Here is a 124980-nt window from a genome sequence, read left to right as displayed (position 1 = left end):
CTTTACAGTCAAACATCGGGCGGGGGCCTCCCATGGCAATGCCGACGGTCTCTCCCGGATGTGGTCAGCTTGGACATCAAGGTCAGGAACACCTACTCCCCCCCACTCTCCCCTAGTCCCGTACGGGGCGAGCCGCCGTACCACGTCAACGCTTAGGGGGGGGGGGGGTGTGACGAGCGGGCCAGTGGCAAATCAGCGTCGCCAAGGCAACGGCGCAATCAAGCCGCCACACCTGCAGATCGTCACCACCTGATCCCCATCAAGCTCACCCTTTATAAGCAGAGGAAGAAGAAAGGGTGAGCTTGTTCTCAGCAGGGACTCGGATGACTAACCTCTGGTTTCTTTCCCTTTACAGACACCAGCGAGTGACGATCTGCAGCAGCACGGTTTTCTTCCACGGGACTCTCACCTACTTCCCTTTTGATGCACGAGCACCCCCAGGACTTCACAGGATTGAGGACGCGCCGACTTCCCCACGGCCTTCTCTCCAGAAGTCGTCACTACACCAAACCCCTCCAATAAATCACCCTCCGGGGCTAAAATTGTATAGTACTGTGTCTGTCTCGTTTTATGCCTGCCACACTTGTTTCTTTCTGTGTGTATGCGTGTTGTCTAGCACACGGCTCTGTTTTGACAGTTCACCATGTGCTCGGTGTCTGCATGTGTTAGCCTCGTCTCCTCATTCATTTCCCGTTAGCGTTCATTCACCTCACCTGGAGTTCTCGTTACTTTCTCCCTATATGATCCTCATGTGTTTTTCTGTTCTGTGTGTGATTGTCATTTGATGACCTTCTAGCGCTGTCGTGTGGATTACTCTCAAGTCTTGTCTTCTGGAATTACTTGTCATGTGGATGAACTCTCTTACCCTGTCGGATCATTCTTCACCCTTTTTTGGATGTTTAACTTCAGTGTTTTTGGATTATTATTACACTCATTTTGGTCTGCCCAGGCGCCGGCTTTTTTTTCTTTTTTTTTGCCACAATAGCTTTGTCTTCAGTTAGTTTTCCACATGCCAACCCAAGCATCAGTGGCCAGCTGACACTACCCAGGACACCTTCACCTGTCCCATCCCCTCTGCTCTTCAACTCTGATTCACCACCTGCCTAACGGTCGCAAGCACACAGACTGGACTGTTCCCCTCACCTGTGGGAGCCTGCTCTCCGGGTGTCTGCGGTCCTTGTGGGCATTGGATTCCCGTTTACATGCTGTGTCTCTCGCTTGAGAGTGCCGCGGGCACCCCGGGGGCGGTTCTTCAGCACACGGCAGTCAGCTCACCCCTCCTTGGGCCAGAACCCCCCTCCCCACTCAACCGGTATTCTCCCTCCTAAGCCTGCTGTCGAACTACCTATTGCATCACATTCTTGATTTTGCCCTGTTGTGTTGTGTTCAAAGTCTTGCCTTGTTTACCTTTTAAATCCGTGTCTTCTAATTCTTGACACTTTATAAATATAATATTCACCTTACAAGATCCTCTAGGATGGTTGAATTGTGTACTTATTTTTTATGAAAAAGTTCATAATTTTGCATTTAAAGTTATTTTTGAGACAGCAAAGAATCCCTGACGGGTGAGTGATGGGGGCACATAAGATCTGCTATAGATCGATTATTCTGTGGGATGAGATGTGTCATTGGTTTCCTTGGTTCAAGGGCAACACTTTTAATCTGACTCACTCAATCACCGCAACTTGTTCAAATGTGAAAAACCACTTGTGTCTATTTGAAGTGGTGTAATCTGATGAAAGTGATTTTTATTTCCAGCGTGCTGTGGTTGATTTTCTTTCTTTCTCTCTGACTTCCCCTTATCATCTCTTTTTATCTCTCTGCTTCTCGGCCATTTGAAAAAGGAGATCCACTTCATTACTGGGCTGAGGTTGTGATCGCACTCTAGGGAGCATCCGACATTCTGTGTGTGTGTGTGTGTGTGTGTAAGAGAGAGAGAAGCGGGAGATTAGAGGAAAATAACTTTATCTTTTTATCCTGTCTATAGACTGAAGCTGAACTCACAATTCACATAACATGTATTTTTTACATTTACTTGATAGCCTTTTGATCTCCTCAGTATAAGTATTCAATCTGTCAATTATCTCATTCATGAGATGAGGTTTTAAGGAGGATCTGGTTGGACAGCTGTAGTTGCACACCCTATTAAGTAACTTCTGTTATGTGTGCATATATAGTGACTTACAAAATAAAGATTAATATATCAATTTAACAGAGTTTTAGATATTTATATCAAGGTGCTGATTTTCTGATTTTTAGATCAGTTGACTACATGCATGAAAATAAAATGTATACTCTGATCTTTCTTACATATTTTGGAGATTAATAAATGATTTGAATAAGGCAAAGGTTTATTGAAATCGTTATAGGCTGTATATCTTCATTTAATATATACTTATTTGTAATGGCTGCAATTTTGTTTCAGATTTCTCTACAAAATAAATCATTTATAAGAAACAATTGATAAAACAAAAGTCTGTTGCTTCGAAACATTTATTTCTTTCATTTTAGCAAATACATGGGTTTGGGCAAAGACAAAAATCGCCAGCCATGTTTTGAAATGATTATCTTATTAAATAATGTAGTTTGTCCTTATTGTAGTGCCACCTATAACTAACTGACTATAAATGTAAACATTACGAAGACACCTGACACGTGGAAAAGCATCAGAGAGAATCATGCAGTTATTTTTACATGTGCTACATCTTATCCAACTACACAGAGGCTTTTAAAAAAGTGCCCACATTAGCTATTATAACAGTAACATTTAGAGTCAAAACGAAACATGATGCCTGAAGCCTGACAGGTGACTTGTCCTATTGCTTTTTGATAAATAAAAACTCTTAAACTGAAAACAATTGAAATTGTTTAGCCTCAAGGAAATAATTAATAGATAAAATGCTTAATTAATTTTGCATTTTTGCAGATGTAATAAAAATAACAAACCCCATAACACTTTTTAAATTTAAAACAATTATAGATTTTAAAAAGGTTCTTGGTCGGTTCCACAATGGACCTTTAACAATTGCAGAACGTTTCTGTTCTGTGGAAGCATGTTCAGACTACAAAAAGATGAGAAAAAGTTGTTTTAAGAAATAAATGCTTGTTTTCTGGCCTTGCTGAACCATAGCACCAACATTTTTTTGCTGCTAAAAGCAATTATAAAATGACAGTTTAGGCTTTTACATTTTCTATTTTAGTTATTCATGATATTTGACAGCTGCTTCTTCAAGGCAAAACGAATGCCAGACTACACTTCAGTGCAGGGAGCTGGCTGTGTTAAAAGGTGATAAATAATTGTTCATGTCTGTGCATAGTCCTCCGATGTATTCAGAAGGAGAGGGTTTTCCAGGGAAAAACTGTCCAGAAGGAGATGTTTTGCAGAGATAAGATTCCTCCTGCGTCCACGGGGAAAGTCCGGCCGCGTGAGGCACCTGGTGCGAGTAAAAGTAACTGGACTGATTAGAGAGTAAATTAAAAGAGCATGGAGTGGAGAGAGACAGAGGAACAGAGGCTGTTGTAAAAGAGGAGGTGGGTTTATTCTGCTGAGGGTGCCGGCGCTGTCCCGTAATATACTGGTTACCGCCCGTCCCATAATAAGCTGCCTCCTGACCCGACTGGAGAAGTCTTTGAGCACCGGCACTATAGTGATGTGAACTCTGGGACAAAACCGACGCTGCGTAATTGTTGTGGTGAGCACCAATGTAAGGTGTTACTGCCGGGTTAGGGTGAGGATGCTGGAGGGTCATGAAAGGCGCAACGGGCCAATAAAAAGATCCCGCAAACGCCAGTCCTGTGGTCGTGTTGGAGGACAGTCGCGCGCCTCTCTTCATGGCCAGCTTGGCTCGGGAGGCAGCTGTGGAGCGGCGCCTGAGTTTACCCGTAGTACCGCCTATGAACACATCATCACTGGATGGGTCCAGCATCCAGTAGTTGCCCTTTCCCGGGTCATCGTAATGTCTCGGGACCTTCACGAAACACTTGTTGAGGCTCAGGTTATGTCGGATGGAGTTCTGCCAGCCCTGTCTGTTTTCTCTGTAGTATGGGAAGTTGCCCATGATGAACTCATAGATGCCGTTGAGGGTGAGCCGTCTCTCCGGGCTCTGGCGGATGGCCATCATGATGAGCGCATTATAACTAAACGGTGGTTTTTCGGATTTGTTCTTCTTGTCCTTATCATTTGCTGCTTGGCTTTTTGTCTCTCCAACACCCCCACACCCCGTTTCTCCTTTTGTACCGTGTCCGGTCGCTTCATTACGCCTTGGCTTTTCGGATCTTCCATTAAAATCGGAAAATTCTCCGCTATCTCCAGCGGGTTGGCGGGAGCGAGCGGGGGGGTTCGCGGCACGCAAGTGTGGCGCGTCGGACGCGCGGCCACAGTCGCTCATCACGCGCTCTTGTCGGAGCAGTAAGCTGCTAATGCTGAAGGAAGACTTGTGAAAAAAACTCACGGGGGTTTTTACCTCCTCCATGTAGAACAATACAGAGCACGAATAGAAAACACTAGCAAAGTACTTGAAAGTTCAAGTTGAAACAAAGCGGCACCTGCGCTTCACCGTGCACCAGCCCAAGATACCGTGTATTCATTCTTTAGAAAGTGCTTGGATGAAAAGATCTGATAGTTTCCCGCACAGTCAATCTCTCTGACTGATCAATGAACTCAAAGGTTCAATTTTAACACTTCGGAAGCTCGTGAAACTCAAGCCTCCTTCACCTAGACCGCCTCTCAGCTCCTGCCCTTCCCCTCTGTTTACACATTCATTTGGCTGAATGCCTGTCAAGAACGAGGGAGGCAAAATTAGCGTTGTGCAAAGGAGCACAGATACGAAAACACTTGGAGAAGTGAGTAAACAAACAACTGAGGTTGGACAAGAAGCCTGATCTCTTGAGAATGGCTTGAAGGTATCTTATTCCATAAACTATAATTTTACATAGTGTAATTTTTTGCTTAATTGACTATTTCACTGTAAACCATTCTTTGCTGCCTTTGTATGTATAACCAACTTGGCATTACAAGTAATTTCAAGTTTTTTTGACAGTACTTACACCTCAAAATAAGCTAATTCAACTTTGTTCAAGTTATTTCGACTCAATTTTAAGATATATTCACTTACCACTCACAATATTTAAAACTGTAAGAAAATACTTGTAAAGCCAAGTTGAAAGCTACTTAAAATTTAAAGCAGGAAAACGTTGGAACAATACATGACACAAATAGAGAAAACTAAAGAATTGTTTATAACAGTACATGCGTTTTCATGAAACACAATATGTATATTTATAACATGAATTACTATTAATAACACAAGTAAGATTAACAGACAGAAAGGGAGAAAGCTTTTTTTGTATCATTTGCGAATAGACGGAACTTGAACAGCCTCTATTCACCTAGACCAGGGATTCCCAAAGTGTGGTACGCGCACCCCCAGGGGTACGCGAGCTGCCACCAGGGGGTGCGCGAGAGGAAAAATGTAATGGCGATCTGTTTTTTTAAGTGGGATTTTTCCATACAATAAAAAAACATGAACAGTAAACATTTCCTTTGTAATCGCTTTTATTTTAAATAAAAAACTATAATTTATTAGTTTTTGATAGAAACGTAGAAGAAGACTGCAGCTGTCTTCTTCTACGTTTCTACACTGCTCTTCTTTCATGCACTGCAGCCGCTAGGCTCATTTTATTGTCGCACTTGAAAAGTTTCAGATTGATCCTCGTTTTTATTTAGCCTAGGCCTATTTTATCTATTTCGGAGCCTAATCTCTTTAATGTTGTGGATCGTTTGTAACTTCATTGCAATGTAATTCAAGGTACCGTCATTCTAATTTCCATAACAGTTGTGTTATGATGATGATGATGCTAGCTCCACGGTCATTTAATAGGCCTGGCCTATTGCTGCAATGTTTCTTTTACGCGGCTGAAAATAACCGTGCTTTCTGTTACTGAGCCTGTGTCTGTCACTCGTCCTCTTAAAAGTGGAAGCTTGTGCGTAGCTTTGTTGTATTATATTGAAATTTTGTTGATGTTATTGTCATGCGTGTTTTGTTTTTTTGCGCATGATTAAACATGAGTCTTTATATGGCGATAAAACAAATCTTTGTTGCGTTTTTTTTTTAAGTGGGGATTGGGGGTGCGCCAACCCTGTTGGGACATAGAAGGGGGTGCGCAGGAAAAAAAGTTTGGGAACCGCTGACCTAGACAAAGCAGCATAATTGGTAAAAAACTATAAATGTATTTGTGTATATGACACGTAAAATGCAGACATAATAGAACAAACCAATTCTCAGAATTAAATAACATCGTAGGCCTACTGATTAAATTAATTTTGTGCTTGTTTGGTTATTGGTTTCTAATTCTCAGATTATACTTATGAGTCCATCTAAATGAGTTAAAAACTAGCTCAACATTCATGATATGACACAATACATGGGGAAAATTCAGTTACCATGGGGCTTTAATAAGGCTCACAAGACTTTAAAATACTCTATATTTGAACTAATAATAATAATAATACGTTTTATTTATATAGCGCCTTTCCAGAGCTCAAGGACACTTTACAATAAACAAACAACAACAAAAAAGCGGTTGACAAAGACAGCAGACAAAACAACAGTATAAGAATTAGGTGAATGGGCAGCACATAAAAAATAGAAATAATAATTATGAATTGTGACATTCTGAAAAAAGGTGAGTTTTGAGCATGGATTTGAATTCAGAGATAGTGTTAACAGAACAGAGAGATCGGGGGAGAAAGTTCCACATTTTGGGTGCAACAACACTAAATGATCGGCCCCCCATTGAAGCAAGGCGATGCCGAGGGACAACGAGAAGGCAAGAGTCAGAGGATCGTAAAGTGCGAGTCGGGATGTAGGGGAGGAGCAAGTATCCTATTAGAGAAGTGGACATAGACACACACAGAACTGAGACCAAAATAAACACGTTAAATTCCTTTAATACACAGACAACTATACACATTCTCACTGCAATAAATACAGCAGGAATTCAAATCAACAAATATTTTGGGAAAGGGTCAGTCCGAGATTTTTAATTGGTCTTTTAGTTTGGGTAGTGCTGAGTATAAATGTTCCCCCGGACATTCAGTTTTTCCCACATCTCTGTGTCCCACGAGCACAAATTCGTGCAGCAAATGTCCGTAAAGCTGTCCAGCATGCAGAAGTCTGTGCAGAGCAGTCAGTGAAGCACCATGGGGCAATTCATCTGCAAACACAACCAGCACACGTCTAATACTATAACACGGGCCTAAGTCTAGTGTCAACAGAACAATGTACAACGTGAAAACGAAAGCGATAACGTGCTCTCACCATTAAAGTTTCCCATGAAGGCAATGCCAACAGAATCAAAGTTGTGTCCTTTTGCATGAGCTCCTACAACTCCCCATCCGCGTCCTTCATACACCGTCCCATCTCCAGAGATCAGAAAACTTGATACAGACATGCGTAAGTGTGCATTCGTTATCAAACAATTGTAAGATTAAATGCGGCATAAAACTATTACTAAACTGTCTACACGATGTTTCACATTCTTTTAAAAACGGTTGCAGCACCTATATGACAGTCACTACAGACGTCAATATAATTGCTACTTGTGATAAAGTACTGAGTTTTTACCACTTTTATATACACCATCATTTTACATAATACAATAAAAATGACCATACACGTCTATGATCTTGATCATTATATAAATAGCTATATTTACTGCAATGCGAACACAAATAATACACGTTTTTTGTATGTTAGTAGTAAAACCATGGCAAACACAAATTTACTATGCATCACAAGCACAGTTTATCACAATATTTCTATGTTAATACATAGGAAAATTTGTTACACCTTTACTTAAAAAAATAGTTGTTTAGGATGTCACGTAATTTATTTCCCACATTGTAATGAAAGCAATGAACACATTCTGTTTTATTAATCTTACTTGTAACCGATATCGTCAAATCCCCGCTCGTGCATGTGCATGTTCTGGATGTGCGCGAGTTGAGAGAGACTGTCACGCGGCTGGATGCAGGACCAGAGTGCTGTGTGGTGCACGATCACAGTCTGAGCTGGACCCTTCATTTCAGTCCTGATCCGAGGATTCACAGCCTTCCAGCCGCTGCGTGGGACCACACGCCCTGAGAAACAACACATCAGATTACATCAGACTTTTCTGAGTGTCTGCTCGATTATACATGGACGAGCAGATCTTCTTTCTCACCTGCGCTCGTGTTCACAGTTGCTCTTGGCGCGCGTCCGTCCATATCAGACAGTGACTAACGCAAGACTAATAACTTCGCTTTAGGACCGGTGACAATAAATAACTTAGATTGTGACATGACCAAAGTTTCTCCGTTTGATTGACAGGGAGGGAGCGGAACAAACGCGTTCGCGAGCTTCCGCGTACTTTCCTTGCGCTCGCAACCCAGCGCGTGCAGGAAATCTGGGCGCGAGCAGCCTATTCAAAGAAAATGTGATGCAAGTGATCGCGCATCTTTTACAGGTCATCATGGAAATGCCGGTATGAAGAGGTGCTTGTTTAGTCATTGCTAAAAGAACAGAAATGACTTGTCGAGCTTGGTAAGTACATTTTGAAGTGCCAAAAACCGGTAAGGCCCACAGACACATAAACTGTAATATCTGTTCTTCAAACACATAATGCGGAACCACAACTTGTATACACCATGGGCACCTTTAAAAACATATTTTAAATAATATTGTTCACACAGCGGAAGTTTGTTGTGAACCAAATCACCGTGTCCACATAATAAACGTTTATCCTGTTTTACGCATCTTGCACCTGACAGAAAAATGCCTAGTTTTGTGTTTCCCTCTTATGCAATTACATTCCTGCATACACGTGAGTTCATATACATTTTAGTGCCTCTGTTTCCGCATTCCACTGATCCTAAGAAAATGTTACACAAACAGAACCAACTCCTCTTTTTATTTTTTATTACAAACTTCAAAAAGACACTATTTAAAAATAAAATGACCAACTATAAACAAACTGGGAAAAGGATGAGTCTCCCAATGCATGCTGTCATTTGTGGTTTGAAATCTGTTGCTTAAAAGGATAAGCAAAACATAAAATCCAGCATATAATTTATAAATGCATTAGAAACATATTCGAGTTCCCAATCAATACATTCAGACTTTAAATTTATGTCTAAACTTGTTCTGGAATGGAATAACAGTGACACAAAAGCACACCACGCCCCATCCTTTAACATCCAGCGGTTTGCTTTTGTCATTCTCTGCTTTATCTTCTCACTCTGTCCATCTGTGGCCACAGTGTGGAGCAGTGCAGACATAGTAAAGCCTCATGGCATCCTGCAATGCAGAATTTGACAGGATATGTCAACAAGCAGCTCATAAATCTCACACTTTTGTGTTAAACGTGACATTGCTGTATAAATGGTCAACGAGGAGCCAGATTATAAAGAGTCATATAACTGTAATAATATTTGCCAATCAAAACACTGACTTCATTATAAAATCATATTTATTCATGTGACAAAAAACAAATGCCTGCATAAATGTAAAACTTTGATATCTTCAAACAAAGTATGAAATTAAAAAGATTTGCATAATGAATATAGCAAATCAGTATGAACATAAACTGTTCATATATTAATTGAACAATTCTCAATTCATTTTTACAACACATTACCATATGGTACACATTAGGGATGATAAAACATGTCGACTGAATGTGCAAAAAGTTAAAGTCAATTCCCACGGTATAAAGTGCAGTAAATATGAACAACAGTGTTCTGTGTTTAAAACACTGTTCAGCAGACAGTCATCATCACAGACACACTGGAGTCTTGTTGTGGTACTATGGCTAAACAACAGCAGCAAACAGAGGTTGTGTTTGTTATTACCTCAGCTTTCATACTGTGAGACTGGAAGAACACTGCCTCCTTATGGCCACACCTAAAAAAAGAAAACGGTGTTACAAAACAGTCCAACAAAACTGTGCATCTGGGGGTTGCAAAAGATTAAGTATAAATGCTACTATTAAGACTACTACTAGGACTAATATGAATAATAAACAATATTGTTAGCTATAGTCAACAACAGCAGTAATTATATATTGTATTAGTAATATAGTAATATCCAAGTATTCATGGTAGCTTCATAAAACTTTCAACATAAGATTAAAAATTACTAGCCAAATAAAAAACAACAAAATGCACTTGTACTAGTAAGATTAGCAATTGTTTGACTTCATTTTAAAGAAATGCAAGTGTGTTGCACGAGGGTAAAAGAATGTTCAACACTTACTTGGGGCACGGATGGTCCTCTGTCCGGGGCAATGTTGGATCCTGGGCAACATCTGCAATAATCTGTGTGAGTTCACTGGGAGAAATGACCAAACAGGGATTTAAAGGTAAGTGCTTAGAAACCTTGTCTTGTTAAAAATCCATCAGTATTGAAACTACTTTCGACTCACATTTATCACGGATCAACTTTGGCTTTTCAATTTCTTTACCTACATATTAAATTGTGTTTGCTACTGACCACTTGCATACAGGGACTGACAGGGTCCTTCTACATTTATGTACTATTTGCATTCAATCCAGTTTTAGATACCTGACAAATAAATATTTTCTAAATTTAAATTGGACAGATCTTCACAATGCACATTCTATAAATCTAATCTTGAAACAATTTCACGTTTATTCTTTAAATTAGTTTTTGCAAAGGATTTTTGGAAAGGATTTCTGCCGACAACAAGCTTTTTATCTTTTATGTTAAAACTCATAACTCTTTGTGGTGTATTTCATCTCTCTTTGTGGTGCATTGTGAAGATCTGTCCAATTTAAATTTAGAAAATATTTCAGTCCCTGTATGCCAGTGGTCAGCAGCAAACAAAACTAAATAAGCAGGTAAAGAAATTGAAAAGCCAAAGTTGATCTGTGATAAATGTTTCAATACTTCTTGGTCATAATCTTATAGCCCATTCCAGCCTTGTGTAGGCCTACAATCTTGTCCCTCACTGTATATGTTTTTATACATAAATGTCAAGTCAACTTTATTTATATAGCGCTTTTTACAATTTCCATTGTTACAAAGCACTGTACAAGAAAATATTGACTATAAGCAAAACATATCAGGTTATGCAAGTCAAAACACAGGTCACATATCAGACAGACTATAAATTCCTAAATGCAGTGTTTATTAAATAAAACTATAAAATTGTGACTGATATCTTTGTTTAATATAATTTAGATTGATATATTTTTCCTTTTGTGTCCATGTTGTGTATATCATTGCGTTTTATAAAAATAAATATAATATCTGACAAAAACTCTGAAAATACTCACTCAACCTCGTGGGTGATTTTGTTGACATAAATGCAACTGTTGTCAGCTTCCTGTTGATAATCACAATTCCTGCACTGAAAAAAATACAGTTTAAAAGTTTAACTTTGAGGTTATATGTTTTTGTTAATAAAAGCCACATTCTGTAAACAACCATATAGCTTTTATTATGGCAAACAACTTACAGCGTAGAGAAGAATGCGATTTTCTTTATCCTCTTTAGGATACAACATGTTATTACTGCAAAAAAGACAAACATTCACATGAGACTTCTACTTCTCACACGCGTAGCTGATCTGATACATGACACATAAACACCCAACTTATCAAAATAAAATTATAAACTCACCACTCTTGACAGAATCTAATGCCCACAAACCCAGGCCCATACGTGCCACCTTCTAGCTCCATCTTAAAGTTTCTATAGCACTTTACGGCTGATAACAAAGACAAATACTCCTTGTGTCTCGGTCGAAAAGACTGGAAACAATGCGATGTGCGCATGCGTGAACTTCTTTTTGTGTTGAGCTGGTTTCATTACAGCGCCCCCTCTTGGCGGAGGACTGAACCATTCCTAGAAACAAATTACATTAACGCACCATTAGAGATGTTTAATAAACTATTGATCAAGGAACTTTAACCATATCGTTTTACTAATGCCTGTTAATAACCAAAGTGTTCTGCACATTAACCTTACAACAAATTTAATGTAAAATTTATAAAAACTGCCAGAACACGGAATAATTGCATTTATTGTATGTCCCCACTATTTAGCATTATACTTCCCCATGAAAAATACATTTGAACTCCTTCAAAAATCATTTTTGTTTTAATAGTATTTCCATATTTTATCTGTGCTTAATATTTTAAAAATCTTTTGGAAATATTACACATTTGTAGTTGTGTCCCAGGTTTTCCCTCAGTCCAGTTACTCTACATCCTCACCTGTGAAAACCTTAAAATGTGCCATGTGAAAAACAAAAGTTGATTTTTGATTATTTTTCTATATTTTCTATATTTTATTATTCTTAAACTATGCCTGGGGTTAAGAAGGTCCATCTCAACAACATACGATCCTGTTACCTAAACTATGTCTTGGGAGATATTTGATTTTTGTATGGAAAATTACTACAATTTGCTGAATGTCCACATGTTATTAGCATGTTAACCATTTGGGTTTTCATTTGTTGGTTAATTTTAAGCTAAAAACTCAGTCCTGTTACTTTCAGTCCTGTTACAAAAATGCATCCATCTTACATTTTTCAATTGTTTTCTGAGAATGACCAATACACATTTTGAAAAGTAAATAGTGTTATTAGATTCTGTGTTAAAAAGGGGAAATGTTACCATACATGTCTACATCTAATGTTTTCTATTATCACCGTAATTGCTAATTGTACAATCCTTATTTTTTTCAATTGTAAACACAATAAATGTTTAATTAGTTTACAGTAGTCACATACAAATCTGCATTAGTCCAACAAATAAAATGCTAGAACAAAATTTGATGTGACACTAAATGCAGTTTGGTGCTTTAGCACTAGATGGAGACAAAACCAAATGAACCAAACCAAGCTCCATCTGTGCCATGCAGACAATCTGTCACACACACACTTTGGGTTTCCTATATTGCTTTCATAGACATATTCATAAATATTTTTTCTACATCCCAGGTTTGGAAATATGTTTCATAAATATTTTTGCTATACTGTCTCAGAACCCTAAACTATTAGTCCAATCCAGGCCCGGTAAGAGGAGTTATTTTTTTGGTTGGGCTGATATATTGAGTAATCATGGTTCATTGCATTCATAATTATTTACAGTTCTGTGATTAAATTGAAAGATCATTATTTAATAGATAATACTAATAAAACATAATTTACTTTTTTATTATGTTAATTGTCAGTTGGATATTTCTTGAGTGGCCCAAGAAAAATCTGTGTGGAAATGTGACCCAGCCCTGGTCCAGTCATTGCATTCTGTCTGAATGAAGTGAATTTAATGAACATGTGTGTAAACTTATTATTTGCATAAAAAAACATAAACCATGCTATCCCATAATCAACAAGCTTACAAAACCGCTATAGGTTCTACCAATAATGTTGATTAATTATTATGTGCTGTAATGCTGTTATTGCAGTGAATGAGACTTTCAGATGGTGCGTTAAACCGCATATACTGTAAAACTTAATTTTACAGAATTTTTACAGATATTTTTATGTAGGCCTATTTTTGAAATACGGTCAAAAACTTAAAATTACAGAAAAAGACCGTAAATTTACAAGAATAACGGGAAACCCTGTAATTAAGGGGAAACATATTTTTATTTAAAACAATATTCTGGCTCCTCAGCTGCCAGAATATTTAATTGTAGTTCAATATAATTTTTTTTACACTTTATTTTTTAAACAATTACAGAAAAAGATAGCAAATTTACAAGAAAAACGTGGAAAATTATTTACTCTCCTTATATGCTGTAATTTTACAGGAAAAAAGCTGTTATTTTAGGGTATATTTCTGTCGCTCCAGCTGACAGAAAATTTCATTTTTTTATGGATTTATTTTAAAGTGTCCGCTAGCTTTAAAGCTACTTATAAAGCAACACTTCACAAATCTGTTGAAATTATTGATTGACATTATAAGCTATTTCAATATGACAAGAATTTTAAATGATAAATTGGCAATTATTTCGCACACACACTGACACATATTTCACGAGTTCACCTGTGCAGATAACAGTGATGTTGATAGGGATAATAAAGATAGAGCTTGGTTATGAAGGTTATGCGTATTTGGCGTGCAAGAAGTGGGACAGCCGCCGGAGTACGCATAACCCCCAAACGCTGTGCTGAACAGTAAGGAGGCGTGGACTGCGTTCGGGTAAGGACAAGAGGATGATGGCTCCTTAGGAGGTGTGGTTTGTGATGAGGCAAGAATGGGGCAGGGTTTCCTCCAAGGATGGTTGAGACTGATATGGAATGAGAATGCCTGCTGGAGTGATGAGAAGTTGGAACCCATGAGCGGCTGGAAGTAGGCTTAGTGCCCGTAGAGGTTGAAAATATAGGAATTCTAAAATGAACACATCTTCGTGGGTGTCCCTGGGACTAAGACTGACACTGGGAGGAGGCTACTTAAGGAGGGATCCAGCTGTAGTAGAGCACCTGATGGAGGTTCCTGCTGGGGAGAAAGGTGCTTGATCCATAGAAAGTCGTAGATGGCAGAATGCGAGATGGAAGCTCTGCGGAGGCGATCGCTGCTGCGACGCTGGCTTCAACGTCTTAGTTGGAAGCACTTGCCTCTGCGGAGGCGATCGCTGCTGCGACGCTGGCTTCGACGCCTTAGTTGGAAGGACTGGCCTCTGCGGAGGCGATCGCTGCTGCGACGCTGGCTTCGACGTCTTAGTTGGAAGCACTGGCCTCTGCGGAGGCGATCGCTGCTGCGACGCTGGCTTCGACGCCTTAGTTGGAAGCAATGGCCTCTGCGGAGGCGATCGCTGCTGCGACGCTGGCTTCGACGCCTTAGATGGAAGCTCTGGCTTCTTTGGGTGCTTCTTGTCGCTGCACTTGCTTCTATGCTTGAATGGAAGAGCTGTCCCCGGCTCAGGCTGTTGCAATGCTGGCTTCTATGCTTGGGATAGAAGCACTGGCCTCTGCTGATGCGGTAGCTGCTGCGATCTTGGCTTCTGCTGAAGCGTCTGCTGTGGCAGAGCCCGAGACTTGGGCGATGGCCCCTGCGGGTCGGGTCTGAATCCCTGGTGATTGCTGAGGCGGTTGCAGTGAGATCTCCTGCTAGGGAGATGAAGGCTGAAGTGGTGGAGGTTCGAGCCCATGTGGGTTAAGGATGGATCCTTTAGATGATTCTGGAAATGATGGTTCGATGGGCTTCCCTGATGATTGAGCGATCTGACCTGATGTAGCCCTTGAAAGCTTCCGATGTCCAGCGCCCTAGTGCTTGGATTTGAGACTGCGATAGGCCTTTTTGGGCGGCTGTAGTTGCTGCGACTATGCTGAAGGAGTGGCCGGAAAAGTAGTCTGCGGGAATGCCGGACAGGTGCAATACGGCTTTGAGGTGTTTTTGGAACCAGAAGCGTGTGGCTGGGCGGTTAGATTCGTGAACAAAGAGAGGGTCTGATGTGGTTTTGATCTGGGATTTGCTGAAGTGAAGGTAGGCTAGAAGGGTCTGATAAGGCTGAATCGGTGACTGGAGATTGACAATGTAGATGAAATGTCCCCTCCTGGTTTGGTCCGTCTTGCTTTGTTTAATTGAGAATGACATTGTCTCTGAATCGAGTACTGATAGGTCCGATAAAGTTGGATGGATTAGGGGGTTGAAGATGGATGTGGTGGAAATTTCCAAAAAATCGTAGAAAGCCGAAAAATAATAGGATAAACATGGCGTCGAGTGTGCGATCGACGTGCTATCCTTTACGGAGGGTGGAAATGCATCTGGTCAGTATATCCAGGGTCATAGGTTGCCTGGCGTCTGGGCGAGCGGGCTGGGTTCTTTGAATGCCCTTGATGAGCATAGATGTTTGGGAGCTGGCTATGGCTGCGGATGGAGAGTTGAATATGAGCTTGTGAAAGAACTGGACTCCCCTCATGTAACCTTTAATTGAGCTAGCGTGGAGGTTTTTTGACGAGTTTAGGAAGGAGATGTAGGAGGTGATGGAGAGGACAGAAAAAGTAGAAAAGGGAATGTTGAACGCGTGGTGAAACGACTTGAAGCTTTTCCATGCAGTGTGATAAGATTGGAGGGTCCTAAGGGAGACGGCTTGGATGATGGAGTTTCGAGATGCATCGAGGAGGGTTTTTAGTGGGTGGTTTACCGGAATATCAGCTCCGAATAGGGAGGTAGCTGTGTTGGCAAGGGGTCTGCTTCGGGCGCCTGCAGCCTGAATTTCTGGAAAGCTTAACGAGAAAGGGCATCAGCAATCTGATTTATTGATCTGGGAATGTTGGCCACGATGATGAGGTAATTGCCCAGCTCACGTCTCCTATGAGGAAAAAGCGACGGTAAATTTGGGGAAAGACAGTGTGCGCGTGTGGTTGGGTGACTGCTTTTTAAATGTGAGCGATAGATCGCCGTAAGTGATCTGCCGCTCGGTTGATGGGGATGATAAAGGTGAGAGGAGAAAATAAAGGTCTGTGTCCGCACCTGTCAAGATCTGAGATCTGATGTTCCCCGAAACTGGAGGCGGTTCCAAGGCTGGTGTGTTAATTGTCACTGGCATTGTTGTCGCCGTAGCCAATAAGAAGTTTGATCGGTTCTCCGGAAGAGAGAAAAGGGGGGGAGTGGCGGCCGCCTGGGCGGCTAGCGGAGCCATGCTCGCGCTAACAGCGTCTACTAAGGTGATTGGGAAATGGCCAAGAACCGGCGCCTGCATCGCTAGCTGAGGCAGCCTCACGCTAGTGGTCGACGGAGGCGCCGTGGGCCAAAAGCCAGGGGCGGGGAATCTGTGGTGAAGCTCCAGATGCTGGTGAACTAATGTTTCGTGGGCGGCCCGCAGTGTTAACTGCTGGATGGCGGGAATCGTGTTGTGAGTGGAGTTGTAGGAAGAAGCCGGGGAATCGCTTGATGATTCCGATCCTGAGCTGGATTGATGAGACACGCTCGGCGGCGCTGAAAGATTGCGGTTGACGGACAAGTCGTCGATGACGGGGGTCTCGGACATAGCGTCGAACTATCGTTGATGCTTAATCTTAGGAGATCGAGCAGGTAAGATGGTTTCCCTATTTATGAGCGAGCTCGCTATGGCTCCTCGTATGTGCAGTGATTGCTGATTGTAGACCAGCCGGCTGATCATATGCTACGGCTCCTCCCGAACATTGTTAATTAAACATCATGTTGTGGTTTCATGTGTTATTAGGAAATTCCATAGAAATTAGTTTTATCCTGTAAGGAAACAGTTAACCTAAACTTTATCCTCACGAAAATATTCATAAATTTCTACATTTTCATACTTTCAAATAATTTAGTATGAATTATAAGCTGTTAAATTCATTGTCAAATAACATGTTAGGTTTAGCTTATAAAAGTACAAATGCGAACAGCAAAAATTGCTACCAAAAAATAAACAACCACATGCAAACTGAAGCTCTCAATGAGGAAACAGAATAAAGTGATTCAGATATCTGCCATCCCTGGTGCACTGCTGTTGTCAAACAAAGTCCATCAGTCATGTAAATACCCCCAGAGAGATCCAGTACTACTTAATTTTCCCCTTTAGAAATGATAAAACAAGAGTATTAGCATAGCTGAGAGAAATTCACTCCCACAACCTTAATGAAAGACAGCAAATATATTGACACCAACAATATAATGACATAATTTACGAATACAAATTTGCTTATTATTGCATTAGATAAAAAATAACAACACATGGCATTATTTTAATGAGAAATTCACAATGACACTTTTGTCAATATGAAAAATATTTGGTCACTTCTGGCTGCTCAGAAGAACAATTTCACAGAAAATGTGATCAAATGTGGTTACACTCTTAGGAGATCTGGGATGGCAATTGACAAACAAAGTGTCCAAATACTTTTTATATCATGCATAATTTTATTGTAAAATGCTTCATTATCTGAAAATGAAGAGGTTTCTTTGCAAAACAGACACTTTCATTTTTCGACATCTTGTGTTTATTGTGTTGGTTTGTTAGCTGTATTCTTTTATGACTTCATCAAAACAACCCAACTGCAGTTGGAATCACTTGGAATGCACGATAAAAAAAACATGATCTAAAAAATATATCAAAAAAGAGTGGTCTGTTTTTGCAAATTAACTCTTCAAATTTGCAAGCTGTACCGTATTCTGTCGTTTCCATTTTCCAGATTTAAGCTCTTTTGAACTTTTCAAAATGGCACTGAAAGTTTCCGTGGACATCCGTGTTGAGACTTGAATTTTTATTGCCGAGAGATTAGCTGTTACAAAAGATTAAATGATTAAAATCTTACTGCAGCAAACAATAACTGGTAATTATGCATTGTTAATCTTCAGAAAATTAGGTGTAGGCTGCTTCTTTCCAACGTAATTTGCACCATTAAAGTATTCCACATGACTTGTGTGTTTTGGTAATGCATTTTAAGTCACTGTGTATATGACTGTCCTGACTATAAACCCTGCGATGAAGACGGTACACTTATGTCCACTATATAGGCTGATTACTGGGCACCCAAAATATCTTATTGATAGTGTTGGATGTACTTATAAGCAACATTATACCCACACAAGCAGCAACCATGGGTTAGCAGAGGACACTGTATAATAGTTTAATAGGAAGGTTTTTTTCAAGGGATGTAAAAACAACTCAACTGCATTAGGTCACAGTCTGATTTCAAAGTAGGCTATACTGAGTAAAAAAATCCTGTAAAAAACATAGACACAGAACATTTTCTGATTGGTGGGGTGGCAGAAATAAACCGAAAAATAACTGTTTTCCCTGTAAAATAACTATTTTCTCAAATTTTCTTTTTTTAATTTGAAAGGGTGTTTCTGTAATTTACGTTTAGTGACTGTATTTAAAAAAATTACATTACATTTATACAAAAACTGTGACATTTTTTCACATGATTAATAAGGACTGTTTTTAATATTTTTGTGTTGGATTGATGTAATAAAATATAATTGTTCACGCCTTACAGGTTTTTAAACATTAACTGCACATTAACTTTTAAAAATTAAACATAAATTTTTGGAGATAGCAGTGTTCATGTAAAATGGGCCGGCTGATCATTGTAATAACATTAAAACATAAATTACATCAATAAAACTTAAATTTCATGAAAAAATAAAAAGAATTTATGGCAACAGCTTAAAAGTTAACAGCCAATGACTGCAAAGAATTTCAAAGTGAAGAGATAAGACACCCAATCCTTATTTATTGATCCTTAATCAATAAAGCTGATTTCATGAAAACGTTTTGAGCCTTCATGCTCTCTACAATAAATAGTTCAACATTAGGTTACTTTACTTCAACCACCTCACTTCTATATCAAAATGTCTCTTTCACCCTTCCTTTTTTCAGTGAGTAATGCAATAATACAATATATTGTATTTTAATAATATAAATATTATTTTAATATTTTTGGAGTAACCACCAAAATTTCTGCTTAAACTCAACCCAAAAGGTGCCGCATTTTAACTGAACCTTTATCTTGACACATTCAGGTAAATTGGGCCAGCAACTAAAAATGCTTTTTATATAAAAATCTGGATCATGAAGCAAAATCAGCATTTTATCTAACAGAGGCAATCAAGACATAAGTTATGAATCATTATTTTTTAAATGTGCATTGTTTTTTTATTGATTTATCAACCTTACTATAGAGAATTATAAGAATGAATATGTCAGGCCACTCACCTTCTGAACTTGGGACTGCAGCTTATTACTAAATAAGCCACCATAGGGGCTTCTGAACTTACACTTAACACAAGATTTGAACAAGAAGATTATTTATCTATAGTAAAAGATAAATAAAGGGATGAATGTAGAGCCCTGGTCTATCCATGTGGTCATGACACAATGGTAACAGGAAAGAAATGATCCACATAAAAACCTCCCCACATAAGCACACGCTCCATTGGAGCTATATTTCCTTCACATGTCAAAAGTCCACACCTGCTTTCCTCTCTCTCAGGGCCTCTAAAAGCGATTTCCCACCAGATTCTCCGATGTGATTCTCACCAAGGTCCAGTTCCGTCAGGTAACTGGAGAACTTCACCAGACTGACATGCAGTACATGTAGAGACACACACAATTAATGACACTGAACATGCGCTGTTACATTCATTCATACAGCTCAAGGCACTTCCCATAAATATTGGACACTTTGGTGTCCAGTGGTATTTAAGAGGAAGAAATTAAATTTGATATAATTTTAATAAATGTTTTATATCCTACAAGCCACTTAGGTTTTAGCCCTAATTTTAAATCATTTTAAGTGGCATACGATGATCATGGTAAGACTACAATCTAAAAAAAATAAAACAATTTTCACAAACATGTTGAGAAACAGCAACAGCTGTGAACAATTTACACCAACGCTAAGCATGAGTCTTTTAATCAGTGTTACAGAAGAATATTCTGTAAGCCGTCAGGGAAATATGTGCTTTTTAAAGGGATCATATTAAATATTATTTATGTCTATATTGGTTCACAAAAGGTGGGGCTGATTGGTCAGTTCTTGTCACATTACCCGTCACGTGTGCATGTGGCATTCTGAAAAGTTGAAATATTTTTATCTCGATGCGGCACCGTGGCAAGAAGAATTTGCATCATGACCGCGTCCGCTCCTTTATTTGTGCGTCTCCATTTAAAACAATGCATTTGCAGTGCTAAAGACGCAAAATCTGAACGGTATTTGGCTTCTATGATACACATAATGCAGTATGCACGTTAACATCTGTCCAGAAACTCCCTACAGTATACAGTATGTGGATTAATGCAATGATTTGTTTAAGGCAAATATGATCTCTTATCAGCGACATGACAGGAGAAATCACAGGTGGACAACATAAGACGAGCTGATAACTCAAAGCAGAGCTCTAGAGAGAAATGTCTGTGATCCACCAGAACTAGATCAGTCTTTACTGAACCTGACCTCTGTGCATAAGAGTGGATGAAAGCGTGCCTGCAGAAAACATACACAGCAAGCATTGCACGATTTATTCCATAACTTTCTATTTGAATAGGTTCTTGGCTGGAAATATGGGAAAATACTTTTTATTGTGCCAAATGTTATAAACAAGAACAAAAAAAATGGGAGACAACTGCACTGGCAAATAACCCAACAAAACCTTTCAGCAGAGGGAATTAAATTCAATTTGACAGGATAAATCTGACCTGCTTTTAGTCTTTGTCATCTGATGCTGTGTTTGTAATGAACGTTAGAATCAACTTTTTTGCAGACAGCAAGTCTAACTTGTTGTTAGATGTTTAAAACTGCTGCAAGCAAGGATTTAAATATGCATAAAATATATATACACACTCACCTAAAGGATTATTAGGAACACCACACTAATACTGTGTTTGACCCCCTTTCACCTTCAGAACAGCCTTAATTCTACGTGGCATTGATTCAACAAGGTGCTGAAAGCATTCTTTCGAAATGTGGCCCATATTGATAGGATAGTGTCACCCGGTGACAGGGCCAAGGGTTATTTACCACACTCCGGAGGAGCAGACACCAGAAAACACCAAGAAAACAAGGATGAGTTTAAAAGGCAAGTTTTTATTAAGCTAAAAAGGGATAAAAAGCAGGGATGGGGATGCTCGTGGCTGTAGCGCGGACGCAGTGAAGGGGGGGTGCTGGTAGGTACTTTTCAGTCCTTCAGGTAAGTATATTGCTCTCTAGGTGGGCCTGTGGCTGTAGCGTTGATGAAGTGAGGAAGGGGGGGTGCCGGTAGGTACTTTTCCGTTCTTCAGGTAAGTATATTCCTCTCTAGGTAGGCTCGTGGGACAGACCGGGACTTCCCTCGTCGTCAGACTCGTGGAATAGCTCTTGGGGCAGGCATCTTCCAAAGGATAGTGGTTTTCAGAAGATAAACCCGAACTCAATGATCTCCCCAGCTGGTACAGTTACTGTTCCTCACTTGCCACTTACTATAATCCAGGCGTACTCCTGCAGCGCTTCACAACTGCCCAAACATTCTCTTCCCCCTTCCTGCTTACCATACTTTCAGCCTCTCTCTTTATACTCTCTTTTGTCCGGGCATGTGCTTCAATGAAGCGCTAATCATTGGCTTCAGCTGGCGCTCATTATAGTCGGCAGCCAGAATGTGTAAACACAGAGCCGGCCCGGTGTCACACCGGCATATCTTCCCCCTAGCAACGAGTCAAAATCCCTTTGGTTCCCGGTCTGTTCACCCGGTGACACCAGCATCTTGCAGTTGATGGAGATTTGTGAGATGCACATCCAGGGCACGAAGCTCCCGTTCCCCCACATCCCAAAGATGCTCTATTGGGTTGAGATCTGGTGACGTGGGGGCCATATTAGTACAGTGAACTTATTGTTATGTTCAAGAAACAAATTTGAAATGATTCGAGCTTTGTGACATGGTGCATTATCCTGCTGGAAGTAGCCATCAGAGGATGGGTAAATGGTGGTCATAAAGGGATGGACATGGTCAGAAACAATGCTCAGGTAGGCCGTGGCATTTAAACGATGCCCAATTGGCACTAAGGGGCCTAAAGTGTGCCAAGAAAACATCCCCCACACCATTACACCACCAACACCAGCCTGTAACACGTGGAAATTTCAGTCAAAGTTACTCTTCTATCAGCTTGAATCAGTCGGCCCATTCTCCTCTGACCTCTAGCATCAACAAGGCATTTTCACCCACAGGACTGCCGCATACTGGATGTTTTTCCCTTTTCACACTATTCTTTGTAAACCCTAGAAATGGTTGTGCGTGAAAATCCCAGTAACTGAGCAGATTGTGAAATACTCAGACTCAGCACCAACAACCATGCCACGCTCAAAAGTACTTAAATCACCTTTCTTTCCCATTCTTTTGTTTGGAGTTCAGGAGATTGTCTTGACCAGGACCACACTCCTAAATGCATTGAAGCAACTACCATGTGATTGGTTGATTGGATAATTGCATTAATGCGAAATTGAACAGTTGTTCCTAATAAACCTTTAGGTGAGTGTGTATATATATATATATATATATATATATATATATATATATATATATATATAAGTGCTTTCAATCGATTAAAAAATAACATGAATGGTTTTAAATATACTCTTACATTCTAATATTTTCACATTTAATCTCCAAATTAATGTAGAAACAATATTTATGAATGAAAGACAACATTCTGCAACTGATTTCTTTCTTTATTTTAACATTAATTATAACCATTCAACAGTATAATTGAGAGCTATCATGTCTGACAGGACATAAACAGCAATTAAATAATGTTCTCAAACACTAAAGACTGTACAATGCTTAATGCGGCAATACTGGTTTCGTGTTGGGTGGTGTCTTCAGAAGCCGTCAAAAGAGCTGGACCCGGCTGAGGCTTTGGCGATGGAGATGCGAGCTTCTGCTGGAGCATGGATTGCTGTGGCAAACAGAGAGAGGTCACAAGCTTTTGCTGGAGCAGATGAGACTGCGTTGATGAAGATGCGGGTTCCTGCTGGGGCATAGGTCTTGTTAAATTGGTGCTTACTGATCGGTGTCTGCAGCGGCAGAGCGTGGGCTTGGGGAAGTTTGCCGTTTGGAGATTTTGGGTAGACTTTTGGGTTGAAGCTGGAATTGGTGGTAAGTTCCGAGCAACTGAGGAAGCTGAAGAAGCTAGTGTGAACATGGCATCGAGCATGCGTGCGGATTGAACGGTAGACTTCCAGTGAAAATGCATTTAGATGATGACTACAGGGTGATTGGTTTGCCAGAGTGAAGGGAGGGCGGGCCTGAGGAAGAGAGAGGAGAAGGGAGGTGGTTGCCGGAGCCGAGAACGGAGGCAGCCTCACCCTTAGGTTGGAACCTTGGGCAATGGCAAATGGAAGGTCTAGTTGTGATCGAATGTAGTCTCGTGTAGCCGGAACCTGATACTGAAATCTGAGGACTTGTTTGCCTTCTGACAGGGGACTGCCCAAGAGCCCATGTGACTAGCAGGTATGCGATGATGTTTAGTTTTGCATGGCAGAGTTTGTGAGCGTAGAAATGTCACTGAACTTCAGTGAACGCACAAGGTCTATTTTGCAAAGGTTAAATGACCATTACAAGTTTACGTCGATCCTGACGAAGTCTTAGAGGAAGGATACAGCGAACGAAAAACGAGCTTTAATTAAATAAACAAACAATAAAATAAACTTAAAATGCCATACAAAGTCCAGGCCTGGTCCTCACTCGCACTTCCCTGCTGTTGCTCCTCTCTTATGCTTCCGGAGCTCCTCCGTGAGAGATGCGAGCGCGGTGCATGCACAGCTGACGCTCGTTATCACTCACGTGACCGGCCTCGCGCCTTTCCCTCAAGGCTCTCGTCGCGCCCTGCTCACCACAAATTACAAACGGGCAAGTTTGTGCCGTGGAAGGAGACGTGGCTTTTAAATATGTTTTTTGTTCTTGAAGCCCATCTTGGTTATTGGGCAACAGTCATTATCAGTAAAGGCCTTAATTTGGGTTGAGGATCGCCTTGTATCTTCACGGACAGTCCTTCGGATCCTCAAGCTCAGAGCAGGTTAAAATGTTTTTGGGGTCTACCTCTTGACTTTTTTGTCCCATAACTCTCAGGATCTTTTAAAAAATTTGCAATGACTGACTTAATGCGTCCAACCTAGGAAGGGATGGCATGTTGCGAGAGCCCTTGCTTTTACAGCTCAACAATCAGCTTAAATTGCCTTTGCCATCAGGAGATCGTCGCGCCCTGCTCACCACATACCCCATCGCCCCTCGCAGGCTGCGGGGTACTCCCAAGACTGCGCTCTATTCCCCCCCACAGGGCCAGTCTCGGCAGCCACAGCGCCTAGGGGAAAGGACACGAGAGAAAAGGAGACGGAAGCACAAAGAGCGACACAGGTGAGAGAGGGAAGAGAGGAAAAAAATGCTGGTCCGGTTTCCCGACATGCTGTCGCTCAGTCCTCAGCCAGCCGAGAAGCTCTTCCTTGTGGTGCCATGCAATGGTACTGGATGCTCGGTTGACGGCTCGATCCTCCTCTGCCTCCTGGCGGCCGGCGAAGGCTCCTCCAGTTGAGGGCAGCTGGCAGCAATTCCCTCGTTCCCTGCTCCTCCCCTTCATGGCGGACGGCAGCAGGCTCTGGCCCATGGCGAACGGCGGCGACTCTTCCACTCCCTCTCTCGCACTGCCCTGTTGTCGCTCCTCTCTTATGCTTCTGGAGCTCCTCCGTGAGAAATGCGAGACTGGTGCATGGACAGCTGACGCTCGTTATCACTCACGTGAAGACCGGGGGAAACATTACAAGTATACGCATTTCTCGCTGGTGGATCGTAACCAGGTTGTAAATACCATAAACAAGAAACGGGAGCAAGAGAGTAGGCAATTTATTGAAGCCTTAATTTAAACTCAAAAGTTTGACATCGGCTGATCAACAGTTTAAGACCATAGCCCCCAAAAAAAAAAACACAACAGAACTAAAAGTGTCAAAAATAGACTCAGCACTGAGTAGCCCACCATTCTTGTTGATCACTTCAGACTCATTTTGGCATGCTTGATGCAAATATTTCCAGCAGGCTTGGTGGCAACGTTGCTCCATGTGGTGAAGATTGCTTCACAAATAGCATATACGTTCTGGAAATGACATTTTATAAACATTCCCAAATATTCTCAATGGGATTTAGATCAGGGGAACATGCAGGATGGTCCAAAAGAGTGAAATTATTCTCTTGGAAGAAGTCTTTTGTCAGGCGGGTGTTGTGAACTGTAGCGTTGTCCGGTTGAAAGACCCAGTCATTATGGCAAAAACGAGGGCCGTTGGTCAAAAGGGATGCCAACTGCAACATGTCCACAGACTGTAGTAAGCCGCCGTTTGACGGCCCTGCACAACCTGAAGCTCCATTTTCCCATTGAAGGAAAAAGCACCCCAGATCATTGTAATAAAGTTCGTAAGAAGGGAAGGAAGGAGGCGGGAACCGGCGAACATTCAATAATAAAACTTTAATTAAATAAACAATAACGTAACTGACCGACAGCCACCTCACGGTAGACTGCCGGCCATAAAACATACACACACTAAACATATGTCCGGGCCCGGTCCTCTCTCGTCAACAGTCCTGCCGAACATCCATTTAAGCTCCCAATCTCCTCCGTGATAAGATGCGGGACCGGTGCGCGCACAGCTGATTGCACTTATCACTCACGCCACCGGCCCCGCGTCACGGCTCTCGTCCCGCCTTCCTCACCACATACCCCCATCACCCCTTACAGGCCGGGGGGCACCCCCGAGACTGTACCTACTCCCCCCCCGGGGAGCCAGTCTCGGAGTCGGCAGCGCCTGGGGGTATGCACCGGCGAGACGAAAGAACGGAGACGGGAGCCCCCGGAGCGACAGGGACGAGAGAGGGGAGAGAGGAAAAGAAAAAAAAATTGTCCGGTTCCCTGACACGCTGTCACTCGGTCCTCAGCCCAGCCGAGAGGCTCTTCCTCGCGGTGCGATGCGGTAGTGCTGGACGTCGGGGGGACGGCCCGATCCTCCTTCGCCTCCTGGCGGTTGGCGATGGCCCTCAGCGTGAGGGCAGCCAGCAGCGGGTCCCCCGTTTCCTGTTCCTCACCCTCATAGTTGTTGGACACAGGATTCCGGCCCACGGCCAACGGCGACGACCCCTCCGCTCCCTCCTTAAGGCCGCCATCCCACCTCGGCCCAGGAGCACGGCAGCGGGCTCTCCGTCCCAGCCGATTTTTCTTGCTCCAGCACCACCGCCTCGGGCAGCGCGCCGGCGGACGTCCCTTGTCCACGCTGCCCGAACTCCTCCGCACAACGATGCCTCTCGGCAGCGAGGGCTCTTCGACAGCATGCCCCTCCTTCCTCCCGGGTTTCGGCACCAATGTAATAAAGTTCGTAAGAAGGGAAGGAAGGAGGCGGGAACCGGCGAACATTCAATAATAAAACTTTAATTAAATAAACAATAACGTAACTGACCGACAGCCACCTCACGGTAGACTGCCGGCCATAAAACATACACACACTAAACATATGTCCGGGCCCGGTCCTCTCTCGTCAACAGTCCTGCCGAACATCCATTTAAGCTCCCAATCTCCTCCGTGATAAGATGCGGGACCGGTGCGCGCACAGCTGATTGCACTTATCACTCACGCCACCGGCCCCGCGTCACGGCTCTCGTCCCGCCTTCCTCACCACAATCATGATGGTGCCTCCAAAACTATGCCGCAAAGAAAACATCTAAAGTGGGATCTCCTTGTCAAGACAGTAACATTGGAAGCCATCAGGACCAGGTAATATTTTTTCTCAAAGAAAACAACTTTTTTCCACCTTTCAAATACCCATGTTTGGTGCTCACTTGCAAATTCCAAACGGGCAAGTTTGTGGCGTGGAAGGAGACGTGGCTTTTAAATATGTATTTTGTTCTTGAAGCCCATCTTGGTTATTGGGCAACAGTCATTATCAGTAAAGGCCTTAATTTGGGTTGAGGATCGCCCTGTATCTTCACGGACAGTCCTTCGGATCCTCAAGCTCAGAGCAGGTTAAAATGTTTTTGGGGTCTACCTCTTGACTTTTTTGTCCCATAACTCTCAGGAGGAAAAAATTTGCAATGACTGACTTAATGCGTCCAACCTAGGAAGGGATGGCATGTTGCGAGAGCCCTTGCTTTTACAGCTCAACAATCAGCTTAAATTGCCTTTGCCATCAGGAGATCATTACATTGTGACTGCCTGAAGAACAATGACATAAAAGCCATATTTTTGTGGAGATTTCAACTTAAGGCTTTTGTCAGGGATGTGAAGCACACAGATCCAATTGTGGGTAACAATGAAGTTTTATTCAGCTAACACACAAGCAGAGGCAGTGAGAGAAGCAATCAGCGCAGGAAACCAGGCAGTAGGTAGTGGATTCACGAGGGGAATTGGTAATCCACAGAATAGGAGAATTGGCAGTTCAGAGATGACATTGCGTGAAACGCTAAGGGAACTGTATAAAACAAGACAGTGAGAGCAGAAAAGAGCGGAACCCAGCGCTCTCCCAACATAATCACATATCAAGTGTGAGGGAAAAAACCCTCAGCCAATCAGCATAGCCGCAAGCACCAGTATTAAGCCCATTGAATGCTGTGCAAGCTGGAGCCATCAGAAATGGTTCTATGTTCGAGCAAAATGCATCATTTCCGGTGACGCTGGGTGCAACCCTGTGTCAATGACCCAAACCCAGCCCCAGCAGTTCCGCAGTCGGTCATCTTACCATTGCTCCCGTCCGGAGGACCGTTATCCTCTGGAAGAGTTCGCACACAGGGTTAGGGGAAGACAAGTGTGACTCACCCCCTCGGTAGCCATCAGGACGGGCTGGGGTTCCGGTGTCCGGTGGCGGGCAGTGATCCTTCCGGGGCTGGAGAGGTAGCCTCCGTGGGCAGTGCGTACATCTGTAGGGCGTGATATTCTCACAACTTAAGAGACCACCGTCTCTTCCACTCTTTTTGCTTTTGACCTTTTCCTACATACCTGCCGCGACAAGAAACCAGTTCGTGGCGTCTCTTCAGAGACCGCCTTTTCCCCCACGCGACCACAAGACCGCATCCTGAAACCAATTGAACCGTTCCATCTCTCCAAGCGCATACGGATACACATTAGTTTCTATTTATAGAATAGCTGCTTTAAGTTTGTGCCTCTTTAAGTTTGTGCCTCTTTGTTAAAGATGATTTTTTTTATTTTATTTTATTGGTGTTCAGAAATCTGCTCTCACAATTTCTCTCACTCAGCGCTCCCTAAATTCATGTGCGTTCTGTGTTTCATGTTGTGTTTGTGTTCTGCGATCGTCATCAGAATTAATCATTCAACAGCCCGGTGGTAAACATATATATATATATATGTATAGATTCTAACAGCACACCCCTCCTCCGGGTCACCGCCCTTGAGATAAGTAGATGCTTTGACTCGGAAACTGTATTGCTTACATCCCGACTTTACAAGCAGATTGGCAAGTAAAATGTTATCATTAAAATAACTATCAAGTCTATGAAATCTAGTAAACACTCACATGCAGATGAGCTCCATTAATGGGTTCAGCTTGTTTGGCACCGCGTCATCAATAGAGTTATCAAACATGTGCAGTTTCTTTAGCCAGGGTCCCTCCTTCACCTCAGGAGGGCTTTTGGTTTTTCCTTTTCTCTTCTTTTTCTTCTTCCCTAATCACAACATAACATCTGTTGCTGAGACAAAACTGGCACGCATCAAAATCATTTGACCGCACACCAGGGGTACATCAAGAGTACACTAAGGGCATGCTGCCATCGCAAGACCATTTCACCCACAGGTGGTGGAGCTAATACGGCTGAGATTCTGCGGAGACACTGTCTGCTCTGGTTCTTTCTAGCTCACTCGGCATCTCTTGGACTCGATGCCATGGTGCATGGTTTCCCCCACTGTCTTTTAAACCATTTGAAGTGGTCATTAATTGGCCAAATCATCTCTTTCTTGTAGAATAGGGTTCTCTGGCAAGGAACGTGTCAATGTGTGTGAAAACATGCATGCGTATATATGTCTCTGTGTGATACTTCCTATTTTTCTTCAATATTGATTCTGTGTCTCGGAGGAAGAGCTGGGCTGTCGAGGTAACTGGAGTCCTACGTGAATATGTTTGCTCATGTGGTCAAGACGGAGGTACAGTAATAAAGACACATGGCAAAACTGAGACGGTGTGAAAGAATCAGGGATGTTAGTATTGTCCATGTGTGGGTGTTTCATAAAAAAGTCTGTAGTGACTCTTTCTATGGTTGTCTCAGGGTTCAAAAAGGCTATATTACCTTTGCGTGCTGATTTCTTTTGCACAGACTTCATGTTGATCTGTGGATTCAAATCAGGGTCATCTAAAAGAAACAACCATGTGACAGTGTTTGTGACGATCATTTTAAAACACAAAATGTCTATGAGCTTTTCAATGTCTCTCAGTAGAGGTGTCACTATTGACAATAATTGTGAAAATATTGCTACAGTGGTTAGAAACCCTCTCCACCTCTCTCCACTTCTGTCGTAGTGTGTTTTATTGACTAAAAAAGAGAAAATGAATAAAGTTAATTATATAAAAATACACAAACTCACCTGTGATGGATATGGCTTTCTGGCTGTTTTCAGCAAGAGGTCTAAGCAGCTCAGTGGCACCCCCACACTTCAACTCATTGCCATTGATGAAGAGCTCCCTAGATAATATGGCAATTAAATTTTTTAGTTAGATGCTTTGGCCTTTACAGCTTTATTTGATAGTCTAGTGAAAGGAGCATGACAGGATAAGAAAAAAGGAAACAGGAAAGGACCACAAGCTGGGACAGCCGAATAGTCTAAATCCCTGTCTGGTGCCAACATTAACGTCATTACTTTTTCCAGGTTGTCTGTCAAGTGAGTTTACTCTAAAGTCACATTTGACAATAAGAGATTTTCCAAGATTTTCATAGACTCGAATCTCTTAGTGTGTAGTGTGCCGTCCACACACTGTAGAAAGAAAACTGTTTTATCATGGTGTTGGTCATCTCTCACATTATAGAAGTTTGATGAGATTAGAAAAATCTTAACATAGGTCAGCCTTATTGTAAACCTTTATAAAAAAATGACTTTTTATTATGTTTTTCTATATAAAATAGTTTTATGAATCTATTGAAAGCCCTGATTTCATAATTTGTGTCAATACTAAGAAAATATTTAAGGAAACCCATTATTATGTTTTTTCATTTAGCCATAAATACCAAATAAATAGAGAAAAAATGTAGTAAACTAGTAAATTAAATTAGAGTGAATGTCATGCCTTGAATATTTTAACAACACTATTTTTCTTGTTCTCAGATCAAACATTTAAAATCTTCTTCGCAAGAATGGATTATAAAACTGTAGTTCCTGGCAACAAACACAACATTAAATCATATCAATATCAATCATTATGTCATTATAATTAATCCAATGTTTTGTTAAAAGAGTACATAACATTGGATTTTTAAGGTCCTACTTTGGTTTATGGAGTGTCTAACAACAATTATATGTTATTCTTCTCTTACTTCTTGAGTGACCCTCAAATGATTCGTTGTGTGATTCATCCGTCTAATCCCCTCCTATCCGCAACTCTGCGAGCCTAGTGTCATGTGATTGGTCAGATGGTGCAGTCTATTGTGATTGATCAAACGCGTTTAGCTTGTGTCGCAATTGGAACGCCAATCATCATTACTGCATTACGGTTTACAGGTAGTTGGATATTATATACAGTGTATAGATAGCAGGTTGAGGCCGAGTCTGACGAAGAAATATCGGAAGACGCTCATCAACAAGAGACTCCAGCACGACTGGAGCACAATGTTTCTCAGTGGCAAGTGACAACACTTTGCCAATAACTTTGTTATACATTTACCTTCGGACTTTCAACTTGGCAGACTGCTTACTTTCAAACATGGCAACATAACACACTGCATGAAATGCAATTTTCTATTTTCTAATGTTACTTACTCTTTAAGCAATAGCTCAGCGGAAATTCACACTCATGAACTAACGTGATAAAATGTATTTTTTCTCCAGAAGCTGGCGGATCCCAGGAGCCCCAGTAAAGGTTCATGGAAGGAAACATAAGCAACAGTGATCATAACACTTCATACCTCACTGAACTTTTGGTGAAGAGTGAAGCTAGCACAGTTCCGCTCCACGATCCCAAACCACAATAACACAAACTCAAGGATCGTACTTGACTGGCCTCCAAACCTCCACGGAGCAGACCTTTCAACCCTTCTTCACTCATGCTGGGAGAGAGACGGACAGATAGAATGGTAAAACCATTAATAAAGCATTAAAATACTTAAAAGTATACATTCAACTTATAGTGTATACGAAAGAAAATATAAGAAGGGAAAGACCAAGAATAGCATAGGGGCCCAGAAACCGTAGTGGCGCCCCTGTGATAACATTAAATACAGCACATCTCTGCACAGTTTGAGACGTCATTCAAATATGTAGCACAAACAGTGCAGGGTGACTTGCAGACCATGGTTTAATACTTTAGGTTCAAGGTCGGCTGAAATCTGTAACCCTAAATGTCAGCAAAGTGCAGTGGGTGAAGGAGCCCTCGCAAAGAGCACTAATAAAAATGATTAAACCACAAAAAGAAAAACAGTAAAATCAGCAGACAAATCTCAGAGAAGTACAAAAAAGAGGTCAGTAACACTTGACTTTCAGGTCTCTTTGGAGCTGTCTAAATGTTTTTGATCGGAAGTACACTCTCTCTATGTTTCAATGCTTTTATACAGTTGATCAGTAAATCACTTGTTCGCTCACCGTGTGTAGTCCAGGCAGAGCGTGGTGATATAGCTGCTCTTCACAGTCTTTCCGAATCTTTCCAGACACCAGTCATTGAGTTTACAATAGAGGAGCTCCAGTAATCTGATCGGATACACTGTTCGTCCCCCCCTCTCCAACAGAAGACACTTTTAAAACAACACACGACATTTACATATTCATTTGGCAGACACTTTTATCCAAAGCAACTCACAAGTAGGAGAGCATATACGATTTTGTCAACACACTAAACAGTACCGTTAGTTTACAAGACGATGCTACTACATTGTAAAAATAATTCCGTAATTTTAATTTTGAGGAAAGGTCTCATTGGTCAAAGAAAATGTGCTCTTTCTTGACCAATTGACCAATCAGCATTAACCACACATATTTACATTAAGCAGACACTTTTATCCAAAACGACTTACAAACGAGGTAAACAATACGTAATTTTTTTAAACAGGAAGAAGGTTGCAGTAAGGTGTGTAATGCAAAGTTTGCAAACTTGTGACAAATTATATAAGATTTCTAAAGAATCTAAATTGCTTAATAATAAATTACAGAAGGTCTGTCTTTCTGTGCTAAATCATAGTTGTACTAAAATGGTAGAAATTACTTTTCGTTATAACTTGTTGTTGCTATTCTATCATAACAGCAAGGAAAGCTAATTATTTTTAACTTATAAAATGCTAGTGCATTTGTGTTATGCAGTACAAAAAAGTATGAGCATATTAGCCCGGTTCTGTCAACCTTGCACTGGTTACCTATAAAGCTTCGCATTAACTTTAAAATCTTGCTTATTGCCTATAAAGCCCTGCATGGTTTAGCTCCTCACTACTCTTGTAGTCCTTCACGTGCACTATGCTCTCAGGCGTCCGGTCAGTTGGTAATACCTAGAATTTAAAAATCAAGTTTTGGTTGCTTTGCATTGTCATGCGTGTTACTCGTGGACATCTTGTCCCCGCCTTATTCAAGTTTAGGTTATCCTGTTTCTCAGTTTTTTGTGGGAAGTCTTGGTTTTGCATTTGTTGAAGTTTGTCTAATAGTTCTGTTTTGGTTTACCCCCCTTGTGGGTCTTTTTTATTAAAGTTTTGAGTTATTGTACCGTAATAACGTTCCTGGCACAGCGGCAAATTTTTCGTGTATTTGCAGACATCAAGCTGTTCTCGGCAGCGCTAACAGCCTGGTGATAACAGAGACCTCACATCTCAGGACACATCAAGGCCAATTTTTAAATTAACTGTACATATTTGGTAGTTTCTTAATTCCAAGAATGCAAAGAACAGACTTGTGTTCTTGTGGGGACCGGTCTAGTGAGGGAACCTATGAAGAACAAACCCACCACAATGAAATCAAGCGGGCTCAGTACATGAAAGCCTGCATTCGACACATATTTGATATAAACAACACGTTTGGGTACTTTCATGCAGAATCTGTACTTGTGTTGATGACACAGAGAGAGAACAAGGAAGCAACTACGGTTACTCTTTTTACAGAATTTTCACATATTAATGTACACAAATAAAAACTTTAATTTTACAAACATTTACAAAAATTTGGAAATATGGTCAAAAACCATCAAATTACAGATAAGCGTCGCACAATTAAAAGAAAAACCGGAAAAGCGTGCAATTTTACAGGAAAAACTTTTATGGAATATTTCTGGCCCCAGCTGATAGATTTTTTTTTTTAAAGTGTACAAAGTCTTTCTGGTTTGATGCACAACCTTATGCAACTTGTAGGTTTACAATTTCTAAGTGACCGAACTAATAAAATGTTAAAAACAGATTTATATTAAAGGAAGAATCTAGATCTCTAAAGAACAGAACAAGCCTTGAGATGGCTGAAAGAATGCAACATTGTAAAAACACTATATAAATACATAAATTAACTTCAACTGTCCAGAGTGTTTTTCTACCTTCAGTCAGAGGTATGCTGGGATAATCTCCAACTGGATGGATCATGAATGCAAAAACTCTAATCTAACAACGAACCTCAGAGTCAAGTGGCTTAAAGATTATGTGTTTAAGGTCCAACTTTGGTTTATGGAGTGTCCAACAACAAGTTTATGTACATACACTGTGTAAAAACACTTTCATATTCTAATAAAATGCTGTTATAATTACCTTACTTGACTGATTTTCTAATTATGTGTTTGGCGATTCATCTGACTAATCCCCTCCTTTCTGTCAGCCTACTCTGATCTGATTGGTTAGATGGTCTACTGCTGTAATTGGTCTACTGTGTGCAGTGTCGGACTCACAAATGAAAGGTTGGCGGCCATTACACGGAATGACGACTCGTTCGCATGATTCAGAGTGAACTCCTTTTTTTTACATCACCACGGTTGGTTCCCCTGTCTATGCACAAGCTCGGCGCCTCGACTCTGCCAAGCTCGCAATCGCCAGGGAGGAGTTCACGACCATGGAGCACCTCGGCATCGTGCGCCGCTACAACAGCCCGTGGGACTCCCCCCTACACATGGTGACCAAGGCTGATGGCGGTTGGCGTCCCTGTGGCGATTTCCGTCATCTGAACAACGCCACCGCCCCTGACCGTTATCCGGTGGCACACATACAGGATTTCTCCGCCCACCTAGCTGGCGCCTCTATATTTTCAAAGGTGGACCTGGTGCGTGATTACCATCAGGTGCCTGTTCACTCGCAGGATGTTCCCAAGACAGCAGTCATCACCCCCTTTGGCCTTTTCGAGTTCCTACGGATGCCTTTCGGCCTCAAGGGTGCGGCGCAGACGTTTCAGCGCCTCATGGACTCTGTGCTGCGGGACATGCCGTTCCTATTTGTTTACTTGGACGACATTCTCGTGGCAAGCGCATCTGCAGACGACCACCTGACGCATCTCCGGCAGCTGTTCGGCCAGCTCGATGAGCATGGTCTCATTGTCAACTCATCCAAGTGCGAGTTTGGCCGGTCCTCAAGTACCTTCCTCGGCCACCACGTCACCCCGCAGGGGGCCGTCCCCCTCCCCGCCAAGGTGGACGCCGTCGCCGGTTTTCCACGCCCACACACGGTGAAGTCCCTGCAGGAGTTCCTGGGCATGGTGAACTTCTACAACCGTTTCCTCCGACATGCGGCCCAACTTATGCGACCCTTGTACAATGCTTTGCGGGGTAGGAGGCCGGCGGACGTGTTGAATTGGTCCCCAGAGATGCTTGCAGCTTTCGATGCTGCCAAAACCGAGCTGGCTAACGCTGCTCTGCTGGCGCATCCGTCTCCGACCGCCCCAGTTGCGCTTACTACCGACGCCTCTGATTATGCCGTGGGGGCTGTGTGTGAACAGTGGGTGTGCGGAGCCTGGCAGCCGCTGGCCTTTTTCAGCAGGAAGCTCTGTGACAACGAGAGGAAATACAGCACGTTCGACAGGAAGCTCCTGGGTCTTTTCCTCGCCACCCGTCATTTCCGTTTCTTGTTGGAGGGACGACGTTTCACGGCTTTCGTTGACCACAAACCGCTGACGTTTGCTATGGCCAAGTCTTCGGAACCATGGTCTGGTCGACAGCAGCGTCAGCTCTCTGCTATCTCTGAGTTCACTACTGACATTCAACATGTGGCCGGTAAGGACAATTTTGTTGCCGACTGCCTCTCCCAGGCGGTTGCTGGGTCCGTCCACTTGGGCCTCGACTACGCTGCTATGGCGAAGGATCAGACCACGGACACGGAGGTGCAAGCCTACAGGACAGCCACTACGGCGCTACTCCTGGAGGATGTTGTTTTTGACGCAGCCAACGCTACACTCCTCTGCGACGTCTCTACTGGCCAACCACGCCCTATGGTACCTGCTGGCTGGACGCGTAAGGTGTTTGACGCCATCCACGGCCTCTCCCACCCGGGGGTTAAGGCCTCTGCTAAGCTGGTGGGGGCTGAGTTCGTCTGGCCGGGCCTGCGGAGGGACGTCAGGGCTTGGGCTGCTGCCTGTGTGGCATGCCAGCGCGCAAAGGTGACTCGTCATACCAAGGCGCCCTTGGCGCCCTTCAAAGTGCCGGAGAGACGTTTTGATCATGTAAATGTGGACCTGGTGGGCCCTCTTTCCCCCCACCCGTGGGTTCACCTACCTCCTCACTATGGTGGACAGGACCACCAGGTGGCCTGAAGTTGTTCCCCTGTCCTCCATTACGTCAGCTGAGGTGGCAAGGGCATTCGTTATGGCTTGGGTGGCCCATTTTGGCACACCGTCCGACCTCTCCTCGGACCAAGGTCCGCAGTTCACATCGGAACTTTGGACTGCAGTCGCCTAGTGCCTGGGGGTGAAAGTCCACCGCACCACAGCTTATAACCCACAGAGCAATGGACTTTGCGAGCGGTTTCATCGGGACATGAAGGCCGCGTTACGGGCCACTCTTACGGGTGACGACTGGGCTGACCGCCTCCCGTGGGTCATGCTTGGCCTTCGCTCCGCCCCTAAGGCAGATCTCCAAGCTTCATCGGCCGAGTTGGTCTATGGCCAGCCTCTGCGCGTTCCGGGAGAGTTTCTTCCGGATGCCACGGCCCCGTGGTCAGTGGTGTCTCATCGGGCGGTGTCCCGGGCATTGCCGAGGCTTTCATGCCTACTCCAACGTCTTGCCATGGCCTCCCCCAGTCCTATGTCCCTAAGGATTTGCCGTCCGCCAAGTACGTCTTCATCCGCCACGATGGCCATCGTACCCCGCTGCGGCCCCCCTACGATGGGCCCTTCCATGTCCTGGTGGGGGGGTCTAAGAACTTTGTTGTGGATATGGGAGGTAGGCCTGAGCGAATGGCTATAGACCGTCTCAAGCCTGCTCATGTGGATATTGGCGAACCACTTCAGCTGGCCCAGCCCCCACGGCGGGGTCGGCCCCCTGCCGCAGCCCCGGCCCCAGCCCCTGTTCTGCCCATTGCCCTGCCCTCTCCAGTTAAGCGTAGCCGTTATGGCCATTTAGTCCGCCCCTCTACGTTGATTTTTTCGGCATTGTTCTGTTTGGGTTGCCTGTTCGGTCTGGCCTGTTTTTATGGGTGAATTCTGGGGGGGCCTGTGTGGTGAACCACGATTAAAGGATTAGACATTCACCAAGGGACTGTATCTTTAAGAGGGCGGGGTTGTGTTTAGAGTTGGTTCCGGGTTTACCGTGTGCGGAAGTACTCTGACTTGCCGTTTGTTTTATTTTTGTTTTAAGTGGAGAGTAAAGTTGACTCGACGCATCTCCGTCTCTTGTCTCATAATTTCTTGCACTCCACAATGTTAGGTATTGATAGGTCTACTTATTCTATTCTTTACATTAAAATTTTTTGTCAAATGAAAAGGTTAATGATGTATTGTATCAGTTTTCTCAAGTTTCTCTCAAATTGCTGCAGAATTTACAAGTCACTTTGTGCTGGAAACATAACCCAATACTTGGCAATGGACGACAAGTATATCCCTGATTTTAATTATGCTTTCATGGGTTTAACTACCTGCCGTGTTCTCCAAAGTAACTGTGGTTCTAGTTGGAAAAACTGTACAGGCCAACAGTTGACTACCAGTGGCATGGTTATAATTAGACCTTATTTTTATATTTAAAGCAGAACAGATGCGTCTCTAATACTACTGCAATCTCACAAGAAGCAATTTCAAAGTGGCAAACTTTTTGCAACAAAATGTACATTGTCTCTGGTTTATGGAAGACATGTAATTCCATTAAAAACAATTCATAGATGGGATACTGTTCCACTGAGAAATAAATATGTGAGTAACTGAAAGACCTGAACTGGAGAGAGAGCAGATGCTTGTTGATCTAAAGCGACGCATTTTGCAACAAGCTGCCCAGATGGCAGAAAAACATTCGTGAATAATGGATCCTAGTTGTGGGATTCAAAGCTCTTTTCAAAGCTGAGTTGATCCATTGATATGATAAAATGGCAAGTGATATGGCCCATTACTCTTTATAGATTAAATTAAAGACAAGAAACACATTGCGTTTTTTTATGAGAATATGAAGATCCTTTTGATGCTGCACAACTAACGGGTGCGTTTCCCAAATGCTTCATTACCCAACTTTGGTCACTAGTGTAGTATCAGGTTAACTACTGGGGTAGGAACCTTCTGTAGGTTGTTGTTGAGGGGGGACAGTTAATAAAAGTAGTTCAACAAGTGTGCAGCTGTGGTCCTTGTGTTGAGCCTCCTATAAAGGTTACGGTGTACCTATCAAACACGCAACATGGTGTCAGAAGTGAAAATTGTATCTTAACGGACGTCTACATATAAGGGATAACACAGGACGGAGGCTAGTCGTTTATTTTGTTTCTCTCCGCCGATTACCAAAAGTTTCGGTCTAATGCTAACGAGCTCACAGGCGGCAAAATGAATCAGTTTCCAGTTTCCCCACCAGAAAAGTTCACGTTCAAAGCCGAAGACTGGACTAAATGGATTAAACGCTTCGACAGATTTCGCATTGCATCGGGATTGGAGACACAAGCGGACGAAAATCAAGTGAATGCACTGATTTACACAATGGGAGAGGAGGCGGAGGATATACTGGTTTCCCTGCACCTCAGCCCAGAGGAAACGAGTGAGTACGACACAGTTAAGACAAAGCTGGATGCTCACTTTGTAACACGCAGAAATGTGATCTTCGAGCGGGCAAAGTTTAACCAGAGGCAGCAAGAAATGGGCGAGTCGGCTGACAGCTTTCACACAGCGCTGCACTGCCTAGCGGAGCACTGCGGATACGGGGCTCTGCATGACGAAATGGTGAGAGATAGACTTGTTGTGGGTCTGAGAGATAAACGTTTGTCAGAACAGCTACAACTTGATCCCGAACTGACTTTAGAGAAAGCAATTAACAGAGCTCGACAAAGCGAGCAGGTGAAAAAGCAACAAGAAATGCTAAAAGCGAACTTCAAAGCAGACATTTCTAACGCTCAGCTAGACAGCATGCACGCGCGACAACGCAATGGCGCACGCGCAAAACAACTCATGCCACAACACAAGCAGACAGATAAAAAACGGAATGAAAGACAGGCACAATGCAGCAGATGTGGTGATTCAAGATGGCATAGCCAACAACAATGTCCAGCTAGAGAGGTAATATGCAATAACTGCAGAAAAAAGGGTCATTACGCCAGAGTGTGCAAAACCAAAAGAATGTGTGAAATGCATGTAGCTACAGTGGTTGAGGACACTGGTGAGGAAGTTGCATTTCTGGGTTCACTGTCGGTGGACGCAAATGACAGCCCATGGATGACAGACATACATGTGGAGAATCTCAATGCACGCTTTAAAATTGACACTGGCGCCGACGTCACCGCCATATCTGAAATGCTGTATAACCAGGGCCAGTTCCGCAGGCTGGAGAAGTCAGGGAGGGTTCTGCTGGGGCCAGGAGGGACTCGTCTGAATGTGAAGGGCAAGTTCACAGCCAATCTCAGAAAGAACAGCATAAGTACTAAAGAGGAAATTTACGTTGTGGAGGGGCTGTGCACACCACTGCTGGGCGGGCTTGCTGCAGTGGCACTGCAGTTGGTCGCCAGAATAAATAACATCAGCCTGGACTCCAAAGAGACAGTTAAAAGGGAGTTTCCAAAGCTTTTCTGCGGACTAGGTAAAATGGAGGCCGAGTACAAAATAGTACTGGAACCGGGCGCTCAGCCTTTCTCCCTCTCAACTCCCAGGCGCATCTCCCTCCCACTCCTGCCAAAGGTTAGAGAGGAGCTGGACCGTATGGAACAGCAGGGAGTTATCTCAAAGGTGGAGGGGCCCACTGAATGGTGTGCGCCGATGGTGGTGGTGCCGAAACGCACGGGCAAGGTGAGAATATGCACCGATCTCACAGAGCTGAACAAATCAGTTATGAGAGAGAAGCACCCCCTCCCCTCAGTCGAACACACTTTAGGACAGCTCGCTGGGGCCAAGGTGTTTTCAAAGCTAGACGCCAACGCAGGCTTTTGGCAGATTCCACTCTCCAAGGACTCATCTCTGTTAACCACTTTCATAACTCCGTTCGGGCGGTATTGTTACAATCGCCTGTGTTTTGGAATCTCGTCAGCACCAGAACATTTCCAAAAGCGCATGTCTCGCATCTTGGAGGGCCTGGTGGGTGTTCTGTGTCAGATGGACGATGTGCTCATTTGGGGAGCCACACAGACGGAGCATGATGAGAGACTGTGGAAAGTACTGTCGCGACTGCAGGAGGCGGGAGTGACGCTCAACGACAAGTGTGAGTTTGCTAAGAACAGGATAAAGTTCCTGGGGCAGGTCATCGAGGCATCAGGCGTTAGTGCTGACCCTGACAAAGTGAGTGCTGTAAAAGCTATGCCAGCACCCAGTAACGTCAGCGAAGTGAGACGCTTCCTGGGGATGACAAACCACCTGGGGAAGTTCCTGCCTCACTTGGCTGAGAAAACACGACCACTCAGAGATCTGCTGAAAAAGTCCAGTATGTGGGCCTGGGGGCCGCAGCAACAACAGGCCTTCGAGAACATAAAAGAAGAACTGACGACACCCCCAGGGCTTGCATTGTATGACCCGAATGCTGAAACTCTTGTCTCCGCTGACTCTTCCTCGTACGGGATGGGCGCTGTTCTTCTCCAGCGCCACACAGACACAGAGTGGAAACCTGTGGCGTATGCCTCGAGAGCCCTCAGCAGCACTGAGCAGCGTTACGCCCAGATTGAGAAAGAGGCGCTAGCATCAACATGGGCCTGTGAGAGGTTTGCAGAGTTCCTCATTGGAAAGAAATTTCACATTGAAACCGACCACAAGCCCCTGATTCCCCTACTAGGCTCAAAGAGCTTAGATGAACTTCCTCCACGCATACAACGTCTGCGCATGCGACTAATGCGTTTTGCCTACACCATATCACACGTGGCTGGCAAAGACATTGCAACTGCAGATGTGCTGTCCCGAGCTCCCGTCAGTCACACGGCAGAAGGATTGCAGGAGGAGGAAATCAACCTCTATGTTGACTCTGTTGTAGCAAATCTCCCAGCTACAGAAAAGAGGTTAAGAGAAATTCAGAGACATCAGGACGACGATCACACACTCAAGCATTTGAAGAAATTCTGTGTCGAAGGATGGCCAGATAAATTCTCAATTAACAGAGTGTTCCAGCCATACCTGCAATTTTCAGGTGAGCTCACAATCCAAGATGGTCTTCTGTTGTACGGCAGCAGGATAGTCATCCCAGCATCTCTCAGGGCGGACATCCTGTCAAAGCTGCACGAGGGCCACCTGGGAATAACAAAATGCAGAGAGCGAGCTAAACTTTCAGTGTGGTGGCCAGGGATCAGCAGAGAGCTGACAAACATGATAGAGAAGTGTGATGTATGTAGCCACGAAAGAGTAAATTTCAAAGAAAAGCTGATGTCTACTGAGTTTCCGCCAAGACCATGGTCCACGGTAGGAGCGGATCTATTCCAGATAGACAACAAACAATACCTGGTCATTGTGGACTATTTCTCCAGATATTTTGAAGTAGCCAAACTGACATATACAACATCTGGAGCAGTGATAGATCACATCAAGTCTATATTTGCTCGCCATGGTATTCCTGAAGTGGTCCGCTCGGACAATGGCCCGCAGTTTGCATCTGAGATCTTCAGACAGTTCGCACAGGATTGGGGTTTTAGCCATGTGACTTCTAGTCCCCATTTCCCACAGAGCAACGGGGAGGCGGAGCGTGCTGTGAGGACGATCAAAAGTCTCCTCAAGAAATCCAGCGACCCTTATCTCGCCCTGATGGCCTATCGAGCTGCTCCCCTGGCAAATGGATACAGTCCCACTGAGCTTCTGATGGGACGGAAAATAAGAACGCCAGTTCCTGTCATTACATCCACGCTTAACCCAGGGTGCGCAGACATGGAGAACCTGAAAAGGACGGAACACAGGTACAGACAAAAACAGCGAAAGCATTATGACCAAAGACACAGAGCACGCGACATGCCGTGCCTTCAACCCGGTGATCATGTGTGGGTCAAAGATACAGAGGAAAGAGGCACAGTGGTGTCTACTGCCGGCACACCGAGGTCATACATCATTGAGACGCCCGGGGGCACTCTGCGAAGGAACAGATACCATCTTTCACCAACCCCTGTGGCTCCTGAAGAACCTGCTCACGCAACTGAGCCAGCACCCGAGAGCACAGTTCCTGATGACACACACACTCCTGTCACACCCGGAGCACAGTGTGTAGGGAGTCAGCGGTCTCCTGTGTGTGAAAGACGTTTCCCAGCCCGTATACGGAATCCTCCATCGTACTTGAAAGACTTTGTACGTTCTTAGGAATGGCACCTGAGTTATGGGGAGGGCAGGGAGTAGTTGATTGTTGCCAATTTATGCTGTTGATAAAGTGTTCAATTTATGCTGTTGAAATAGTGTTTTTAGAAGCACATGTTCATAGTATTTCATAAAATGTTGAGAACCATAAATGTGTGTTGTTATTGTTACTGATATTGATCATCATTTTAGTGATGGTATATGTTATATTTATATCCGGAAGAGCTGTCTGTTACAATTTAGGAATGCTCTTAATGTTGTATCTGCATCTGCACAAAGATTATCCTTTGCTTAGAAAGGGGGATGTAGTATCAGGTTAACTACTGGGGTAGGAACCTTCTGTAGGTTGTTGTTGAGGGGGGACAGTTAATAAAAGTAGTTCAACAAGTGTGCAGCTGTGGTCCTTGTGTTGAGCCTCCTATAAAGGTTACGGTGTACCTATCAAACACGCAACAACTAGTTCCGTCGTTCCAGCATAGTTCAACAATTTAAGTGTTTCTCGAAACAATCGATCCAACGATCAATTGCAAGCAGCATTGCAAATTTGCGTGGTTGATCAAAGCTTTTGATCAAAGTAAGCATGCAATATGCAGTGCATTCCATATCCATCATTATAAATATATACAAATTCAATTTGACATCTTTTAGTTTGTCCAGCTTCCTCTCCTGCCATCGGATCCAACTCACCACCAGGTGGTGATCAGTTGACAGCTCCGCCCCTCTCTTAACCCGAGTGTCCAAAACATATGGTCGCAGGTCAGATGAAACGACCACAAAGTCGATCATCGACCTGCGGCCTAGGGTGTCCTGGTGCCACGTGCACTGATGGACACCATTATGCTTGAACATGGTGTTCGTTATAGACAAACTGTGGCTAGCACAGAAGTCCAATAACTGAACTGAACTGTAGGGGTCTGCTGGGAACGCCTGGCCGAGTCTCCTGTCAGAGAGATCTTTAACTCCCACCTCCGACAGAGCTTCAACCAGATCCCGAGGGAGGCTGGAGACATTGAGTCCGAGTGGACCATGTTCTCCGCCTCCATTGTCGAAGCGGCCACTCGGAGCTGTGGCCGTAAGGTCTCCGGTGCCTGTCGAGGCGGGAATCCCCGAACCCGGTGGTGGACACCGGAAGTAAGGGAGACCGTCAAGCTGAAGAAGGACTCTTATCGGGCCTGGTTGGCTTGTGGGACTCCTGAGGCAGCTGACAGGTACCGGCAGGCCAAGCGGACTTCTGCCCGGGTGGTTGTGGAGGCAAAAACTCGGGCCTGGGAGGAGTTTGGTGATGCCATGGAGAAGGACTATCGACTGGCCTCGAAGAGATTCTGGCAAACCGTCCGGCGCCTCAGGAGAGGGAAACAGTGCCCTACCAACGCTGTTTACAGTGGAGGTGGGAGGCTGTTGACCTCAACTGGGGATGTCGTCGGACGGTGGAAGGAGTACTTAGAGGATCTCCTCAATCCCACCGTCACGTCCTCCATTGAGAAAGCAGAGGTTGAGGGCTCAGAGGAGGACTCGTCCATCACCCAAGCCGAAGTCACTGAGGTAGTCAAGAAACTCCTCAGTGGCAAGGCACCGGGGGTGGATGAGTTTCGCCCTGAGTACCTCAAGTCTCTGGATGTTGTGGGGCTGTCTTGGCTGACACGCCTCTGCAGCATTGCGTGGCGGTCGGGGACAGTGCCTTTGGGATGGCAGACCGGGGTGGTGGTCCCTCTTTTTAAGAAGGGGGACCGGAGGGTGTGTTCCAACTACAGGGGGATCACACTTCTCAGCCTTCCCGGGAAAGTCTATGCCAGGGTACTGGAGAGGAGAATACGGCTGATAGTAGAACCTCGGATTCAGGAGGAGCAGTGTGGTTTTCGTCCAGGCCGTGGAACGCTGGACCAGCTCTACACCCTCTACAGGGTGCTGGAGGGTTCATGGGAGTTTGCTCAACCAAATCCACATGTGTTTTGTGGATTTGGAGAAGGCATTCGACTGTGTCCCTCGTGGCATCCTGTGGAGGGTGCTTCGGGAGTATGGGGTCTGTGGTCCTTTACTAAGGGCTGTCAGGTCCCTGTACGGCCGAAGCAGGAGCTTGGTTCGCCATTGCCGGCAGTAAGTCGGACTTGTTCCCAGTGCATGTCGGACTCCGGCAGGGCTGCCCTTTGTCACCGGTTCTGTTCGTAATTTTTATGGACAGAATTTCTAGGCGCAGCCAGGGGCCGGAGGGTGTCAGGTTTGGGGACCACACGATCTCGTCTCTGCTATTTGCGGATGATGTTGTCGTGTTGGCCCCTTCAAACCAGGACCTTCAGCATGCACTGGGACGGTTTACAGCAGAGTGTGAAGCGACTGAAATGAAAATCAGTACCTCCAAATCCGAGGCCATGGTCCTCAGTCGGAAAAGGGTGGCTTGCCCACTTCAGGTTGGTGGAGAGTTCCTTCCTCAAGTGGAGGAGTTTAAGTATCTCGGGGTCTTGTTTACGAGTGAGGGAAGGATGGAACGGGAGATTGACAGACGGATCGGTGCAGCTTCTGCAGTAATGTGGTCGATGTACCGGTCCGTCGTGGTGAAGAAAGAGCTGAGCCGCAAGGCGAAGCTCTCAATTTACCGGTCAATCTACGTTCCTACTCTCACCTATGGTCATGAGCTTTGGGTCATGACCGAAAGGACAAGATCTCGGATACAGGCGGCTGAAATGAGCTTCCTCCGCAGGGTGGCTGGGCGATCCCTTAGAGATAGGGTGAGAAGATCGGTCACCCAGGAGGAGCTCGGAGTAGAGCCGCTGCTCCTCCACATCGAGAGCGGTCAGCTGAGGTGGCTTGGGCATCTGTTACGGATGCCTACTGGACGCCTTCCCCGGAAGGGGGGCCCGTCCGACCGGGAGGAGACCCCGGGGAAGACCTAGGACACGCTGGTGGGACTATGTCTCCCGGCTGGCCTGGGAACGCCTCGGTGTCCCCCCGGAAGAGCTGGAGGAAGTGTCTAGGGTGAGGGATGTCTGGGCATCTCTGCTTAGACTGCTGCCCCCGCGACCCGGCCCCGGATAAGCGGTAGAAAATGGATGGATGGATGGATCTTTTAGTTTATCAAGAAAATACAAGCACTGTTTTTTTTAAGTTGCGAATGAGCATGACCTGTGTACTCTAGGACCCAGGGAATTCCTGGGTTGAATGACATAGGAGGACATTTATAAATTAATTTACTATCGTGAAATTTAACAACAGATAAAAAATATGAGAACAAAAGTAGTCCTTAAATGTATGTTACTTATAGTAAGAATTTGATATTAAGTAGATCTGAACGTATTTATTAGTAGACGTCATTGCTCCACCATCATCTATATTGCTGAACCAACTTGGTTCAAACGATTGATCTCCAACAGAATTACTAAGGTTTGGGGAAGGAGCCGCAGCTACATTGTTAGTTTCCCACTGATCCATCGTCCTATGGTGGTTAACCAGCGAGTTATATCGTTGTTTGGGAAAAACACCCCTGGGGTGAGAAGTCAATCATGACCTGTGGCCATAAGTCTGACATAAAAGGTCACACTTCTTGTATCTTGCCCTTCAGACGTGTGCTGAAGTTTTGTGATATCATACTGTTCAGTTCTCAAGGAGATTAATCAATCAAATGAATAGATTTGCATGATGAATTAAACGAAAAATGTAACGTGAAGGAGGCTGTGTTATCTCATTGCAGACATTGATATGTCAGCTACTATTTATTTCCCTGGTGATGTCAAGATGTTTACATTAGCATCAATGTTTGTTTTTGCTGTGTACAGTGTTTGATGCAACTTTTTACAAATAATTTCTTAATTTTCAGTGAAGAATACAATTTAGCTGATTCTCTTGAGAGAAGTAAATTGCTCTGACGCTCTCCAAGTTTCAGGATTTGCTGTTTGCTGCAAACATCACACTATCATGTGCACAAGCGCATGGTTAAACTTGATATCAAACTCTGCTAATATGATTGAAAATTCTCATTATTTTACGAACTCAAACAAACAGTCTCTATAATTTAAAGTTTTTTCTATTTGCTTTATGCAATAGGTCTAATAAACAAGGATCAATGATTGTCTTATGAGAAAAAATTTATTAATTCTCACCAGCTCAACTACGTCTTTTTGTTCAAGTGACAGCTTCCAGATGTTTAACTCTTCCACGTGTGTGTAACGTTCATCTCTTAAAGCCATTAACAGGGGCTGGAGGCTTGGCACAACGGTTTCTGGTGGTGTGTAATCTGGAAATGACAGTGTAATCTACAAGCCAAGCAGAAGAGAGAGACAAAAAAGGGAGAAAAGCTAACATTGCATAACTAAAGAAAATATAGTATGGGTTGATGAGTGAATCTCATTCATCTGTCAACAGCATGTCTGGGTTACAACTTATTACAAAACTCAAGGAAAGAAATGATGTGTTCGCCTTTTCATCACAACAAAACACCCCACTTCCCAATCTCTTACTACCAAAATGAAAAAAATTATAAGATGAGGAATTTTTTTTTTCTAATTGCTGTTGAGAATTATAAATCTCTTAAAAGTACAACAAAACGAATGTGATTTTTTTGTCGTTGTATAAAACTATGACCAGAAATGAATGTGATATTCATACAGTACACACTTATTGAATATGCTGCTATTAAATTTTCAGTACCGTATTAGGTAGTTAAGGTTTGGCACTAAGTAATTTTATACTTTATTTATTTCTGACCAAATATGAGTTGGATACATGTTTTCTAAATGTGTATTTGGGGATATGAGTTGAATCCGCATTCCCAGAAGTGGTGCAAAAGTGCTAAAGTGGCTGTCGCTAAGAAAGTTTACGTATCTCCTACAAGTAAACGTATAGGCTACGATCGTGAATGCCTGCATTTTTTCGAACCCTTCCAAAAAGAATAACTTTTCATTTATCCCCACCCTTTACAATACCTTTTTGAGAGTCTGTTGCTTTTCGATATTCAGGAGAATGTCTTGTTTGAGCAGTGTGCAGGGACAGCTGTCCGTCTGCGTGCAGTGATACTCGTATCTTTTCCAGAGCGCGCGCAGCTGCACCACCGCTGCATCACTGCCGGTACCTCGCAACGCCGGCCGCGCTTTACGCATTGTAAGCTGCCAAATAAGATACAACTATTTTAACTGAATAGCTGTTAAAATATGCTGTTTAAATGCATAAAAGGTATTAACGGGATAATCTGAAGTTCCTCGGTAGAGTGAGGCGCTATGTCTGTTGCTAATAGCAACGACAACAACACAACCCACGATCCTTCCGCAGGCCAATCACGACACTGCGCTGAACTTGTGTGCTGTCATCACGGCTATCAGCTATCAACATATCAACTATCATCGACATGTTATAAAATGCACTTAATGAATTTCAGAGATAAAGTAAAAATCTTTCTTATCAGCACTCTTTTACGTTATTGTTACAATTTGCTGAGCTAAATAAAATAATTTTAGTGTGGGATTTGTTTTATAAAAACAATGACTCCGCTTAAAGAAACAACATATCAACTCACATGGCAAGAAATACAGCACAAATTCTTTATTATTTATGCACAAACAGGAACGTTTTAGTTATACATAAACCTACTGGTCAAATAGAAATAGAAAATATAATCTCATGTCCCTATAATTTTACTCATGTGTAGGTTACTGACTTCTAATAACATTCAGGCTATTTGAAGTAGTTGACTCTATTGTGCGATGCAATAATTGTCTTTCTCGTTTAGTAAACAAACTATACCCTACCCTCTTAATAAAAGTTTTTAACAGAGCAGATTCTAAGAAACATGTTGAAGAAATATGCTTCTGCCAAATGGGTCACAAGTTTACACATTTATTGGAATCACAGAAATGATTGAGACCACATAAAAAAATGATACAATGAAATCAAATTAAAAAATGAAGCAGAAAGCTCACTGGGGAGAAAGATTTTATGCTGGGTCTCCACCTTTAGCCAAACCACAGAAAATATCCTGCATGGAGTCTCATAACCACCTAGCTCACTTTCCATCCAGTGAATTCAAAAGCCTTTTATCCAAAGTGGTCACATTGTTTGGAACGGGGCTCGAGCAGATATCTCCTACCACTCCTCTGGCTGTTAGTTGGTATGTATTTATTCAGCCCACAGCAGAAGCTCTATATAATATGCTGTTTATTGACTGGAAACCAGGGAATCATCCAGGCTCTTGCGGTGTAGGAATCAAGAACCAGAGGTCCTGATAGGAGCTGGTTATTCCCCAGCCTGAGGTCTGGAGACAAGATTGATAACCATGCCGCACTCCAGCAGGGTGTTCACCACTGGTACTCAAACATTTTTGGGAATCAGGATCTAATCTTTGAAATATCTACAGTATGTATTACACTGTGTCTGTGTCTTGTGCTGCAAGGGTTTGTATAATGTGCCAAGTATGTGGTCAGAAAAGGGTGCCGGGCAGTGAAACAAATATCAGCTGAGTGAAGAGGTAGAAGGGCTTTATTGTGGATAAACAATGGCTGATTACCAGAATAAAGGATCTATCTTGTAAAGCACAATATTCAAGTCAGTAAACTATGTTTTTGCTCAGCTCTAAAGTAGCATTTATGTATTTAAAAAAAGATTTATTTATTATCTGTATCTGTAGTGTATTCTCAATCTCTATTTTATGTTAAAATGTTGATATCACAGAGACGATTAAAAAGGAGTTTTATAATATAATGTTTTGTGTTCACTGAAGTGCCTCCTCTTATCCAACACGTTATAAAGAGGATTATGAATTGACGAGATGCTGGATGGGGATCTCACATCAGCAACAACAAAGTGAGCCGTAGAACGAAAATGAACACGACAGATAGTTTATTGAACACTTTGTGTTTAAGTATACTTTAACATTTAGGTCATGGACATTTCATGGCATGGGAAGATCTAAGTCAGATAAAGAAAAGTGTTGTTTATATATATATATATATATTTTTTAAAGCCTTTTAAGAAAAAGCAAACAGGTTATATGTGCAATCCATTAATAAAGCACTTAACACTGTGCAGAAAAATGTCTCTACTTTCCAAATTCCAAATAAGATCATCCAAGAAATCCAAGAAGATCATCATTTTTTTCCAGCTAGCAAAACCCCAGGCTGCTCCCTTTGCTGCCCTCAGGCAGATTATATCATATTATCTAGTCCCGCACAAGCCGACTGGTACACTGCACTCCATACATTCACACCTCACTTCTTTACTGTGTGATGTACTTTAATGTATCATGCATTGCACCCAATGAAATAATCATCTTATATCAACCAAACCTTTGTGCATTATTATGTGTATCTTTGACCCAATACATACACTGTGGATTTCATGTGTACATCCCCATATCTAAGTTGTATATCTCTTCATGTGTATCCTATATATGTGTATATACTGTGTATAATGCTCAGCGCTGTCTTTTTATACAGTCTGTTTTCCAGACCTTTTCCATTACCATACATGGTAATTTGACAACAAAAGATTTGATTTAAAACATTAAATGGGTGCAATGATGTATCTTACTAGTATCAACCATGATTTTAATATTTCATTTTTAAAATTCCATAAAGATGTGGTTTATAGGCCTAAGGGAAATGCATACCATACAATACAAATTTTATGTCAATGCTCTAGAAAAAAATTACAATACACAGCACATCCAGTAAGAACAAAAATAAAGTTAATTTGACAAGAGTTTTGTGTAGTCTTATGTAAAATTTAAGACTGTTTGACAACTCAAAGTAATTTTTCTCTACTAACAAGATCCACCTGCGAAGAGTGTGTTGAACTACAGGAATCATTTACAGCCTGGAAGAAAAGTGACTGTGAAATGAATCCCAGCAAGATAAACGTGCTAGGCACTAAACACTACAAATAATTTAGAAATACGTGCGACACATGCTGCTTGTTTTATAGCAGTCATTGGCATACATTTGTTATCTACATCAAACAATGGGGTTCATGGCACATTTTAAGAAGTTTAGTTTTTCTGTCTTTGAAGTGATTGGAACACTTTAGTAAAGTTCTCATAGTTTTCATGGGGGGATTTGATAAATCCATCAGAGACGTGCACAGACAATTTGAAGGGCAAGGACTCAATTGGACTTCTCATATTTGTTTTAATTTTCTCCAAACAAAAGGTTAAATATATGAAAACAATTTTTTTTAAATCCCTCACACTCTCCGAATTGTTTCATGTTGTTTCATACCCAACAATGTCTACAAAATAATCCGTTCACAGAGAGACCATGGTCTTCTTTAGAATTCACCAAGAAGAACAGGCAGCAACAAAGGAAGCAATGTGTATGTGCTCTATCCTAAAGATTCAAGTATGTTTTTAGAATAAATTACTGCACAAAGGAATAGGACATATTTTCACTAATAATTGGTTTATTTTGCACAAGCCAATAAACAGTTTTCATTATTTAGGTGTTATTGGGACAATAACAATGACTAAACAAAAAAAAGGAAGTTGTGCTTTTTTGTTATTTTCCAGGACAAAAACCTGCAAAAATAATTAAAACACACTCCAAGAAATTATTGACAAAATACAAAAATACACCAGCATAACTAATTATTATTATTATTAATATTATTGTTGTTATAATTACACTTACTGTACCACTCACGTGCACACACACACGCGGATCCTGACAAGAACTTTGTTTCACATTTGAGGGAGGTTATTAAATTTCAACATGGGCAGTTATTAAAGGAGGGGTCTGACATCAAACTTATCAAGTTATCGTTTAACGCAGGACACTTAATGTACTGTTCAATTTTGAGATGTTGGTCTATTTTGCTTAGGGAATTTCCAAAATACACAATTGTTTGTTTTAAACCTTCCATACCCTAGTCTGTTTGCTTCTGTAGAGTTCTTGTACATGAACCAAAACAAGCTGCATATATATCTGCATATTTAAACATAACATTTCAAGGGAAAAGACTCTTGATGTAAGTCATATTAACTAATAATTGGTTATATGCTGTAGTTATTCTGTTTGCTTTTGTGATATGCTTTAGTTATGTTGTTTATCCTACTCATCTGCATTACCTGACAAATGTATGCAAGTTAGCACATTTGAATTAGGCCTACTTAATGCCTGGTTTACAAGGAGGCGATTCTGAGGACGTTGTTAATTTTACTGTGTTTAGCTGTCGTCTCCGTTCAGTTAACATGTAGGTTATGCAAATGATAGCGAAACTTAAGCCAACTAGCTCATGCGTGTTAGAGAAACAATATGTGCGGTTTGTCTTTTTGATAATTAACTTTTTTTTCATCACTCACCGCAAACCAAGACAAAAACACCTGGAATAGGGGCTTCTTCTGCTGTTCTCTGCCTGTGTGCTTCACCATACACACTGACTGCTGTTCTGCACAGTGCGCACCTGCGCAGAGACGTGAGGGGAGAAAGGCATCGGACCATGACATTTTTTAAAAATTTCCCGACCTTATATTTAGATTTTTTAAAGATTTACATAAACAGAAACACGTCAATTTGTGCAAGTGCCTGATATACATAATATGACGTAACATTAGATTAGATTTAGATGTCTGATTCTCCAACCGCTTAAAACCCTTTAAAGAATTCAAGTAATTCGACTTTCAACTGAACTTTAATTTTGAAATAGGACTTTGAAATATATCAGATTAAAAAGACCAATCGTACAATATTTTGTTGAGAAGAAAACATGTCATAAGTAGCCTATATCCGGTCACTCTTCAATGTCTGAGTGTACGGGCGGACCACCGGAGCTCGCGGCAGGAGTATAAATTGCACGAGCAATCGTGGCTACGCACAGTTACACAAGTAAGCAGATCGTGTGGATGTACTGACGGAGCGCAGAGGAGACATGCAGTCACCGGAAACACCGAACCGGCACCACACCGCTTCTCAACACACTGTCACAGGTAAGAGTATTTTCACAAGACTAAAATAAGTGAACTCGACAAGGACAAGGAACTACAATTAGATTTAAATGAAAGAAATAACAATACGTTGCCTAAAACCTGTGCTATCCAATATACAAAGACTTATCAATGGAAACGAATGTAAAATAATATAAACATGTTTAGATCTGGATTTAACATAAATATGAAATATACTAAAACATATGCAATATACCTATATTTCAAAATAATAGCTTACAATACAGTGTCTTCATATGTTTATGCAATGTATGACATTTCTGTGAATAAACCATAAAATGTAAAAAAGTTATTTTCTTATTGTCAAGCTTTCCTTTTTTTGTATGCTGAAACTACAGTTTAACACTTGTCTTTTGTTTTATTTAATAAACATGGTTTTTATATTTTTTTATTCAACTTTCAAATAATTTTGTTATTGTATAGACATATTTTATAGCTTAGGCCTAACATGTACAGTATTTAATCCTTCATAATCTCAGAAAAGAGATGATCTTTAACAGTGATTAGCTTGTTATATTGTGCCAAAAAAAATAAAATTCTGCAAGTGGGAATGTGCAAATATGAGAAGTGAAAATAAAAGCGTCTGCGAAATGACTAAATCTAAGTGTTCCCTGTGGAAAACGAGTTTAAACTGAGTTTGTTAAATAAGCAATATGATGTTCAGATGTTCACAACTGCTGCACCATTGGAACCAGATGTTGAATGCAGATGTGTCTATGTGTTAGAAGACATTTCATATTTTATATCAAGTTTAAGTGTGTTTGAACCAGCTTGCAATCAAGCGCACTATCTCTCTCTCTCTCTCTCTCTCTCTCTCTCTCTCACTCTCTCTCTCTCTCTCTCTCTCTCTCTCTCTCTCTCTCTCTATCGCAGACAGTGTCATGATGAGGAGGAAGGCTCAATGGCTGGTCTCAGTCATGTTATGTCTGTCTTTGGTTATTGTTGTGTTGGGCATCTACACCAACACACGCACAGAGAGTGTTACCATCACCGGATACACGTCAGGGATTATTGTAAGTCATCATCATTGTAATCTACAAATGATAAATAACTATTGTATACAATACAAGAATACAGCTGTTTTGGAGATCAAGAGTGCTGGCATCTGTCTTGTTTTTAATTGTTAATTTGATAGAGTTATTACCCAAAGTCCAAACCATCCAAATAATAATACGAAAACAGTAATTTGAAATTGGTCCTTTGACTAAATTTGGTTGGATCAGTCCCGACAAACAAAGCCAAATTCACTATCCTTAATTGTAATCTGCTCATAAGTGGCCAAAGTATACATAGACAACTCAGAATAAACACTTTTCCAACAATCATTTCCATGAGCAAACCGCAGACTCTGAATTTTACTTTATCTGTAATACAGTTTAGAAATGCAGTTCCATCAATTTAAAGTTTTAGTTTTGTCTCCTCCACTTACAAAACTCTCCCTTAAATGATTGTGCATCAGCTTGTGCACAACAATAGCCTCCTCTTTCATTAACATAATTTACTTTATATGGACCGACCGTTAACTGTTTAGATTTCAGAACAACAATATCAAAATGAACCAGCACAAGACACAAGGGCATGTGTAGGGCATGAATCAATAACGAGGAGACGAGAGGGCAGGAACAGAGACGAGACCGGAGAGAGTGTATGGAAGGCCATAAATGCTTCTCTCCACACTGTCATGATCCTGCCACAACCTGGCACTCCTCAAGGCACAGAGAAGACAAAACAGACTGTGACCAAACGAAGAAGGGCAACATGATAAATACAAAACAGAATTCAGAGTCCAGAGGAAGTCCGAACTAGGATTGCCAGCAGGACACGGAAGGGATAGCCGGCAGGACACGGAATGGATAGCCGGGGCGGGAATGGCTGGCTACACCGGGCTGGAATGGCCGGCTGCACCAACCTGGAATGGAGGCCCCTACTCTGGAAGGAAGCCTGGTGGTCACGACCTTGGAAGGCAGCCCGGCGGCCTTGACCCTAGAGGGGACCGCTGTCGCAACGATCCCTCTGTCTGCTGGGTCCTAATATGGCTGGTTTATTCAGTCATGTACAGGGGTGGTGAAACAATGACAGAGAACCCAGGAAAAGACAGCGAGTTAAACAGATATTTAATATAAATAACAAAACAAAAACCCACGAGGGGGTAAAATAACAAAACAAAAAGGGTATAAACATAACATATACATAGGAACATGGATTAACTAAACTAGACATGACTAAGACAACACTTGAATTAAATACAAACAACTGGACTAGACTACACAACACTGAACGGGAACTCACCACATGGCTAGACTACTCTAATGATTTTTTGAAAAACTTATCATTTAGACCCATATTATTAACTTTTGGCTATTGCTGCAAATACTCGAGCTAATTTCTTTTTGGTCAGGGAGTTATCTCTCAGGTTCCTCAGCCCAAAGGGTGAATGAATGACCGCCGCCATCTTCCTTTTATAACCGTATGTAACGGGCGGAGACTGGTGTGCGCGTGCCATTCGCCAGGCCCATTGGTGTTTCAACTTTATCTTAGAGATGATAGGTTCTAAAGATCAAACCCCAGTCAGTCTCTCAACACAACCTTTTTTTCATTTTTTAATACCATAGAATCGTTGTTGTTACTCACCATATAACAGAAAGACATTTAAATGTATGATAATGAATCACAGTGCTTCTATAGTATTTTGTATTTTCCAGTGAGTCTCTGTTTTTACTATTGTGTGTTTCCTTTTATTGCAGTTGGCATTTGGATCATTCTTGGGTGTTCTTGGACTATGTCTGGAGGAAAACCGCAAAAAACTGGTAGATATTGACATGTAAACTCAGAAAGTCTTCCCTCATCAGCTTTTTTCTGTTGCGTTTTTCTGCTCACCATGTTGCCTTGTATTCTTGCCATGGTCTGTTTATTGGTTTCACAAACATGTGTACTCTTTTTTCCACTCTTGCTTCACCGCTGTTCTGAGAATATTATGATAATTATGATCTCTAAGTGTGAGTACAAGTGTTAGGCACCTATTATAGAGGTTAATTCTCTTTTACTGTAATAAATAGGTTTTCAATTAAAGTTAAAGTTTGATTAACTTTTGATCAGTCTGTTTAAATCTGTTTAAATTTACTTCAGTTAAAGACAATTTATAAGATGTTTTAATGATGACAGATATAAGTATTGTATTTTGCTATCCAGCGCTATCCAATTTAATTTTGACAAAAAAATCTTGTTTTGTTCAAATTGTTGAAATCCAAACTCAGCAGACCAGTCTTTGCAGAAGTTTGTCAAGATAAATATTCCCCATCGCCATTTCCTACTTTGAGAATAAAAATTTACAAGGGTTTAATTTGTTTTGCCATGCTTCATTTCTGTCTGTGCATTCAGAACTTCCTCTGACCTTCCGCTGTCAAGAGAGAAAACTCACAGCATGTGCTGTACTCATGCCCAGTATTTATTGCGTCAGCTCTTTCTATGGTCAGCTCTATTGAAAAGTGTGAATAGACTCTGAAATTCAAAGCTTATATATTTACTGCAATTAATTAAATGATTTTGATGTTAATTGTTACTTTTCCTGGAACACAAAAAAATAATTTTAAAGGTTGTTTGTTTTACTTAATCAATATAGTTTGATATAACACATTTGTATTGGTGTCTTGTTCAAGCTCAATGTCAATGTGTAATAGTGACATAAATAGGCAACTCTTTTACATAACTTAGTCCATTAGTATTGGGACAACATGAATCCTTTTCATTGACTAACTGAAACTACTCAGCAGATTGATTTCCCAGCATGCTTTGCTCTTATGAGTGGATTTAGATTTTAAATTGTTAAAGTGCCATTGTATTTGACTTTTTAGTGCTAACTGTTCTGCAATGTTAAAATTCAGAAGATTTTCGGTTGTCTGTTATTTTATTTGGGGGGGTAAGTGGTGAAGAGTTAAGGTTTTTCTTAGGTTGGGGACGAGCACATTTATGCCATTGTCAGGTTTCTCTTGGTCTAGTGGCAGGATCATGACAGAACCTCATGTTTAATGTGGAGAGAGTGATATTTGGCCCTTATGGCTTGCCAAACACTCTCTCCGGGCTCGTCTCTGTTCACGTCCTCTCTTTTCCTCATTATTGCTTGTTAATTAGTTCATGCCCCAAACCTGTTCCCATGTTGATTTGTCCCTATTTAATGCCCTTGTGTTCTGTGCTGGTTTATTGTGGTTGTTTGGGGAGTTCCTGTGTCTTGTTAGTGTAGTGTAGTGTAGTGTAGTGTAGTGTGGTGTGGTCTGGTGTGGTGCGGCTGCGGTGCGGGTGCGATGAAGACTTTATTGTAATCTTGTTTAAGTGTGGTTAGTCTTCGTCCTCTCATGTCATGTTTTTAGATTCCCCTATTTAATGTTACCCCCTCGTGGGGTTTTGTTATGTTATTAAATGACTCCTTACCCGCTGTCTGCGTCTGGGTCCTCTGTCCAAGTCTCACCACCCCGATTGTGACACTTATTTTTTTAGTGATGGTACAATAATATATTTTTTAAAATAATTATATATGAATTATTTTTTATTATTACAAATGTTCTCAAATAAATGTAAAGAAAACGAAAATGACAAACTTGACATTTTAGGAATTGCTCTTGTTCATCACAGTCCATAGATCTTGCTACAAAAAATGTCATATTGTCAAAGATTGTCATACGATGTAACTAGGGAAGAAACCAAACACATGTATCTGTACAAACAAATAACAACAGTCTTGAATGGAAAAATATAAATCAATTATGGTAAGTTGGAAAGGAAAGAGCAGAGGAGGGACTGGTCAGGACAGATGAGCAGATGTGAATTTGAAGGAAAACTAACAGTTTCCCAGAGAGAGGGCTTTCCCTTATCCTGGGAAGGTCCAGAAGGCAACAGCTTAAAGAAACAGTTCACCCAATGCCATAGTATGAAACATTTATTTGTTTATTTCTTTGTTCTGTTGATCACAAAAAATATTTTGAAGAATCTAGGAATCTAGGTAGTCAATGGTGACCAAGCTTTGTTTGGTTGCAAGCATTTTTCCACATATTTTTCTCTGGGTTTAAAACCATGAAATTCATTCAGATTTGGAACAGCTCGAGGGTTAGTAAATGATTACAGAATGTTTATTTTTGGGTGAATTGTCCCTCTGTGTTTCTATAGTGCAGTAGTTTATTAACAAACAATAAGGCAATTAGAAAAGATATCTTAATCCAGATAAAGACAAGTTTTTGGTTACACATTTTAGAAACCTTTTTTATATTTTGATGACACTTCGGTAAAGCATTCACTCCAGCCATTTATTTTCAAATTTCTTAAAAACAAATCATGTACGTATTGCACACAAAAATCTTAAGGGCTTCCCTAAATGGCAAGCTGCTTAAGGTTGTCCTACTTCATACAATTACTAGGAGCCGGTGTGAGAACGCTTTAATATGTTTTTGAGTAGGCTCGTAAACATTTTTGCAGTGTTGCAGGCTGTTACAATTATCACTTCAGAGGAAGAACAAGTTTGCCAATGTTCATATTGTATCTATGATTATATTGTTCGGTTTCCTTCTTTTGCTAGGATGTACCTTTATATTTTACAAAGAGCCATGATTAAGTATGTTGTTCAATGATTGAAATGATGGTCCTAATCATATTTTAAAAGCAAATTAGGAAACTCTATTGTACATAAAATAAAAAATAAAAAATATATATAAAGCCCAAAGCAGTTGTTAAACTGTCATGCTAAATATAGCAGATCAAATATTGGATAACATAAAGAACACCAGATCCAACAGCCATGTTTGCACTAAGGGATCAAATCTTGACTTAACGACAGTAATTTGCACTTGCTGGTAGATTGCGTGAATAACATTTGGACTCAACATAATTTTTCTTCATTGAAGGCCTTGAAAATAACACTCAGGTGATTGATTTGAAAGATCATATAGGGTTAGCGAATAGATGAGCAAATTATGAGTGAAAACAATAATCCAGAGAGGGCGAGTGAGCGCAGAGTTTATCTGGTACATCCATACTGGCTTTAGCCACAATATTAGAGAGCCACAAAACAAACCACAGACCGTAATCCACTTGTGGCAAAGAAGACAACGCCACAACCAGTGAGGGGAACACTGTGGTATAAATAGGGAGATTGTAAATGGGGAACAGGTGTGAGTAATGAACAAATGATACTAGGGTAAAACATCGACCAGGCAGGAGGAGAGTTGGAAATAAGAAAAGTAACCAGATAAAACAATATATAAATAATAAAACAATAGAAAAAAGAGAAAAGAGTGCAACAAACATAACAGTTCGACCAATATACAACCACCCCAACGCAACAGTCCAGACCACATTTACATGAATTCATCTAGACGCTGTTATCCAGAGCAATTTAACATTTTGGCTTAAGATCTAACAATAAATAAAGTACACCGTACAAAGCTATTTTTACAGGAATGTTAAACAGCAAATTTGTTTTTTGAAAGTTGTTGTGGTTTTAGCTGATCAGGACTTGCAGCTCATTTAACCACAGAGGAACAGAATGGCCATAGATTGATTTGTTGCCTTTTTTGTTTGATTAAAAACCAGACATGCTATTGCAATCTGAATCAGGTCGCATTGACCTTCAATCTGGCTTGGTCACATTGACCAGAGGGCCAAGCAAGGGCAAAAGAGTTTGGACAAGAAGCTGTTTACTGACTGACCAAATAAGTGTTGCATTGTGGAATGTAAAGTTCAGCTGGTCATCAAACACAACTCATAGGTGTTACTGTTAAAGACCTACAGTAAGTTGGACAGTGAAGTTGTGCATGACTGATGGGTTTGCTGGGATCAACAGGAGTTCAGTTCAGTTTTGCCAAGATTGAGGTGAAGGTGACTAGATACCGAGACTCTGCTGTTTTGAACCATGATGCAGTTGATGGTTACAGCATCACATGTCTTATAGCGTTATCTCAACAACAAGCCTAGAGAAGGATGCTGGTTATGATTGCAGAGATCCCAACATGATAAAGTTTCACTAGTAGGTTTCTACCATTACCTTTGCCTGACAGCATTGTTCCTTAAAGGAATCAAGCCAACTTCTGATCTTCATCTCGAGCACTAAACACAACACCAATACCACGATCCCTTGGCATTAGCATTTAGTGCCTTGAAGCAGCTCAGAGAGGCAAGCAAGATGTGGTTTTATCAAATAGTGAGACTGGATTGGAAAGAGATCTCATCATTCCTTATGGCTTGGCTAGTTCTCATACAGTTTTCCATGCTTTTGATAAGTTACTCAGAGTCATGATTTAGTAATTATTATTATTGATCCACATCGTATTTACAGAACCCGACGCATATACAAAATACCCAAAGGTTCACAATTATTGGGTGTATGTTAAGCCAACTACAAGTAGTGTTGTTATAACCGCAAATGATGGAAGATTCCTGCTGTTGTTGAAAACGATGGCAGCTGTGATGATTGTATTTACCAAAAGCCACAATAACAAAATAAAAATTCATGCCATAGAGGGTTTGAAAACTAGTCTTATTTGGTAGATTTAGTTCAGATATTTTGTCTTAAAGGAACAGTACGTTCTAGGACTGAACAATAAATTGAAATTATTGCAAAAATGCATATCGCAATATGTATTTCACAATGATTTGCAGTAACCAAATTATTTTAATGCTTTTGAAAGTTAAGTAGCTTACATGCAACATTTTAGGTCAATGCAGATAACTAAGAAACTGATATGTGAATGTTGTTATATGGTTCAAGTATTATTGTATTGCATATCATAATACATTATTTAACATGTTAGCAAATATCCCATTTCTTTAACTAATGTGAAGCCCCAGTACATGCAATGACAGTAGTGATTTACTGTTAACTGTCAAGTATCAGAAAGAACAAATATGCATATCTGAAATATGTTAAAGTAGTCCATATGTTGTGTACCCTACATTATATACATTACACTTTCCAGTTCTTTTGGAGACAGGTTAATTGCTCAATTTGTTTTGTGATGAACAGCTGTTATTCATAGTTATTTCTACAGCTGGAACTTTTAAATCTCACAAGCTCATGCTTGTTTTAAAAATAGTAAATGAAAACGTCAGCCCAGTCAGTTGTTATCGCCGAATAAACCCAGTCAGGGTAATCAGGGTCACACTAAAGTGGTGACTTATTACACAGCTTCTTATTATTACTCGCGAGCGTGGGGTCCCGGGGGGCTTGATGGGAGAAGTCCTGGGGGGAACTAGTCTTGTTCCCGGCATAACTGCCAGACTGGGCACCGGCTGGAAGTCCGGCTGAGCCACCGACAGGACTGGGTGCAGGACTTGACACCGGCTGGAAGGCCGGCTGAGCCACCGACAGGACTGGGAAACCACAGGACACCTTCAGGGGTCTTGTAGAGCATTTGATACATACATGGTGTGAGGGCTATCTTTCATAGTTGCTGGTCAAATTTGATACTTGGGGAATCACAAACGTGTTTGTCATAAGGCGGAGTTGTTTTGGAGATGTGTAATCACTAACAAATGATGTATTTTCTATCTAATATATCCCTCAACCCGAACACTTAGAAAATAATAAAACAAGCTTTATTTTGCCATAGTTAAAAGACTCAAGGGAAACATTGCATGTATTCTTTTTTAATTCAGGCAGTTTATCAAAAAAACTAAACATTATCAAATGCATCTGATGAGGCAACAAAAACTTATGAGGTTCTTTGAAGAGTTTAATATAAAATGATCAACTTTCCTGTTGCATGTGTGTTAAATGGACAGTTCACCCCAAAATAAAAATGATTTCCTCAATTCACTCCACTGTTTTGGGCACAGCTTTTCAGCAGCAGGGCAGTGTGATAATGCGAGTATGAAAATAAATTTTGCATAACCTAAAGGAGGGAGGACGTTTCAGCAGGACAATTTCTCACAGCCAACACGTATGAGATAAAGCTTGATATCCATTATTGACCAAACTACCACTGCTTACAGGGCTGGACGATGTTATCTATCATGGTGATGGGGTCAGTCTCTCAACTGGTATGCTGTTTTTTCTATTTCAGTGTGTAAATATTCGCTTTCAGTGGGCAGGACCGTTTGATACTATTGACAAATTGTCATGACACGGACATATAGATGAATGAGACAAAGCAGGATATGCTTATCTGCAATAAAGCCAGCGCTAAGTTCTATATTCTTACACTTTCATAATGCATAAAAGCAAAATGTGAGTGTGAATGTGATGCATATCGCCCCATCTCTATCTGCTCCTGAACTATCCTGTTAGAGCTTGCGTAATTTTGTGATGTTGGCTGTTCTTTTATTTTTTTGTGTAGCATTGTTGCTGTGTTCAGTAATTCACAATTGGAGAAAGAAACCAGAACCCCATTTACAAATGAGATACACATCATGTTGATATTATTCTGATATACTAGATATCAGATTTGATGAGATAGTATTTGAATTAAAGTGTAATGTAAAAAGAAAGAGAATACAATCAAATGAGGCTTTTCTTTTGCTTCATCAGTTCTGAACTTCTCATTGTTACCACATTCATTTTTGTGTGAACTTTCCCTTTAATCCCTTTAATATAAAGTAAATGCATTCTTAAATGCTTTGCCACTCCAGCCTACATTAAAATTTTAAACACTTTAAGCACAAAGCATGTGAATCTTGCAACCAAGAGGGAAGTGTCAATCGAACACAAAGCAAACAGTAAAAAAAAGAGCTTTTGATGATGAATATGTGCATTAATTTATTTCTCAATTCAGTTTTTATAGACATAGATATCCCACGAAGAAAACTGTGGCATAAATCACTTGTGACCTGACCAACCTCTTGCCACTGAACTTCTCTGATGTGCCTACGACATACATCACTTTACTCTCTCCTTCCTCTCCTTTCATCTGTTCACTCCCTGTCTCTTCTTCTCTTTTTATCTTTCTGTTTTCTCTGTTGGTGGGGTTCACTTCTCTCTGTGATCAGCTGAGCAAAGGTCTGTCCCTGTGGACACCATAACGCATGTAAAAATAAGTACACTATAGCATTTTTTTAAATCATTCAGGGCATTAATGTCTAATTTATGGATAATTTCAAAGCCCGTCGGGCTTTAAACATCTGCTATCATACGTCCTCCACTGGTGTTTGGATAAAGGGTGTATTTTAGTGTGTGTGCATGTGTTTACAATGAATTTTTATTAAAGAAATTTTAAGCAAGTCAAGAATTTGAGACTGAAATACACTCCTGACAAATTTTAAACTGTTCTTTTTCTGTCCAGTTGGTTGCAGCTATTGTGTTCCTGAGTTTTGGTATCATTTCCAGCTTCCTGTGTCTTGTGGTGGATGGTGTTTTCATCCTGCTAACCATTGTGAGTACATTTATCGAAACGGATCTGTGTTTTTAAGGAGTTCCGTACAATACCTCATTTACAGTCTTTGTCAAAAGCTGCACCAATGTCTAGACTGCGTGTAAAGCTATTATAGATGCTAATAAGGCATTTTTCCGATAAGAATTGACACTTGAAATGTACTGTTCATTTTTGTACCAGTATTTACAAATCTATACATTCTATATCTATGCATGTATTTGTTTGGTCACAGAAAATCTTCATGACATTAAATGTCCTAGTTTGTTTCATATAAACCAGAGGAACATGAATGTTTCCAAACTTTTTTTCCAAGAATGTTTTTAAGCACACAAAAATAAAACTCTCAAAACATAATGTCGCTCACATATGTTGTTTACTTATGTGTTTGTCAGACTTTAAGACATTGATGTGCTGATAATATTTGAATTTTATAAGAAATGAGAGAGAGACAATGCATATAAAGCACACGTTTAGAGATGGGACAATGAGTTGGTGCTCTTCAATATTTGTATAAAAGTTCTGCAGTCATATAAAGAGCCAGGGATGGTCTTGAGAGATAGATAAAAAGAAACTACAGAGTAGTTAATATTGATTTTAGGAGTAAATATTGAACAAAACAACAAAAGACATTTCTTACTTTTTCTGTGTCCATCAGGATTTGCGTCCATTGAGGGCGGGGAGATGTCAGTTCTACACCAGTGGAAACAGTTACATCTATGAGAAGTACCATGCAACAGTGAGTCAGGTCCTCCACATTTCTGTCTTGTGACAGATCATTATCTGCAGGCTTTTTGCTACTATCCTCATACACACGTTCTTTTGATGTGAAGCCTCGAACTGGTTTGAGCAGTTGACATGGAAGACAAGTGTTTGTTGTGTGGGATCTGTACTAATACTGTAGTCATCTCATGCTGGATTCCAGACAACTCGTCACATTCGTATGTTTACCACGTGATGTCACTATGAGACGCCAAGAGAACGTAACAGCAGTCTATGTTATCTTATTTGCTAGCTATCTATTCAAATGTAAGCATTTGTTCATAAACAGTTTCTGGATATATTAACGTCCGTTTTCAAAATAGATTAAAGCAGAATTTCAAAGTGTCTTCCATTTGCATAGAAGATCATATGGCCATCTGTCCATCTATAGCCCACCTGTATCCGTGAGATTTAAGGATTTGGAGATTGGATAGATGTTTGTTTTATAGGTTCCTTGTCAAAGTCTAACAGAGGCCTGTAGTATGAAGGTCCGCAGCGGAACATGTTACTGTTGTGACTTGTACGATTGTGCCAAGTAAGTAACTCAAAAACACTGCACACGAAACTTTAGTCCCAAAATGAAAATTAACTCAAATTCTAGTCATTTTTAAACCTGTATTTCTTCTGCAGAACACAAAAAAATACATTTTGAAGAACGATGGTAACAGAACAATGGTAGTACCCATTGACTTGCATTGGATTTGTGTCTGCACAATAAAACTGAATGGGTACCACCATGGTTCGGTTACCAAATACCTTTTTTTGGCCGAACTATCCCCTATATACAGTACAATATTACTATTATTTAAAGTAAGTCATGTATACGGTCCAGAATATGAAATTTGATCAATGCATAGCATCTACCAATAACACCAGAGCCAAATAACATCTGTTGCCTACCATGAACATTATAGTTGAAATAAAAAGAAAAAGCAAACCAACAGGGTATAGAATTATTCCCACATCTGTCTTCATTTCCAGTGGAGGATATCTGAACGGTTATTATGAGTTTGTTGGTGTGCAAAGCTGTCAGGACGTCCTGTCTCTGTACGTTCTCCTGTGGGTCCTTACTGTCCTCAATCTGCTGGGATTTGTGACTGGAATCCTGACCACTGCTGTGTTGGGCAGTATCAAAGACAAGGTGAGAAAAGAATAGCGGGTTTTGAGCAAGTCTGTATTGCAAGTGCCTTGCGAAAGAGGTCTGTGAGGGTGTCCTGTAGCTCAGTGGTTAGAACATGGGGCTAGCAATGCCAAGGTTCGATCTCAGCGATTGCACATACTTTGACACAAATCTATAATGCAATTTAAGTCGCTTTGGATTAAAGCATTTTCCAAATGCGAAAATGTAAATGTAGAACATATACTTAAAACACAACACTGCTGATTTCGCATCACCCTGAACAATACCCAAAGTGTGTAAAACCAATGTCTCTTTCATGGTGACATGACTTTTATATCGCTTGCTTTTGTTAAGTCTTCAGAGCGGGAAACAAAACAAAATGCTAATCATAAAACAAATTAATGACTAAACTTTACAGTTGGGAAACGAATCTTGGCCTTGATGATGGCAGTCTGAATCTTGCTGACAGTCTGAAATATTTTTCTTGGGGTTTTCCTGTTTGTGTTTTGTTTGTGTTTGTGTCTGTTTATTCTGCCTTTCACTTTAGCAAGCTTTACATTTCCTCCTGCTTGAATAGAAACTCCAGAATATAATACTGACATCACCACTTTGAGATGGTGTTACTTAGGACTAGCGCTTGTACAGTATCTTCTCTGCCAAATTTTTGGGTCAAAAATATCCTTTGGCTGGTAAATTTAACCCAAAGGCTGGATTGAACCTTTTCTGACAGTGCTGGGTTGAAAATACCCCATCATGTTGAGTGTAAACTTAATTAATACTGTATGCAGTATAGTAGCTATGGGTTTTGTTAGCACTCGAGGTACAGAATAAAATTTTAAATGAAAAATAAAAAGTCAGAATTGTTTTTTTTGTCAGTGCATTCAAAAGGCTGGGTTATTTTAAAACAGATCTGGTTTCCCACCTCACTGACTCCCATACTATTTATTTTCCCTACGATGGCATTAAATATCAAGTTTTATCATGGACAATAAACTGGACTTGCTGAAACTTGGCATAGACAGAATTATTGACTTTCTTGATGTCTCACGGTCTACTGGTAGAGGTGGTGGAATTTACAGGGGTTTACAAATTGCAATACAGTATATACCCGTACCTGTACATAGTTTTAAAACATTTGAATGTCTGGGCTTGAGCGTACTACTCATTGTGCAGCTCCTCATGCTGCCATGGTCACTATATATAGACCCCCAAAACCAAATGGGCTCTCTTTGTCTGAATTTGCTGACCTTCTGTCCATATTGTCAGCCAAATTTATGAGAATTCAGATTTTCCTGCTGTATCAACAGTTAGTTGACACACTTTTTTATTTAGTAAATATTACTTTAGTACGCATACCCATGTTGATGTAGCCTATAAGCACGTGCATGCATTTCTATTCACAATGCTATTGAACATTTCACTGGAGAAAAATAAAAGTTGATTTTACACTGTACAGTAGTAACCCTACAGGGCGTGGGTCAAAAATAAATTATTGAAATTGAAATGCATTTCTTACATTGTGTAATAAAATACATTGTATTATGGCAATATAATATATACCGAAACTGCTTTAGTAAATGCCCTTACATTAGGTTGTTTTGTGCTGTTCTCTTGGCAGAAAAATGGGGGGGTATGTCCTGATGTGCCCCGGTGGGGGGGTTCATCTCTTTTATCCTTTGAAGGGGCGAACTGCTCATCTCCCAATGCACCTCTGCTAATGGAGACCAGCTCACAGATTGGACACCAGCTCTACCCGGTCAGTACACTGAGTACAACCACACAAACACAAACACAGATTCAGTTCACATTTATGGTCTTTTATAGTATGATGTCAACAGGCTTTCGTGCCATTACAATTTTGTGTGAGACTCCTTATCAAATATAACCTGTTAGTGTGATGTGAAAATAACAGTCCCCGTCCAAATTCCCACAGCAAACCCTGCCTAAATACACTGATCCATGGGCTTGTCCATATCACACCCCTGCCCTGCTGAGAGCTCTGGCCAGAAGTCTGACCAATCCCAGATCCCTCAGCAAACCTCATTCCTGTTGAGCTACTATTCAGTTGCTTTTGGAAGAACCACCACAGAAATGTATCTGGCCAATTCAAACACAGCTCCCAAGCATTTGATATTAGACACGCTCATAATGAAAACGAAAAACAAACCAAAGTCAAAAATTAAAAGACCACTCAAAATTTGCCTTTAAACACATCTATAAATAGCAAAATCTTAAAAATCTAAACAAATCTTGTGTGGTCTTCCATTTTAGAAACACACACAATCTTATAGATTTGTTTTAAGTTTTATTTAGTTTAACAATATTTTAAGTTTTTTTGTTTTTACATTCATTTTAGTTTTCTTTTCGCTATTTGTTATGCTTTTGTAATTTTATTATTTATTTGTTTTTGTTTTTACCTTGCTATATAAGATAATTTTTTATTTTATTTTAATTTTTGTTTTTGTTTATGATTATAATTTTACTGCCTTGGGCTTATTTCAGTTTATATCTGAGGTGACATCAAGTTTTTCCAATAATGTTTAGTCGAATATTTAATTTAATTTCAATAAACCGAAACTATTTAAATGTTTTATTTCAGTAAACTAAAATAACCTTGCTCTGGAATACTTTATTGTGATTGAAAAAAAAAACACTACTAACCTCACTATTCTTAGCTTTTTATACTGTGCTAGGCTTTAATGGACTAGTTTGATGCACGTATGTATTTTGTTGCCTATGTTGTTATAATTGCTTCCAATGTTTCCTCATCTGTAAGTCGCTTTGGATAAAAGCGTCTGCTAAATGACTAAATGTAAATGTCTAAATGTGATTGGTCAAGAATTTTGTAGTCAAAGCATTGGGTCATAAATGGACAAATTAAACCATTGTTTTATATTTGACCCAACAATGGGATTAATACATCCCATCCTAGGATCTTTTTATATACTACAATTATAAACTAAAATCAAGATTCATTTCCACTTCTTAGGTTATTTAAATATAAGTTAATATACAGTACAGTCACTCTTTTTTTGCAGTAGGAATGTTCTATGAAAATATGACAGTAGGTATATACTATGAACAATATATACAGATGGCTATATACTATGAACATTAATGTACAGGTGGATATGAACAGATAATAATTTAGACTAAAATAGTGCAAGTGACTTATGCATAAATTATTGACATTGGCTATTAAAGTTGCAGTGCAATAGGTGAGTTAATACAGTAGTTGAAGTTAATGCAGTTATTAAAGTTACGGTGCAGTATACGATTTAATGCAGTTAATAGTTTGCAGTCCAGAAGATGAGTTAATGCATTTTATAGGTTACAGAGCAATAGATGAGTAGATGCAGTTTATAGGTTACAGTGCAATAGATGAGTAGATGCAGTTAATAGAATTACAGTGCAATAGATGAGTTAATGCAGTTATTGAAGTTACAGTGCAATAGATGAGTAGATGCAGTTTATAGGTTACAGTGCAATAGATGAGTAGATGCAGTTTATAGGTTACAGTGCAATAGATGAGTAGATGCAGTTTATAGGTTACAGTGCAATAGATGAGTAGATGCAGTTAATAGAATTACAGTGCAATAGATGAGTTAATGCAGTTATTGAAGTTACAGTGCAATAGATGAGTTAATGCAGTTATTGAAGTTACAGTGCAATAGATGAGTAGATGCAGTTTATAGGTTACAGTGCAATAGATGAGTAGATGCAGTTAATAGAATTACAGTGCAATAGATGAGTTAATGCAGTTATTGAAGTTACAGTGCAGTAGATGAGTTAATGCAGTTATTGAAGTTACAGTGCAATAGATGAGTTAATGCAGTTATTGAAGTTACAGTGCAATAGATGAGTAGATGCAGTTATTGAAGTTACAGTGCAATAGATGAGTAGATGCAGTTTATAGGTTACAGTGCAGTAGATGAGTAGATGCAGTTTATAGAATTACAGTGCAATAGATGAGTTAATGCAGTTATTGAAGTTACAGTGCAATAGATGAGTAGATGCAGTTATTGAGGTTACAGTGCAATAGATGAGTAGATGCAGTTTATAGGTTACAGTGCAATAGATGAGTAGATGCAGTTTATAGGTTACAGTGCAATAGATGAGTAGATGCAGTTTATAGGTTACAGTGCAATAGATGAGTAGATGCAGTTAATAGAATTACAGTGCAATAGATGAGTTAATGCAGTTATTGAAGTTACAGTGCAATAGATGAGTTAATGCAGTTATTGAAGTTACAGTGCAATAGATGAGTAGATGCAGTTTATAGGTTACAGTGCAATAGATGAGTAGATGCAGTTTATAGGTTACAGTGCAATAGATGAGTAGATGCAGTTAATAGAGTTACAGTGCAATAGATGAGTTAATGCAGTTATTGAAGTTACAGTGCAATAGATGAGTAGATGCAGTTTATAGGTTACAGTGCAATAGATGAGTAGATGCAGTTAATAGAATTACAGTGCAATAGATGAGTTAATGCAGTTATTGAAGTTACAGTGCAGTAGATGAGTAGATGCAGTTAATAGTTACAGTGCAGTAGATGAGTAGATGCAGTTAATAGAATTACAGTGCAATAGATGAGTTAATGCAGTTATTGAAGTTACAGTGCAGTAGATGAGTAGATGCAGTTAATAGAATTACAGTGCAATAGATGAGTAGATGCAGTTAATAGAATTACAGTGCAGTAGATGAGTAGATGCAGTTAATAGTTACAGTGCAATAGATGAGTAGATGCAGTTAATAGAATTACAGTGCAATAGATGAGTTAATGCAGTTATTGAAGTTACAGTGCAGTAGATGAGTAGATGCAGTTAATAGTTACAGTGCAGTAGATGAGTAGATGCAGTTAATAGTTACCGTGCAGTAGATTAGTTAGATATGATGTCATTTTGAATGAATCAGAAAATGCACAAGGAAATGAGACTTAGATTCAAAACTTTTTCCGTCAGGGTTTGAATTTGTTACTAGTTGTTAATTCTTTGACATTGTTATTTCTCCCGAAAACTTTTTTTGTGCACTTGAAAGTCTAATTGTTCATGTTTTGACCTGCAGAGTGCCTCACTCTATATCTCACCGGCATCAACTGGATCCAGTGTTCAACAGACAGGATCTTCAGATACATCCAACACCCAGACCAACCCACCCCCTTTTGCCCCCCTCTATAACCTGCTACCCTACAAGACCTCAAACTTCTCCGCCTAAACCATCTGGTTGCTGTGATACAAGTCTGTGCTTCTTATGTAAATCAAACCTTACACAGACCTAACCTAAACATAAAAATGTGTTCATCGTTTATACACCCAAAATCTGTATTTGATTCTTGAGATATTTCGAGGAATGTCTCAGTGGTTTTGTGTTTATGCAAAAGAAGATAATGGAGTGCCATGTTGTTTGCTTATTAACGTTCTTCAAAATATCTTGTTTTGTTTTATGCAAGAAGAAAGGAAGTCTTCAAGTTTGGAATGAAGTGAGGGTGTGCCAATGAATTTCTGGGTAAACTATCCATTTAAGAACAACATTAACATTAAGCCTGTGTGTTTTCTTAATTTATACTTCTGCTCTCAATATGCACAATTTATTTGTGCATTCTGTTTGAAAGAACAATGCTTTTGAATTTGTTTTCCATTTTTTTCAGGGGAAATAACAATGACAAAAATGAATTGCCATGTAACCACAACATACTGACGGAAAACGTTATGAATCTAAGTCTCATTTCCTTGTATATTATCTGTTTAATTCAAAATGACATCACACATTAAAGTTACATATAGGAATCAAGGTTATTTTAGTTTACTAAAATTAAAGCTTTGAAAATGTTTATTCAGTAAAATTATAACAATACACAAAAATGTGTTAAAAAACTAAAGTAAAAATGTATTAATCTTATATAGCAACATTAAAAATAAACAAATAAATTATAAAATTACAAAATCATATACCAAAATTGCTAATACCTTAACTAAAATCAACACAAAAAAATGAAAGCTAATTTAAGATATTAATAAAACTATATAAAACTAAAATCAAAACTATAATAACTCTGGTAGGAATGACATTTCGTGTTGTGTTTAAGATACTAACAAAGACTAACAGACTCAGTTCTCAGTTGAACATAGGCTACAAATTAACACATTTAACTTAAATGCATTACAAAGCTGAAAAATACTGTTTATTCCGAATCAATGTCCAACTGGCTTTGATTTAAAATATTTGAAGATTTGAAAACAATTTATCTAAAATGATTTAACTGCACTTTTTAAAACAAGGAAAAGGAACAGACCTTCAAAAATGTAATGTAAATGTTTGTATATTAGTGTTGTTTTTATGTAATGCCATATTTTATATGACTTTTATGATTATAAAGCAATTGTATATTTTTATTTCAATGATATCTAAATATTTTTGTTGAAGTGGGGCATTTTCCCTGTGAATTGTTTTTGGATACCACAAGATAATTTACTCACTTGATAAACAAAATATAAAATATATATAACATATATAATATGTTATAATAATATACAAAATATTCATATTTGTGGGCTTTTTTTCTAAAACATTTTGGTTTTGACTACCAATTCATAAAATTACCCAAATAACCCAAAGCACACATATGGAGTCTCTAATTCAATCAGGCATTTTTGTGAAAAGTCAGTGAAAAATTAAAGATAATGATGACATTTAACTTTCAACAGGTCACCGGTTACTCAACTTAAAGGGATACTCCATCCAAAAATGAAAATTCTGTAATGAATTACTCACCCTAGTTATTCCAAACAAAGAGAGATATTTTGGAATAATGTTTGCAAACCAACAGTTCTGAAACACCATTGACTGCCATAGAGGAAACATTTAAATACTAGTCAAAAGTGCCCCAGAACTGTTTTTTCCTACATTACTCAAAATATCAAACATTTACTACATTTATTTTCCTACTATGGCAGTCAATGTTTGTTTTTGGGACCAGTGTTTTTTTCATTTTGTCAATGGTACCATCAATCAGCATTCACTTCAGATGGAAATGGGAAAATTAAAAAGGAAAAACATCCTGCTAAATAACTTTAGAAGAAAAAAGATCATATCGATTTGAACTTCATTAGGACAATTGAAAGTGACAGAAGTGCCTTAATGGACACAATTCAGAGTCATACACAGGGCATATAGGTTCTTAATATATCAATGTGGTGTTGTGTAGAGCCAGAGGTTTCATGGTCTGTCAGTAACACAAAAGAACTACATTAACTGATGTAATGCGTTTGATGAGCCACTGATGAGAAGGGTTACAATCTGTTTCAAGTACAACGTCCTTCCCATTTATTTTGTCCATCCGATAAACTCCATCTGTCCACCAGCTTTGCGAAATATGTTAGTTGTCAACGCCACACGGAAAGGATCTCAGACTAGATGTAGACCATGCGTAACAACGTTAAATTGTTTTATAGTAGAGGAATGCACTGGGTTACCTCTATTGACAGAATCTGTGGACCACTGTTCCAGAAATTTTCTGGTCTCATAGTTATAAAATAAAATTGTAATGCATTTAAAAGTGATGTTCACAACAGAAAGTGCACCAGTATTAATATTAAAATACAATCTGTCAAGGTCAAGATAATTTACAGTTGTGGCCAAAAGTAATGTCTAATTTAGGAAAACACCGTAAATGATTTAAGTGTTTTTTTGCCACCATTTTTTTAATACCAAGAGATGAGATTACAAATTAAACAACAATCATTTAACATGAATGTAGACTAAAGTAGTGTTGCATAAGCCTGAGTACTTCTGAAAGAAAGAACCTAGAAACAAGGAAAATAATGGGCCCAAAATGGAGCCTTGTGGGTCACCACATGTGAAAACCATTGAGGATGATCTTAACACAATTCCCTTCAATGTGGTTTACTCAAATAAGTAGTTTGATTCAGATTATTTTGTCATTTATCAGGCCAGTGGTTGTCAACAGGGGGGCTGTGGCCCACAAGGGGACCCCAGCTGACTTCACCTTAATTTGACAAATAATTTAGAGCATTACATCATTAAAATATAAAAAAAATAATTTAATTTTGCACACCAAAACAGAGGAATGTTCTTTGTGTACATCTTTGGACAATACTTGTACAGGTATGTGTATTGGTAATGTGTCTCTTCAGAAACTCTTCCACCACTGCCAGCACAACCATATATGAGATTTACTAAACTTAATCTGGAACATAATCTTTACCATCTGTCTTTTCAAATGTCACGGTCCATCTAAGTGCTGTTTTGCTTTGCAAAAGAAGTATTTGAGCACAGGCCTCAATGCCTGGACACATCACACACAACAAGAACATCCAGAACAAAGATCACGGAGATGATGAGAATAAGAAATGAGGGAGGAGATTATACAGAAATATAAGAGATGACAGGGACCATGCCAGGGAAAACATGACCCTCCCAGCTGCACAGTGGGACATTGGGGTGGGAATGAAAATGTATTTTAACTCATAATGTGATGGTATTTCAACATCTCTGGCTAAAGGACGAAAATAGTACATTTATAATTAGACACCCTAGTAACAACACAGATAACCTGCTCAATATTCTGTGACACATGTCTTTAATATTTAAATTCTATGTATATACTATCACACCGCGAAGGAGCCTGGAATAATAGGTGTTGTTGTCTTCACCTCCTCTGTTGATGGAAATCAATGCGATGAGATTTACAAAGTAATGTTTATGGATGACATGAAATAAATAAATAAATCTTTTGAATCACTCTTGTGATATGGCAATCGGTGTGTGGAGCACATACAGTAAATGTGAGAAAAAGTTGTCATGGTTAGTTGATTATATCATTTGATTACTACAGGAATTCCCTGGAAAGTTCTTTCAAGTGAATAAATCTGACAGTGTGCCTAATGACAAATTCTCATCATCATACTGTCATAAAAAGCCTCTCATCATTTATTGACCATCATGCAAGCCCAGATACATGAAGATATAAATGAGAGAATAGAACAGAAAACCGCAAAAGCCTCATTGTCACTTTATATTAGATGTCTTAACTACAGTGTACTTATAGAGAATATACATTACATACAGTTTTCACACCTGTGCACAGTAATTACAGTATATAGTCTCTGTTGTTGGGTATTGATGAAAGCACAGTTAATTCCTGGCACTGGTCTTATTCTTTTACATCTGGCATGAAGTTAAGAACAATTTAACCACATTTCTGAACTCTTCTCTGAGACTGTCAAGCTAGTCAACAGCCCTGTCTGCAAAACCTCTTCCCACGGCTCCTCGGTCACTCACTGTCCCACCGTGACGATTGTTAAACAAACACATTAGCCTTAAACAAGATACAGCCTGAAATTCATTGGGTTCAGCCATTAGAGTAAGCTTGGAAAATAAATATCTGTTTTTCAGATCAGTGGAAGTTTGTTTAAAGGCGCTGTGTGTACTTTTTTTGGAGGATCTATATACAGAAATGCAATATAATATACCGTCTTCAGAGGCAAATAAAGACCTTACCTAATGAAGCGATATGTTTTTATTATCTTAGAATGAGAGATTTCTATCTAGGTATACACCAGGTCCCCTTACATAGAATTCGCCATGTTGTTTCTACAGTAGCCCTAAACGGACAAACTGCTCTACAGAGTGCGTTTCGTAAATTCGTTGTCTCTTCGGCAAGGAAACGAAAAGGTGACGTCCTCTTAGTTCTGTGTCAGCCACCGTAGTGCTTCGAAAGGGAGGGGTGGAGTGAGCCGTTGTTTGCAATTCACAACCTCACTGCTAGATGCCACTAAATTTCATACACTGGACCTTTAAGCATAATGAAATTCACCATAATAAACGTAACGTGGGCAATGTAAATATATTTTTGGAAAAAGATTCATAAACAAAATATAAATTATATCAGGAGAAGCATTCGTGTGTCACATACACGACTTGTATTCTAATGGACACACATGTATTTCATGTGTTAAAACTCAATAAACCTAACTTTGAGATAGAACCAGCATTATGGTTGGCAACCTGTCAAATACACTTTTAAAGGTCAGAAGAGACAGGAACATTCAGAGTTTTCAGATTTTGGTTCTGACACACTGGCATTGTTTTCGGCTGCACCTAACTGAACCATTAAACGCTAGTGTTTTAAAGAAAACGTGTGTCAGTTTCATCGAAACACAATCAATTCTCCTAACAGTCTTGATTATTACCTTATTACTATAACGTGTCTGTTCTTTGAGGAATATTTGTTCACCCTGGCTCGCTCTCTCTGAACCTCCTGCCAGGCACTTTCAGAATAGTGGATGGCACCCATGTGGACTCTGGTCGGTCCAGGCCTGTAGAGGTCAACATTGCCTCATTCAACACCTCATCATCACCGAATTGTCTACACCTGCGTTTGACCCTTTATAAGTCTGTTTGTTCTCTGCCTTTGTGTTCAATCTTGATCTGTTTATGCCTTATTTCCACGCAGTTTTGAAGTTAGGTGGTCTTATGTTGATTATTTACACCCTCGAGTCTACTTTTGTGTTACTCTGTATATTGGCAGCACGGCATGCCAAGGTTGTTTGGAACCTTTTTCTCTACAGAGTAAAGTGTTATTTTTTAGCACTAAAGCCTCTTGACTCTCAGATCTTCTGCGATTGGGTTTAAACCCTTGGGACTAGCTCAGTGAGTAATACCTCACACCAGGGATCCGGGTTTGATTCCCCCTACATGCAACCCGTTTGAATACTTGATTCTGATTGGCTGGAAGGTATGCATTAAAACTCTTAAATGCACGGCTAGCTGTGGATAAAGGAGTAAGCACGGTGCACATTACACTCTTAAAAATAAAGGTGCTTAAAAGGATCTTCACAGCAATCCCATAGAAGAAAGATTTTTAGTTCTACAAAGAACAATTCAGTCAAAGGTTCTTTAAAGAATCATCTCTTTCTTTACCTTTAAAATTCCAAATAACCTTTTTTCACCACAAACAACCTTTTGTGAAACAGAAAGTTCCTTCGGATGTTAAAGGTTATTCAACGGCATCACAAAGCACCTTTACTTTTAAGAGTGTAAGTTACTGTATTAGTCTACATTTTACATGACATCATCAACACAGTGATGTCAAGTTCCACTTGTGAAAAACTATAATACATGTATACAGACAGTTCATGTGCTGCACGTACAGAGTGTTTGCGCTGGAGGATTTCCAGCCTCTGATAAAACATCTTTAAATCACAGTTCACGTGTGGAGCCAAACTTTGCAGTGTTTCCACAAATCAAGCGCAGCAGAAGAAATGCAAAGCAACTGGCATGTTCATTGCAACGGATTCCATTGATCCAAGTTCACACAAAAGCTTTTGTTATAAACTGGACACATAAAGCTAATTATTTATGATTAGCCATTTAGATCTTTTGACATGTAACCTTAATGGTTTTCTCCTGTCTGTGCTTGTTGGTTCAACCAGAATCTCACTGTTACTATGTGCCTTTTTGATTGATTCCTTGATTTTTGAGAGGAGAAACGTAAATGGTGCTGTTATTGTCCTTAAAGCTACCACAAACTATTTGGATACTCAAGTCATGTCAAAAAACTGATTTCAAACTGGCTTCCAGGCTAGAACCAATTCCAGCTAGAACCAATTCAAATGATCTCTGAAATGACATCGCAGGGTAACATTTTCACAACCAACCTATATTCAATCCAACAATAAACTGACTTGTGCAACAATTGTGATCATGTGCAAAATGATGCATAGAAACAAACGACACAAAAACGCACAAACAATATATTTATTGCAAATGAATTCCACATAACTAATAACAGAGGAATTATGTGAGCACGTATTGTGAAAATAATAGTATAAAAACATTTAAATAACAAAATGAAGCAAACATGTCAAGTACAGTTAGTTATACGCTGGCAGAAAATCAGGAGTAAAAACAAACAAGTGGTCAAATCTGTGCAAATATTTATAGCAGTTTTACAGACCTACATTATTAATCTAAAAATATAATAATTTAAGAAATGCATAATTCAAACGACATGGTTTTAAAAAGACTTACACATATTTGATGGGATTTGTGAAACACAAGCAACCGTTTCAACAGGGCGATTGTAGATTCGTACCATTCAGTTAAAAACTTAAAGAAAAAATGTTATCGTCTGCATTGGTCTAAGTGCTAAACTGGGAATGTTAAAGACTAATCTTTAGATAGGGGTGGGGGTCTTAAAGGCCACTGGATGCTGGTCGAAATCCTCTCTGCATGTTGAGTTTGTATAAATGTATGTCCAGATGATGAAAGATGGTGGGCATTGAATGAGTACAGAGTAACCTAAAGAGTAAAGCAGGCCTGTGGCGCAGTGCTAAGTGACCTCAAGTGGCTTTACCACAGTTATGAATGATGGTCCATCACTACCACATTTTTGCTGAAGTCTAGTGAAGCCTCAGCGTACCACATGAACATTCATGTTGCTTTCAATCAATACACTGACATGAGTTTACAGTGTGCTACACACAAATCTACACATCGCACATATGACAAAAGATACACATAGAAATGACACACATTTGAAGGCTCAAATACAAACATATATTCTGACTTTAAACATTTTAACTGGATTGGGAATGTTGCATCATTTTTTTTATCAAATCTATTGATTGATGTATCTTGGATCTGCTTTCCGATTACTTTTTCAAATAACATTTATTTGTATTTTGGTAAGGTGTCTTTTACGAAACATAAAAGGTGAGACAATTCAATTTGATACATAGTCGCATGCTAACATGTAGCTTTATGCTAGCTGGTGGTTTGTCTACACCAGTGCTTATCCGCTGGTTTTGCTTGAGAAATCAAAATTGTTTATCGTACCAGATTTCTATGCTTTCTGCTCATTTAATTTCACAAAACTTCAAGTAGTTTACCAATATTTCAACTGATTGGGGTCCTGTACATTGCGTGGTTTTGCTAATTCTTTTTAAAGATGAAAGCATTGTCATGCAACCAGATTATGAGTCATTTGGCTTGAATTCATTGTTGGATAGAAGACACAGTTTGATTGTACACCAATAACAAAAAAATACGTAAAGTGTTTAATCGTCCCTTTTGTTATGTTCATTTTGTTACCTTTCATTTAAATGGTTAATGTATTTTATTAGCTGCTTTAGACAAAGTTCCCTGATTTCTGAGAGCTGTTTTTGGATCATAAGCCAGCAGTATGAGAATCACTGATTTAGACCAATATACAGGCGCGAAAAAAATTCAGAGACCATTCCAAATTTTCATTTAATCAGCATTACTAGATGTATTGTGGTCGTTTCAGTCCAGTGTCTGTTGAATTTCAACAAAATCAAACCTCGGGAGTGACTAAGTCATCCATCAGCAATATGAAAGACAAGAATGACAAGACACATGAAAACTTTGATAAAAATCGAGGTTATCACATGAATTTTTTTTAACTTGACCTTAATACATGTATAAATATTATTGTTGATACGAACGTGTTATTTTTACCAGTTTGTTCATCTTCTGCATATAAATGCGAATAAATTGGGAGAAATATTGTTAGCACAGAGAATGAAACAAAAATGATAATTTTAACTAAACCATCAGACAAAACTAAAACATTATTTTGAAATGGTCTCTTAATTCTTTCCCGTGGCTGTGTGTATGTAGTACACAACAAAGGCAAACGGCACCTAACAGTCTTCAAAGACGTTGGAGCAAGACACACAAAACTCTTCTCTGATGTGATTGGGTTGTGTATTGTTGAGATCTTTGTGTAGACCTGTAATGGTTGCACTTTGTTGTACAGTAAACGCACTTAGAATGTACTTAGGGTAGGCTAAGGTTTGGGTTGGTCCCTAAATAGTTAAATGGTAAGTACATAGTCCGAACAAGACTGTATAATAAAGTGCTACCACTGTAATGATCAGCAGGTTGGTCAGAGATCGACAGGACAATCCGTGACACATGCGATTTTGACTTGACATAAAGCAAACTAGGAGGATTACAGCTCTGTTCCAAACATTAGTGAGCTGCTTGCTGTTCATGTCTATATAGGCAGCTAGAATTTAAGGGACAATCGTAACCGTCGTTGATATCACAAGTACCTAATCTATGAAATTTGTGTTTTTGTTATGTTGAAATTTGTGTACTTCACACAAATACCCTTTCACAATTTATTCCAATAAAGTTTGATGTTAGCACGTTGCTAAGCTAACATCATGAAACATTATGTGACAGTCAACCCATTTTGCTTGGGTGACAGTTTTCCCATTTTGCTTGATTTGTCGCAAGGCATTGTGGGATTGCCTTTGAGGAGTGTACCCATCTCTCTAAATATCGCCAGGCTGGTTAGGTTTTGGCACAGAGCTTATGACAGCACACCAAAAAATATGAAAACATTTGTTATGGGAAAATAAATTCACAAGATTGATTGAAATTTTCTTGATGGTCTATCAAAATGTACGATGCCCCCAAAACGTACGTCAATAAAATATAGATATCCATTTTCTGTATTTAAAATTTCTGTCATTATAGAAAACTACACGTATACCATTTTCAAGTCATGAAAAGCTACAAAACAACTTCTTTGGCGTAAGAAAAATAGCTAGTAAAAATCTACAGGATATGAACGTTTTCTACAGAACATTACACAAAGCTGATCATGTAACTGATCAATATTGGGAAAAAAGATTGATACCACGTATCTAAAACGATCTCATCTGGAATATTCCAAATATCTAAAGTGCTTCTGCTTTACTCCCTAATTCAGACATGAGTGTGGGACTGTAAGTACCTCTACTGAATTTATAAGGCAGATTCATTCTATCCATCACAGATAGAAAATCATACACGCGCTCACAGAAATGGCATAAAGGAATACAAATAGAAAGATTCCCTTTGACAGAGTTAATCTGACTGTGTGAAAGGACTGTAGGATAATTCATTGATGGACGAAGCATAAAAAAATTCAAAGGTTGAGTTCTTTCATAGAGAACTCATAGAGGATTTTAGCAGCTATAATTTCTCAGACAATTGGTGATGTCTGGACTTTCACAGCCTGGTTAGGAATGAATAAGATGTGATGAGAATCTTTTCGTACTGTGCCGACTGATGCTTGAGGTTTCTAAACAACTGATATAAGACTGAGATGAGCTGGGCACACACTGAAAAGAGCTTCGATGTTTCAGTTGATAGCGACTCACGGACATTCCACTCTCGACTGGCCAAATTCTTGTGTGTATGCCGGAACACCGATTATCTGGAGAGGTTCGATTCAGTCACGTGTGGACGCTGGCTGCGCTTCTCTGAATGTTTTCAGAGGTTCCGCCCCATAGGTCAACCAACACAGCACCATCTGCTGGTGTGGCTGTATCAGTCTCACTTGGTCTTGTAGCCACAGTGTTATGCTGTCTTTCCCACTATAGGATTCTCCCTGCAAACAAAAACAACATAATAGACTTATATTCTTGCATCAAGAATAATAATTGTGGTTCCACTGGATATGGATGGTCAACTGAATGCATTATGGGATACAGTATGCTCATCTGTGTATCAGTGTACTGCATACATAACATTGGGACATAAGAATGTCTTTTTGAAAATCTAGTAGGTATCTTACATAGTGCCTGGCTCATCGGTCAGCGCCCCCTTCGATTCGTGATGAGCCTGCAGGTCCTCCAGCACGGATCTGAGCTCTTTAATGGTGCGGAAGGTCTCTTTCGGGTCCTGTATAGTGAAGGCTGAATACTCCTCCTGCTCTTTCTGCTGACCGAGATACACAGACATACCGGCACAGGCATCTGCCGACACACACATGGAATCGGTCACGTATCGATTGCACACAGCCTCTATGACTGTCTGGAACCATAAAACACAGGTTTTGCCAGAAGAGGAAGGAAAGATCGCAACGCATTTAAGTTCATGTAATGTACGGTTCCAGTCAAAAGTTTGGACACACTTGACTACATTTTTCTCATGGCATTAAAAGACCCTTTGAGCTGAAGGATTTGTTTAGAGGGAAATATTTTTTGGTTTCGAGTATGCTTGAGTTTTGCCAATTTCTTTACAAAACATTCATTTATTTTTGAACAGAAGAGTTGGACCAGATAGTGTAAGAAAAGGAGACAAAAAAATATCCCATGATGCACAACATAAAGTGTCTTTAGAGATTGCCAAATAGTGTCTTTACAAAACAAAATATTAAAATATTTTTCAATATTCAATGTATTTTCAAATCAAGGTGCTTTTTCATGTAAAGGTGTTTTGAAATAATGACACACTGTAGACACACTGTTCCCCTACGTAGAATTCGCCCTGTTTTTTCTACAGTAGCCCTAAACAGACAAACTGCTCTATGCAGTGAGTTTCGTAAATGCGTTGTCTGCGTTGAAAACTAATTTACTAAACGCGATCTGTAACACTTCACTAGGTAAGGTCATAATATGCCTCTGAAGACATTGTATGCCGTGGTCATACTTGACTTTTCATCCCATTGAGTTCCATTCATACGCATGCGAATGTGTCAGACCAGAAACGCAAGCCCGTCCGAAGATATTTTGCATTTCGCTGCGTAGCAAAGTTCAAGTTTGAATGAATGATTGAATGAATGAGGCATTTATATAGTGCTTTATTGTGTATTGTTGTACACCCAAAGCGCTTCATAATCATATGAGGGGGTCTCTCCTCAACCACAACCAGTGTGCAGCATCCACTTGGGTGAAGGCAGCCACAGTACAACGGCGCCAGTGTGCTCACCACACACCAGCTATAGGTGGAGAGAGAGATATAGAGCCGATTCAGAGGGTGAAGATTTCTTTTAAGGAGGCCGTGATTGACAAGGGTCAGTGGAGGGAATCTAGCCATGACACCGGGGTTACACCCCTACTCTTTACTTGAAATGCAATGGGTTTTTTTAAGGTCCTATCCGAAGAACGGTTATTCCTATGACCAAGTTTGGTGAACTCTGACCTGAGACCAAAAGAAGATCAAAATGCCATCACGTGACCTCTTGGTACAGAAATGTAAAGATGGAGCAATTGCTTCAGCCTTTTTTCGCAGCACCGTCCGAATGGTTTTCGCATGCTCAAAGGCTAGTCTTACAGTGGAATTAGTGTTGTGTCAGACACCATAGTGCTTCGAAAGTGAGGGTGGAGTGAGCCAATGGTTGCAATTTGCAATCTCACAGCTAGAGGCTGCCAAAATCTCCTCTCTTTTAAAGTATTTCATATATTGACAGTCCGTATGTGTCATTTCTTTGGTGTGTAAGGGTTGCTACTAGTTTTAATTTGAGGGATATTTTGAGGTCAGTATACTTTCTCTGGAAAAATGAGTTGATGTGTTCAAGATTTTGACTGCTACTCAGGCAGAATATAAGGTTTGGACTCTATGAGGGTTTGACTGGAAACACAGGATAGGATAATCGTGTTTAATATGACTTTTTCCCACCTGTGTAGCCTTGATTATGTCAGCAGAAATGAAAAAGTATCGCACAAGACAAAAGGTTTAAGATTATGAAAAAAAAACATTTTAGTAAGCATACTGTGCACTGCAAAATAAACAAATACTAATTAAAACAATCAAACAGGGTCAAGTTTGATGTTACTGTCATACGCACCCTCCATCTTCTGCAGTCTGGAGAGGTTTGATGAGAAGAAGGAAAAGATTCTCTCTGTTTCTCGGTCACAGTCTATGTCCAGTTGAATATTAGCCAACACTGTCCTATAGGACACAACCACGTGTGAAAACAAAGTATTACAGAGATAAGAATAATGTGTTCTGGTTTGAACATAAAGCCCTTTTCGTGAATGTAGTTGATCAAATGTCTTACGCCGTCGAGGGTTTACAGCCCGGAGTGTTTTCATTTGCTTCCTTGCAGCAAAACCAGGATCCACCGATATAAGCAGAGGGGTGAAAGGCGCTGAGCCGTCCCGGGTTACAGCGGCTCACCTGACTTAACACCTCGATCCAACTGTTTGCCTCCACGCAGTTCCCAGCCTGAACATATAAAGGCTTTTCTGAAAGGATTACCTGAAACATCTGGACAAAACAAATGCAAATGTTTAACATTCATTTACACGTATGCATTAGGCAGACACTTTTACGAATCCTCTCACCTAGTCAAAGTGTCTATACAAAAGACCACACAAACGCAATTGCATGACACTCACATTTTTGCGGTTAAAGGCACTCTCATCCAGTTTCTCGACTCCGAGGATGTTTTTCACAGGAATGATGCACAACGCTTCTTTCCCTGGACACAAACATGCATTCATCGTGAAGTTTAAACAGCAAATAAAAAACACTTCATTTTTATAACATAACAACAAAACTATTAAATTATTTTAAACTCTAAATGTAGCCCCAGACCTCCTTTTTTGGGAGTGTCTGGGACCGCTTCTCCCAGACACACATAGACAAACATCTAGGGATGGTGGTTCTAAAATAGACGCTTGTTAATCCCGTGACGACCCTTGACTCGGTCTGGCCGGGCCGAGCCTGTGCAGCAGATAGCACTGGCCCATCCCCGCCAACATAAACACACAGCAGTTTCTCATGCGCATTCTACAGGTTTGATAAATTCCTATTTTTATCACTTCAGCTGATGAAAAAATATTTGTATCACAGCAAGCCAAAATACGCAAATGCTTGAGAACCAAAACCCCACAAACACACGCACTCTTTCACCAAGTTCAAGAGATGTCAGACATTCAAATGATCTTTTCTAAAATCTGCCAGGTCTGTATTTGCCATCCGCTGGCTTTATCGGTACTTCTGACCTGCTTTACAGTTAAACACATATAGTTAAAACGTATTCTTAAAACATGTGAACAAAGAGTTCCAGTGTTGATTGGTTAATCAAAGAATTAGCTTTATGAAAATGTATCAAAGGGAAAATTGTCTAATTTTGAGTAAACTGTAACATAGTTAAAACGTTTCTACATAGTAACACTTGTCCTTTTCGGTGTCGATCTTCAAATCATCATCATCACTTTTTTCATTTTATTTCAATGAAATAAAGCGGTTTCATTGAAGCCATAAACTAACATAAACCAAAGGTTTTTAACTTCCTAACATGACAGAGTAAAGATAAAAGATAGCGGTTTGACATTTAACACGATCAGCTAATGCATCTACATTACATTGACATTTCTGCATTTGGTAGATGTTTCTAAACAAAGCGATAACAGTAAAGCGCAAATGCTTTGTAGTTATTTTCCCTAAGAATCAAACTCATGACCTTGATGTTGCAAGCTCCATATCCTACCAGCTACAGGAGAGGACAGACTTACTGAGAAACAGTGGTAAAGCATATGCTAGGGTATTTACAGATGGGTTTCTGTATAAACCACCAAGTCATTTCAAACCTGTATGCCTTTCTTTCTTCCGTAGAACACAAAAGATATTTGGAAGAGTGATGTGAAACCAAACAGAAACGATACCACTTGCACTGGTTTTGTGTCCATACAATAGAAGTGAATAGGTTGTTTGGTTACGACATTCTTCAAAATATCTTCATTTGTGTTCTGCAGAAGAAAGAAAGCCATACAGGTATGGAATGACATGAGGGTGAGTATATGATGACAGACTTTCCATTTTTGGGTGACATTTCCCTTTAATGACAGTAGAGAGCTCTGCCACTTCTCTTTTCTGTCACCCCTAAGTGATGTTTGTAACTTTTTAAGAGGGTCAGATTGAGTTTATCCAGTAACGTCCGGCAGTAACCTTGCACTTCAGGAACCAAGAGGAACCTTAGAACATCCTCAACACCTCAGCTCTTTAATCTGGAGAAACACTTACAGATGAAGGATACACATCTGTAGAGACCCGGACATAATTTCCTTCAGACTCTCAGTGGTGCTGATGACCCTCCACTGAACAAATTGTGAAATTAAAGGGATATTTATGAATCCAAATATGACTCTTTCTTCTGTGGAACACTAAAATAAGCTATTTTGAGAAATGTCAAGGGGGTCAATGTTTTTTGGTTACCCAGGTACTTCAAAATATCTTCTTTTGTGTCATGCCGCAGAAATCCTTAAAATGTGATAGTTCACCCAAAAATTTAAATTCTGTCATCTTTTACTAACCCCTGTGTCGTATCAAACCTGTTTGAGTTTCTTTCTTCCGCAGAACACAAAAGAAGATATACTTTGAAAAATGTCATTGACCGAACAGTGATGGCAGCCACTCACTTGCGTTGGTTTTGTGTCCATACAATAGAAGTCGATGTCTGACACCGCTGTTCGGTTATAAACATCCTTAAAAATATCTTCTCTTGTGTTCTGCAGAAGAAAGTCATACAAGTTTGAAATGACAAGAGGGTGAGTAAATGATGACAGAACTTTCATTTTTGGGTGAACTATATGAGAAACCAGACTCCGATGGGAAGGCCAATGCTCCTCTGGTATTAGAAGAATGTTCATATGAAAGCAATATATATTAGAAGAATGTCCATATGACAGTAATAAATAGCTCTAATACAAGACATGTGTACTTTAAACAAAACATCCAGCTGCCGCTTTTAATCGAATGCAGTTAGCGACCTGATGCACAAAACATGCACATCCCCTTTCGGCCTTTCAAGACTAAAGTAATTTTCTGATACTTGTTTGAGAAGCATGCTAATGTTGTCTTTAACAGATTCGATATTCCGTTATACATTAAAAAAAGACATGCCGAGGATACAACTTTTATGTTTAACGTGACAACCACCATTATATATTTTTACTCTTAGAATACCTCATCATCAAATCATTTGCATTTATGCATTTGGCATATGATTTTATTAAAATGATAATCAATATGTGAAATTCCACACCTAAAACCTTTGCATTGTTAACACAATGATCTCAGCTGAGGAGGAATTAGATCAAAGGACTAAAACAACGGTGATGATTTACAAGATACATGGAAAAACAACATCGACAGAACAGTCCTTTCTCTTTTCAGTGTCAAAGTGACCCAGTCCTGCGTTTATTCACTGTTGGTTATGCACGCACCACATTCACTGTCGGTTAGTCAAAACATCTGAATGTCTGCACAAAATAACGAAATGTTCATTTTTTCTAAAGAAAATTAATGATGTTTTAAAAATTTATTTACAGCCCTACGGCCGTTGCAAATTTTCATTCAATCAGCATTTCTAGAAGTATTGTGTCTATTCCAGCCCAGTGTCTGTACACATAAAAACGGAGAGCCTTGATAAAGACCAAGGTTATCACATAAAAAATTATTTTGAACTTTTTTTAAATACATGGATGAATATTACTGTTTTAATGCTTAAAAGTGAATATGAACTTGTTTTCTTTGCAGTTTTTGCGGTCTGAAAAAATTCTGAGCATCTTTACTGTTATTTTGACCAGTTTTCATGTTCTGCCAATAAATGTAAAAAGACACTTTTGAAATTTCGAGTCCCTGATATGGTCTCTTAAGCATTTCTGCTGCTGTATGTATATCTATAAGATTTCTAACTTTATTTACTGAATTATCAGATGATTTCACAAAGTAAAAACACGCCTTTCTCCATGATACATCCCATGATTCATATTTATAACTCTAATGGTGCAGAAAGTTACACATCATCAGTTTCATATTTATGGTTGGGGCTTCGTTTAAATGAGCACTTGCAATAGCATGTAAGAGCACTGATGAGAAAGAAAGCCGTTATAGAATCATACAGCTTATATCAGGAAACACGAGTAACCCCTGCTGAAACTAACAACAAGGTCAAACCATCATGCTGGCCTGCTGTGACATAACAACAACTAAAATGTTTATTTGTACAACAAACCCACAAAAGTGTAATGTGCGGGACATTCTGTGACCTTGAAATCCGTGTCACATCTTGGGAATTGCTGCGTCTTTGGTTTCGCAGTTAACTCACTCAAAGGAACATGGGAATTATGGTAGGAATGTTATGAAGTTGTGAACTTGATGTAATTTGACCTCTGTTTTGATGTGTTACATGGCGCTCTTATCAGTCATAATGTGTGTCATCACAGCGTACCGGCCAAGATGGTTAGTCATACAGTACCTGAAATCACAATAGCCGCAATGGCGGGTAACTACATTATTAGTGACTGATCAAGAGGAGTGTTCGTTCTCCCCAGGGCTGTCTGATATATTTCACTATTAACAATGAAGTATATTCTATGCTGTTTTGTTTGCTATGTAAAATGCTATATAAAACATTTGGTCACTCCAAATTTGTTTCAATAGTCAATAGCTTCCTTGCAATGTAACCATGGTGTTGCTACAGTATAACCGGAGTTAACCAGAGTATTTGTAGTGGAACTGTGGTCATACAAATCTGCCAAAAAACACTAACAAAATGATAAAAGGGCTTTTAAATCCTACTCTAGTACAATAGTGCACTATAGTATATCTAACTATAATATAGTATGCTGCAGTTTACTATTGTAAATGCTGTAATATACTTTATTATTGTTTCAAGTGAACACGCTCATCTCTTGCATGTCATTTTGTCAAAGCAAAAGATGTCACTATGGCCTTAAAGTTTACATGTTGGCCTACATCAGCACTCTATGCTCGACTGCCATGTCTGAAGCAAGATACGCCCCCTCATTACCATATGGATACAGAAATGTATTTATAATTTTTTTATTTTGGCAGGATTGGGCTTCCATACAGGAAGGACATAAAGTCAACCAACAGAAATGTGAAAGACTGACAGCATGACAACACACATCAGAATCATAAAAGTCAAGGTTATCAGAATTAAAAATTAAGTGTAATTTTTTGTTACAATTTCAATAAGAGTAAATAATATGTATTACTAGATAATACAAATATAAAAGTATGAAATTATAGCATAAATTAAGTAAATATTTTGTAAACATTTTGCAATAATTCTTTCTTGTGTTCAATACTGTAAGTGAAAAACATGATTTAAACTAGATATTTACTGTATTTAACCATATTTTGAATCTTTATGAAACTAAAATTTTTGGTTAAAATTATAATTATACACAAATTATAGAACACAATAGAAAACAAACGTTTTGTGGCCCAAACTTAACCTCTGGTATACTTTATTGGCCAAAATAAAAGAGAAAACAAAACAAACAAAATTAATGATGTTGGTGTCATTATTTATTGTTTTAATGATTTCAATAGATATTGTGATTATATTATTATTGTGAATTATTCCGGCCATGTAAATCGTGAGATATTGTGTAAGAAATATTTTTAAAGCTGAAATCTATGAATAAACTTCCCCTTGTTCTGCTTTCTAAAACTTCTCTGTATCAGCATTTGATGACCAGCAACCCCCTTGCTTTATACATCCGAAATAGTGGACTAATACTACTTTACAATATTTACAATCGGACACATTAGATGTTACAAATAAAAGATCATATTCAGCCCTCAGTACTCATCACATTGCTAAAAAGCTCCACTGACACCAGTGAACACAAGTCCACACCCATAACATAAAAGCGATTGCATAAGTCAAATAAGAGAAACAGATTGTTTCACATCCAGAACGGGTCGACCACACTACACGAAGAGAAGCTACACAAACAAGAATGTGAGCTTGACAATATGTGACTCTCTGTGCATGTATTTTCATTTTAACTTTTGCCATGTGAAACACTGCCAGCAAAAACAAGTGTCTGGAGTTACACGCCCACATTTCAAAACGGAATTGGAGGACTGGAGGAGTTTCTTTATCATGAACTCATAACTAAGATTACTCACCTTTCTGTTTGTGATAGGACAGCTCCTGGTTGGTGACTCGTAACCAGCGTTTCTTAAAGTTCTTCTTTCCTATTCGTTTTCTGCCCTGGGCCCGCTTATGTACCTCACTGTTAAAAGAAATCAAATGCATCTGACTAAAACTTGCATTTCCTGTAAACTAATTACGTGTTAAAACTCATCAAACATGAATGGGACTGATGAACTGTGGCCTCTTTTACTCACCCCTCCTTCAGCACAAATAAATCCTCAACGCCACTGGATTCTTTACTCACATTAGATGAGATCTCATCTAAAAACTAACACAGAGAGAGACAAGAAAATATCTGCTTTTAGCTGAAGACAGATTCACACAGATTATGTGGAGTTATGAGACATCCAAACTCTTGAGGTTGTACATGACTGTTCATCAAAAAGTTCAAGGTTTAACGTCTATATAGAGCATCTGAGGCATGCTTGTCGATAACCACGGACAATCATTTCGTTTTGTCCTCGGTATGTAAAAATAAATGAATAAAAATACATTGACATGGATTTAGAATGAAAGTCTATGAAGCAAGACATTCCTGAGCGTTTCAAAGCAGAAATGTGAAGTTTTTTTGTTAAAGCACTTGTAACTGTTTCCACACCAGCATTTAGAAAACAACGGTTGCGAGCCAAATGCAACATTTATGATCATTTTTACAGAATATTTTTATAAATATATATACAACATATCAAGCTAATAAACAAAGTAGTCGATCTTCGTTTGTTCTTTTTTTATCAACTCTGAATTGTGGGTAGGTTTCAAATGTTTTGGCTGGACGGATTTTTTTTATAGATGGTTACGTCACTCTTTATTGTTGTCAAGCAAAAAGTCTTCAAAGTGTTAGTGTTGGTGTGGTTACTGCAGTTTGCTTTTGTAAGTACAAGGTTTTTTATTACACTAGTCACATATAACAGTGTTGTTCAGTGTTAATCTTGTGTAATGTCTTGCAAATTTTAATTTTCACAAACTGAGAGATAGAAATGATTTCCGTTGGTAAGTGTCATCATGCCTGAGATGCTGTCAATAGAAACGGTTTGCTATTAATACTTACCTTTTTAACCTTTTCTATACATTCGTCTTCTTGGAATAACTTGAAGAAGTCGTACATATACGTTTCTTTAAAGCTGGACTGTAAACAAAACATTCAAAAGTTTAGAACAAAAACATCATCAGGAAGTAAAACCCCCCCACATAAACTGGTTTGGATGAAGGTAAAGCCCTGCCAGGGACAACTGTGGAAAACACCAAAGGTTTTGGTGTGTGATGTGTGAAAAAAGGTTGACGTACCAGTTTGTTCTTGGAAAGGCTGCCCCAGCTGCCCAGAGACTGGATGGTTTTAGAGATGAGAGTTAGAGTACGGGAAATTTCAGGGTCCTGAGAGGAATTCAGAGAGAAAGATTTCCCATGAGCTCATTACATTTACTGATACACTTCGACTGTCTTACCATTCTCAGAAACAACATGATTGTTTTAAACATGCGTGTTTCCTGGCATTAATAAATGAGTCACATGATATATAAAGGAAGGAATATCAAGTTTGTCACAGCTGGTTCAATTGCGTTGGGTTTGCTGAAATGTGGTTGTGTTTATGTTTTTTCACACTTACAGGATGATGGGAGCGCAGCTGGAACGTATTTGGAGAGAGAACAGCAACAGCGAAGAACCTCAGAAATATAAAACTACTGACGGCCGAGTACTGCACATGAGGATCGGCTGCGAGCGAGACAGAAACAAAGAATCTTATTGTCATGCTTGTGTCTCTGGCTCCTCCTAGTGTTCAGCAAATACAGTCATGTATAGGTTTGTCGGTCTATTGTACCTGGAAAGCGTTTCGATGCAAGCTGTCGCAGCGACCTGAAAACGTCACACATTAAAGGAGGACAGCTGGAGCTAGACTGTGTTATAGATGTAAAAACTTTCTGCACGTAGCCCTGAAGATTCTCCTGAGAACATAAATGTATCATTTCAGTTACAATATTGTATTGCATGACTTAGTTTGTTTAGAAACAAAGTTATGAATTCATTTAGAATTTCTAACACTGACAGCGTCTCGTACTTTGAAATAACGTACACAAATTTAACTACAACCGACGTCTTACCTTATTGACCTCCACATTGTCGCCCTCTTTTAATTTGATGGGGTCAATCTCACAGGTTTTATTCGATTCAAAGATCTGATTTAAACAAAGCAATAGTGGGCTGATCAGTATTGGCAAGTTAACAATTGAATGCCACAAATTTGCATGTCTGTAAACATAAACAGCTAAAGAAATGATGTCTGACCTCATTGAGAACAGGTTTGAGGGTGACAGTCAAGTAACTTCGGCCCACAATCTTCATCATGTCGTCTATGCAGCGGGTGGCCAGAGAATTTCCTCTGAATATGGTGTTGGCCTCTCTGCACAAATCAGAAAACAATAAATTAAGGAGTAAAGAGTTTGTTTCTTACTCAGCCAAACATGGAAGACAAAACGGCTGAAGAAATTGACACATCTAGTCAGCAGTGAGTAATATTCGCTTAACATCAGCTGGTTATGACAAAGCCTTCTCAGTATATCCATATAGTGACTTGCTGTATGAATAAGGTCATTTTCGGCAACTGAAAGTTCTGGAGCATCACTAGCCAGATTTCCATCATCTTGGTTTCATGTGCATTTTGTATTTTTTATCAGAAACGAGTGATGGAAATGACAAAACGCCACCGTGATCTGCTTGAAGAAATTGATGGAATCTCACCAATTTCACATAAGGATTTCCTCCTGTTATTGCAAACTTTGAAAAGATTCGCATCAAGGTTTGGATGGAAACCCGGCTACTGACTATCATTAGGAAACATGTAAATGGTAGTGAAAGGTGCCCTAGAATTTTTGCTTTCTTAAAAAACTATATATATAAAACAAAATTCTGCTATGGCAGTCAATGGTGTCCCAGAACTGTCAGTTGCTAACCTTCTTAGTGATCAACCGAACAAAGACACGTATACAGTTTTGGAACAACTTGAGATTCATGTTATGAATAAAACAGAGTAATTCATGACAACATTTTCATTTTTGGGTAGAGTATCCCTTCAACTTTAAATGTCTTTAAATGTAAGTTTAAGAAATTTGTTTTGCCATTAAAAATAACACGCGATGTTTAATTTTAGTTTTGTTAAATTTTTTAAAGATAAATTCATTTCTTTAAAGGTAATAGCACACAAAGGCTTTACAACATACCTCCTTTAAAAATTTTAAGGGTCACTTGTTCTTTATTTACATTTTTCCACATTTTAAGAGTCATCATCAAACTAAATGGATCAGAACGATGGAATAACAGAAAAAAGTGGTCAAAACTATGGTAAATCATCTTCAACTTAGTTATCATTTGCCTGGGATTTGCAAAAATATACTCTTTTATTTGATCGACATGCTTCTTGAGGTCTCACCCTGTTTTCAGAACAGTCCTGAAAGAGTTTCCATCGATTCTGAGCTTAAACTGGCTCATTATTCAGTTCAAGTCATCCATTTCAAAAACGTATTTATTGTTGATAAAATTATAGTTAATGTTTGTTTCAAAATGTTTACATATAGCTCTAGATCAAAAGAGAAACATTTTAGTTACCTAAACTTTTGAATGGTAGAGGTAGAGTGCGTACAAACACTCCTTAGAAAACGTCGCTATTTAGCGTTATTAAATAACAAGAGACGTTAAATACATCCCGATCCAGACAAGCAGGAACACGTGTGTGTGTGTGTGTGTTACTCAACTGTGTATTCTCCAGCTCCAGAGCGGCTACAGCCGTGAGGAAGGGCAGCAGTCTGTTGTGATGGAGCAGCAGTCTGACTACAGGGAGCAATGCTTCATACCCTACACTCTCCCTACAAATATCTCCCAGAACATATGCCGCTGACGCCGAGATGGGCTAGAGACGGACAAAAACATAATTAACAACAATATGACGTGTGCTCCAGTTCTCAAGGCAGCAGGGCGGCGCTGTCGTACCTTGACATCTGGAGATTTGAGCATTAGGTTGCGGAGGGCAGTGTAGCAGGCAGAGGGCAGGACGTTGTCCTCCGTGTACGTTACATTCAGGCGTAAAGAACCAAGATCGTCCGGCTTAGACTTCGTACCATTGCCTTTCGGCTGCAGCAAGTACCTATAAAACAGAAAGCAAAATAAATCAATTAAACTCTGCATCACTGTAATATCAGAATCGTTTTAAGTTTCTGTGTCATTTGATTGGAATTAAGAGTTTCTTTGCTACGACAGTGCAGCAAAAAACTGAGATAACGGAGGCTGAAAATGACCGAGAACCCAACTTTATTAGCTGTCAGCATGTTCTGCTTCTTTGTAGATGTGTGTCTGACAATGTAGCATTTTAGCCTGTGTGTCATTTGCATTGCTCAAACTGCAAAGTACAGAAATGAATGTGGCAAGATTGCGTTTGTGAGTGTCAGTGTGTGTGTGTGTGTGCAGACTGGTTTAATGCTCGGCTCATGCAAACGCAGCTCACCCACGCAGTAAACTCACTGCCCTCATTCAAAACATGCAGATCAGTATCAACAAGTTCCCTTTCTGTCTTATACATACAGTACACACACAAAAAAATACACGCACGTACTGTGTTTACACAATACTACCAGCAGGACGCTGTGATCTCCAGTCTTAGGACACAAGGGAAGCGATCCGCCCAAAACACACACACCCACAGTCTCTCGAACCCTTCCCAAAAACTATCAATGATAACCCGAGTTGTCTTTTTCGCATGATTTCACAACAAAAGTTATTCGGTAATGTTACAGTAAAGTGTATATTAATGCTGTATAAAGTATTAATAAAGTATTTTTATTTAAGGTCTGACGGCAGGCTGTTTTCTCATGCCTGATTTAATTATAATTAAGTTGAAGTTTTACTACATTAATATTGCATATAGGAATTTATAGTCTGTTTAATAGCTGACCTGTGTTTCTCGCTCTCCTTTATCTTAAACGTGTGCTTCTTAGTGATAAACGCTGTACGTGCGTGTCTGTGTCAGTGTGTGTGTCAGTCCATGTGCATATATGTGTGTGTGTCAGTCCATGTGCATATATGTGTGTGTGTCAGTCCATGTGCATATATGTGTGTGTGTCAGTCCATGTGCATATATGTGTGTGTGTCAGTCCATGTGCATATATGTGTGTGTGTCAGTCCATGTGCATATATGTGTGTGTGTCAGTCCATGTGCATATATGTGTGTGTGTCAGTCCATGTGCATATATGTGTGTGTGTCAGTCCATGTGCATATATGTGTGTGTGTCAGTCCATGTGCATATATGTGTGTGTGTCAGTCCATGTGCATATATGTGTGTGTGTCAGTCCATGTGCATATATGTGTGTGTGTCAGTCCATGTGCATATGTGTGTGTGTGGAGTGTTTTCTATGTGAGTGAGCTTGAATCGGTGTGTGCTTCTCTGTTTTCACCTTTTTTGTTTTTACTTGTATAACCTCATATGTTTTACTTATAGTCAATATGTTTCATGTACAGCTGCTTTGTAAGAATGAAAATAGTCAAAAGCGCTATATAAATAAAGTTGACTTGACTTGATTGGTCAGATAAGAGCCGTGGAGAACTGGGATTGGCAGTTATCTCCCTTCCTCATCTCTTCATCGGTGCACTTCAGCTGACAGAGATCACACACTCAGATATGTGTTGGAGCATGAACACCTGGAGTACAGGATATAAACCGTTCTTGCCTTTCAGCCTTCTCATATTCATCTATCAATGTCTGAACCAGCTTTTACGGTTTCCATCAAGAACCCTGCGTTCGGCAAACGAGCGGCGTCTTGAAGTGCCTTCTCGTAAGGGCAGTAAATCGCTTTCCCGCTCATTGTCCTTCACAACTCCATCCTGGTGGAACATTCTTCCTGACTCGGTTCTGTCAACCACATCTCTCACAACCTTCAAAAACTACTTAAAAGCCATCTCTTCTGTGAAAAATTGACAGACAAATGAATGTACACTAACCCTTTCTCTCAACAGGTAGTGGTCTAGCTTTTGTTGAAACTAGCAACTTTGTATTACTATTGCTCCTGTATGACATATCGCTTATTTCTCCCTGAACTCTTCGCTTTGGATAAAAGCTTCTGCAAAATGACTAAATGTAAATTATCAAATTAAGTACTCCCATGATGAATAGTATATAAAGCAATAATATAAATGATACAAATATTTTTTGTTTAAAAATACTTAAAGAAATAACTTAAAGGGATCCTTCACCCAAAAATGAAAATTCTGTCATCATTTAATCACCTTTGAGTTGTTCCAAATCTGTATAAATGTATTTTTCCATGTTATGTTGTGCCTACCATATATTGACATAGTAGGAAAAAATATAATGGAAGTCAAAAGTGCCCCAGAACTGTTTGCTGTCCTACATTCTTTAAAATGTCTTCTTTTGTGTTCAACTGAACTATAGAAGTCAATGGGGGGCAAAATCGATCTGGTCATAAGCATTCTTCCGAATAGTGCATCAGAACAAAGACATTTATACAGATTTGGAACAACTCTAACAGATGTAAATGATGACAGAATTTTCATTTTTGGGTGAAGGATCCCTTTAAAGAACTTAAATGATCACTCACTTAAAAGTTTCTAAGGTATGAGGCAAAAAAAATGAAAAATATAGTTCACCAATTTACATTGGCCTTCCACTGTATGGAAAGTTTGTGGCCCAAACTTAACTTCCGGCAAACCTCTGCAAAGAATCAATAACTGTCGAGTAGTTTTAATTTCATTTCGTAAGTGTGTCGCAAGTTCGTTTTCAGCCAATAGGATAGCATCTACTCTGGCGGGAGACTCAGTCACCGTCATTTGCCGGAAGAACAACCCTCTGGTTCGCCCGCATTCAAGAGATGATGGAATCAATTCATCATTATTGACTTATATTAATATTTTATTGTATAATAATTGTATTAAATAAACAATGTGGTGAGGAAGGCCGGACGAGAGCCGTGAGGCGGGGTCGGTGGCGTGAGTGATAGTTGGAATCAGCTGTGCACACACCGGACCCGCATATCTCACGGAGTAGATCGGGAGCTTAAGAGGACGAGCGGCGGAACTGTTGACGAGAGAGGACCGGGCCCGCACATGTATTAAGTTTTTATTTATGTTCTTGTGGCCGGCAGTCTACCGTGAGGTGCCTGCTGGCATTTTACTTCCGTGTTATTGTTTGTTTATTTTGATCAAAGATTGTTTTACAACTTTATCGTTGTAAACGAAAATCAATATAATATTTTTGATCCAAAATGCCGTCTAATTTGCAGGTGTGTTTGAAGAATAAAAATAAAGAAAAGCCAATGACACCATTTTGCAACGAAAATGTGGTATAAGAGTTACGAATGGTTCTAGCTTTAACAAAACCTGCCAACTGCTGGCATCTGCTTTAGAGATGCGATCTGTCTTGGTGTTCTCATAAGTCTTGGTGCTCTCATAAGTCACCATGACCAGGGGGATTGCAAAACTGGTATAATGTCAAGCCCAGCTATATTGAGGAAATGGCCAAAAACAATGTAGTAAAATCATTGTGATACTCATTATGTTGTGCAATTGAATATCCAGCTAAATCGTTACAGATATGTAGTAAATAAATAAAAAAAGCTATTCTTGTGAATTTGTGTGTGTGTTCTTACCAGGCTCTGTGCACATGGTCATTTCTCAGGATTTTCACAGATACCCTTGTCTCTCCTAAAAACACGTCCTGTGCCAAGTTACCGTTATTCCACAGCTCGACCCTGCAGGAGAGTCCATAAAAAAGCATGCATTAGCTAAATGTACATCTACAGTATACACATAAACACACACACACAATGTTCAGTTTCAATACAACCCCCGTATGAATCACACATCACTTCAACTTCTCCCATTTCCAGTCAAACTGAATCTGAAATTCAGCACACACACACACATCACAGACGCAGTTGCACTGAAGTGGGTTAGTCATGTTTCTTTTCATTACTCAACGAAGTTCTTACTAAGGAAGAAGTGGTTTTCTTCCATGGCAAACAAGCCCACAAATAAAAACTCTGAGATGAAAAAAATAAACCAAAACACACCAAACCCATGCACATATTCGCACAAACACGTGCCGCCTGGTGGATTCATCTTCACTCACCTGACAGCATCTGAAGAAAGCTATATGGGACGATTCAAAGTGACACATACGTATCACTCATCATTGCCAAGTGTTTTTAAATTATAAGAAAACTAAATTCTGCTAATAGCTACACTGTAACACCGTGTCCTAACCAAACGCGACACGTTATCATGAGTTTTTAATGTCTTTTGTCGTGTTGCATCGGGCCCGTTGCATACGGTGTAAACACGGTGTAATTGTCTTTTGTTGTGTAGCTTTGCGCCATGCCACATCTGGTTTAGACACGGTGTAAGCGAAGTATTAATAAAAACTAAAGATCTAACAAAACAAAACATCTGCTTCTAGCTAAGCAAAGTATAAACAACAATGAACAATATCAATAAAAAGGAAAGATTTCACTTGATCTTCAGAAATAGAACTCACTTGATCTCGAGTTTCTCTATATCTTCCTCTTCCACTTGAAAATTTGATCTTCCCTTATAACTGCCGGGCCTTGTGACCTGCGGAAAATTTTATAATGTGAGATGTACAGACAGATCATAAACATTTGCTTTGCAGAATAAATTACAATTCAGCTGACAGTACATTCATTGAATTATACATGAATGAGTGAATGAGGTTGTACCTCAAAGTGAAAGGTTTCTTCAAACTGAGGGTCACTGGTTTTCTTCTTGACTTTAGTTTTTTTCTGATCAGACCTGAGATAGACAGACATCAGGATGTTATTATTGAATCAGAGCAAATGTTTTGTACTCATTTCGGAAGAGGAAACAGACTGATTCAGATCACAACAATTCATTCTGTTCTCAATACATCTTCTGTCAAAACACCTAGAGTATGTCTTGAACCGTGTGTTAACCCACCTGGCGGGTCCTACGAGTGTTACTGTGGCGTACGGGTCACAGTTCTGCCCGCTTATCAACGGCAAACCTTGACACGCAATAATCCTGCAATAAAACAAATGTCAATTAGCCAGACAGAGATAATACAAGAAAAAATGTGATACCTAGACTATCTTTGATAACATTATAGTATTACTGCAATTACAGACATCATTCATAACCTTTTAAAAGGGATCCTTCACCCAAAAGGGAAACTTCTGTCATCATTTCATCACCTTCCAGTTGTTCCAAATGTGCATACATTTCTTTGTTTTGATGAACACAGAGAAAGATCTTTGGAAGAATGCTTGTGACCAAACAGATTTTGCCCCGAATCGACTCCCATAGTAAGAAAAATTACTTTATAATTGTATTTGTTCGGTTGAACACAAAAGGAGACATTTTGAAGAATGTAGGACAGCAAGCAGTTCTGGGGCACTTTTGACTACCATTGTATTTATTTCCTACTATGGTAGTCGATGGTGGCACAATGTCTCTAGAACTCAAAAGTGAGTAAATGATGACAGAGTTTTAATTTTTTAGTGAAGGATCCATTTAACTTTAGTAAAGATATGCATTTCTGAGTGAAAACAGGATATTTTAGGGAAAAAGTTCACCAGAAAATTAGATATATCCCACAATTTACTGTCCCTCATGCCACACTAGTTCATAATGTCGACATGGCTTATTTGGCAATCGATACATTGAATATTCATGTAAGAAAACATCCAAGCAATTATTCCATTCAAAGATTCGACGGCATGTCGAACACGTTATCATGTCTCATGACTAGACGTCAAATGTGCATTTCATTTTTTTGGCTTTAATGTGGCGCATTTTATGATTACAAAGCTAGGAGGACATCAGGATATCTTTTAATATAATTCTGATTGTGTTCAGCTGAAGAAAGAAAGTCACGTAGGAAGGCAGTACATTATGGGGTAATTTTTATTTTCTGATGAATTATTCCTTTAATGAGAAATAAAATGTAGGGCAAGACCTTTATCCATCAGATATTCCATACCAGAAAAAGCGAATGTGAGTTTGAAATGAAGCGTGAAGGACAACTCCCTTCCTGACACACCAACCCATTTGAAAGAAAAGGATTGTTGTAACAAAAACTACTTTTTCCCATCATCTATTCATCCTGGTGGACATTCAAACTTTCTCATCAAGGCACACAAGAAAGCAAAGTCTCTCAAAACCAAGTCACATATCTTTTGGTGAACGTTAAAGTGAGTATCAAAGTACTGCTGTTGGACTAAATCAATCAGACCAAATATTTATTTAATGATCAGATTAATATTTCCTTAAACATTCAATTTATAAAGGGAAGCTTTATTACATAGCAGACTAAAACATGCCTAAACTGCTACATAAAAATAACAATTCCTATTGAAAAAATGCACAGATAAGAGAACATATTGAGATATTATGAAAACAAAGTACATTTTAATCTGTTTCTGTGAGATTTGTCCAAGTCACATGCTCTAATCTGAATGAACGAGGGGAAGAAATGATGGAAATAGAAAACGCATTAATGAAAGTGTGAGATACAGAAGCTTTGTTATCCAAGAAAGGGAGTACTTTGCACTCGTAGTTGTCATGGAAACAGCTGAAGCTGCCAATGAAGTGGTAATGGAGGAAGGTGTAAGAGAGTAACAGAGAGAAAAAAAAAGTTATGTGACGGCAAAGCAAAACCACAGGAACAGTGCAGAGCGGACTTCCTGTCGTCAGGACATCACTTCCTCTTTCGTCAATCTGCTCTGTGGGAGAGTGTGAATGAACAGCGAGGGAAAGTGCTAAACACACGCACGCGGGTGCATGTCAACAACTCTGCGTTGAATCAAATGGTTTTCACATCTTGAAAGAATTGTTGTCTTTATCTAAAACTTCTTAAATCAAGATACATTTTCTAAACAAGAACAATAATGTAAGAGCTTTCCTGAAGCTCAGCAGGGGGTTAGCAACGCCAAGGTCATAGGTTCAATGCCAGGGATTGCATATAATCAGATACAAATATATCGCTTTGGATAAAAGTGTCTGCCAAATGCGAAAATTGTATATATTAAGTCTTGTTTTATAAAAGAAAATATAAGAATTAGCGAAAGTTATGTTTAAAACCAGCAAAAGATATCTGCGTATGGGGTGAGAAATAAAACTTGAATTTAGAAGTACCCAATTAAAGTAGGTTTTTCTCTCAGATTTTTTGCTTGTTATAAACATTTATTTTCCAAATCTTATACTTTCTATTATAAAACAAGACTAAATATCTTAAGTCTCTTTTCTGGTTAAGGAAATGTATCTTTATTTAAGAATGTTAAGACATTTGTACTAAGGGAGGGAAACGGAAATATCTCTGAAACACATTTTCAAGATAGCGCGAAACCGGTGCAACGCGCAGCTGACACTCATTATCACTCGCGTCACCGGCCTCGGTCGTTTTCTTCCCGCCTTGCTCGCTACAGCTTCCTTTCTCGATGACATACACACACGTAAAGCAGTGATATCAACACGACATCTACATGAGATCACACGTTGCTGACCGCACAACGTACGTACCTGAAGTACGTTACATGTCCATGTTTGACTATTCAAATCATCATGGATTACTGTTTCGCAAAAGAAGTGTTATCTTAAAATTAATTCATTAATATGCAACGCCTTTTTCTGAAATATGTTTATCAAGCAGATCATTTTTTTACTTTATTGACTTGTGTTTGTTGAAACACACACATACAAATTAAATAATGATAATAAAAATAATAATATAATTTAAAAAAAAAATTAGCTGTGTACCAAAATGTATTTAAGTTACAGTTTTATTATGGATATTGTCAAAAACACAACAAATCCATCATAAAGATCCCAGGAAGATTAAGAGTGGCCAAATCAACACTTTGGTACATTCTGAGATAAAACAACACACTGGTGAGCTCAGCAAACACGACGTCTCTATAAGATAAAAGAGGTGAATGATGACATTCTGCTCTCCATGATAAAGTGATAAAATGAAGAAATTATTTAAGGAAAGGCCCATGTGTGTCCATAAAACATCTTTTGATTCGACTGTCCAATTACTTTTGGTTCCTTGAAAAAGGGGGTGCTACATATTAAGGAGCTGTAATTCCTAATCTGGATGTGAATACACTCTAAATAAAGCTTAGAAAATTAGGCAAATTTCCATTATAAAACTGTAACTTTAATTACACAGCTAAAATAACAAAAATAATTAATAACTCTGTCCCAATATTTATGGACCTAACTGTATAACTACATGTCATATAGAACCTTATAATTCCAAGGCGACAAATATATGTGTTTGTGTATTTATTTCTATTTCTCCTAAGCAGGAGACACATCTGAATCTAAGTAAATGCTTCAATGTAACAACTTAAAACTCCATTAGATCTCATTAACCAAACAAAAGGGCAACATCTGAGCAATAGGGGTGTAACGGTTCAAATTACTCACGGTTCGGTTTGTATCACAATTTTGGTACGGTTCGGTTTCTGCTATGTTCAGGGAAAAGGGACTACTGACAAATAAAAATAAGATCAAATCATCAAGCTACAGAAAACAGCACCAATGAAACAACAGAGCAAAGCAGAAAATAAAATAAGATAGTGTATATAAACCTTTTAAGGTATAGAAATGGATTCAAGTAATCAAATAAAACGTAACATTGCATATGTACAAATTCAATAAAGATGAATCATAATTTAAGTAACACAAGCTATTGCGTCACAAGCAGTGAGTGATTTCCTTGGCTTTTAACAAAAAGCAGGAATATGTTTCGGTCGCTTTGAGAGGAATACACAGATCCAGTACACCGATACTGTACACATGCGTTGTTTTTCGTCTGTTTCGTCCGTTCACATAAGACATAAACTACTACATTTGTTAAGATACCTTTACACCCCTACTGAGCAATATATTTTACTCTGGGTCACTCTTTACAATACAATCAATCCATAGTTTAAAAAGGTCCTCTTTCTATTGAATATCCTGTTTCACCAAGAAACATTGCATTATGGCAGTAAAATTAATTGCATTTTGACATTAAAAACATGAAGGTTGGGACTCAAACACACACACACACACACACACACACAGTTTGAAAGACAGACATTACTTACTGAACCACAAGCTGCTGGCAAATAGATCCCGTCTCTGTGATCAATTCATTCAGCTTCATTTCTAAATGAACCTTCCCCTGTCAAAACAGAGAAACTCATGACACAACCTGACGTATTCAGATCATTTATCTCTTGGATAATACAAGCAAACAGTCATTAAGACTTGTGAGGTTTACAGCATGTCATATTGTCTTTGGGTAATAGACAAAGTTTCTTTGTTTAGGTATACTGATCTCATCCATCTTACCCATTCAAACACATTTAGAAACATTTTCTTTAGTGTGGATAACATGAATCAAGTCAAACATAAAATCAAACAGCACAAAACTTGTACATAAGATTTCTTGCTGTAAAAAGGAAACAAGCTTCATTGCGATGATTTTATTCTATTGAACACAATTTCAAACAAGTTACATCTTCTGCATGCAAACCCTTTTGCCAAACCTAACTTCACTTTTCTGTGATATTTTTGCAATGACCTTTAAACATCTGATCATTCTGGTGGATGTATGAAGTCAGTTTCCCTCGAGTTATACATGTGTCATAACGGAGTAACCACAATTATATTTACTATAGTCAACATTTAAGTTTGACAAAGTGACCAAAATCCCTTTTCCATCATTAAACGTGATATATTATTTTATTTTTTCAAGCATGTCAAATCAAAAAGAGCTCTGTTTTATTCAATGACATTTATGATATTCTGTCCCATTAATCATCAGAGGTCATACAAATGTATATATTAACAATAAAATCATCTGAGATACATTCAAGTCAAGTCAACTTTATTTATATAGCGCTTTTTACAATTTTCATTGTTACAAAGCAGCTGTACAAGAAACATATTGACTATAAGCAAAACATATAAGGTTATACAAGTCAAAACAAAAAAGGTGAAAACACAGAAGACAGAAAAAGACAAACAGATTGAAACACACCCACACATAAAACACTCCACACAACACGCTCTAACACACATACACAGACACACACATACATACGCGCGCACACAGCGGCCATCACAAGAACTACACACCCAAGATAAGGAGAGAGAAAGACAGGTCAAATATAAAACAGACTATAAATTCCTATATGCAGTGTTAATTAAATAAAACTTTAAAAGTGTAGCAGCCCCCAGGCCAGGCAAAACTCCATTGGAGAAAAATAAAACCTCAGAGGGAAAACAGGCCATACCAGAGGATTCCAGTTCCCCTCTGGCAAAAGCTGCAGCCTCTGCACAATGTCGACAGGGCTTGCACAATAAGGCAAAAAAATTGATTTAAGATTACCATTAATAATCTAATAGCTGCTGATATTTTGTAGTAAAGATGTTTCAAGTAGCCTTCTTTCAGATTATGAAGTATTTGCAGCTTCAGATGTGAACAGGGAAATATCAACTGAATTTATATAATAACAAGACATGTTTATGATAAAACACAATGTATGTTGAAATTATCTTTTTAACGTAAGTAAAATATGTTAAAGCTGATAATGTCTGAATGTGAAAGAGACGAGAAGCAAAGCACAGGGAAGAAAAACAAAATAAAAGCACCCATGCACTCCTACGCAATATTTTGAAAGTTCCTTTAAAAAATAATACTGAGTGCACACAGAAAATGTTATGCTAGTACAATGTTCAATATGTATCTACACACGTGTCTGACTGTACTTTTTTACTTAAAGTTGCTAAAGTGCAATTTTTGAAGTCATTCTGAAGTCATTTTTACATAAACTAATGTAGACTTTGGTTAAGTCATTTGTTTAGTCTGAGTATTTTGGTTTACGGTAAATGAAGAGTTTTTTTGCAAAAACAGAGAACTCCTTTTTTATGTCTCAAAAAGCATGTTTTTAATTATGTAAATGTGTTAGGGTTAGGTTATGTTATACAGTGTTAGTTAGCTGTATTATTTTTGTTATAACTTATTCAAAACAACCCAACAGTGGTTTGATTGATAATACTTGAAATGCACACTAGAAAAAAAACATAGTTTTTATAATGTTAAAAAATTAACTTAAATGCTAATTATACTAATATCTATATACTAATACAGTATTAAATAGTTTATTAATTCACTTTCAGTAACACTATAGAATAATGCACTGTAAAAAAAACAATTGTACATACTTTTACAGATTTACAAATTTTTCATGTACAAAGTTTTATTAAAATATTTTTCACATAATTTTGAAATACTGTCAAAAACTGTCAGTCACCGAAATAGACTGCAAATTAACAAGACAAATGGGAAACCGTTACTGGAAAAACTATTATTTTTACAGTATGAGTCAAATTTGTTATTTGCTATTAACTTTTTTCCCACACTTTTTTGTAATCAGATTTTCTTTAGGAGCGCAAATCCCTAGGCATTAACACCTTTTGTTTCTGATACAGCAAACCCACACCTTCAAAAGCCCCACCGTCCTCGCTTCTGCTGAACGGTGAATCACACTTGTGTACAAAACAGATCCGTGCATACACCATACACAAAAACAGGATGTGGAGTGGCACTTGTGTCTGCTTTAAAGTCATTGGACCACATATGAGAGCTCATTAATCATGTATTGATCTCGTTGGGTGTAGCGAGGCAATGAGTAAGCATAAACTCATCCGATTGGCTCATACCACAGCTGAAGAGTAACCGCACGGAGGAGGCAAGGTCGTGTTTTTATACATCGCACTGTTGGGTGTGTGTGTTTGTTTGTGTCGGTCCACTCACCTGAACTTCTGAATGTGGATCCACAGACTGTAAGTGAAACCAGTTCTCTTTCCCGCTGTACTTATATAGATCGTCCTTTTTGATAGCTACTTTTCCTACAAACACACACATAGGGTTAGTTGACATGTAAACCATTAGTCACAAGGCATGTGGTAATTGAGAATACAAGGGCGAGAGATACTGACCTACAGGTTGATCTTTCTGAAACATGCTCTTGGCGTATACATAGAAGGACAGGCATTGGAACGGGCGGGGAATTTCAAAGTAGAAGTCCTCTCCATAGAATGGACTGAAACACAATCGTGTTAAATCATTAAAAGTGACTCCAGGCATAGCTCACAGCAGAAGGCATTTAAAAAAAAACTCATTATGTTACAATTGGTTCTACTAGACAACAACGAGATTAAATCAAGACTTTTGCTTAACTTTCCTGCTTCTCAGATGTTTCCCTTAAAGGAATAGTTTGGAATAAAAATATTCTTAAAACAAATATTTGCAGACATTATAACATTGCAGATATATAACTGGAGATTAAATGATTTTTAAGATCATAAGAAAGATTTCACTCAAGTGTTTCCAAACTTTTAACTTGTACTGTACATTATATAAGTCACATATCAAACATGTCCTACCAAAACAAAGCCCAAATTATCTGACATATGCAATCCAAATTCATTTGAAACATACATGGAAAAAGGATTTTTAGTTCAAACAACACGGACAAAACATAACTGATAATTTATATGATACTCCTGAGGCCTGAGCATTTTCTTACATTTACATTTATGCATTTGGTAGACGCTTTTATCCAAAGCAACTTTCATTGCATTTTACTATACATTTGTTTCTTAAGTATGTGCAATCCCCGGCACTGAACCCAAGACCTTGGCATTGCTAGCACCATGTTCTAACCACTGAGCTACAGAGAAGCTGTACAGGAATTTTCCTCTTGTTTTATCCATGCAAACCACAAGCGTGTTGTTTAGGATTGAGATCCAACTAAAATATTGGCTACTAATTACACTTAACAAGAGTTCAAGCAAGTCAGACATTTGGATGGCTGTGCGTAGCAGATGTGCGGAGAGAATTAGCCAGCTGTCTTCCCAGAGGACACGTGTACAGGTGGCCTTCAGAAGAGAGGAATAAAACCACAACAAACTCTTTGTCTCAGCCGAGTGCTACATTTCAGGTGGTATCAAAAATCTGTTTGATAAAATGTAAGTGGAAGAATGTCAGATGTTCCTACTTGAAGTCTTTAAACTATAAAAGTGTTACATTTTCTTATTATGATGCAATTCACATATTTGACAAAATAAAAATGCTGTCATCATTTACACAAATCTGTTTAAAGGTCTTTGTTTTGATGAACACAAAGAAAGATATTCGGAAGAATGCTTCTTACCAAACAATTCTTTGCCACCATTGACAACCATAGTAGGAAAACTGACAGTGGGATCCAGACTGCACCTTAAGCGGTCGCAATTATTTTTTATTTGCAAGTAGGGTTGGGAATCGTTAGAATTGTATCGATTTCCGATTCTGAGTATCGATTCAGATTCTTATCGATTCCCAGTTTCTATTCCACATTTGAAGTAAATCATTTATATATCCACCTGTATGGTCATTTAGGCTGCTTATTGTATATATTTGTGAGCACCGTTTTGTGTATACTTCCACATCGAATCATAAAGGCGTTTATTGAGATATCAGCAATCATGCAACGCATGTGCTTTTCTGAAAATATGCACACAGGAATTAATAAGAGAAATTAAAATACCTTTTGATTCCGATTCCAAATTGTGATTGATTTTCGATTCCCAACCCTATTTGCGAGTGATAGATTTGCTGCGAACGCAACAGGCAACCATGCAAATTTACTGGAAATGGAAACACCGCACATTTTAAAAAACATACTAAAATCAACATAATAACGTAACAAGCCCTTTCGTTTTGCTTTAAACTAATATCGAGATCCCGATTATTTAACATGATTACTTATTAACTCTTAAAACAATATAAAAATAGAAAAAACTTGGCTTTTAAACTCTTTATTTAAAATAAATTTAAAGAAATTAAATTTCACTGTAGAGGAAAGGGTGCGATGTGGATTTATACTACAAGAAAAGAGAGGATCCTTGCAAAATGGAATGCACAAAAATAATTGCCTCGATAATTTTGTTTTTGTAAATGATGAAGGCCAAAACGGACAATTACGATTCATTTTCGATTAATTGCACAGCCCTACTATAAACAATTACATGTAGGCTATACATTTTCATACAATATAAATCATTTATAAATATGATCTTGACATGCACATTTTCTGTCAGTTCAAATGAATTCAGAGTAATTTGGTCTGGTGTATTTAGAGTTGAATCAGTCTTAGCATTAATCAATAACAACACTTCACTGTCTCTTTCAAAATAAGCAGAACCACACCTGCTGTCATCGGCATTTCAAGACAGGCAGCATTTTAAGAATATTTTAACATATTTACACATGTTAATGTTTGTGTACAAATGTAAAGACATTTAAAGAATACTGCAGATTTTCCTCAGATTTTAGGGTGGAATTGACAAAACACGTCTGCAGATTCCATGTGGCCCTGCTTATTTTTTTTCCAATCTTTGGAAGATGTACATGCACCAAGGTAACTAAAAGTATGTGATTTAAAAATGTAAATTCATGTTATATGGCTCTTAAAAAAAAAATGGGAGCCAATGGGATTTTTTGGTCTGGAGCTCTAGGTAGTCAAAAAACTGGTTTGCTTTCATACATTCTTCAAAATATCTTATTTTGTGTTCAACAGAACAATTAAATGTATTCAGCAATTGTTCCTATTATGGTAGTCAGGTGGTTACTTGTGTTGTTACAAGCATTCTTCCAAGTATATTTCGGTGTTCATCAGAACAAGAAATTGATATCGAGTATATGACCACGGCCACAGACAACGGCGAAAGCGAAATCGTACCACCCGCCTTTTAATAAGAATGAATATGAAAATTCAATCACCCTAATGCCATCCCAGCTAATTGTGACTTATTTTTTGCAGTTTAAAAAAAAAGAAAATTGTAAATTAAAATGGCAAAGCTCCAATAAGCTCATCCATCCATCATTAAAGCAATCCAAATAACTAATATTTAGTTTATGTAGTGATTGATATGTTGTGTATTCATGTAAACGAACAGATCCGTGTTTTAAAATTAAAGTATGCCAGCTAACTCAAATCTCATTGGCTCTTGCATCTCGTGACTTGTCGTCATATGCACGTTCTGTCACAATGGTATGAGAGTGAGTAAAGTATAAGAAGATGTTCATATTTCGTGAACTATTCCAATTATGAGTAACAGTAATATCGCAAAAACATATAAATGTTCAAAAACTATGATTTACCGTGCGCCTTTATTACTTTAAGCCTTGTGACAGTAACAGCCAAATACCTCAGCTAACACTTGAGAGGAGAATGCTCATCCACCCACACACACACTCCAACTACACACACACACACTTATTGCCCACGCATTCGACAGCGCATGCGCTCCCACATACATTCACACACAAACACAGATACAACATAACTTCAAGTAAAAAACAGCTCTAGATACACCAAACAGAGCATGAATGGCCCCAACGGACTACAAGGTGAAGAAATTGTGTTAAATAACATGTCTGATTGGTAGAGCTGAAGAAAGATTGAGAAAAAAACCTTCTGAGAGAGGGTGAGTGCGAACGACTGTGTGAACGAAAGAAAGCAACAGATAGCAAATGTGAGAGAGAAAAGCGAGGAACGCGTAGGTGGACACACTTCCTTAGACACAGCCGACTGAGCCTTTTGAACAGAGGAAAAAACTGTTGTGAAACAGCAAGAGGAGAAAAGCCTTTAGAAAGAGATCAAGAAACTGTTATTTTAGTGACTAGACATTTTTGCATTTGAAAACGTAAACAACATAATGCTGTCAAACTAAATTGTATACGTCCACTACCAAGAGGAAGCAAAAGATCAGCGAAATAGCAATTTTGTTCAAATTTGGGCATTATCCATGTTAATATATTAACCAAAAAAATTATAAATTATTGAAAAACCTGTGTTGACGAGACATGTACTCAAACTTTTCTCCTGAAGGAAGATATAACAGATGAAAACTGTACCATGGGAACCATCTGGCAACACCCTAGCAACCACCAGAACACCCTAGCAACCACTCAAAATACCCTGAGTTTGATTAACAAGTATTTAAAGTTTAAAAAATAAAATTAAAATAATTTGCAAACTACCAGTTGTTTGTTTTTCTGCATACTGTTGTATTATGGATAAAATGTTAATACAATAAAAATGTTTTGTAACTAAATATTTAAGAGATCTTAATTTAGTTTTTATAAAAAAAATACCTTATTATAAGAACTATGGTTTGTATGTTTCTGGCGGACTGTCATTTGTATTACCACATACATACAATAAATGTTAAACTATGGTTATTGTATTGAGTCAATAGTCAGTTGATTTTACTCCAAATACCATACTAAAACCATGATAAATCTTTGTAACGGAGTAGCATTCTTCCAGTAAACTACAAGTTCTCGGAGCTTCTTAGTGTTGAATTTGACACAAAATAAAATTAATTTTCACTTCTGTTGTTTTAAAGAATAGCAGAACAGAATAGGGGGAACATCAAATATGAACAGCAAACATTCAGCGAAGACTTACTATAAGAAAAATATAAACAAGACTTTATCATCATTCTTCAACAACCCAGAACACCTTAGCAACTTCTGCCCAACCACCCAAAACACCTCACAAATGCATTAAAAACAACCAAAATATACGTGGCAATAGACCTTAGCAGTACTTAATATTACTTCAGATACAAAAAACAATTTATTATAAACTATTTTTATTTATTTCAAAGCATGGTAAGAAGAAAACGTTGTGACTGCCCTTTCATTTTCACAATTTGTTAATTGTACAAATGAGAAGCAGGAAGGAAAATATAGGCCATTTACATTTGCAATGTACATTTCTGTAAAGCAGCATAGAAACCACACACGAGAGTCGGTATAAACAGATAAATATCATCAGCATCAGCACAAGGCTTCGCATCTCAGGCGATGTGTATGTGTTTATACCAAACTGTGTTTGTCAGCTCACCTGACACTCTTCTCGTAGACTTTAGTGCGGTACACTTCCTCCTGGTCCAGATTGATGGTACAGAATGTGCAGAGGTCACGGAGACGGTTTGGCCCTGAGTTCGGACCCAGATTCTTTGCTTCGCCTGTCGACAGAGGACGTAGTGTTAAAGCAAAGAGACACACACGCAGAAGGGATCGTAGACACACCACTGAGCGACTCGTGTATCATGCATGCTGAAATGCAGACCAAGTTGCTTTCTTGCTTTTTATCATGTTTATCAACTATATATAAACCTGTGCACACACACATTTTAAAAACACAACATTGTTTTCCTAACTTTTGTAAGTTGCATGGATAACAGCTTCTGCTGTAAGAAAGTGTAGATACATTTGTTTTCATACCAAGGCAATTATAAATATTCACGGAAAGCCAAACTGCACATATTGCAAAACATGTACGCACACGCATACAAACTTCATCTTGTTCATACTATCATTTACATTACTTGTAGAAGTTATTAATGATGCTGAATATTACACACAATTAGATTAGAGGTTTGTCAGTTGTGGGGTTGGCAATGTGCAAACTAACTCACACACACACACACTTGCAGGAGTGGTGTGGTGATGCAGAGGCTTGAGGAGGATGTGGCTGCTGTACGTGAAGCTCATCTCAGATGTGGTTAGAGACGAGAAGCATTAACTTCCTCCCAACGTGCACCGGGACTTCCAGCAGAGCGCCGATTCAAAAGATCAAATTCAAACACGCGTAGATACACAACCACAAAATTATGTTGTATTAACTAAGTTCAGGAGGAGAAGGAGCAGATAATTAACTCTGCTGGTCCGCTATGAGCAATCACAGTACCCGACCTATCAGTTCAAGAGAGAGAGAGAGCCTCTATAAATAGTCACAACGTCTTACCGTCACTCTCTCTTCAGTCTTAAACAATACTGTATAACCGGTATAACGAAACTGCAGCAATGTCAGAGAACGAAACAACCCCATCGAGGATCAGGGTCCTTCGGCGTCCTCAAGCGACGGCCAGCACAACAGCGCCCGACAGGATAACTCAGATAAACCTGCGGCTGCTCCAAGTCTGCCTGCGCCTCTTCTACTACCGCGAGAGTGGCACGCAGTCACCTCCGCCTTCCAGGCAGCCGTCTTCCAGGCCTCCAGCGCCTTCTATGTGTCTATCCATGCGTCCCCTCTGTCCCGTGTATCGAAATATGGACTGTCCTAGGATTACAGCAAGCTCTCATCGACACAAATGTCCACTTTTTTCTCGACGCATGAACAAGGCCGAATTGTACGGTTTGTACACCTCCCTGCAACCGGATTCCCTGACGGCACAACCTGCCACTCCGTCGAAGGTTACATTTCAAGCCTGCTACACCTGCGCGAGCATGGCTCCGCAAGTGGCCTCGGCACACCCACACATCCTCCAGATCTCCTCTTCCAATCCCGCTGCCCCGCTGTTGAACTCCAGTGCGAGGCTGCCTCCACTGGTGACGCGGGCTCAGGCTCACGACTTCCCCTCTAGTCCCGGCGGCCGCTATTCCCACTCTCATATCTCTCCCTCAGGTACAACCCTCCTTTTCACAGTCATCAGTAGCAGCGATGCCGGTCCAAAAATTATTTTTCGACTCAACCTGCCCAGCTGTAACCAGTTCTCAAGCCTCCATGCTCAAACGAATCCAAAGAGCTCAACCTGCCCGCACGGACACAGGACAACCTACAAGTTTGGATATATTGACCAAATGCATTTCTACCCTCCGCAGAGGCTACCACTTCACGCACACCGCCCGTACCCTCTGCTTTCTCAGATGCTCCAAAATGACCACCATGTCCAGCTTTAACCCTTCAGTCCAACCCACCATCTTGGAGTTAGCAGTGCTTGACGCCGAAACAAATCTCCTCCCACATTAAGCAAAGTAAGACAAATTCAATTTCATCTACATATTCAACTACCCTCATCCCATAAACTCCGGCCGAACACCTTAATTCCAGACCACTCATCTAGAGGCCAGAATCGCAGCAGCGACTGGCCCCACAGGAGCCAGTGCCTCCATCTACATTCTGCAGCAGCAGACACCACTCACTTATATGCCAGCAGCGACCACTCCACAAGGGCTCGAGCCTCCATCTATGTTCTGCAGCAGCAGACATCACTCACTTAGAGGCCAGCATCGCAGCAGCGGCCACCCCACAAGAGCCCGTACCAAGCAAGGCCAGGTCATCAGCAGCCCATACTAGCCTCTTTTTGGGGAGGTGCGTGCGCATATCTCCAGCTGCTGTCCTGCAATAGTTACATGTTTTGGGGGAGTGTTCGGGGTTCGGGCTAATGCCGGATGCGGAGCCTTCACCCCGAACAGGGGGCGGTGCTCTGAGCTCGGAAGAACGAACAAGCACGAAGCCCTCTCCCCGGACAGCACGCCAAATACGCTTACCCGCAAACCTATACCATTATCTGCATAGGCAAACTCGTGAATTAATGTATCGGGGGGCAGATGTAGGCATAATTCTGACCACATCAAACCTTATCAGGATTACACAGTTTGAGAACACTCAAGAATAATGAACAGTTGTTCTGTCTTTTATAAGCCATGGATTTGCATTACATAAAAGCTCAATTACAAACAAACTTAATCTGTATTAGGTTTACATTTCAATGAAATATTTTATGTTATGCAATGCGTTCTATTTTGTGACCATCAAAAATGTATAGATTTATAAATCTTGATATTGTGTTTAATTTATTTATGTTGCTTAAAAAATATATATCATAATGTAATAAGATAGTTATAGTGTCAGATTACTATGAAACATGTATTCATTTTGACATTACTTCAATGAAAATGTGGGGCCTTATTTGTCATATATCATATATTGTCAATCCACGCCAAATTTGTATACTTTCTTTTGACTTGGACAGGACATAATGAGTTAATGAGATTCACTCAATAATGGTTTGATAAACAAAGATCTGAGTTGGTATGGGCTTTGTGTCCTACACATATACACCCATAGCAAATGCATGTCTGTTTCCGGCACACACACACATCTTTCCACGAACCATTTAGAAAACAACAGCAAAGGCTGAGCAACAAATAATGATGCTTGCAGTCGACACAGATAAAGCACAGAGGAAACTCAACTCCCAGCTGCACATTGCCACAGGGAGCCGTGACAGCAGGCAATGCCCTACAGTTAACCCTTCTGCTCACACACACAGGTGCGATCGAGACAAGCTAGTGTGTGTACTACTACATGCTTAGCAACAGAATTGAACGCAAACCGCAACCGTGAGGCCTGAACAAACAAACTACGTAGATCTTCTGTAACACTGGAGTTTGTAACAGGGATACACACACTTACCCTCATTTTCTCACTCATACAGTGACAGTTACACAAACAAACTGAAAACTGTACCAAGCTGAATGAATCAAGTTATGACTGTGATAAAATAACCCGTCCTCTGTCTCTCACGTGATTCTGTTACATTATTTGGCAAATCTGATGATCTATTCGGTCACATGTATATTAAGTAAATCACTTATCCATAAATACTTTAAATGCGAAAAACAATCATTTGCAAAGCGTTAAACTTGCATCCAACCTGATCTCACAGGAATTCGTAACTATTTTACGAGGAGGCTAATTCCTATGTATTCGCATGATGTGAATGGTACAAAAACTTACCTAACCCCAACCCTAAACCAAATGCCACTGCAATGAAAGTGCACAACACAGTGTTAGGGGCATGTGAGGTGACGTCGCCAATCGGCTTCAGCTCTTTAAAGAACTATTAATGTCTAATCCAAGAGCCACAGACTGAAAACTAAAGCGACTCTTGAGCTGTGAGTTAAGCTCTCTTGCCCTGAATGAGTCCCAGAGATCCGCTGTGATGCTTTTTCAAACCTGCAATAATTTTACTTTGCTTGGTCTCAACAAAATCTGAAAAATTTGAATAAACATGCGCTCTGTTCGATGTAATACTGCATGCTAGGGGTTGCATGAACAACGTCGACACAACTTTTATCACAGAATAGTCGACTTCAAAAATCTGAGGTCATTTAACCCCAACTGCATACATGTATTACACAATTTTGTGAAAAGAGTATGTGAAATAGGATGTATTACATATTCTAGTATATTATATTATAGCATACAGCCATCTTAGAAATACAGTTATTAGCTCATCCATAAAATGTACTATAGTAAACTGTAGTGAAATTACTAGACATTGGGGTATTTGAACCTCTGAGTGATTCTACCTTGAGTGATTCTACAGGACTAATATTATCACAGGACCTCAGTGTTCAACAAAATATGGTAGGTAATTGACTGGGGAATTTTTACTTTACAAATTACAGACATGGACAATTTGCACGGGATTAAGATCACAGACAACCTCTGCAATTATTACAAATGACTAGAGGTCCCCAGGTTATACTTATCCTGTGCGAATAGGGCTATAGACTACTAGAGTAATTACTTTACACTAAACTCTTAAAATGGTGCTTCAAAAGGTTCTTCAATACCATTTGGTTCCATAAAGAACCTTTAACATCTGAAGAACCTTTCTTTTTCAGAGGGTAAGGAAGAGATGGTTCTTTAAAGAACTTTTGACTGAATGGTTCTTTGTGAAACCAAAAATTGTTCTTCAATGGCATCACTGTGAAGAACCATTAAAGCACCACTTTATTCGAGAGTGTATACTTATTATAGCAAAACTATAATATTTTACAGTATACAGCTATTTACTGTAGTAAACACTATAGTATTCTACTGTATTCTTATGAGGGCCTTTAGGGTGATAAAACTGACAATATGTCTTAACTTTATATGCTTGCATGATAGATAGAAGATAGATAGATGGTCGCAGGAACATTGTGGCCAGTGTGAAGTCATAAGAGTGTGTTGTAAGATGGTTGTCATTGAGGCAGATCCTTATGAAGTTCCTCTTTGCTGGTTGCTCTTTACATGCTATAAAATGCCTCACAGTTCTCGAACACATCACAACAACATTTCCTCCTGCTGTTTGTATATGTGCAGAAACACCTGCACCGGTGCTGGTGAACGCATGTAAATGTGGCCGTTTGTGCACAAAAAAGAGGAAAAGAAAAATAAGATAACATCAGATATAATGAGTGCCCTGTAACCAATGAGGGTATGAATTAGTCCACTACACTTTCCAGTTTAAATGTGTGGCTGAACATAGCAGATATTGGAGTTGCAAGCCAACAATAAAACAGATTTTCATAACAAGATTGTCACCAAGATGCTGGTAGTTACCAGGGCAGTGCTATGCAGTTGTTTTCACGGTTTTTAGCCTGTTGTTATTGTGTTCCTGGTGGTCGATAGATGAAGTCTTATTGTCTGCAGCACAAACAGTGTGGCATGAGTTATGAGCAAAAGTTTAAGATTCGCACAAGCTAGTGCTGGGCATTATGACCAAAAATGTATATAACGGTATTTTCCAGATTTATACCGGTTTCCGGTTCATGACGGTATTTTTGTAAACCACATTTTCTACTGAAATACTGCAGTTGATTGACTTATTTTCTTTTATACTGTCATGGTGACAGTGACAGTATCCCCTATAATAACTGCAAAGTTTAGACTTTGTTAACAACTGAATAGCATGCAAAGGTAACTTGCATAATATTTAAGCAAATAAATAGAGAACAGGGCTTGAAATTCATGGTAGCACTGCTGCTCCCAACTTCAAGAGTTTTGAGCAAACACTTGAAAATGAATACCATGGTCTGAATAGTTTAATACAAAATATTAACAATTTTACTATTAAATCATGCATGTGAAAATACTGAAATGATTTCCTGAAATCATATCTTTTAACCATAAAACAAAGGCTTGTTGTGAGAGGAAAGCGATCGCATCGTGCTGTCAATCCTCCTTCCTCTACTAACCCTTTTTTCATAATAGTATACAGAGAAACAATTCAAAGTAGAAACACATCATGTTATATGCTTATATTGAGCAGGTATGAGGGGGACATGATCGCTTTTTGAAGATGTTTGTTCGTGAGTGTATTTAATATAATGTAATGTAAACTTCCAATTGTTATGACATTGCTGCTGACCAGCGCGCTCCCTTTGTGACACAAAATATTTAACATCATTTTGTTACCTTGTGTACGGTCATGCATGCACTTTCCATTTCTTGCAGTAATTTGTTAAACCAACAGGTGGCAAACGTGTCCTGGGAGCATCGATTCAAGGTAGTAGAAGAAAACCTGACACCCCAATATGTCGTTATGTGCCTGCGTCAAAACCTGTGTGTACGCATATGAATTGAAGGATGTCTAAACGTAAAAAAAGAAGCTTGCCACAAGCTTTAAGTGTTTCAATCAAGTGCACCTTTTGGTTGAAAAAAAGAACGATAGAATTGATTCAAACTGTTTGAGGTAAGTAATGAACAAATACAAAAGTGGAACAAACATCGAACTTTTGTGAATGACAGGTGTCCCAATTCTGTGGAAATCTACAGAGCTTTCTGTTGAATTCTGCTTACGCAGATTTCTACACATGAGTAATAATATTATTGATGCAAGGTTTTAAAAATTGTTACAATTTCAGGCCATACAGTAATTTTGTAGCATTAAGGAGGAAGTTCACCCAAAAATATACTTTATGTGATTTTTTAAACATGTTTAGACAACTTCCGGCGTTTTCGGGGCACAAATAAAGATATTTAGGTGACATCAGAGATGTCCAGGCCTCCTCATAGACATCGTGTCAGTTTTTCCCAGGTACCAAATATCTTTTTTTGAAGCGCCAAGAATGCTTTATGTGCGAAAAACAAACCAAAATACAGACTTTAATCGATATACATTCTGTCTTGTCAGTGTATGGAAAGCATTCACGAGAGCACTTCTTTGTCTTCTTCTTGGACGAGAGCACTTTGATGCATGCGTATTAGGTTTGTGCGCCGCATGGGGCTTGCCCCTATTGGATGCCGGCTCTCTGACAACGAAAGTAGAAGAGCTCTAGTGAACGCGCGCCGTACGCTAAATATCTTTATTTGTGCTCCGAAGATGCCGGAAGTTCTCTAAACATGTTTAAATTAAATTACATTTTTGGGTAAACTTCCCCTCTTGTCATTTCAAACTTCTTTGACTTTCTTTCTTCCGCAGAACACAAAAGAAGATATTTTAAAGAATGCTGGTACCGGGCTCCCATTCACTTACACTGGTTGGGGGCCAGTGCTGTCTGGTTAGCAACTTTCTTGGAAATATATTCTATTGTGTTCTGCGGAAGGAAGAAAGTCATAAAGGTTTGAAATGAAAAGTATGAAATGACAAGTTTTCTCCTTCAAAATATAATATTTTGTGTTTCACAGAAGAAAGAGTCAAATACAGGTTTGGAATGACATGAGGGTTAATTAATGAAAAGAGAATTTTCTTTGTGAACAATCCCTTTAGGTGACCCAAGCTCATGAGTATTAATAGTACTTGCGGTAGTAAATCAATAACACTTCAAATGCTGCACACGCTGAATGTTTTATTCGGGTTTGTTGTGGCTGTAAAACCCATTTGTGGTTACGCTTTGATATATGTGTCGACATATGTACTGTTTACAGCTCTTAAGTGGACAACGCCATCACTACAGCATGACGCACTGCACACAGTAGCCACCGCGTCTCAACTCTGCACTGCCATACCAGTCATTCTGAAACTGTGTGCTTTTGTGAATGAAAAACCTATTGACTAACATTCATTCACCCCACAGAGCACTGGGCAGTAGCCTGAATCCTGAATTATCAAACACATAACAGCTGTTGTCAGACACAAACATATCACAAGACAAAATAATTCCTACGTTTGTTTTAAAGATCTCAGAGACTTAACTTCATGACTCCGAGATTGATCAATCTCTCCGTGTCACGTATCACGCAGCCCATTTGAGTTTCAGATAAGATTTGATAGCATAGCGCGTGATCGTGTCACGGGAGATGTTTTTGTTCACATTCTGTTTACATTCAGTCTGTACCCCCCTAAAAATATTTTTGTCAGGATGGAAAGGAAGAAAGTAGGAAGTGGTTGTGTGAGAGTTCCGTGTGTGCGATCTACAAAACATTTTTTCATAAGGCTTTGAAATTTTACACAATTCTTTTCCAAAAAGGTCCAAAACTTTTATGTCCATCATCAAAGACAATTTATGAGCAAAACAGGGAATTTCCCAATTCCTCATAATAGGCATTTGTTAATTTCAACTTCAACGAAAACCTGCTACTTTGAATTACACTCACAAACGTATTCTCAGCATCATCGCTATACTCAGCTCTATCGGAATTGACTTTAGGTTGGGACTTTCAAGCTAGCCAGAGGCCTCAAAAGTCCCAACTTCCCACCGACTTCCAAAAAATGTCCTCCTGTGTGTCTATGTAAAATACCGCCACATCTCCAATGTAAACAGCGGTTTCAGTACAGTAGCATAACGCAGGTTATTGAGCGGTTACTGTAATCATAAAAACCCTACCCTCATCCAGGTGGCAAGATAAAAGGAAATGTCTTTCACGTGATAATAAGCGTTCTGTCTCATACACTGTTTGAAAATGTTCATAAAACGCTGTATGTAAGAGTTACATGGACAGATGATGTGCTTTATTTAAACAGCAAACTTATCGTTTTTATAAATCCTACCAAATAAACATCCTTTCGCGGGACATCTTTTGTCACACTTATGTAAATGTTTTTTGGGGGGTTCTCCAGTAAAAACGAGGTGTTGTGGTACTTCACAGGATTTATGTAATATCGTGGATATGATGCTGTCAGTGAGCTTTACACCACATTCTGATTTACCACGAAGTAACTTGCAACACAGAAGGTTTCAGTTCATAAAATTTTTTTGGTGGGTGAGAGGTAGGAGACGTTAAAAAACTTAAGCACCAATCATTATACCAGCTTAACGAAATCAACGTTTTGGAAACTTCCTGAGACAAATAGTAAATGATCACCTTATTTATAAGTTACAAGACATCAATTCATTTTCCTGAGCGTTCCAACATCACTGGTCATATATCTCTTACAAGAAATTATTAGTAAAGGTACCGGGAGGTATTTAGTACTCAGTGATTCCCATATATCATGACATTTAAATTCTACTTCAAAGAATACCATGGCACTTAATATACGAACATTAATACAGTGGTTGTTACTATAGTTAAATATCAAACAATTAATATATCGGTTTATTTTTGAGGTGGCATAATAACACATGATCACATTTTTATTTAAGTAGCCTTACTGTAGTTTAAATTAGTGTCTATTAAAACCCGTGGTGACAGATTTTTGGAACTCAACTAACGCTAAAGGTAAAATCATGCTTCAAAGTCATTTCATTGTAGACGTTATACTACACTTAGTACATAGTTACTATACCAAAATACATTTCTTATATTTCAGTTAAGCAAATTATGAATCTTGAAATGATATGTCGCAGTGCTCGTGCGTTTAAAGAGACGCAACAACTTCCGTCGAGCTCAGAATGTGTCAGAATTTCAGCGAGGATCCCGCCGTCTGTTTCACACCCTCAGCCCGGGTAAGAATGAATCAAACAATCGCCCATTACTTTCAGTCATATGTAGATTGCTTGAGGTAAAGTGGCTAAATAAAGAATTTCACACACGTACCGATTTAAACAAGAAAATAACGTGGTTGTTATGAGAGGGAATCAGGCTACCGAGCACGTTAGCACCACGGCTAACTCACTCATTATCTGTCACTGGTGTTCAGTACGTGACAGAGCCGTAAAAATAAAGCAACCCTGAAAAACCCGAAAGTGTAAACCGTGTAATGTGCCAAACAGCGTTGGTTTCTCAGAGCCTGGTCCACTGGCGCTAAATGAGTGTGTGCTTGTGTGTTATGAATGTGTGTGTGTGTGTGTGTGTGTGTTGCTCGTACCGCGCCCCTCTTCTCCCCCGCGCCCGATCCTTCTCGTCTCTTTCTCTCTCAAAGCCGTCTAAACACACGCATACACACTCACTCAAACCTCGCGTGTTCCACTTACATATCTTTCCTCGGAGGCTCTGCAAAATCCGGATTTTCGTGTCGTCTTCTTCCGCCATGGTCCGAGTTTCGTCTCTGTACAGTACATTCAACACTTATCACATCCGTTTATGAATGCAGGCGCGAGGACGGACGGCCCTCAGCAGCGTCACCGGCGCAGCGCGATTGGTCGCAACTCCAGACCGGATTTGTGTGAATCAACTCTCGCAGGCAACATCATTTAGCCAAAACAAACGGAAGCCCTAGTGGAGGACGAGCGATAGAGCAGATGAGTGAAGCCACTGAATGAAAGACTGGACATCATGATGTGTTTTAAAACCTATAGTCAGCTGCCTACTTAGACAGCATTTTTGAGGGCAGTTCAAATATGTCAAGCGTCTGCGAATAACGTGTTATAGCTTTTTATGTAAACATATACATGTAGCTCTTAAAGGAACAATATGGGGGATTTTAACAGGATCTTTTGACAGAAATGCAATTTAATATACAAAACTACTTCTTGAGAGGTGTATAAAGACCTTACGTAATGAACAATCATGTGTGTAGTATCGTAGAATAAGCTATATATATATATCTACATGCAGAGCGGGCCTACATACATTGACTTCGCTGCCATGTTTTGTACAGCAGCCATAAACGGACAAATAACTCTACATCGTGCGTTTCCTCGCCCTCTTATGCAAGCCGATGGTGTCACAATTACACCATAGATTAAACGCGTTTACATCCCAACGCTGTTTTTGACTGCGTTTTAATAACAAAGGATTTGCACCGCGAAATACCGCGTTGTTGCTCTTGTTCTGCTTATCTGTATCGCTGGGTAGTTTTTATATTTATATTTCAGTACTTTATGCGTGGTCAGTAAAAAAAAAAGAAAGTCTTTTTATATCAATATTCAGTTTACGACTTGCACTTGACTGTTGCTGCTTAACTCACACATTAGTGGACTTCCATGCTATAAACAGGACGAACGAAAAGTAATTATTTATCCAAAGCGATTTACAGTCTTTTATCAGTAGCCCGTGTGATTTTAGTTTCCATATTACAACAATTGATTGACTATAAGGAGATGCAATAATGTTGAGCAATGATTGTTATGTAACAAGCATGAACTTATCAACTAAAATATAACACAGCCCAAGTCAATGCCAAATGCCTTGCCATTTACCTCCGTGAAGAGACTGACGCTATCTTGTGTGGAACTGCAATGAAGCTTACAATAAACCAAAAGCCAAAATCTTTTCTCAAGTGAAAGTACAAGTAACAAGAATAAATTGTTACTCAACTAAAAGTCACTATTTAAAAAAAATTATATTAGAAATATACTCAAGTAATAGTCAAAGTACATATTTTCCAAAAATTTACTCAATTAAGTGTAACCAAGTAAATATAGCTCGTTACTACCCACCTCAGGTCTCCTTATAGTCAATGATTAAGCAATGATTTGTTGAATCTAAGCTAAACACTGCGACATATTAAATCCTGTAAAATTAATTGTGGTGAATTGGTCTGGTCTGGCACAGTTCATCAGTGATTGGTTGAAATCAGTTCAAATTAACTGGCTTTGGAAATCAGTGGGAGGGGCTCATTATACAACAGACAAAACGGCATAAATGATGCACACTCTGCAACCAGAACTATGGAAAGCCGTTTGGGTCACATTTCCACATCAACCAGACACCTGGTATTCAGAAGACGCCTGGTTTTTACAACGTTTAACCCATACAAACGCCGCAAAGTACGGCGTCTTGTAACATATGCGCCATAATTACGGTTTATTTCACCGTTTGGACTTCCATAGAACGCCGTAAACGACGGCGCTTCCGTGTAACAAAGATGTCAGGGTTATTCAAATCAGCCCCGCCTTTTCCACACAGCCAGCCCCTCCAATGAACAGAAAGAAACACGTCTAGTAGAATGTTGATCCGAATAACATTTCCTGTTTTTAACATTATTGCGAATAATGTTTAGACTTTCACTATGTGATATTCTTCCATTGGGCACGTTTATCCTCCTTTTCGTTTATCAAATGTGCACAAATGGCATATTTTTTTAGATTGTGTATGTTCGTGTTTGTTAAATGCATTAACTTTTCTCATAAGAATATCAGCCTCAGTAGTGCAGTGGACTCCGTGCGTGGCAGTACCACTTTTAACGACAGTAGTTCGACTCGGTGGTCCGACCATATTTTTCGTTCTTTTTCACTTGTTTTATTGGGTCATGTTTTTAAATGCTGGAACACTAGCCTGTTGCTGACAACTGATTCAATTGCAAGAAACGCTTATTAACAAGCCAACCGGTGTAAGGCCTTAATGCATGTAACAGCTGCGGTCTAAGTCTGCTTACTGTACATAGGTTGTTGTGAGTCTGTTTTTATTGATTGCAAATGATTTCCCATACGAACACGTTTGTTTTCCTATTTACATATAGACTGTACATGCTGCTTGCTTTCAGTATAAAACTTTATTAGCTTTTGACAATCTAAAAATGATGGAGACTGTTCACATACAGAAACAAATGCTGACAAAAAATTATTATTATTGCATAGATTTTTTTAGATGACATAGACGCCATTTCAAAAGAAAACATAGGCCTGTTTTCATAAATAATTTATTGGTAAATACAGAATAACAAGCAGCGAAGGTGCAATTAGAACGCAACGTTTTTCCCTTCACGATAAAAAGGATAGCATAGCCTACGCTTAGCCATCTTAAGCTAGATTGTCAAACGAAAAATAAAAGCCAATTTATTAGGCTGTTTAATGCATGTTTTTTAAGGTATTATTACTTGTCTATATGTCACTCAATGCCATATAAGACCCACATACATTGCATATATGCCTATTATAAAATTACCAACAAACTACTCAGATCATGAGCATCAAGTCAGTAAGAGATAACAAAAGTTAAAACAAGGTGACTCAACGTTTAGAAACTATGCCACCTGAAGCTGCAGGCATCAGATGCTCTCCAATATTAGCTACTTTTACATCCAGATTAAATCACAATTGTTTAGTCGTGCATTATAATTACCAATCGCTTCTTGAATGTAATATAACTATGATTGTATTTGTTATTATTGCCTTTAACAGATAATTACAAGACCAGGAAGTTTAGCTTTATATACTTGGTTGTTTCAGCACCACACAGAACATCAGACACAAGCTTAGAGGCATGAATTTATTATAAAACTTTATTATTAAAGTTTGAGTAAAATGGATTTGTCAAAACACATCAGAATCTGAGACGACCTCTCCTCAAGGCATTTATCTTGTATAAAGCTCCGTATTGACAAAGAGTATCATTACAATTTAAACCTCTGTTATCTATGTAAATATCTGATACATGTTAACATCAAAGCTGAATTTTCAGCATCGTTATTTTGGTCTTCAGTGTCACATGTTTATCTAAGAATCACGCAGTTATTCCAATATTATATCAATCTTGAGAACCTATAGAGTAGCACTGCATACGTCGCATTTTCGAAGAGTATTTAGTTTTATCACATTTTTAAAAGACAGAAACAGCTCTACTATTATTTCAGAAAACAGGTGAGCCCCTGGAGGTGTTCAGGGGGGCGGAACTAAAGCACGAGCATACAATACATCATCAATGCATTATCCATGCATAACTGTTAATTCACTATAAGTTTGGGTTGTTTACATAATCAAAACACAGTGACACACATAATAACTCAGTTTCACTTAACGCGTGTCTGGGTGCGATCCATCTATCAGTTTCAAACGATCTCCAAATCCAGCGTTATATCCACTGTTTATGTAACATTCCTCACCCGATTGCAGTGAACAAACACACACACAGCTGAACTTCGCAAACGAAGCGCATTGATGTGTGTGCTTTTTCTCTCTGAGGTTGATGCGTGGGCGTGCTTTTCCGGGAGAATTGTCCAATAAGGGACTAAGAAAAGTTGTTACATAACGGAATTTCACGTAAAAAAAAAACTTCTCGAAACCTATACGAACCTTGCTGGAGTGTATCGAGCACAGAAATACTACGTCATACATCCAATCTTCATTTTTTGACAAGTTGACCATGTCAAACAAGAAGAATTCAGAATGTATGAAAGAGTGTTGAACCACCCCTTTAAATGAGTTGTGCTTTGGCACTGCTCTACTTTACAGCTTCAATTCAATTTTATTTATATAGCAATTTTCATAGTTTCAAAACAGATTTATAAATAAAAATAATACATGGGGAAAATTTAAGAGAATATACAGTAATAAGATTCTCTAAGATTTGCAATGTACACTGATGTCATTGGATTGTCCGAAAATAAATTCAATCAACGTATATTTAATTTAGGTATATTATTATTTTAAATATTGTTATCAGGACTGGGAGCCTAAAATTACGATATACCAGAACAATTTGCAATAATACCAAAACGTGCAGAAAGAATATGTTTGTTAAAATTAACACATTTTTGAAGTTGTTTATATTTATATAAATCAGCAGTCTCCCAGTAAGTAATGGTGGCAAGGAACCAAAACTCCACTATAGATGTGTATGTGTATAAGAGTGAAGAAAAAAACCTTGGGAGAGTCCAGACTCAACTGGGAGAGCCAGTCCAGAACTGGAGCATGAACTGATATTAGCGTAGAAGCTGCTCACAGACAGTGTAAGAAAGTGATACATTATGATGGATGTGTGTGTTCGGTTCCGACAAGCTAACTATATTGCGCCATAGACTGCTTACTGTGAGTTAACATTGTTATCAGTGAGTTAAAAGCTTTATTAAAGAGATGAGTTTTTAGTGTAGTTTAAGCTCATTGAGTGTGTATGCATCCCAAACACAGCTAACGGGGATATTCCAAAGTTTAGGAGCCAATGCCCACCTTTAGAAGATTTTGACATTCTTGGAACTATTAACAGACCAGTATTTTGCGACTGCAGTGTGCAATGATTTGTAGGGCATTTGTGGCCAAGTGTTTATAGAGTCAGACTTGTAACCAGAAGACCGGACTTCGGTTCCCAGGGCCAGAAGGTAGCAACTAACTTGCCCTAGAGCAAGGCACCTTGCCAAACCCTGTTTGCTCCCTGAGCGCTGAAGTGATAGCTGCCAACTGCTCCGGGTGTGTGTTCACGAATTGCAGTGTGTGTTTTCACTGCTCACTGGATGGGTTAAATGCAGAGGTCACATTTTGGTTATAGGTCACAATAACTGACAAATAGGTCACCTTCTTTCTATCAATAGTTCAATGAGTTATTAGTAGGGTTTTGAAGTCTATTCTATTAAGGCATTATATGGTCAAATTTCTTTGATCTAGTGAGCACTCTGGCTGCTGCATTTTGAACCAGTTGTAGTTTATTCAGAAACTTTGCAGTAGATCCCCAACAATGAATTACAATAATCTATTCTCGTCATAAATGCATGAATAAGTTTCTCCGATGTCTAACGCAGAAAGCAATAGCCGCAGTTTAGAGATGTTTCTAAGATGGAAGAATGCTATACGACCCACATTTGAGATATGACTATCAAACAACAGACAGATGAATCTGATGGTTTGAGATATATGTATGGGGTTTCTGTGAGGACAGCATCAGAGCATCTGTCATTGTGCAAG

The 124980-nt window shown here is 39.4% G+C and overlaps 5 protein-coding genes across 7 annotated transcripts; 1 reads left to right on the top strand and 4 right to left on the bottom strand.

The window, feature by feature from the left end:
* Positions 1–3257: 3257 nt before the first annotated feature.
* Positions 3258–4472, bottom strand: foxg1c (forkhead box G1c; the record flags this gene model as incomplete). The annotated part of the gene is made up of 1 exon (XM_079465337.1): positions 3258–4472. The coding sequence occupies one exon, from the start codon at positions 4470–4472 to the stop codon at positions 3258–3260; it is 1215 nt and encodes a 404-aa protein (XP_079321463.1).
* A 2458-nt stretch (positions 4473–6930) lies between these two features.
* On the bottom strand, positions 6931–8600 carry pglyrp5 (peptidoglycan recognition protein 5). The gene is made up of 4 exons (XM_079465719.1): positions 8224–8600; positions 7945–8140; positions 7320–7438; positions 6931–7215 (listed from the first exon to the last, which is right to left on the bottom strand). The coding sequence occupies exons 1-4, from the start codon at positions 8264–8266 to the stop codon at positions 7028–7030; spliced, it is 546 nt and encodes a 181-aa protein (XP_079321845.1). The 5' UTR covers positions 8267–8600; the 3' UTR covers positions 6931–7027.
* A 334-nt stretch (positions 8601–8934) lies between these two features.
* polr2i (RNA polymerase II subunit I) lies at positions 8935–11826 on the bottom strand. The gene is made up of 6 exons (XM_079465718.1): positions 11682–11826; positions 11518–11572; positions 11336–11409; positions 10293–10367; positions 9890–9941; positions 8935–9335 (listed from the first exon to the last, which is right to left on the bottom strand). Exons 1-6 carry the CDS (start codon positions 11741–11743, stop codon positions 9273–9275), a joined length of 381 nt encoding a protein of 126 aa, XP_079321844.1. The 5' UTR covers positions 11744–11826; the 3' UTR covers positions 8935–9272.
* A 40304-nt stretch (positions 11827–52130) lies between these two features.
* Positions 52131–71074, top strand: LOC306899804 (transmembrane protein 255B). Of its 2 annotated transcripts, XM_079466317.1 has the most exons (10): positions 52132–52401; positions 53293–53432; positions 55164–55226; positions 61393–61440; positions 62679–62768; positions 63424–63504; positions 63977–64062; positions 64509–64668; positions 66266–66403; positions 69712–71043. In XM_079466317.1, exons 1-10 carry the CDS (start codon positions 52344–52346, stop codon positions 69859–69861), a joined length of 1014 nt encoding a protein of 337 aa, XP_079322443.1. In that variant the 5' UTR covers positions 52132–52343; the 3' UTR covers positions 69862–71043. The 2 variants fall into 2 exon arrangements, with proteins under 2 accessions (XP_079322444.1, XP_079322443.1); XM_079466318.1 differs by lacking the exon at positions 61393–61440 and having other exon boundaries at positions 52131–52401; positions 69712–71074.
* Positions 71075–76408: 5334 nt separating this feature from the next.
* On the bottom strand, positions 76409–119622 carry rasa2 (RAS p21 protein activator 2). Of its 2 annotated transcripts, XM_079465284.1 has the most exons (24): positions 119398–119622; positions 109382–109505; positions 104421–104524; positions 104236–104330; positions 101519–101595; positions 97362–97445; positions 97124–97196; positions 96922–96998; positions 96035–96136; positions 92369–92522; positions 92134–92288; positions 90671–90785; positions 90487–90561; positions 90207–90330; positions 89994–90100; positions 89675–89761; positions 89439–89516; positions 88585–88658; positions 88363–88469; positions 82809–82891; positions 82469–82677; positions 82256–82359; positions 80261–80441; positions 76409–80074 (listed from the first exon to the last, which is right to left on the bottom strand). In XM_079465284.1, exons 1-24 carry the CDS (start codon positions 119453–119455, stop codon positions 80044–80046), a joined length of 2478 nt encoding a protein of 825 aa, XP_079321410.1. In that variant the 5' UTR covers positions 119456–119622; the 3' UTR covers positions 76409–80043. The 2 variants fall into 2 exon arrangements, with proteins under 2 accessions (XP_079321410.1, XP_079321411.1); XM_079465285.1 differs by lacking the exon at positions 90487–90561.
* Between the last annotated feature and the right edge of the window lie 5358 nt (positions 119623–124980).

The sequence above is a fragment of the Barbatula barbatula genome (assembly GCF_947034865.1).
Source record: "Barbatula barbatula genome assembly, chromosome: 10".
Taxonomy (NCBI): domain Eukaryota; kingdom Metazoa; phylum Chordata; class Actinopteri; order Cypriniformes; family Nemacheilidae; genus Barbatula; species Barbatula barbatula.
The sequence above is the reverse complement of the archived record's forward strand: the minus strand, read 5'-3'. Positions and strand labels throughout refer to the sequence as shown.

Coding starts and splice junctions, on each gene's coding strand:
- polr2i (XM_079465718.1), bottom strand. CDS start 11,743: ATGGAGCTAGAAGGTGGCACGTATGGGCCTGGGTTTGTGGGCATTAGA. Junction 11,410..11,517: donor ATCGCATTCTTCTCTACGCT/GTAAGTTGTTTG, acceptor TATTTTTTTCAG/TGCAGGAATTGTGATTATCA. Junction 9,336..9,889: donor CTCACAGTATGAAAGCTGAG/GTAATAACAAAC, acceptor TCTGCATTGCAG/GATGCCATGAGGCTTTACTA.
- rasa2 (XM_079465284.1), bottom strand. CDS start 119,455: ATGGCGGAAGAAGACGACACGAAAATCCGGATTTTGCAGAGCCTCCGA. Junction 96,999..97,123: donor AAGAAACCTTTCACTTTGAG/GTACAACCTCAT, acceptor AATTTTCCGCAG/GTCACAAGGCCCGGCAGTTA. Junction 88,659..89,438: donor GTATAGAAAAGGTTAAAAAG/GTAAGTATTAAT, acceptor TCTCTGTGTTAG/TTTTTAGATGAGATCTCATC.
- LOC306899804 (XM_079466317.1), top strand. CDS start 52,344: ATGCAGTCACCGGAAACACCGAACCGGCACCACACCGCTTCTCAACAC. Junction 61,441..62,678: donor TGGGGTCAGTCTCTCAACTG/GTATGCTGTTTT, acceptor TTTTCTGTCCAG/TTGGTTGCAGCTATTGTGTT. Junction 62,769..63,423: donor TTTTCATCCTGCTAACCATT/GTGAGTACATTT, acceptor TGTGTCCATCAG/GATTTGCGTCCATTGAGGGC.
- pglyrp5 (XM_079465719.1), bottom strand. CDS start 8,266: ATGGACGGACGCGCGCCAAGAGCAACTGTGAACACGAGCGCAG. Junction 8,141..8,223: donor AACTGTGAACACGAGCGCAG/GTGAGAAAGAAG, acceptor GTTGTTTCTCAG/GGCGTGTGGTCCCACGCAGC. Junction 7,439..7,944: donor TTTGACGATATCGGTTACAA/GTAAGATTAATA, acceptor GTCTGTATCAAG/TTTTCTGATCTCTGGAGATG.